This window comes from Camelus ferus, chromosome 1 (assembly GCF_009834535.1).
Source record: "Camelus ferus isolate YT-003-E chromosome 1, BCGSAC_Cfer_1.0, whole genome shotgun sequence".
In the NCBI taxonomy this organism is placed as follows: domain Eukaryota; kingdom Metazoa; phylum Chordata; class Mammalia; order Artiodactyla; family Camelidae; genus Camelus; species Camelus ferus.
The window spans coordinates 34,340,398-34,484,576 of record NC_045696.1 but is presented as its reverse complement, the minus strand read 5'-3'; the positions used below and the strand labels follow the sequence as shown (position 1 = coordinate 34,484,576).

At 35.7% G+C, this 144,179-nt stretch overlaps 1 protein-coding gene, 1 long non-coding RNA gene and 1 pseudogene across 3 annotated transcripts; 1 reads left to right on the top strand and 2 right to left on the bottom strand.

Moving 5' to 3' along the window:
• Positions 1 to 11,104: 11,104 nt before the first annotated feature.
• HTR1F (5-hydroxytryptamine receptor 1F) lies at positions 11,105 to 25,617 on the bottom strand. Of its 2 annotated transcripts, none has more exons than XM_032477558.1 (2): positions 25,383 to 25,617; positions 11,105 to 19,949 (listed from the first exon to the last, which is right to left on the bottom strand). In XM_032477558.1, the coding sequence occupies exon 2, from the start codon at positions 19,898 to 19,900 to the stop codon at positions 18,800 to 18,802; it is 1,101 nt and encodes a 366-aa protein (XP_032333449.1). In that variant the 5' UTR covers positions 19,901 to 19,949; positions 25,383 to 25,617; the 3' UTR covers positions 11,105 to 18,799. The 2 variants fall into 2 exon arrangements, with proteins under 2 accessions (XP_032333449.1, XP_032333450.1); XM_032477559.1 differs by having other exon boundaries at positions 25,434 to 25,617.
• Positions 25,618 to 27,871: 2,254 nt separating this feature from the next.
• LOC102509769 lies at positions 27,872 to 28,701 on the top strand (annotated as a pseudogene).
• A 26,956-nt stretch (positions 28,702 to 55,657) lies between these two features.
• LOC116663056 lies at positions 55,658 to 141,375 on the bottom strand. Its single transcript, XR_004319100.1, has 3 exons — positions 140,882 to 141,375; positions 105,527 to 105,589; positions 55,658 to 55,703 (listed from the first exon to the last, which is right to left on the bottom strand). It is a non-coding gene; the product is annotated as an uncharacterized LOC116663056 (long non-coding RNA).
• Between the last annotated feature and the right edge of the window lie 2,804 nt (positions 141,376 to 144,179).

Genomic DNA, 144,179 nt, shown 5'->3' with positions numbered 1-144,179 from the left:
TCTGGCTGGTGAGGACAGGCACTCCCTGTGGCCCTGTGTGAGTGCTGAGCACTGCTGCTGCTCATCTTTTCTGCTGGTTCTTCTTCTGTCGCAGGTAGTTTCCTCACATGCATGTGCTAATCAGTACTCAGTGACACTTGAGGATGTCCCTCTGCTTATCTCCACAGTTCTCCCTATGAACAGCTCTCTTCTCTGGTACTGTGTCCCATGATCTCTAGCTTCTTTGGATTCACTAAAATTGTAGTTGAATCTCCTCAACTCAGGAAGTGTGCTGGGATCTGCCTCAGCTTTCCCTCCCCATACACAGCCTCTAAATTCCCTCAAGTCAGTACAGTGGGGCACTCACTGAGCTTACCTTGCTTGTTCCCTGTCTCTCAGACATAACTATCCTTTGTGGTCTAATGTCCAGTATCTTACAAATTGTTTTTTTTAATGTATTTTGTATTTTTTAAGAATTATTTTAGGCAGAAGGGTAATCTGGGCCTTGTTTCTCCATCATGGCCTGAAGCAGAAGTGCTTTATTGTTTTAAGCTATTGAGTTTGTAGGGGTGGAGAATGGGTGAGTTTTTCACTCAACAATAGCTAACTGAGATAAATAAAAACCCTACCTGGTAACTGCTACAGGATGCTAGTGAACTCGTTATTCTGAAATTTAATTTAAAAAAAGGGAAGCCAACCCAGCATTTATCCTGTCTTTTCTATATGAAATCTATTGCTAAATAACCAAAAAGTTGATGAGGGGGAGTTTCTCTTTATAGTAATATTCCAGTTAATAAATTAAGATAGAACAACAGAATTGGAATTTATCATTTTGTAACTCCTAGTGCATTAATAGATCTAGGAGGTACCCACCAATTTCTGCCTACATCACTAAAGCAGACAGCATACTTTCTGTTGAAAGAACACAACCCCTACGACGCCATTTCATGAAGAAAACCTCGTGTGATCCAACCGCCACGTCATAGGAAATACGGAAGACAAGAGGAATGTAGTAATCAAACTCATCAGCAAGTTCCAGAGTGGAAAACCATCTAGAACAAATGAGCAAGCTTTCTTCAATAGACAGACTGCAGGGTAAAAGGCAGGGGAGGGAGACCAAGAAGGAATTTACAGATTACAAGAGAATTAAGAAACTTCTCAACAAATCAGTTATATATCTTATTTAAATATTGATCAAACTAGGAAGAAAATGATATTCATAAGTAAATTGCCAATTTGAACACTACTTCCTATATTAAAGATGAAATGTTTTCCAGTTTTACTGAGAAATAATTGACAAAACATCAGTGTGTGAGTTTAAGGCATGCAATATGATGGTTTGAGTTACATATATTGTGAAGCAATTACCACAGTAGGTTCAGCTAACATCCATCTTCTCATATAGATGCCATAAAAGGAAAAAAAAAAAAAAACAGAAGAAAAGGAAAAAGGAAGAAAAATTCTCATTATGACGAGAAATCTCAGGAGTTACTCTCTTAATGACTTTCTTATATATCACATGGCAGTGTTAGCTACAGCCATCATATTGTGCATTACATCCCTAGTACTTATTTATTTTATAACTGGAAACTTGTACTTTTGACCACCTTCCTCCAACTCACTCTCCTGCCACCCTGTGCCTTTGGTAACCACAAGTCAGATCTCTCTCTGAGTTTTGTTTCTTCTCTCTCACTCTTCTCCACACTTTCTCTCTCACTCTTCTCCACACTTTCTCTCTTAGATTCCACACATAAGTGAGATTATACAGTGTTTGTCTTTCTCTGACTTATTTCACTTAGCATGACATTTTCAAGGTCCATCCATGCAGTTGCAAATGGTAAGATTTCCTCTTTTCTCATGGCTGAATAATATTCCATTGCATATATACCAAGATGTATTATCTTGTTTTCAGTTGTAATAATGGCATTACAATTGTTTAATTTGGTAGAGATACAGATGAAGCATTTATAGATGAAAAGATTCGATGTCTGGGAATTACTTCAAAATAGTGTAGGAGGGGAAAGTAGATGTGGAATTAGATGAAATAAGTTTGCCCATGGATTAGGCAGCTGCTGAAGCTGTTCTGCTGACTTTTCTATATCTGGAATTGCCTACAGTAAATGTGGGGAAAAGCGACAGTATGACAATGAGCACCATTTTATTAGGGGGAAGCAGGAAAGGCCTCTCTTTTGAGAGAAGACTTTTGAGAAGAGGCTTGATGAAAATGAAGTTGCGAAACGAGGATTAAAGTAAGTAAGTTTCTAGGATTTTTCAGTTGGGAAGTCACTGGTGACCTTTACAATTTCTTGGTGGAGTGTGGATGGTGAAGTCTGAGTGCACTGGCTGAAAATGAGCAGAAGGGAGTGTTCTTTCCAGTCGCTCCCTGCAAAGGGCAGGGGAGAGCAGTGGTGGGGAGGACACTGCGCACGTGTATCTGAAACCATACAGGATCTGCCATGTCTCTGCTAGGAATTACCATCTGGGTCTTAGCTCCCTTCCCGGGGCCACTTTTTCTGATCTTGTTTCCTTTCAGCTTCAGGTAGCTTTTTTTCCTGCCCAGCTGTCCTCTTCAGCAATGCACAGTTTCTTTAGGGAGCTGCCGTTAAGTCCCATGTCACTTCTCAGGCACCACAGAAGTGACTGCCAGAACTCCTGTGCTGTTGGAGGCTTTTATTTCTTCAGCTTTTGCACAAATGGATTCTTCAACTGCTTCCTCCGTCTGTCTGCTGTCCCCTATCCTGACTTCTGGCTTCAGTGGTTCACTTCCCATTTTCAACATTGCCTTACCTTTCAGACTAGCTTTTCAGCATTGTCGGCTTATCCGTAATCTTGTCTGCCTGTTTACCAACAATGAGGTCCTTTCAGTACACTGCTTGGGGCTGCTTATCTCAGCCCAGCGCCAGGAGCTATGCAGTTTTCTGAACATACAGCAATGAAAACCATGGAGTAGATGGTTAACCTACAGTTAACCTACAGTTCTGGATCGCCTCCTTGGTAAAACCACAGCCATTTCATGCCCAAACTAAAGTCCCCCCCGCAGTCGTCCCCCCCCCCCCCAATGGCTAGCCAACCTGGCCCTGGAAACAGAACATTACTCTAATAGCTGGAATGAATCCCTGGGTTGTTAACCATTAACAGAGACCAGGGCAGAGCTGCTGGCTCTGCATTCAGAGGCCCAACCCCCACGCCCTGAAAGCCCTCTGGGCTCTGCACTGTTTTCCCCGGTTCAGTCCTGCTCCTTTCCAAAGTTCTGTGCGATAAGGTGGGACGTGTGCACAGAGCACTTTTGCTGAACCATGATGTATTAATGATGGTCTTCTGGAGAAAAGCACCTGGGCTCTAGTTAAGGCTGCAATCTGAATTAGCTGCTGCATTTCCTGGAGCGCCATTTTTACTTGAAAGAGTGACTGGCAGACAAACCATGGTTATCCAGCCGTGGGCATGGGCATCTGGCAGGTATTTCTTCAAAAGTGGATGAAATGAGCTTGTCACTTCAAGGAAGTCAATTGACAGTATCTGTTGCCAATGAGAACTTCCAAGTTTTCAAGCAAGGGAGAGCACCACACACAGAGAGGGTTTGTTTCAGTACTTCTCTTGTTTACCTTTTCTCCACAATTAGCCAATTTGAAGGCCAGAAAACTGCTTTCAGTTAAGTAATGCTTCCCACATGGTGTTCAGTATTTGAGACAATTCACTTGTATAATTTTGTGTGTGTGTGATAAAGGAGCTATTTCCTATGAAATCTGTTTTCAGTGCCAAGAACTACACTTTTAAAATATAATTTAGCAATTTTATTATCTTACCAGTAAGGGGCAGCAAACAACAATGTTTGTTTGAAATACTAAGCTAATTTGGAGCTTGTCCTCATATTTCTGTGCTTCATGAATACATCTCTGACCCCTCTCTCTCTTCCTAGGGACACTAAGCTAGAGAGATCGAAGATGAGAGGGACATTCAAAAGGGAAAAGAGTTAATGTTACCATTTAAGATATAATTCTAAGAAAAGGATAGATAAAACCTGCCAGTCCTTGGTGTTGACAAATGGTGACTCTCATAATTTCCAAGCTGGGTCCAAGGAACTTCCACAAACCAAGTTAAGTATCCACAAAACTTATTCATAGCTCATTAATGAGAAGGAAAGGGTGAGAGTAATACTATGCCTTAATTCTGCATTTCTCACAAAAGACTGGTTTCTCATCTAAGCTTTAGTCGTCTAATTAAAAAAAAAATCATTTCATTTTAATGATTATTTATTGAGCTTGTACCATGAGCCAGGACCCATTCTAGGTACTCCTAGGTACCACTAGGGGACAAATAATAAACAAAAGGGATACAATCCGTGCCCTTCTGCTGCTTTCTTTTTAGTTGGGGAAAGTTACCCAAACTAAGAGTGGGGTTAGAGGTAGAAGAGAAAAGGAGAAACTGACACCGAGTGTGAACAGGGAGTAAGATGCCAGTGAAGGACGGAGGGATGGCAAGTCCCAGCACTGGTGAGATTTCTTCAGAACCTTCTTTTGAATTTTCACTTTTTAATTTTTTCTTTTTCAATCCAAATGCTGGTATGAAAAATGTAACTTTGTTTTTCTAACAACCAGATGAAATCTCTATCTTAAGACCCCATTCTTCCAAAGGATAAAGCTCGATTATTGCTCCGGGGATTTCTGAGTATTTCATGCTTTATTCAAATTCAGATTCTGCCCGCCACCACCCTCTTTCTTCCTAGGTTTGGGAAAGCACATCTTCTCTTGTTTCATCTGTTCCAATGCTATGTCATAATCTTTGAAATGTAACTCATGTTACAAGGTCCTCATGCGTTCTTTCTCCATGCCGGCAACATCAAGATGTGATTGCAACCAAGATGTGGTCTGCCCTGCCATCCTGTCTTCCTATATTCCTGTGCCCCTAAGGGCCCCTGCAAGACAAATTCTCCTTCCCTGTGCCCTCCCTCCTTCCCTCTCCCTGTCTCTCCCACTTCTGCCTCTGGGGCCTTTGGGAAGAACTCGTCACCACCACAGGGGCCTGCATCAGCCCCATTTCTGCCTCCACATCCTCTGCAACCATATCTAAGTGACTTGTACTGTACTTTTCTTAAGCAGAAAATTCTGGGGGAATTCTTAGCTGCTCAGGATCCTAGCAGAAAGTAGGCTCAGAAACCTTTCACTTTCAGAATCCCCTCAATATATTCTGGAGCTTTTATTATCTGCTCCCATACTCTGAAACTTAATCATTGGAGAGACGGAATGGGACAAGTATGCTTCTAACTTCCTTCTCAGTTACACTTACATCAAGGCTTCTGAACTTGAAGGCCAATATCACTTATTCCAGAGAATTTCCTTGAACAAGGGAAGGTCAACTAATGAAAGAAAATGCAGGGGAATAAAAGTATCAAGTAATATTTCACATATTGACCTGTATGTTGAACTTCACTGTGATTTAAGAATCAAAATCAAGTCAACACAAAACTTCCACCTCAAGCATATTTCTCTTCCTTTTAATGCTAAACTCCTCAAAGGAGGTCCATATTTCTCAATTATCTAACAAGTATTGGTTTCCATTGATGTGGCGTCTGTGCAGCAGAAATAAAAATTCTTTATGAGATTTCATGAGCATATTCTTGCTTCAAGTTCAAGAAATGTACATCTATATTGGAACATAGGGGATTTTGTTTTTTTTCCAGAATTCCAGTATATCTGCAAGTTTTAAATCAGCCTAAAGAGGGCAGCAAACAGTAGTGCAAATCCCTGTGCTTTAAACTTAAGGCTCGCTGTAGTAGCAGCCAATTAGGAATAAAGCATGAACGTTAGTTCACATTATTTAAAGTCAACACTGAAAGATTTTATTGACACAAGGGAGATTTTTGTGGCTTTTTTCGTTTAAGTAAAAATAAGCACTGGGCTGCTTGTTAGTGAAAAAGAAGTAGTCAAATTTATTTTTGGCACTTCTAGATCTTTCTTCCAGACAACCAGGACCTGCTCACTGCCTCTAGAGTCTGAGAACCCTGGCTCCCCCAGCAGGTCATCACATTCATCAGGCGCCCAGAATTACCACCTCGCCAACAAAAATAATTATCTTGTATTTCATTCCTACTTGTGTTTTCTTCCATAAGTAGTAACAATTTATACAGAATAACTACTTCTGCTTTATGCACATTATCCTTAAAGACATATATATATATATTATCTGTTAAGTAGGTAGTCCTGAAAAAAGTGAAGGAGAGACCCACAAAAATACAACCTTAACCTGAGAATTCATCAGTGATAAGAAGGGCCGATAGGCTTACTATCTTAAATGGAATGGTGAGGTGTTGGATTGACAGCCAAACCAAGAATCCACTCATGGCAGAAGCTCAGAAAATAACTCCGACGCCAGACCTACAGCCCCGGAGCGCTCCTCCCAGCAGGGCCCCCCAACCCCCCACCCCCCACGGGCTCGGCCTACACCTCTGCCGCCTCCGCCCGCTCCGAGCGGGAAGGCCCCGCTGAGTCAAATGGGAAGTGATTCAAGGAAAATCTGCACTGTGTTAAATTGCTCAGCGGTACGGGACGATAAATAACGACTGAAGTAAAAATAAATCACACGGCAAATATGAAACTATGATAGAGTGAAAAAGAAGAAAAAGGAAGGAAGAAAGAAAGGAAGGGAGGGAGGAAAGAAAAATAGAAGGAAGGAAGGAAATAAGGAAGAAAGGAAGAGAGACGTGTTTCACAATATGCAAAAGTCTGGAAGTAAGTGTAGCTCAAACTACAGAGGCAGGGGTCCCCAAGTGTTTTATGCTGTGCAATCACGTAGTATCAAAATGAATGATTCAGTGAAAAAGAGCTAAAAACCAAGATGATTAGAATTTAAAAGTTAAAAGGAGATTTCAGAGCTAAGAAAACAATCTTGAGAACTGACCCATAATTGTAGATGTAACACATAAACCGTAATACCAGAAACAGCAAGGGAAAAATATATAATAAAAATGGAGCAAAGGCTTGAGATAACTATAATGAATGCACAAGAAAAAGCAAATTTAAGGCAACTTTACTTTCATTACTGGTAATATGATGAACTAAGTACCTGAACTGTCCCTAATCGCTGACAACAACTAAACCTGCTGAGCAAAACTATTTTTAAAATCTTAAATGCATGCAAACACTACAAAAAAGGTTAATACCACTTAGGCTAAAAAGTAAGCTAAAGGCAGGAACTCCAGGAGGTACGTAAAGCACTGAGGTTTTTTTGTTTGTTTGTTTTTTGTTTTTTTGTTTTGTTTTGTTTTGTTTTTGCCTTAATGGCGTCTGCTGAGTTTAGACGATCTCAAGCATTGACTTTTAAGGTTTCAGGGATGGTAGCCAAAGCCCAGATCCCACTCAAGTTAGGGGTTATATTAGGAGACCCCTTTTAAATAAAACTATACCCAGAGTGTTATACTTCCAGTTTAACAATGAACTAGAAATATGCCCTGACACCACTCTGGAACTGGGGTGGGGGCGTGGGGAGGGGAAAGAAAATTGCCCATCTTGAAACATGAATTTAGAAACTGGATTCTGATTAGACGTGGAAAAGGATTTTTCCTGAAAATTCATAACCACAATCTGGCTTCTGTTTAAGTTTGTATCCTGAATACACATCACATGGTATTACCCCCCACCACACACACACACATACACACACCACACCTCCTCAAGTCAACAGGTAATTTCCCTTAAATTGATAACAGCACAGATAACGTCCACTAACGCTCACAGAAACAAAGGCTAATTCTCCCGTGGAAGAATCCACCTTCATCCCAAGCCTCAAAGTATTTCCATAGACAAAGTTCAAATAAAAATGAGAGCTCGAAGTTAAAAAAAAAAAAAGTAGAATTCAATGAACACACAGGGAAACAAGGTTCCATGAATAAAAGCAAGCATAAATAACATTGTGGCTCAAACGTCTTCAGATACAGGAATTGTCGTACAGAAGAAATAAAAAATTTGCTGAAAATGTTTCAAAATGTAAAAAGGCATAACAATCATAAGAACAAATAGTTGTTAAAAAAAACCCCAACACTTCTAGAATTGAAAAATTAACAGAAATTTAAAACTCAATGGATTTTTGACACCAAATTGTTTATAACTTAAATCCAGAGATACAAGAAGTAGAAAATATGAAAGAGACACGAAGGACAGAAGAAGATGGTCTAACACGTACCTAATTGTAATTCCAGAAGGAGAGAGACAGCGTGTGCGAGGGAGCGAGCATGGTGTAGGCGCTATGTTTGAAGATGCTGATTGAGACTTTTCACAACTGCTGAAAGAAAAAGAGCATGAGAGGCAGGAACTCCAGTGAACGCCAAGGAGGATAACAAATCCAAATTTAAGAGCCACCATACTTAAACTGCAGCTCACTTAAAGAAAAAAGAAAGAAAGAAAACAGAAAAGAAAGGGGGGGGGGGATTCTTAAAAGTTCTATGGCAGTTTTTCCAGAAGAGGAAATTTATCCAAATCTCATTCCCTGCGTTATCTCTAAAAAACACTTTGTCTTATTCTTTCCACAAACACTTGGAAAAGTATATAGAAAAACTCACGCTGTAACTCCTATTCCTGAATAAGGCATTCTTTCACCTCTTTAGGGGGGGGGGGTCAATTGGAAAATTCTATTCTCTTTTAAGACCAGTGTCAAGACGTGATTTGAGCACCTGTATCTTCAAACAGGCAAACGAGGTATTCCAGTTGTGTCGGTATCACAAAGTTAAACTTAGCTGAGTTAGGCTGACAAAAGTACAAAACAGTTTGCTCTAAAGACCCAACAAGGAGATCCACCGAGTGGCAAAATCATTACCAGTAAGCTGAGTAGTTGAAGAAAACTGCCGGTCTTTCTGGTCTTTATACAGTCAAATTAGTTCTGCCAGAACCCAGCGGCGGGCGCAGAGCGCAGAGGTCAGGGTACTCAAGGGCACTCTCGGGGCTCCTGTGACTGCGCAAGCTCCAGACTCCAAGCCCGCGATCTTCTCTGAAGGAGGCCAACTCCTAAAGCGAACGCTAGGGGGCAGGTGTGGCTGTGGGCGCCTCTTTGCACAGGTGGCTCCAGGTGCCATTTAACACCGCAGCAAGCAAGTTGTAGAAACTTTCGAAAGCTCCGCTATCTAAAACGCAGCTGTGTATACTAAATTGATCTATAAGCAACAGACCGAGGGAAAGGAGAGAGGGGAGGAGGAGGAGAAACAAAGAACCAAATAAAACCAACCAAACTTACATCTCTCAAGGAAGTATGATTACCTATTCACAAACATTTGGGAATAGATGCAAATGTTTGTTTCTATTTCTCTGTTGTTTCCTTCTAATGTAGTTCCCTTAGTAACTAATGAATATGTATCTTTCTCTATGGAATATGTGCAAATATGTTTTATTTAACTGGCACTATAACCTTTTCTTCTTGTCCACTTTAAGGGCCAACATTCTTTTCAATTCGTCTCTATCCAGATTTATTTTGAGAGGGAAAAGTTGAAAGAAGTGGTTTCTCAAAATCTAACACGTAATTCAGCAGGATTACACTCAAAACTGTTCTTAAAAGACTGGAACTCAAAACATAATGCAGGGATGAAGAAAATCCCACCCTTCTTTTCCATTTGCACTTGAACATTACTTAGTAACAGTATTTCAGTAACTACCTTTTACTGTTTTTTTTTTAATTCAGAAAAATAAAAGGAATCGTTCTTGTTCTACATAAAGTTTAAATTCTTTGTAAATTCTTTGAGTGAACTGAAGAACCAGAAGAGAAGTTACTGTAGGTTATATTGTCACATAGGGAGACTTGGGCATCCACAAACACTATGGAAAGACACTTGGACACTTAAAATTCATGTCTGCTTCATATTTTTATTCTTCCTTTGTTGTTTTTAAATAGAATGCTATCGAATAGTTTGAAATGATCAAGTGAAAGCCAACATTCATTATTTGAAGAATATGGTTTATTTCACATTTTATTGTGTTTTGGGGCTAACCAACATCAAATTCCAGCATACATTTATTTTTATTACCCTTTTAATAGCAACAAACTGAGTAGACTTTCATATTTCATGGAGTATTAAAATTCATGTTTGAATATTTTCTATAGTATGGACAATTGCTATTAAAATTGTTTAAAGAAACTTGTGGTTTTTCATGTCTTTTTTTTTTTAACTAAAGATAATAACCACTATATATTATTTTCCATCAATGGGAAGATGTTCAGAAAGCAAATACATTTAAAGTTTTGGCTCAGGTTTAATAGTGTACATATAAAACTCTAGCTCATTGATTACTCAATGGAAAATACAATATAAGAAGTCAGTTACCCAACTTGAGCTTCCAAACGTTTTGCTTATGACATATAAGAACAGGGGAAAGAACAGAATATTCCTAAAGCATGCATGCGTTTATAATAGGAGTCATTTTTGTATCAGTATGGCAAGAGGAATAGCTAATATTTAAATATTTGGATTAATAGGAAAATATAACAGAAAAGAAAATCAAGCTTAAAAGAAAAAGTCATTGCTGGGTTCAGATTTTATACTTTGAAACATCCACAAAAATGAAAACATAATAGATAAAAATATAAACTTGCAATTCACCGTCTATCCCCTCTTTTAGGAGTACGTAACTAGAACCCAAGTTTGTGGGTGAAGAGACAATCATGACAGGACCCTTGGAGAACGAGGGGGATTGAGTCGAGTTAGCACACTGTGTTCCCCAATGTTGGAGAGACTCTCAGTTGCTTGCTGCAGGGTTGGGCAGTTTCAAAGAGTTTCTGTGTTAGGTCAGCCTAAGAGTGCTTGTACCATAATCCTATAGGATGCTGAGGTGAGTATGGGTCCCTATGGAGGGGCTGCAGGCTGGCTCTGCGCAGGGCCCAAGTGACTCCCAGAAGGACTCGGGTCCCCTTTCTGTCCTCAGGGCTGTGCCTCTGGGAGCCAACGGGCCTGGGGCTCTGGGTCAGGAGTGCACGTTCCCCCTTATTTATTCCCCCGCCCACCCTGGGCTGAGCTCCACTGGTGGAGGTCTCGGGAGCAGCCCCCCCGCCCCGTCCCAGCTCCTTCATCCACCTTCCAGTCTGCCTCTCAGCAGCATGCTGGCCCCTCAGGGCGCTGAGACATAGAGGGGACAACACTCGTGTTTTCGGGGAACAAAGGAGTCCTGCTCTGCTCGGGCAGCGGTCCAGCGGGGGCCTCGGACCACACCCACTGGCCTGGCCGGGAGCAGGATGCAGTGACCAGGGGGCCTGGGGGTCGGCCCTGCCCACCCTGCCCTCAGCGAGCGAAAGAGAACACATTTTTAATTTAAAAACCTGTACATATGAAAAAAAAAATTATTACCTTTTATTAAGATGCTCGAGCTAAGTGAAACTATTAAGAAAAGTTTCTCCAGCTTTTAAAATATACAGAGCGATTTCCAGAATTCCCCGGGAAGTAAGAACTGTTCCTTTTGAGCTGAAGAACATATTGCATTTTCTACTTCAATGCAGAGATATATCTTACTTTAACAAGCTATCCTTTTTTCACCCACACACAAACTAGGTCCAGGGAGGAAATGTGAAGAAGGGTGATTTCATGGAAGCCAATAGCTGAGTTTTAATATGACCAAGTGTATTTATTTATATCTGATTTTAGAATAAGAGTTAAAGTGTTATCTTTAGAAATAGACAATTTAAAGCATTTTTATATCGTACTTATATGGTTTATGATGTAAAATTACCAAATAGCAAAGTTATTATAATACATAGATATTTCCAAAAAATTACTGTTCTGTGAATTTCATGTATTTCATTGTCAGTATGATATTCTCTAATCACTGAAAAATAAGGACTACTTTTCTGTTTCTAGCCAAACACACATTACTTCTCAATTTCCCTTTTGACAAGAATCCACTTGTATGTTTTTTATTGAATTTAAAGAATAAAGATAAATCAACTGTAACAATTTTTAGGTACTAAGACACAGTGAAATGGACCAGGCTCACTTAGAGAAGGAGATCAATATTCAAAAATCTTTGAGATAGGTATGGAAGGAATACAGAGAAATAAACAACCCCCTTAAGTAACTTACTGTTTTAAGTTGGTATAAAAACCAAATGCTCATGAAGAAATTAGTGCTATTCAAAACAAATAAGGAATTATCGAAGACAATGTTGTGTCTTCACAATATTGAAACTGAATACAAATTTAATTTCAAGGAGGAAGTGGAATTTAATCTGTGCTTTGAAGGCTAAGTTGCTTAAACATCAAGGAGGTGGAGGGCACTTCAGGTGGGAGGAGAAACAATGCTAAAAGAGCAACTGAGACAAAAACAAGCAAGGCACATTGTGAGGACAGTGAGGACAGGGAGGGGACTGGGGAAGACAGCATTTGTTGGGGCTAGAGAGGATAGTGGGAAACAAGATCTTCCAGAGTGGTCTATTTTATTATCATTATCAAGGCCCCAAAAGCCAAGCCAGGGAGTCAGGAAATGTAATAAGCAACAGAAAGCTATTACTGAGTAGTTTCTTTAAATTCAAATATTTTTACATAAATTAGTAGTGCTTTTTCTTACACTCGAGAGCCTAGAATTAGGCCTCCAGTCTTGTTTTCATCAACTGAGAATTCTCATTTCTAACAAAAGTTTCCCCTTTAGTATTTAAAGGATGAAACTAAAACCCAAATCCTAAAACATACGGAAAATCACCTCTGTTATCAATAGGAGAAAGGAATGCTGGAATAATTGCAGTTTTGATTTTCATGGGGTAGAAGTCTTGTATTGCATCCTGCAAGAAAGCTAAAGAAGTTTTGACAATGCCAGGCTTTTAGTAACAGGGATACAGCTAGGAAGGGGCCGGTGAAGGCCCAGCCGGCGGCATTTCTGTCGTTGCGATGGGGTTGTGCGGAGTTATTACTCTGCTAAGGACAGAGCTTCACAGGAGAGCCAGCAGCACGAGGCCATCAATTCCTCTCTTCTCTCCAGACTCAGAAGAAGACAGTGCGCACTCCAGAACACCAGGTTTCACGGCAAGTGTGCTCTGACTCACTCCAGACCTGCCGCAGAGAATAGTAACGATGCTAATTGACATGTTGTAGTCCTTTGGTGTTTTTCAAGGGTGTTTGCTTTATGTCACCATATTTCTCAGTCTTTCAACTCAAATCTGAGGCAAGCAGGACAGATGGAACTTGCTCAGCATGAAGTCCATAATTAGCAGAATCAGCACTCCCTTTTAGCCTTTTCTGATTTCAAATCTAGAGAGTTCTTGACGCCTCTAAATTGCTGTTTCGTATGTGATGAAAAGCTTTTATTCTTTATCCTAGCAACATTTAAATAATATACCTGTTGAGAACAGATTTTAATCTTTTTTTTTTTAACTGAGTGCTTTAAAGTCCACTCAGCAATGTTGATATGATTTTTTACTTCTGTTTTGCATTAGGCACTGTTCACAGAGTGACAAAGTAGTTTTCTGGATACGGACTGGAACTCAGTAAGGGCAATGGTGGTGAAATTTCATTTTCAGTTACTATAACTATATCCTACAAAAAACTGAACTAGCTAGCTGGGAGGTTTCAAGCAATGGTCTCTAGAAAAGCTCCAAGCTCCACCTTTGTTAGAATAACTGGAAAACCCTGATGAAAACTCAGATTCTGGGGCTCCTTGGGGGACTCACAGACTTAAGTCTTTAGAATCTGCCTTAATGAGCAGCCTCTCAGGGCATACTTCTGCACACTGGTTTTGAAAATCTTGAATTTGAATTATTCCTCTTCCTGCTGAAACCCTCCCTCTCTTCTTTCTTCATCTTCAAGTTCAACAGTGTTCTAGGCTAAGATCATTTCTTTGTTGTAGTTCAGTCTTTCTTAACATCTACAAAATCACACACACACCCACACACACTCTATTAGGGTCACAGATCCACTTAAACCCAAGCCAGGCCAACTAACACAATGGGGAAATTGTCCTTGTTGGTGTGTGTATGGGAGATGGGGGGTGAGTAAAATTTTATTTTCATAATAGAGTTGGGGTGGGGGAACCCTAAGGCAGCAAACCCAGCAATATAATGCAATTATGTAGTATTTAATGCAATATATGAAATAAAATGATACAATAAGTATAATTCTTAGGAATGAATATTAATTACATATACTTTAGGAATATTAATATAATGTAATGAAGAGGTTATTGAAGAACATAGGAAGAAAGACATAGCAAGCTTTGCTGTGTCTACATAAACCAGTAGGTTCATTTTACTGTTCTTGCAAGGGTGGAAACTCTCCATGGTAGAAATTGGAACTGTGACTAGACACAAAGTCTACTGAAGGGCTAGTTTGAAAAGATTTATTGTTGATAAAAATAATACACATTTTATTCCCTCAAGATTTTTATGATTTCCGGCCTAATCAGGGAGTGCAAATTTTTTGAAATATTTTTTACCCTTCTTAGGTAGATTTCAAGCACTATCATGTTTTGTGCAGAGAAGATATGCTTTATCAATAACCAGACATTTATTATAATGTTGGAAAATATTTCTCTCAACAGGTTCCTCATTTAAATAATGAGAGAAAGCATACTGATTCACAAGGCCATGAAAAATGATCACAATGCCATAAGAAAATATTACTTTATTCATGACAGAAGTATTAGCTCGCCTATGGGAACATTTTCTGGCAAAATAAAGGTCTGAATATAATCATTTTCTTTATTAGGAGGATGTTAAAAACACATTTTCCAAAACAAATTAATTTAATGTGGACACATTTTGAATTGAGCAGGGTTATTTTTGAAGGACTTTAGAATAGTTTAAGGAAAAATCCTTCAAGTTTTCTTTCTACTGCAATACAGTAAACCTGATTTCCTAACTATAAGTCAAAAAAAATCTTGTATAAATTCATGAGGAAGCTGCTCACTCCTTGAGGTAGAGGAAATCATGGCAGCAGGAAGCAAATAATCACTCCCATTCTCACAAGTTTGGTGGAGCAAGTCAGTGCATTTCCTTGTAACTGGCTTCTAATTAGTTCTTCATTTCTTTTTGACACAAAACTCTTGATACAGAGTTTCGTACAGGGCAAGTTTAAGATTGAGCCTGAGAATATGAGGATTGTGCTCTGCTAAGGAATTATAAAATCTGGAAATGATAGAAGAATTTGGAAGTGGGTCTAAAAGAAGCTTTCGTTCACCTGCAGGCAGGGAACTTGTGTACCCTAGAGCACAGGGTGGGGGTGGGGGTGGAGGTGAGGTTGGAGGTGAATCAAGTTCACCAGAAGAGGGAAAGGAAGACAGGTTTTGGAGATTTGAAATGGAAATTGGTCCTACTTAAGGACTGACCTATCAACTGCCAGTGCCTAGATAAACTGTTTATGCTATGGACTTGACCCTGGGGTCTATTGTGAAACAAAACAAACAGTCAAGGTGGGCAATCCTTATTCTCATTCCAGATCTATAATAAAGACCATCTTTAATAAACAGAAGTAGCTTTTCAAATATGGTTTGTACATAGCTATGCCAAATGATAAGAGTATTGGACTGAATTGAGTATTCAGCAGTTTTGACTTCCTTTCTTTGGTGTTTTGTCCTTGCCCTTTACACATCCTTCATTTGAAAACATTTAGAAGAAGAGAGCAAAAATAAACCCTCCACTTACTTCTCTGGTATGGGCATATTTAAAACTGTAGCAGGAAGTTAACCTTCATTATCCAATATAATAACCACTTTCTATGATATTTATATTATTTTCTTCTACCTTATCAGTTAAATATATGCATTATTATATTGTTATATTTGTTACAGAAGTGAAATTATATTTTCTTCTGTGGAAATCTGCAGCTTTTAGTAACTTGGAAAATTTTCACTGAGAGAATAAATATATTCAGGGAAGCATATCATGTTATACGCAATTGGTTCTTCATAAATTTCTTAAAAAGTGCAAATTGCAGATTATTAGTCCCTACACCTACCATTTAAAGATATTAAAGAGAAATCACTCATACTAGTTTACAAGAAATGGCATGATCTGTATCTTCAGCATGTGGGGAAAACACGTAGGTGAAGTGATACTATAATGTGTTGTGACTCCCATGGATTAAAAAACTGCTTCATATACACAAATGATAAACTCGGTTCTCCTCAGAGCTCTAAAGGAGCATTTGCCTTCCCTGTCACTCACAGTATTATCTTCCCAGATCTGAGCTTCAGCCCATCTCAGAGCAGAGGGTAGTATGTGTATTTGGATGAGCCTCACCCTGCTTGAGACTTGTTCCTTTGGGTTGATGGGCAGTGACTGTTAGACTTCTCCAGTATGAACATACACATTTTTGAGGTGGGTGTAAATAAATTCATTTAACAGGTTGTTTTAACTTTAGCAAGGCCTTTGAATGAATCAATCATAGAATCAAATTTTGGTGAGAAGAGGGAAGGGAAATAAGCAGCAAATGATAGGGTCTCAAGCAGGCTTTGGACTGTCAACATAGCACAGGAGCCCTGGGAAATAGAGAGAAGAGGCGGCAGGAGCCGTAGATAAATTTCATCTACTTGTTAGTTTCACCTGGGCCAGACTGCCAGGTAGTGCCTCTGAGCTCTGTAGTGTCTCTATGTGCTTAGCGTACCCTATATGGAAATCATTTCACCAGTAGAACCCTTGTCTTGAGTTCCTCTTTTCAGTTGAGAACAAGCTATATCAGTGACTCACGTCTTTCTGTCTTTCTGCCTGCACATTAACATGTTGGTATAAACTGCAGATTCTGCCTCCACACTGTCTCTCATCTGTTTCTTCCTTTAAAGTCCTATTGCCAGAATCAAGTTCAGGACTTTATCATCTCTTGCCTGGGTTCATGATTTGCTTTCTAACAAGAAGTTAATACGTCCAGTACGCTCTCTGCTCGAATCCATTCAGATTTTTTTTTAGAACTGTACAAAACTTATAGTTCTACTAAAAAGCATCAGTGACCACTCATTGACAGATAGCAACTAAACTGACTGTAGACTTCTTTTTCTGACTGTCAAAGTCAGCCACAATAATGGTCAATTTATCTTTTAATCTCTTCTCCCATTGTTCTAAATAGCTGCCAGACTAAATGCTATTTTATGATCAGGCCCCACCAAACACTGCAGGATGCAGTCTGAAATCTCTATGTTGCCACCACCTGAAGCATGTTCTTCCATATCTCTTATTCAAATGCTATTTATTTAATATCCATTTTAGACACATTCTTTACAAAATTTTTCTGATTTTTCTCAGTTAGATGTGATCAGTGTTTCCTTCAAATCACCATAACAAAGTAAACAACTTCTATGTCAATCTTTGTTTTTTTCTTTTCTATTATAGTGTTCATTTTTCTTTTGTTTCACCTTTTAGATTGTAAATGTGTTAAGGGAAGAAATAGTGTTTTTATTATTTCCTGTATCTTCTATATAGTACATCTTAATGCTTTATATAAAATTAAAGTTTTGTAAATATTTGTTAGATTGAGAGTAATGTGTCACTGATACATTAAAAAATTGATGTAATGTACTCTTAATTATGTCACCGGAAAAGAATATTTAGAATACACACAAAGGAGCAACTTAAAATAAAAGGGAATGTATTGTTTTTCAAATGATTTTGGTTGATGGTAGGCTTAAAAGGTGGTGTATGACCTTGCTGGCTCAAATGAAATGAAATCTCAGAAGCACTGTTCTTTTGTTTTCAAATCCCTATAAAAATATGGAAGATAAGCTTATGAAATTGCTTTGGCTCACTGAACTTGTGGAGTGACTAACTGGGAGATACATATATAATATACAATATATGTAATTAGTATATTATGAATCTTTGCCTGTTCATTTTTACCAATTGGAAAACTAGAGATTTTTTTGAAGTCAGTAGACAGTTCTAAGAATTCCTATCACATTCTCGCTAATAAAAGGGAAATAACGTTTAAATTGAAGGTATGGAGCTGTGTAAGTGCAAAGTACCACAGATGTTTGAGTTAGCTTATTAACATTAATGGAAATGAAATATATTTTATATTTAAAAAAAGAGAGGCATATAATATCTATGGCAAGTAACCTAGAGTACTTAGTACCCTAAATTTGATTCTTAAACATGGCAAAGTTAGAACACCTCCCCTTGGACCCTCCCTGAGTTATTTTTACTAGGGTAAGGCTTTGACTTCAAATGTTGATAATATCTGAGTAAGAAAATATTCTTCTAGGAATTCATCTTAAACAAAAAGAATGTTAAACACGCACAAGTTCAGTAGGCAGAATTATTCTGCAGTATCTAACTCATTTTATGATTACTCTTAACTATCTAAATACAAAGACAACATCAACCTCTGACTTTTACATTTCCTCGGGTCATACTAAGTCTTTCTTAGCTTCTTCCCCCCTCCCCTTTTGTCCAGGGTATGATGGAGAGTGGATAATAGGTAGGAGAAATGTGTGCTTTTTGGTGAATTATATCTTTTCTATAAAGTAATAGAATCACATAATAAAACAATAGGATTATATAGAAATTGTGGATGGAGGTACGTGTTAATTGAAAATTCTTCTCTAATTGTTTTAAGACATAAACTGGAAAATCACTGTCATTAATTTTATATATATGTGTGTATTTCCAGTGAGCTTTTTAGGGACATTGCATAGGCAAAATACTGTTTATAAATAATAAATTATTTTCTAATCTCACATACTCTAGAATGATGATCAAAGATGTCTTTAAATCAACACATTTTATATGCATGTTGCTATTAAAATATAAATTATATTATTATCATTTTAGCAGCTTTAATTTATTTCTTTCTAAAATTTTAGATGTTTTGTTATTTAGCAATCATTAAGTTACTTCACCTCAAAAGAACCCCAACCTTTTCATAATAAACTTTCTTTAAACTAACATCGACATCGCACAAGTTTTTGGAATGCTTTTGTGAAGTCTTCATTAAAGACTGTATAAATCAGTGGGTTTATAAGGGAATTGAGATATCCAAGCCATGTCAAAAAATTTGACATTTCTTCAGAAATTTTACACTTTTCACAGACATTAACAACCAATTCTTTTACAAAAAAAGGAAGCCAACATATTACAAATGCACCCAAGATTAATCCCAGGGTAGTGGCAGCTTTGCGTTCTCTTGTGCCTGAGATCTTTTGTCTTCTCCAAGATTTCTGATGCTTCAATTCAGACCCGGGACTTTTCACTGTGCTGTGAATTTTATCAAAGTCCATTGATGGATCAGATAAAGACTTCTCTAGCATGTACGGTGTGGAGACCAGTCTAGTGCTTTTCTCACTACTCTCCAAAAGGACTTGGCCATTCAGTTCCTCCTTGGCAATCCTACTTGCTTGTCTCTTGTGGTATAACATCTTTGCTGCTTTATATATTTTGTAGTAGAGGATCAAAATCAATGTTAATGGGATGTAGAAAGCTCCAAACGTTGAGTAAATAGTGGAAACAATATGGTCGTGTTTGATGATGCACTCATCCTCTCGGCTAGTTCCTTGGTGCCTCCAGAACAGAGGAGGCATAGAGATAAAAATAGATATAATCCAAACTATGGTAATCATAATGCCAGCATGCCTGGGAGTCCTTTTCCTGGCATACTCAACAGCATCTGTGATTGCCCGGTACCTATCCAGAGCTATAGCAGAGAGATGCAAGATGGAGCATGTGCAGCACGTGATGTCAACGCTTAGCCAAATGTCACAGACCACTTGTCCCATAACCCAGCTCTCTCTCACGATGTACACAATGCTGAAAGGCATCACCAGGACAGCTACAAGAAAATCTGTGACTGCAAGGGAGCAAATTAAGTAGTTGGCGGGGTGGTGTAGCTTTCGAGTCACGATAATGGCAGCGATCACAAGGGAGTTGATGGTCGTTGTCATCAGTGCTAGCCCGGACAGAATGAGGGACACCAGGATTTTGGATGGCATTTTGTTGAACAGTTCTTCAGAGGTCAAGTTTTGATCAGATGAGTTTAAGACATCCATTTTTTTTAATTTTATTTTAAAAGATTAATATAGCTGAAAAAATGGATACCTGTAACAAAGGAGGGGAAAATAGTTCAGAGAAGGCTTCAAATATTTTCTTTTCCTTTCAGAATAATTTTTTTAAGTGTACATGTATGTTTTCCTAGAATATTCTATGGATTTAAAAAATGGAGTTCAGATTGCAGATTTTCTTTTTCTTTTCATTTAATTTAAGAAATGCAACGAGAACAGTAACAAACAATAACTTTAAACATTTCTTCCAAAAGGGCTCAAATAAATCAATTTTTATGAGTAAATGAACCTATCACTCAGTAAAATCTCTACTGTTATAAAATTGCATTTAAAATCTATATTAATTCTGGCTATGTTTTTGTCTATGGTAGAAAAAGTTTAAAAAGCACATGTATATACTTAGTACACACTCATTAGTACACACTTGTGCATTATACTGTGTAATACAGGAAAATATTATTTTAACTGAAATGGAAGGTAACCTTTAAAAATTGTATAAAAATTTAAAAATGAAAGTATCATTTTAAAGGCCATATTCAAAATCATAAGCAATTTTGAACTTAATTCAAAGTTACATTGAGAATATTATCACTGAGCTTTTGGAGACTAAAGGAACATTTAATGTATTTTATATCAGGATATAAAGGTTCTACAAATAAAAATAAACACAAATAAAATATGTCTTAGTATATCTCTAACATTCCATGATCATTTTATGAAATTAGAAAATGTCAGTGTTTAGTAGTCTTGTGGATATAATAAGTTAATTTGCTTTAAAAAGACGACATAAAATCAGTTGAAACCACACAACCACACAACACTGCCCATTATTACCATGACACCCATGACCAAATAACCCACTGAACAAGGTTACCTTGCCAGTAAGGAGAGCTCGTAATAGCAGGCACCCCGAAATGGAAATTGTTCTTTACCAGTCACCATTGTAATGACCATGTAAACTTACTTTTGAAAGCGAACCCCCCAAACATGGCTTATAATTTTTACTTCAGTCCATGCTCTTACCTACTTGCAAGTTCAAATAAGAGCAAATACAGTGTAATGAAATAAGGTTAATCGTTTTTATAAATAGCTTTTTTTCGCATCAGCTCTTCTCGCCTTTAATAATTCTTTTGCAGCTACCTATATCATTAGAAAGGAGATAGAGAAAAGATGGAACACTGAAACTTTATTTTTAGCTCTAACTATTATTATATCTCCTTATTCCTTAAATTATTTTTATGTTAAGTGGTTATGTTTCATTTGTTGGAACTGATAGTACAATAATTTTAAATACTTGATATTTTTATATCAAGTGCTTTCTATGAAGTGTGTGTGTACGTGTGTATACATATATACATATAATAAGATTATGTATATATTTTTATATATATTATAAAAACTAGGAATGCAGCATATTTAATATTCTACTAAATTTAACTTTTATTTTCTCACATTCTTTGAAGGCAGGTGCTGATAGCTTGCTCCTAAGCAAATTGAATGGTGGAAGAAATCCGAATATCTGCTACTCATAAGATAAACAGTCGTCCGGTATGTAGTTGAAAAGGCGTTATAGCTGTAAGTTATATAGCAACACTTGCCTGTTTGTAAAGGGCAACTAAGACAACTCCAGATAAAGAATGGAGGCTGAAGTCTCCATAGAAATTCTAAGCCAGTAGTTCTGGAACTTAGTTTGCCTTAGAGTCACCAGGAGGGCTTGTTAAAACATAGATCACTGGGTCCCACCCTCTGGAGTTTGAGATGCAGTAAGTCCGAGGCAGGGCCCTCAGATCTGCGTTTCTAACAGATCCCACGTGATGCTGATGCTGCTGGCCCAGGGAGCCAGGTTTCTCGGTGGTAATCAGCGTGGTTGTGCCCCAGCTGTCGGTCTGATCCTTTCACTGCTACAGCACCTGTGAGTTCCTCTCTACTGAGAGCAGCGCTGACATTTCTGCTATACAACTTTCTCAGCAACTCTCTTTCTCACATTCTTATTTCCTGAGTTTCTCAAATAACTGATCTTACTCTAGCTTCTGATGTTTCTCCGTTCTTAAACCTGACTTCATGCAGCTCTTGAATCCCCTGCTCTAGACCTGTTAACCCTATTCCCCCACATTGTCCCCACTCTTTCCGTCCTGTTAGATGAGAGTTATCCCGTATCACCATACTTCCTAGCTCAGGGCTGGGTCACGGGCTGTCTCGTCTATCTGCACCACCAGGACTATCATGAAAACCCCTAGTATGCACTTCAGTGTCAGTGAACCTCACAGTCTTTGGTTATTGTCCCTGGAGACATCTGTGGGGGTCAATGGTTACAGGTGAAGTGCTTATTCCAAAGCCAACTAGACATCAGAAACATCTTAGGTTAATTAATCTCTACCTTGCTTCCAATCCGCCGACATTCTTTCATCATAAAATCTGCACTATACATTCAATACAAAACCTAAATCTTTTCATAATTGGTTAATTAGTTTGCAAAAGTGTTTATTTAGTATTATGAGAATTGATTCTAAAGTGCTGACATCTTCCATAGTATAGGCAAAAAATAACTTTCTACTTTAATTTGCCTAATAAACAGTTTTGGTACAAGAGCCTCTTCAAGAGATAATCCTGAAATTATATTTTGAATAGAGTATTAAACAAGAAAACTGTCTGGAAATAGTTATGCGTGTTTCCATAATACAATTCTGTAGGAAAATGGACCAGCTTAAAATTAGAAGGTGAATTGTTTGATAATTCAACTGATTTCTCTAAGTGTCACACCCTGTAGCATTTAAATTAGGCTCAATTAAATGGTACTTAATGCTAAGGAAGAAAAGAACCAAAATGTATCATATAAATTCTATTGCATTTTACAAGAAATCTTCCGATTATTAAATTTAGAAAGTTAATTAATCTTCTGATAATTGTGTATATAGAAAACAAAATAGGAAAACAAATGTAGGTAATCACAGTTGGGTTTTTCTTTTTGTCTTATTTTCTTTGCCACTTAGAATTTCAATAAACCATCTGCCTTCATAAATTCAGACACACTTCCAATCAGATTCTTTCTAATTCCTTTGTATCTTAAGTTCCCACTGTGAGTCCTCATGGTGCTGAGGACAACCTCTGGGCTACTGGACATAGGTCCGTGTCACACACATTTCTCCCCAAAATGCATTCTGTATTTTGAATGTCTTCACTGGGAAAAACGCCTACTCTTTAAGTAGAGCCTGTTGTCCCATTAATTATATATAGCCTTCCTGACAATAACAAAGAGAGAAAATTTCCCCAGGCTTTATTCAGGATGGTATTTACCGCTGTATTGATGTAGCCACATCATGCATTTTACTTCTCCGCTTACATGGAGTTTTTAAAAATCTAATGTTGATTTATATTCAGGGGGCTGTTTAATCTTGATGTTCAACTATATTGTTCTTATTCAAGTTAAACTGTAAGCTCATAGGGGCATAGCTTAATTTATTTTTTTATTGTAAATAACCTGGGGGGTTATACACAAATAGTTTTAATAATAATACTGTAGAGAGTCAAGAAAGCAAAATTCAATTCTGTCAAGACCTCATGAGAACCTAGAGCTTGGCTGCACCAATTAGAATAGTGTTTATCTTTTCTGTTTACTTCTGCAAGGACTATGCTAGTGCTTCGTATATGTTAACCCATTTAATCCTTACTGCTATCTTATGAGGTAAGTACAGCTATTATTTCCCACTTCATGGATATGAAAATTGAGGTATAGAGGTTTAATGAACGTCTTTGCAATGAAACATCACAAATGATTGTTGGAACAAACCCATTCTTTCAATCACCATTTTACTGTCTGTGAGTAATTTATTACTAACTTTATTCATGTCATGAGATCTATGAAGTACTTCTTCTGTGAAATAAAGATTGTTATAGAGTAAGAAGTATGTTCAAATGGAGGCAAATATCCAATAGATCAAATTGCTTATTTCTTGCTGGGAATGTTTAAGACAGGGACCATGTCTGAATGTGTAAATTGTACAAATGTGTAAAATGTGTAGGGATATGTTCACAGTTTTCAATTTTTTAACTGCCTTTCCAACTCTGAGTCTTTTCTTTTGCTTGTATTATATTTCTTTGCTCCCACTTATTCCTTTAAGAACTATTTATTGAGTGCTATTTATGGGCTAATTAACCTGGTAGGCATAAAAAATACCAACAAACAAACAAACAAGCAATCAAACCTACCCCTATTCAAAACAAAACAGAAAAAAAAGCCCCACACTGTTCTTGTCTTTAAGAAACTAGCATAGTAATGAAATGCCAAATATTTAGTTATCGTACAATAATACAATGCAATAAGGACACTGTAGAGGTATGTATAAAGTGTCCTAGAAATACTGATGAGGGAGTGCTAAGCAGACCGTGTTAAAACAGTGAAAACTTCCCCAAGATTGATGGAAAAGCATGAGTAAAGAGGCATAAAAATGCAGGATGCATTCAGACATGTGAAATAAGTCAACGTGGATACCACAAAGGCATATCAGCACCAAGGCCAGAAGTAAGGGATGAAAGTTAACTGAGGAAGACAATGAAGGGGCTGGCATGTTATGATAAGGACACTGGATTTTATTTCACAGGCAATCAGAGTATTTCAAAAATGTTTAAGAAGGTAAGTGAAAGGATAAGATCTGTGTTTTGGCAGAGTAGGGTGTGCAGGCAGAGTGATATGGCCTGAGGAGAGTGGTACCGCCACTCTAGGGAGAAGGCATCAGCCCAAAGATTACAGAGCACTCTTAAGGATGTAGCTGAAATCAGAACCTTAAGAAGTGTTATTCTCCATCAGCCCCCAAAACACAGATTCTATATCTCAGAGAAATAGATAATTAAATTGAATCAGGATCGGATCAGGAATTGAGATACAAACTGGGGTCAAAGGCCAAGAGAAGACAGTGGTGGTGATGCTGGATCAATGCTAGTTTCAGAAAAACCAGGCCAGAGAGGGCAATTCTATGAGGAAACAGGCCAGGGTTTAGTAATTCGAGGTCTTGATGAGTTTAAGGAGCAGGTGTAATGTAGGCACAGGTGACGTGCAGAGATGAAAAAAGGAGAGATTGCAGTTACTTTCAAAGCCTGGGATTGCAGAGTTTCACATTTAAGAAGTGATTCCAGGGCTGGGGTATGGAAATGTTAAGAAATGCTCTAACTCTTTCAGACCAGTGAAGACCTGCTTACCAGAGCCTGTGGCTTTGTGGCTACAAAGGCTTTACAGCACTTCTAATGCCAACAAGACATTGCTCAATTCTCTGTGTATGTGTATACATTTTCTTTTCTATATTTCTTTATCACTGCCCACTGGATTTGATCTCTAAGTTTTTGAATTCTGGTTCTTGATATACTCTGCTCAGATTTGTCAACTCTGTCAACTCAACTTTCTTTTTGGCATTGAATGCCCACCCCTTCCCACCATGTCTTGCTCCAACTCTGCCCATATCCCATTTAGGTGATGTACCTGTGATTCACAGGATGTCTCGCCTAGTCTCATTCTCAGCCTGTAGGTTACCTTTTCCTTAGTTTGTCTGCTAGATCCAAAAATTCTTGTTTCTCTCATACTCAAAGATACATTCACCTTCTTAACTGGCCCGTCAAAACTCCTCCAATCATGGTGCCAGTCTTTAAGTCCAAAATCTCATGTTCTGTAGAAGGTCAAGAAACAGATGAGGCTCCTCGAGGCTGCAGTGCCTCTTGATTCAGAGACCTGTGAACTAAAAAGACAAGCTCTCTGTATCTAATGGTGAATAACTAATAGTTAGTCAGGACAGGAGAATTGCAATAGACATCCTCTTTCAAAAAGATGAGGAAACAGGAAGTGCATAGTGGCCACTGATCTGAAATCCACCCGGACACATGTCAGAGTGCTCTGCTCTGAGGATTAGAAATGCACCTTCATTTGAACCACTTCTGCTCCCTAGTTTGGTTTCCAAATCCACTCTACTCTGTGGTTCTTGAATCCCCTCTCTGGGCTCTTGACTCTGCTCTCAGAGAGATCTCTTCTTTTCAATGAGAAATGGTCTGGATTTACAGCTAAGTAAACTTTCCAGCCTGCTTTCTGCCTATAGAGAATTCTACCATTTGGATCAGTCTCTTTACCCTTGGGCCCAAATTACAAGAATTCTCTTAAAAACATTATATTTCCCTGGGAATCTAATTGGAAGTCACTATATGCCCAAAGATGCCACATGAATAATTTTTCAAGACAGACTTCCACTTTGCACAGAATGTTGGGGCTGAGGGATGGCACTCTTAAGATAAGCCATTTTGTCTAGCTGGGCACTTGCTTAAACCTTTCTGAAGTCTTAGTAAAAGGATTTTATAGCCATACCCTTGATCTATTCTTTACCCTGAGGCCATTTTTACTTTGAGAATCTTTTGCTACGGGGACAGATCAGTGATGTGAAATAGCTTTGTCTTCCTATCTACAATTCCTGGTTCTTATATATTTCTTCTAAATTTTGCTTGCAAATTTTAATTCCTCTCTTTCTGTTCTTTATTATTATACACACCTAAAAATCTGTCAGCTGGCACTTTAAACATTCTGCCTTTAAATCCTCTTGGCCAGATCCACAAGTTCATCAGACACATTTTCTCTTTCGAGTTACTAGAGACCACACTTTTACAAATTGTTTTGCTGCTATTAAATGTGGGTTGCCCTCTTTCTAGTCTCTAAATTGGTTTCATCCCTTCCTTTCCAGCTTCCACTAAAAATGAGCTCACTAATAGTCTCCTCACTCTTTTTCAGCCTCTGCGTGCCAACTGGTCCCAAAGCCAATGTCATGCGTATTGATCCTGAGTTGACAAGAACAGACTGTCCTGCTGGATTGTTTGCTGTCAATATGGCATCACTATGAGCTCCCAATTCCTGCCATGTAAAGGGGAAGCTCGGAACTACATTTCCCAGAATCCCTTTCTCTAAAGAGTCTGGCTTCAGAGTTTGGTAACAGGAGGAATTTCCAGGAGGTCTGAGAGGCAGAAGAGGGGAGCTGATGACTCTGAAGGTGGCCGCAGCCAGGTGAATGCTCAGACATTGACAGCAGCTTCTGTGTGCGCTTGGAAATAGTTGTTGGGAATTTTCTCAGCTATTTTTGAGAATTACAACAGTTTCCAAGCAAGCCTTTGAGAACCACCTACTTTGGGGCTTCAGGCTAAGGTATTTCACTGTCTGCATCTTTAATTTTAGGCAGCAACTGGACTGGATTAAATTTTGACTTTCCTGACCTTTCCCTTAGTTTTTCCAACATCAATGTCAACTCTAGCATCTTCATTAAATCCCTTTATTCCAGGAATATTTTGAATGACGCTGTTTCCCTAAGCAGTCCCAGACTTATCCAGGCAGATTCTTTGCTGAGTGGTTATTGGAAATTAATAACCAAAGCAGCTTTAACCAAATCTTGAAAATAATAAGCAATATTTGCATTAAAACCATTAATGAAAGCAACTTTAAACATTAAAGCATTAGCGGGGGAGAGTAATAGCTCAGTGGTAGAGTGCATACTTAGCATGCACTAGGTCCTGGTTCAAACCCCAGTAACTCCATTAAAAATAAATAAATAAACCTAATTTCCTCCCCTCCCCCCAAAATACCATTAAAGCATTCACCAACTTTAACCAAATCTTAAAAATATTTAGAAAGAAGAGAGGAATTCTGATATTAAATTAAATTTACATATTCACACATTTCATTGCTCAAATGACTTTGGTTATTATTTTCAAGAGACACCTCCATGTTAGTCGGCTACAATTGGGAAAATAATTAAATTGCAACAATGAAAATCATAGGGAAAACTGCTTGACGTTCAATGGGCGCGGTGAAACTAGCCGCAGAAGCCCCTGCTATAGGAGAGGAAGCCCAGCCACGTGCACAAACTCAGTATGCTGTACTTCTTCCTTTGTTTGTTGCTGAAACTTAGGAAGGACTCTGAGTGCATGTGGGGGCGATGGGGAGGGGGGTGGATATGGAAGGATGGGGCTGTGACAGCAGTAAGAACTCATGTTTATTCCTGAGATTGGGGCTTCAGTTTACTAAGAGTCTATCAAGGTCGTGCTCTGGCCTCAGCTCTTCCCGCCGCTGGACAATGTCTTTTCATTCAGTAGAGCAGCCGCGACCCTGCGAGGAAGGTGAACAGCCTCTGGCCACAGTTCTTGGGTGGAGCTCCCCGCTGAAGCAATGGCAATGATAATGGCAATGGGAAAAAACAGGGGGCTAGAACATGTACCCTCCTCATGCTCTATCCACAATGGAGACTTAGAGAAGATTCTTTCGGATATACAACATGAATCTGGACAGAGCAGTTCAATAGGCACTTCTCACTGTGACAGCCCTTCCCCTACAAGATGGGCAGATCATGTTTGATGTGGAAATGAACACCAGCAGGGATCACAGCATTCAGTCAGAAGTTGAAGAAGAGAGAGCAGTGTTGGCTTTGAAGAAAAGTGTAGACTGGGTGTCCGAAGGGTCCAGGTGACCTGAAAACACCGCACCTAAGGGGTTCCGCTTCCAGCACCCTAAAGGTTCTGTCTCTTTAAGCATGAGGAAGAGTGGAGCCATGAAGAAAGTGGGTATTTTCCCCACAGAATTTCTTAAGGTGTTCATTCCATCTCTCTTCCTCACTCACGTTTTGGCTCTGGGGCTAGGCATCTACACTAGAAACCGACCGAGCACACCTTCTCCCAGCACCTACTGAGGGAAAGAAGAGCGCTGGGAAAGCATGTGGCCTGTGAAGTGGTGTATTGTCACGGTAGTTGGTTTGAAGTTGAGACCACTGTAAGCATGATCCAACCTACACCCTGCTTTTTCATATCCAAGTTACAGTAACTCTCAAATCCAGTATTCAAACTCTTTTGAGGCATTTTACTCTCTTCACTCCCTTTGTGGCCTATAAAACACTTCAGAATTTCCTAACACAGTTTACTGTTGTTTAGAAACTTGCAAAGGCTTCTTTTCCACAAATGCTACCAGCAGATTTTAATTTTGTCAACAATGCTGTTGTCTCCTTTTGGTTCCACCAGAGTTAGACTTGCATCACTCATGGGATAAATTTAACTCTTGCAAGATAACTCCCATCTCTCTTAAAACGAGATCAGGTTAGCAAATGAAATAAAAGCTTTGTTGTTTTGTGTTTCAAGACAAAGGCAAGCTTCCCTAAGCTTGAATTTATAGTTATTTAAAAAAAGAAAACTGAATGAAAAAAAAAGAAAACAAGACACAAGAAAAAAATTTATCCTGGCCAAGAGTCTAACAAGTATTGTGAATAAAACCCACAAGTGCTAGAGTTGAACAGAACTTCATTTAAAGCCTGCCTCTCCCATTTACTAGTGCAAGCTCCGGAAAGTCATTTCAGCTTTCAAAGACTCAGCTTCATTATCTACAAAGTGAAGATAATGAAAATGAAACCTCATAAATTATTGTTGAAGATTAAATATAAATCCCTTAGGTGCCTGCCCCTAATAAACTCAGTATTTACATTTGTCAACCGGAGTATGGGGCTAGCAACATCTACCTTTAAGAGTACGGTCAGATTTAGAGAAATCACAAAATGGTCTAACCCTGTAAAAAGTATTATTTTTATTTTTACCTCAGTCTTTATTTTATAGTATCTGCAGTACTGTCATTGTCTAATGCCACGTTTCTAATTCCACTGAAGGACAGTGATGTGGGAGGAAATGACGTGTAATCAGCATGAATGAGGAATGATGTACTCTCTCAGTATTTCAGTTAAAATGGAAAACAGATAGTATGTTAGCAAGCTGGAGATGAAAATTTTGAAAGAACATGTTTATGATCTCTCTCTTGCCTAACATTCCCTCTCCCTGAGTAAGGCAAATAGTTCAGTCTATAGTGACACTGGGTATAATAATGTCTTGTATAAGTGGTTATCACCAGAAACTAGATAAAGGGTCTGGAAATTCTGTACCTTTACTTGAAAGTTACTGGAAAGCTGAGTTTCAGCTATATGCTAGATGTAAAGAATATTTAAAAAAATTATTTCTCAAGTTAGTTAATTATTTATAATCTGGTAAATATCTCAACCTAGATACTTAATTCTTTTTCTTAATCTGGAATAAAATATTGAATTAGACAAAGTCTACCTCAAAATTTGGAGCAACAATAGCTGTTTATCTAAACATGAATAAAAATTTATGTCATGGTAAATTATTTGGAAAAAAATCATGAGCTTAGGTGGTGTTAAAACTCAGTGAAAATTATTGTAAGGTTAAAAGAGATCTAATATTTGTGATGAGATATTTGATTTAACAACTTCCATTTCTGTTAATGCATAATAACTAGTTAACCAAGCTAAGCTGGCAAGGTTTAAGCAATTTCAAGCATAACCATCTTTTTTCCTCTCTCTTTACATTTTTTTTTTTACCAGCGATAGAAAGGCGTTAGACTGCTACTTTTATTTTATGCAAGTATAACTAATGGAACTAACTGCATTTCACTTGATCATGATATATGTGCTTCCATTTTATTCTATTTTTCTTTTGTGAATATACAAAATTAGAATTATTTTTCTTCCTCTTTTTTCACCTTTAGTCTGCATTCTCTCTTTTGGGCCCCTTTACTTAAGCTTTATAAAGTTCATCTTTGCATCTGGTTGGTTTAGTAAGTACCAGCTGATGAACTGAATATCATAAATAAAGCAAGTGATTAATACTGACATTTATTGGGCACCATTGGCTTGGTTGGGCTGGTATACAAAGCAGAAGTCTAGTAATATAGTGTGAGTGCTTAATTGCTGTCAGTTGAAATCGGGTAGTTGGTTTGTCATCTTCAATTAATCATATTATAGAATGTTCAGCACTGAAACACAAGGCAGATGTTATGTAGCCATGATTTGGAGCTCTGCTCAAATGCAATCTGGTCTTCCAGTCTGCTGGTTAACCAAGGCTATCAACTGAAATATGAAAAATAAAAAACCCTTAACTTATAAACTTGGATTAAGACAGGCGGTGATTGAGACATATTTATTCTTAATACACACTGGTTTTATATGAAGTACGAAGGTGTCACGATTTTAAATAAGATGAGTATCTTTCCATTTTTATTTTATTTAGTTGGATTTACTTAATGCCGCAGAGTATCTTGTTTGCCTCTCTTTTACACAGTAAATTATCCTAGAATGCCAAGATACAAATTGAAGCATAGAGTAAGGTTAAGATAGTAACATCCCAAATCATCTCCAAGATAATTATGAGAAATCTGTCTATCTTTGACAAGAAAGGAGAACTACTCATGTAATTTGACTTAACATTTTTTTCCAGCTGAGAATATTGAAGTGCTACTTCCAAATGGTTTCTCTTCTCCAAGGTTTTTAAGCTAGGTTTTTATAACTTAAAAAACAAGTTCTCATTCACTAACTTCAATTACTTCTACCCCCTCCCCCCCCCTTTTTTTTTTTACTTCAGTGACTACTGTACTAGTGGCTATTATTATCTCTTGAATGTATTTTAATACATGTACTTGGAACTGATACTAGTAAAGTCATGTATTTGAGAGAAAATTATAAAAAACTATAAAGAGTGTGTTGGGTATTTCAGAAATGACAGTTAAATGATGATGATTTATATAGTGCCTATTGTGATTTAGCACGGAACAAATCTGAACTCTTATCTGAAGGGAATGACAAAATATCAGAGAACACAATGGCTGAAACTCCTGATTTGTTTCCTAAGTTCTGAGCATCAATCAATAAACATTTTTTAAGCAATGCAGTGTGTGTTAGGTTCTGTGTGTGATACAAATGCATAAAGGATGCAACTCATGCCATCAAGGAGTATATTGTCTATCAGTAGTTGGGGAAAAGAGACCTACACCTATTCAGCAAATTTTTATTTAGTTTCAGCATTGTGGTTGGCACTCTGGATATAAAAATTAATGTATCACAAAACATTTCGCAAAGAGCTCACTACCAGGTTATATGAATACTGTGCTATGATGAGATAAGTATGTTATAATAGTCGCTAAAAAAAAATTTCCAAACCTTTTCTTTCTTATGATAGTAGGGATGTTAACAGCCATATGTGTTGGATATTCAATATTAAAAATATTGAAATGTTTCTCTATCAGTCAGTAAATAAAATATTAAAAACTATAAGCAGTAAATATAATAATATACATTCTAAAATAATCTCATTAGTTCAGGTTGATCAAGAAAACTATTGAAAACTTTACCTCCTTTACTGAGAATTGAGAATAGAGATATTAAATATGGAAAAGCTCAGGCAGAATTTTGAACATAATTGGTATCAGTTCAGCAGAAGTTGAGGGAGGATTCGGCATGATGAACAATATTGTTACTCTTAAGAAATCTTTACTTCTTGAAACTATGAGTTCTGTAAAGATGTTGCCCATTGGTGCCATCGAGGTGGGAAACAGGGCCTGGGTGTGGTTTCTGCGTGGCAGCTGGTTTCCTAGCCTGGACGCTGAGGAGACAGGAGGCAGCAGGGGCAGGAAGAATTGCAGCTCTAGAGCTGCCCTGCCTGCTGAGGTGGCGCTGCCATCACCGAGACCTGCCTCTGTGTCCAGGTCATGTGGGAATCTGATATCCGGGCTCATCTCTGGCCATGATGCCCAGGCAGGATGCCTAGCAGTACTGATTATTTCCCCCTACCCATACTACATCTTTGTGATTAGTCCTTTTGTAGATAAATTCTTTCTGAATTATCCTAATTTGAATTGCCATATATTTCCTTTTGGGAACCTGCCTGATAATAAAACTCATAACTCCCTGGCAGTCACTGTAGGTAACAATGATTAATTTGGTACTGGACATGTATCCAAAGAAAAAGTGAAACCAAAAACAAGGGAGTTTCTAGAAAGGGGACTTTTTTTTAATTTTATTTTTTCCACTCGGCATATGTGAGTAATTAAGCTTGGATCTCTTAACATGCCTCTGCCACAACATGAAGCCTGAGAATGAAGCCAGTACTTATAACCTGAAGTGTACTATGTGATGCATGCCTTAGTAAATGTCTGAAAAAGAAGCCATGATTATTTATAAGAGGGTTGAAGCAGTTCTGCCTGGGACTTATGAATATATGGGCTTTTTTGTACACAGAATATCTCTGGAAGGATACACAAGGAACTGGTAACTGTGGTCCAGGTGTTAGGTAGTTAGATTAGTGGGAGCACCAGGCAGATAAGGTGCAGGAAAGGGAGCAAAGTCTGGAAGATGGAGGATGCCTGCTTCCAGCATAAAGGGGCTTTACTTCCTCTAAATGAGTGCCAGCAAGAAACCGGTTAGAACCCGACAGCCGCAACTGCACAGTAGAGACAAGGACCTAACTGGACATAACCCAATGCTCACTGTAATATCGTAATATAATTAGCATTGTGGTTTAGCCACCCCCCCAATATGCATAATGGGTAAGGACGTGTGCAAAGGGGACAAACATGACTAGGCATTCCAGGGGCAAGAGCCATCAATCAATCAAGAGACCACCTGTAAGCGAGGGTACAAGAGAACAGGCAAAGACCGCTGCTATCCGCCCTTCGATCAGCCCGCCTCCCGTTCCTGGAGGTGTACTTGCCCTTTGCTAGTAAATCCTTTAAAATCTTTCACTACACAAAACTCCATCTCCTGTCTGAATTCTTATCTTTTGGGTAAGACAAGAACTGGGGTCTTTTCCCTTCCCCTTTTCAGGTAACAGAGGGACTAGAAATGTGTTTAGGGAAAAAGAGTTTGGAAAGAGACTACAATCTTACACTCATTATACATTTGTTACTTATTTTTTTAAAGGAATAATATAAAAACTAGCCAAACAAACACATTTTTTGAGCACATCAGTTTGTTTCAAACACTTTCCTAAGCACTGACTACATGGTGTTATGTGGGACCAGGAGGAAGGAGATGAGTGAAGGGAGTAACTTTGAAGCTAGTGAACATGTGAGCTTGTATATATTGGGAAGGCGGTGAAAATGACAGGAACTTGGAGGTTTTCATGTGTCATACACTCGGCTTTTGCTTTGAATAGGAGACTGTGTCATCTGTTGAGGGGGAAGAGGCAGGGATCATGAAATGTAAGATGATCATTTGGCACGGTTGCTATAGAGAGTAGGAAGAGAGGTGATCAAAGGCAGATAAAAGAATTTCTGTGTATTGGTTAAAGCTGCACAGGCATCAATCTTTACTTTAGGAATGCTCAGCAGCCCTGGTATAAGAGTGGAAAAGGAATATTGTTGGATTATGTATCTTGCCGTGGGAAAAACACAAGGTAGCAAGGATGTTGAGGGTATTAGTATAAAAACAGCTAAATTTAAGCGGTAATAAAGACACCCATTGGGAAATTAGTTTAGATTACAAATGGAGGAGTTAGTATCTTGAAAGAAGGGGTGAATTTGATTAGTTAAGAGAAGGTGAGACTTTCACGGCAGTGCTCTTATCTGGTCCCACTGGTCATGAAAGTTCTCACTTAGCCCATGATTTTCTGCTGCTCAGCACACAGTCTCAGAAGGTAGCCTTCCTGAGTAGAACTCTTTGAGAAGGGCTCCAGCCAGCTCTTCCCTGAGTGGCCCTCACTCAGGGAACCGTCAGAATACACCTGGGACATTCCCACCTGGGGCTTTTCCTCTAGCTCAGTGATTGTCTAGTGCAGTTCCTGGTCCAGTAGCATCAGCATTAGCTGGGTACTTTTTGAAATGCAAATTCTTGTTCCTACTCAGACAGTGAATCAGAAACTTTGGCAGTGGAGCCCAGTGATCTGTGCGATCTGTGCATTAACCCTCTAGAAGACTCTGATGCAGGCTCAAGCTAGCACTAGCTACTTTAGTCTGAAATATCCTTACCTGAGAGAACCACTTCGTTAATTAACTCCATCACTTCCTTCAAGTCTTTGCTCAAATTCCTTCCACTCTAATTAATATTTCAACCCCTCTTTATCTCTCTTCCTCTTTACGAAACCCCTTTTCTCATCTTCCTAATCAGCTTTATCTTTTTTCTTTAGCACTTATAATTTCCTATATTATATACTTGTTTATGATAAAGTTTTTGTCTATCTCTACCCACTAGGATGTAAGTGATTTGAATGTGAGGATCTTTGTTCATTGATATATTCCAAATACCCAGAACAGTGCCTGATATCTAGTAAGAGAGCAATAAATATTTGTCAAATGAGTTATTTAACCACTGTCTCAAGAAAGAGCCATTCCCAAAGGAGCTAGCTTTGTTGGGTTTGTGGCAAAGTAGTTTGTGAATAATCTCTCACCCTTAGGCTTTTCCTGGTGTGGGTCCCCACCAGTCCCCAGCAGACCCCAGGAGTCATAAATCATGTGCTTTGAGCAGTCTTTTTGAAGCCCCTCTCTCTTAGTTGGAGGTGAGAGGGGAAGCACTAACCACCCTCACTCACCTCCAGATACACTGATCCTAGGAAAAGGGGTAAACTCAGAAATCTATAACTTTCTCCAAGGATCATCTTCACCCTCTTTTCCAATTCCTACCCTCTTCAATCAATACTGTCATAATATGAAGGTAATGAAGGCCAAAGAGATACAAAATTTGGTTTCCCTTGCTTTTTTTTCAGTCCTGAATAGGGCATGCTTCAGTACAGCATCTTGTATTGGGATATGGGGGAGTTGGTACTTCTTTCCTTGGGGTGTCAGCCAAAATCAGAGTGTTTAATTTTTACTACATGTCACATGGTCTCCTGGCTTGGCTTTTATAGTCCATTCTTCAAATTGTAGGCAAATGAGCCTTTGAAACCATGACTAGATGATTTTATTCTGCTCTTCAGAATTCTTCCATGACTTTCATTGTACTTAGAATATGGTCTAGATCCTTAGCCATGCCCTTCAAGGCCCTACATGAATTGGTCCTTGCCCGCCTTTCAGTCTTCTTTGGTATCGCTCTCCCATATACTCACTATTCTCACAGCCACACAGGCCTTGTTAGTTTTGCTATTTGATAAAATCAAACTCCCTCCTAAATTAGAGCCTTTGGACTTGCTGTTCCTTCTGGAAGATTCTCTCCTAGACAACTGGCTCTCTTCCTCATTTAAGTTGCAGACACTATCATATTAATTTTCTTCATGGTATTTGTCACTGAAATTCTTGTATTTTTTACTTGTGTACAATCTGCTTTCCCCACTAGATTTAAGATTCATGAAAACAAGGATCTAGATTTTTTGGTTCAATACTGTAACTTCAGTCCCTGGAACAATATCTAATATGTAAGCTTTTAATAAAAACTTTGACAGACATTTTATTTCATGTCTCCTAGGTGCCAGCCTGTATGTTGGTAGCATGATTTTGATTTTAAAAAATGTATTCCCTGCCCTTAAGAAACTTCCAGTTAGAGTATGAAAAAGACAAGAAAAAGAGCCAAATTTTCATGATGTTGTATGACAAGTGTTACATAAGAGCAAGGTATAAGGGAAGCAGAGAACTAACCCAGTGTGGCAGAAGGGGTCTGGGCAACCAGAGGGTGCAAGGGAGGATTTTAGAATGCAGAGACTGTTTCCTGACTTCTAAAGTAAAGCTGAATGATGACAAAAGCTTGGGGCAGAGGGCAGGAGGTGGTTGGGTAATGAAGGATGACCTTTTCTCTCATTTCTGGTGTCTCCACACTGTCTGAAGGGCTTGGTGTTGATATGGGAGCTCACTCAGACTTGTCTTCCAGACTCTGTTTTAGAAAGGCTGTTATACCCTGGATGTGTAGAAATGGGGATGTATGCAAAGTAAGCAGTGAGAGAAGTGGACAAAGTTTACTTGTATCATGTGATGGTGTTCTACTGTGATAGGATGCCTATAACACCACTCAGGAAACAAAATGTATCTAAAATTTCTATTTATTTACCAGACACTTGTTTTCAGCACACTTGATTATTGAAGTATTGATCTTTTTGCTCAAAATAAGGTTTAAAAACCATAAACATGAGTACTATAAACAAAAGAGTTAAATGTCATTTAACCCATTTAAATTTTATTACTAGTAGGATAAACTTAGGTTAATATTTTCATTGCCTATACTATTAATAGGAATTTTCAAAGCCAATGAATCATGTAAATAATTCTGGAAGCAAACTTCACTTGTAGGTTCAGCAAACAAAATAATTAATTAAGAGTATATGAGTTGAGGGTGGGTATAGGTCAGTGGTAGAGTGCATGCTTAGCACGCATAAGGTCCTGGGTTCAACCCCTAGTACCGCCATTAAAGAAAGGATGAGGAAAAAAATCATATGTAAAAATTTAAAAAAAAAGAGTAAATGAGTTAATGGAAAGATTTTCTAAGTGCTGTCAAAACAGAGTCATCATTTTAAAAGTTTTAAAAGTACTAACATAATCTAATTAATCAATAAGCATTTATTTTATTCTTAGATCACTAATGAAACTTTTTTTTTTTTTGCCATTTGGGTTGAGTCAGTTGAGTCATCAACTTAAAATTAAGGCATTTACCATTTTCTGTCAATGTCAATTGTCATAAAATGATAAAATTACAATGCAAAAGATGTCCATGTGGCAGACCATTATTTTTCTATCAAAGCTGAAGTTTAACAGGCCGTAGAAATCAAATACCATATTTAGCAATCACTTTTCTCCTTTGTAAAAAAAACCAAAAAACAAAAAGAACCTCACAAAAGTGGAAGGAAGATTGATTTAGGAGTTAATTATGCAACAGTTCTGACTAGGACACCAAGAGAGGTGTCTTGGTGTCCTACTCTGTCTAGGAAAGGGAGGACATAATATGAAGTCCCTAAAGCACATTTTAGTAGAGAAGTCCAAAGGTCACCAGAGATGCAGAGGAGCTAAGGAAAAGAATGAAGTATTAGCCATTTCAGCCAATGTGGCTTTAACCTGGGTAGGAAAGAGTTAGTCATTCACCTTTTGGTATTACTTTGAAGAGCATCTCATGGGCACATGGATATTCTTGGCCTTGGTCTCCTCTGGCTAAGTTCTGTATTGCATAAGCCATCTAAAAGTAGTGATCTGTGGGTACAGTCCTTGACATTTGTGTTAATTCTGTGCTTGCTGTATCCTCAAAATGTCTTTTAAAACTTACTCATAGGGTACATTGCCAGTTATTCTCCTAAAGATAGCATTATTATCTAGTATCCTTGGAATATGTCTATTGACTTTAAAGAAGGCAGTATATGACCAAAATGCTTTCTGTCTATACAGAAGGCCCAGAATGAAATGGCATCCTGTCTGAAATCTTGCCTCGGTTTTATATTGTTCTTCAGTTTTACCATTCCCATTCTCCTGTTTTATAATTCTTCCTTCCTTTGGATGGAAGTTTATTTTTGTAATATATATATAGAAAAGTAAGTGAATCATTCAAAAATAATAGGAAATGTCTATTAAATAGCTTTAAGAACATATTTTTAAAGATCATATATTGAAGCATGTTATTTGCATAGAAACATGTCACTAACTCATAGAGTTCCTGAAAATTCGTGTTATTAATTGAATTAATGTTATTAATTGAATTAATCTCTGTTTATGAAGGACACGTCTTCTTATAAAAAAAGAAATCTAATCCAGCCATCTTAAGAAAAGGGGGTCATTAGAACAAATGACTTTATATTACACAAGGACCACTCAGGGGACTGGAGAGGGATACAGAAAGGAACGCCTCTTACTTTCTTTCCAGATTCAAATGGTCCTTTTCGTCTGCATTTTTCTTTGCTCTTTTCTTTACTAACTTTCTCTGCTTGCATGTCAACCAACACAAAGTCCTGGCTCCAGTGCTGGGTAACCTTTCCATTCAAGTCCTGCTTCATGGAGCAGTTAGCTAACTCAGTAGCTCCCTGCCCTATTGATAAATTCTGAATAAGATGTTGTTTCAGCAATTACATCAAACCATGTTAACTAAATCAAAATACTAAACAGTACTGAAGAATTATATTATAGATTACTCCAAGTTGATAATTTTTATTGCTATGTTTATGGCCAGGATAAAGAAATGACATCCTAGTGACCTAGGAGTGACTTACTTTGACCTAGTGCATACCCAGTTGAAGATGAGAGGATTCAGAGTGAGGGTAAGGGGTATACTGTATTTTTATACTCTAATATTTATGGACAATTTTATAGCATTCCTGAGAGAGACTGAATACCTAGCCATTCCTCTAAGGCACTAACACATTTTTGCCATATTTGGTAGGATTTGTGTAAACATTCTATTCCTTCTTAGATCTTATCTCTTCTCTGTTAAACTATCTCCTTTGTTTCCCATTTTTCAGATTACAAAATGAAAAAACAGTGAATTCAGTTGTATAATTTTTGCCATACAGAGAAGTTGTCTTGCTGGGTAAGATATTAGAATACTATGTTGAAGGAGGATTAATAAAATGGCCACACTTAGGCTAACAGACTGCTTATTCTATGCTTGCCTTTAAAACGGTCAACTGACCTGACTGACTGGTTGCTACTCACAGCTCCAGGCCTGTAGTTAAAATAAAGCTATTAATTTTGCTGTTTCTGCTTTATTCCAGTAATTGAAAGTAGTAATCATACTTGGTTTCTGAGTTGTTCTCTAGGGAGAAGGTCACAGAACTGCAACCTTATAAAATAGTCTGAATTACTAAGAAGACCACGCCTTGGGGTCTTCTAAGATAAAGAGATTGAAAGAGTGACAACCACTAGCCTCTACAGAATCGGTCACCTGGAGACACCATGATGCCACTCTGAGTCTTATGAGAAGAAAATAATTCTGTTAATTGTTATTCTGCTTTACTGTTTGAGCTATGGCTATATAACCACCCCACCCCATCCCCAAGGTGGGCTCACAGTTTTGAAGGCACCAGCCTGCTGGGAGTCCCCTTTGCCCGGCAAAGCAATAAAATTGCCTCTTTCCTTCTAAGCTCCAGGACCCTATCTCTGAGTTATTTGGCTCGTCAGGGATGGGGGCCGATCTTTCAGCAACATATTTATAGGTAATACATTAAAATTATTTGAAAAATTCAGCAGCACAAGAAGTAGTCACAATCCTGAAGACACTTTAACTGTAAATCTCCAGTTTAACATTTCATCTCAGAATTTACTTAAAACACCACCCACCCCTCCACTACCGCCTACACACACACACACACACACACACACACACACAGATTTTAGGCTTCCTCTTTTGACTGGAGTTGGCTGGAGATGGGCTCTCTTTCAGTGACAAGGAGGAGCAAGCTGGAATTAGTTTTTTAGCTTTTGACTAGTCAGCAACAATATCACTCAACAGTATTTCTCAGCTGTGCTCCTCGGACTTGCCCCACTAAAGTGGTTAACAAGTGTCCCTTGTGGGGAAGGGTCAAATAAAATGGAGATAATCTGAGCTAAAGGCACATCTCTACTGCAGAATTTCTCTGAAGCTTAAGTGTAATAGGGAAGAACAAATCTGACCCCGTATTAGATCTGTTCCTTTAGCTCTAACCCTGTGCTGTTTTCAGTGCTTAGTCAAGCTGGTTCTGCACCTTTTGCAAAAGAATGTTGCCTATAGCCTGGAATATACAGGAAAGCCCGTTCTCAAGGCTCTGACGTTTAAGAGTATAACACTTTTTCACTTATATAGAGATAAAAAGTTGAAGAACAGAAAATAACATTTGTCTTGTTGGATGGTTTACAGAAACATCATGACCTGACTTACGTGAACAGCTGCAAGAACAAAGGATTCTGACAGCAAGAAGTCTGCAGCAACCAACCACATCCTCTCTCATTTTTAGTATAAAAGAAGCCTGAATTCTGACTTGGGGAAGATGGTTCTCCAGGATATTAGTCTGCTATCTTCTGGATCTGCTGTCTTTCTGAATAAAATCACTATTCCTTGCCCCAACACTTTGTCTCCTGATTTATTGGCCTGTCATGCAGTGAGCAGAATGAGTTTGGACCCCATAACATAAGAATGCTACTTTTCGCTGGGCATCTGTAAGAGGGGACCACAGTATACTGCTTTTCTCTAATTTTTTTTGATGGTATACTTTTGTGTGTGTGTGGCACACAAAATACATTTTTGTGAAACGCTGGAATTCTAGGAATAAACACTGGGAATTCTGAGGAAGCTTCTAGCTCATTTTCACCTGATTTAAGATCACAGGTGGTTTGAGGACTAGAGTAGTGGGACAGGCATCAGAAACCAGTCTACCACAGTATCATTCAGGTTACATCAACAGGGAAGATTTCAAATGGCCCACTCTGAGCATTGGTGGATTAATTTAAATTGAATAAACTCAATTAACAAATAATAGGGATAGGGAAGGCATAGGGATCAGAGAAAAGGAAAATTGGAAGTAACTTCTGTTGCGCACCTACTACAGTACTAGAAACCACACAAGAGGCCCTATGTGGCTTGTTCATTTTATTTTCATAATGTCCTCACAGCAAAAGTGTGATGCCCTTTTATAGATGAAGAAATTGAAGCTCAGAGAAGTCTAGCAATGTGTTTATTGTCACATATAGTTAACTTGCCACAATTGGCACTTGATATGGGTTTTTTAGGTTTCAAACTCATTTTCTTTCCCTACTCATAGGAATCTACTTAAAGTCAGCTTCTTTTTGGCTTCTCCTATTCCTAGAACTACTCAGACTACTCCTTCAATTTTGAGAATTACCGCTCTGAGCAGCAATGGTTCTTTTCTTTACTAATCACCTGGACAGCTACTATTTTCTGGTAACTTACAATGACCACTTCTTTTTGTGATTCATCTAGAATGTTTTAAAAATTCCAGATCAGTAACCACTGAGGAGTAAATAAATGCTCTCAAGTAGTGAAAAGGAAGCAGTTCTCAATTTGCCTGCTGCCATTCTGGAATCACCTGGGATCTTTAAGAAATACTGATGCCTAAGTCTCAACCCCAGAAATCCTGATTTAGTTGATCTGGGGTGTGGCATAGCATTGGGATTTTTAAACACTACCTAGGTGATTCTAATGTGCAGTAAGGCTGAGAACAACTGCTGGTAGGGATCAAGATAAACATGTAAGTATTTCCATAAAGAAGCAAAGGAAGTGTGTTAATATTACTTTTAATTTAACAAACTCATTTTTTATTTTAAAAAAATAGCTGCTGAGTCAGACTTTTTTCAGATAGAACACGAGCAAGTTAAGGCTTGGTATCTTTTGCTATTTAAATATGTGTATTCAGTTGGGGTTCTGTGGTGTAAAATATATATTTATTGTATTAGTTAAGTTACTGAGTCATTCCTATTTAACCTTTAAAACTCATAATCCTCCCCAAATCATGGTGGTCTCACATCACATCTCAGTGTAGATTTAATTATTGCACTAAGAAAAGCACATTATCAAAACAGTATGAAATATCCCCTTGGAAATGTTTTAAGTCCTTTTACTAATGCAGTTTTTACATCTCATATTTGTTTCTCTCTTATTAACCCTGTCAGAAGTCTCATAAATGGAACTTAAGCAAACTACCACTTTCTCAATGTAACTACAACATTTTTCAAACTATTCTTTAATTTTGGATGCTAATTTGTTTTTTCTAATGATCAAAATAGAAGGAAAAAATTTTCTTAGATTTGTTCTGGAAACAATATAGTATAACGTTTAAAAGCAAATGCTAGAGTACTGACAATAAACAATGAGTATTTATTGAAAATACAAAATACAAATTGCCAGGTTTCGGTAAGGTAGGAGGCAAGGGAGAATCTAGATAAAATAAGGCTGGCAAGAATTTACGGGGCACTAACTGCATTATAGTCAAGGTCTCATTTAACCCTCCCAGTAACACTAGGATTGAGACACTATCGCTATCCCAACTATATAGAATCTCAGAGAGCAGGCTTTGAACTCACAGAGTCTATCTCTAGACCCTGCAGCCTTAATATGTTATTGCCTTCTTCAAAAAGTGTTAATGTTTTCAGCTTGAGTAACTGAGGGGTTGGTTATGTCAAACAACTCACGTACATAATTCAGGAAAATTAAAAATTTCTGAGTGGTTGTCAAGGTAATGACTTTGTACTTACACACATGTAATTTGGGGAGCTGGTATTTTACTCTGAGGTAACATTCATCAGGCAGTTAACAATATGGATCTGAAATTCAGGAGAAAGTTCAGAGCTGGAGAGGAAGATGTAGGTACCATACGTATGGAGATAGTGGTTAAGAATGTGGTAGTGAATAACATAACCAAGAGAAGAAGTATAAAATAAGAAGGGGTTTTAACACTGGATCTCTTGGAAACATCTTTAATTGTGAAGCAGATAGAACACAACTGGACTGGTAAGAAAACAAAATAACAGAATACACTATCACAGAAGCTCAGGGAAGACATTTTAAGAAAGAAATGGTGATCAGCAGTGTCAAAAGCAAACTAGAATAAGGCATGAGTAAAGGGATTCTGTATTTGACTGTTAGCAATTTATTAGCAATCTTTTAAGGAATGATTTTAATATACTTGTAGGGCTGGTATAGACTGTGTTAGGTTATTGAGTAAATGAAGAGTGTTAATTTGGAAGTAGCTAATTTTTGTGGATTGTTTCCTATGGACCATGCACTATTGAAGGGCTTCACATGTTTTCAAATGAGTTAACCCTAGTTGGGGATTCCGTATGCTCAAGAGCTCAAGTGCATACAGAATTAAGGAATTAAAGAGAGAAATAGACAACATAGTATAAGTTTTAAAAGAACTCTATCTCAGCAAATGAAAAGATTTTTTAAAAACAGAAAAAAGTAAGAACACAGAGGATCTAAACAACACAATTTTCTACGTTGGTCTTGTTTATATTTAAAGAACACACAACAACCGCAAAATACACGTAAGATGTTCAGCAAAACCCTAAGTATTCGGAAATTGAACAACACACTTCTAAAAAGTCCATGGTCAAATTGCAAGGGAAATTAAAAATATTTTAAACTGCATGATAATAAAAATGCTATATATAAAAATTTCTGGAGACAACTAAACAGTTCTTAGAGGAAAATTTAGAACTTATTGCTTATATTAGGTATCAATGACTTAAGTTCTACCTCAACAAATGAGAAAAAAGGAACAAACTAAGTAGACAGGAGGAAATAATAAAACAGCAGAAATCAGAGATAAAAATAGATAAAAATAAAGAAAATTAACCAAGTCAAAGATGGTACTTTTAAGAATTCAACAAACATGATAAAATCCTAGATTTATCAAGAAAAATAAAAAATTATAAACTTATGGTTACCAGAAGGGGAAAGAGGTGAAAAGGGATAAATTGGGAGTTCGAGATTTACAGATACTAACTACTATATATAAAACAGATAAACAACAAATTTATACTGTATTGACAGGGAACTATATTCAATATCTTACAGTAACCTATAATGAAGAGGAATATGAAAAGGAATATATATATATATGTGTATGTATGACTGAACTATGCTATACACCGGAAATTGACACAACCTTGTAAACTGACCATATTTCAATTAAAAAAGAGTGAAAAAACCTAAATTAGCCATATCAGAAATGAAAGAAGGGTTTTCCGTGCAAATCACACAGCTATTAGAAGGATAAGAGAATATTAAGAAAATACTGTCTATAAATTAGATAATTTAGATAACATGGACAAATTCCTTGAAAAACACAAAAGCTTACTAAAGCTCACTCAAGAAAAAAATATGTAACATGAAGAGCTCTGTATCAATGAAAGAAACTGAATTAGTCACTAAGTATGTTCCCATAAGGAAAACTAATTCCATGTGATTTCACCAGTGAATTATACCAGATATTCAAAGAAGAAATTACATAAATTTAATTAAAATGCTTTCAGTCAATAGAAGAGGTAGGAACATTTCCAACCAATTTCATGAAGTCAACATTATCTTGATATCAAAACCAGAGAAGAACATTAAAAACAAAAACAAAAAAACCCCAATATCCCATTAACCTAGATGTTAAAATTCTTACTACAAAACTAGCAACTGAATCCTACACTTTTTTAAATTAATTAATTTTTTATTGAAGTAGAGTTGATTTACAATCTTTCAGGTGTACAGCAAGTTGATTCAGTTACAAATATAAAATCTATTCTTTTTCAGATCCTTTACCATTACAGGTTATTACAAGATATTGCATACAGTTCCCTGTGCCATACAGTAGATCCTTGTTGTGAATCCTGAAATGTTTAAAAAGGATAACAAATCACAACCAAGTATTATTTGTCTCAGAAATGCAAAGTTACATTTAACATGAAAATATGTAATCCTACATATTAACAGAATAAGAGAAGAAACATGTTATCATTTCAGGAGAAGGAGAAAAAGTACCTGATTGAATTCAACACCCAGTCATAGTAAAAACTCTTGGAAAAGTCAGAATACAAGGGAACTATCTCCATCTGATAAAAAGTATAAGAAATCTACAGATAACACCATACTTCCTTGTGCAAGTCTGAGTATTACTCTCCTCAAACTGGGAACAGGTAAAGAGGCTTGCTCTCATTGCTTCTATCCAACATTGTATATCACAGACATAGCAAAAAAGGCAAGAAAAAAATTCTTAAGGCTATGAAAGGAAGAGATAAAGCTTTCTCTACTTGTAGATGACACATCTGTTTATCTAGAAAATCTACAGGAATCTAAAAGTCAACTATTAGAAAAAGTGAATTTTGCCAAGTTGCAGCATACAAGGTTAATAAAATGAAGTGTAATTTTACATACTGGTAAATAAAATTTTAAAAAGCCATTTCCAAGAACACTAAAAACCAAGTTATTCGGGAATTAAGTTTTTGAAAGATAGGCAAACCATCTGCTCTAAAAATTAGAGAACATTGTTGGGAGAAATTTAAAGAAGACCTAAATAAATGGAGAGCTGTGGATTTGGAGACTCAGTAAATGAAAATGTTAATTACCCCCCAATTTATCTATAGATTTAATACAGTCTCAGTAAAAATTCAAGTAGGACCAGTTGTAGAAATTGGCAAGCTGATTCTAACATTTATATGGAAAGGTAAACCTATTTCAAAAAAGAATATAATTTAAAGATGTACAGTTCTTGACTTTAAGACCTACTCTCAAGTTACTGTAATAAGGACAGTGTAGTACTGACACATAAAGGAATACTTTTAAAAAGCCTAGAAACAGACCCACATATATGGTCAATTGATTTCTGAATAAGATGTCATGGTAATCCACTGAGGGGAAGAAAAGCCTTTTAAATAAATCACGCTGGAATACCTATTATCCATATGGAAAATTAAATATTGATCCTTCTCAGATACACAAGAAATAACTTGAAATGGATCACAGACATAAAAGGAAAAGCCCAAACTTTAAAACTTCTTATATAAAACACAGAAGAAAATCTTAGTCACTTTAGACTAAGCAAAGCTTTTTTAGATAGAATAAATTAGTACAAACCATAGTGGAAAAAGCATTAAATTGGGCTTTATTAACATTTTAACCATTTGATTTCTGAAAAGCACTCAAGAAATAAAGTCCAGCCACAGAATGGGAGACAATATTCATTTGACATATAAATGACAAAATATTTGTGTCCAGAGCATATATAGATCTTTTACAACTTAATATGAAGGTTAAGAACTAATTTTAAGAAATGGACACAAAGTTTAAGACACTTCACAAAAGATATCTGAATAGCTCAAATCTCATAGTATATGGTCAACATAATAGTCATTAGAGAAATGTAATTTAAATGATAAACAAATCATCAGTAGAATGGCTAATACTAAAAATATGGAATATACGGGTTGTTGGTGAGAATATGGAGGGAATGGAATTCTCATGTAATATTAATGGGAGTATAAAATGATACAACTACTTTGGAGAACTATTTGCGTATTTCTATAAGTTAAACATATACATGTCATATGACCCAGCCATTCCATTGCTAGGTCTTTACTCATGAGAAATGAAAACATATGTCCACAAAAAACCTTGTACATGAATGTTTGATCCACTTTATTCAAAATAAGCTCAAACAAGAAGCAACCCAAATGTCCATCAATAGGTGAATGGTAAACAAGGTATGTCATTCATATAACTGAATGTTACTCATTAGTACAAAGCAACAAACTACTGATATTCTTAAAGTCATGTTGAGTTAAAGAGCCAAATAAAAAGGGCATCTTTTGTATTATAACATTTATATAAAATGCAAACTAATACAGGTGCCAAAAAGCAGGTCAGTTACCTGGGTCCAGGGATGGAAGGAGGGAGGGACTGCAAGGAGGAATGAGGAATTTTTTGAAGTTAGTTTAAATGTATATTTTAATTATGGTGGTAGTTTCAGGGTATATATAGCTATTAAAATTCATAGAATTTTGCATTTTAAATTGATATGACTAATCTTATGCAAATAAGCCCTCAATAAAGTAGATAAGGCAAAAAGCAAAACAAGACAACAGAAGAAGACATAATAATTGAGACCATAAAGCAGAGATAATCACAGCCCAGGATATTTACCAAGCAGAATACAGCATTGAATAAGGCTAGTTTATATTGGAGAACCTGGAAAGACTGATACTGTACAGAGACATGGATGGGAACAAGGTGAGGGGTTGAAGACAGAATCATGTCTTTCTCTCCTGACAACTGCCTTTTAAGGAAGACACTACTTTAAATCCCAATTTTACAAATGAGGAAACTGAGGCTCAGAGTGGTTTCCCAAAGTCTGCCTGTTTTGCATATCCATATCTCCACTGAACTAGTGAATTCTGAAATGCTGGTAGCCTTGGCTGCTCTTTGAGGATGGATTCAAATACTTTTAGAAATTAAAATACCAGGTATAACAAATGATAAATATTAAAAGTATAATTACTGCTTTGTTAAAAAAATAAAGTAATAAAAATCTATTGTTACAGCTTAGTAAAATATAAACGACATGTCTTACTTCAAATCTTACCTATTTGAGTCAGCTTTGAATGTGACCTTGTCTCCTATAAATAAATCACTGATTTGGGGATATGTATTAATGTTACTTTGACAGGATATGTATTAATGCTACTTTGAAAAAGAAGTTCTCAACCAGGATGTTCTTCAGTAGATGAACAGGGCAAAGTTGGGAACGACCTATGTCGTTGACATCACTCTAATAGGTGAGTGGATAAATAAACTGTGGTACATCCAGATGATAGAATATCATTCAGGACTAAAAAGAGATGAGCAATTAAGCCTCGAAAAGACATAGAGGCAGCTTAAGTGCATATTACTAAATGAAAGAAGCCAATCTGAAAAGGTTACATACTGTATAATTCCAACTACATGGCATTCTGGAAAAGGCAAAATTATGGATACAGTAAAAAGATCAACAGTTGCCAGAGGTTAGTAGGGAGGGAGAGATGAATAGGTGGAGCACAGAAAATTTTTAGGGCAATGACACTAGTCTGTATGCTACTATAATGGTGGATAAATGTCATTATAAATTTGTCCAAACCCATAGAATGTACACCACCAAGAGTGGACCCTAAGGTAAACTAGGGACTCTAGGATATAATCATGTGTCGACATAGATTCCATCAATTGTAACAAATAAATTATTCTTATAGGGAACATTGATAATGGAGGAGGCTATTAATATGTGGGGGCAGAGGGGTATAAACGAAATCTTTGTACTTCTATCCAATTCTGCTGTGAATCTAAAATGGCTCCAATTATATGTGGAATCTAAAAATAAATGATACAAATTCTATTTACAAACCAAAAACAGACTCACAGACATAGAAAACAAACTATGGTTACTAAAGGGGAAAGGGTGGGGAAGGATAAAATTAGGGGTTGGGGATTAGCAGACACACATTACTACATACAAAAAAGATAAAAAAACGAGGAGTTACTATATAGCACAGGGAACTACCTTCAATTTCTTGTAATAACATATAATGGAAAAGAAAAAAATATATGTATGTATATTTATAACTGAATCGCTTTGCTGTATACCTGAAACTAACATTGTAAATCAGCTATACTTCAATAAAAATTAAAAACATAAAATGGCTCTAAAAACCAAAATATTTTTTAAAAAGGTCTGGAGTAACATACTAATATACATTAATTAGGTTCCTTAGTATTTATTGAATGGTGTTGACTTCCTTATGCCTACTTTGATCATTTTTACCATGTGGGTACTGACAGTAACTGTCTCCTAGGGTTGCTGAGAGGAGTAACTACAATGATACATCGAAACGGTAGAGTTCCTAGCACACAGTAAACTTTAATGTACTATTACTGCTGTTGGTGGTGATGTTGTTGGTGTGAATAATACAATGGTTCAGGCACTATGCTGGATGTCTCTGATAAAATGATATGTAAAAGCTTATATGTGAAATCACAACGATCATTATATAACTGACTCCACTTGTACCCAGTAGTACTGTAACAGGAGGGAAAATAACTGATAGGGTCTCCCAGGTTTTAGAGGCTGGTCGCTGGTCAGGGGAGTCTGCTACAGTGGGATGTAACAGAATATAACCGAGACTGACCCTGGGGCCCAAGATAAATCCAGGAGAAAGTGAACTCAGGGGCACACTGATGAACTCAAAGACCCGAAGAATTTGAGTTGGTTATAGATGGAAGAGGAATTAAAAGATGAAAAGGAAAGATGATTTTAGAACACCAGATTCTGGAATTAGAAAGTTTTCCTGTTGAGTAGACGGGTGTAATAGAAGTCCAAGATGTGGCAGTACTTGTGAGAGGGTAAAATAAACTCCACATGAAAACTGTTCAAACTGGGCACTGCGAGGCTACCTTGTCTTATGTTTTGAATTCCCATGTGTCCTGACAGGGAATGGGAGAAGACGATTTACAGAAACCAATTCTAAAAATCACACGTTTAGGTCAGTAGGTGGCAACAGTGAGGTTACAGTGAGGGTGCTGGAAAGCTGATACTGTACTTCAATAAGGAGAGGATTTTGGAATCAGGTGAGAGTAAAGATCTGGAAGTGGCACCTCCCAGCTCCATGAGGCAGAAGAAAAGATAGTGGCTTTCATCTGAACTCTATACCCTACTATTAAACTGTTTACTTTTCCCAATGGCACTTTCTCCTTGACACATACCTCAGCTTATCTTAGTAGCTTATCTTTTTGAAGGAGCTGTCTTTCCCCAAGGACGAGGACAAAAGAGCCAAGGATTCATATCCTAAAATGACCTTTTTTTCTTAAGATGCAGATTCATTCATTCAACCTGCTGCTATTCTTAGTGACTGACTGATCTGTCAGTGGTAGAGGCTTCAAATAATTAGTCACCATTTCCTGAGTATTTAGAATGGAGGTATTTGTAGGGCAGTGTTAGAAACGACTCCATAAAGAATCCCTGGTCTATTAGCAACACAATTAACTTCTATTGTTTTGTGTGTGTGTGTGTGTGTGTGTGTGTGTGTGTGTGTGTCTGAAACTCTTTTGGCTCTGAAGAATAAATTTAGACACATACTTTAGTAAGTAGGGAGTCTGGTTTGAGAATTCTCTTTGCAAACTGTCATTTCCAAAACCTAAGCAGTACTAAGGTAAATACTGATTGAATTTAGAGATACAAAACTTGGTTTAAAACAAAATAGTTTATGTAACTAATCTGAAAATAAATACACTCCCTCTTTTACAAACCTTAGTAAATATGCTCAAATTAAGGTTTTAGTGTTTAACAACATTGAGAGTGTTACTATGGTTAATTAAGTAAGGTCCTTAAAACACGGCTATCAGTACTGTTATCAAAAAGCTAACATAATATTAAAAGTCAAAGTCTGCACAGAATAGACTTTAATAGTGATATTAAAAGAACAGCATATTAAAAAGGATGACACTGGCAGGAGAACTGAAATGTGACTTTTTTTTTTAAGTCCTCATCTTACTTGGGACTTTCAATTTATGCATACATAGATTTAAGGAAGAAGTAATTTAATAGGACAAAGATATGAATTTTTAGATACAGTACAATGTCTTGGAGACTTTTTATCCCAGTGACCTCTTCCTTTTAAAGTAAGGGTAGCTGCCTTTTGGTCTTTCAAATCCATTTAGTTCATAGAAGGTATTATAATTATTAACTAGGCTGGTCTGAAAATTGGGGGCAAGCCAGCAAGAATGAATGAAGCAGTGAAAATAGTCAACCTACAATTCCGAACCTTTAAAATTGAGGTCAACTATATTTACTTTTCTTTATTCCTCTAAGATGTTAGATAAACCTTAATGTTTTAGAAAATTTTTCTGAATGTAATTTTTTTCAATGAAGTAAGGATCTAAGAAGATTAACATTACTAGATAAGATTCATTTTTAAATTCTAACACAAAACCATACATATGAGTGGTTTAATAAATTTTATAAAACAGCAGATTTGATTCCGATAGCCTCAAACTTTGGTTTTGCAGTATAAAGCCATACTTCAGGTAACACATCAACGTTAGCCGGGTGTATTAAAGGAGAGACATTAGTGTTTCATTAATCAAGTCCAATAGTAACTATCCTTGTTAATAATAAACATAATGATAATTACGATAATAAGTCTAAAGGTGGCTAATATTTTTGAGCAGTTGCTTTGTGCCAGGCATTTGAGTTTTCACACACAGTATTTCCGTTTATCTTCATTGAAATCCTGGGTGTTGCTATTCCATTTCACAAGTGAGGTGAATAAGGCTTAGAGAGTTTAAATAACTTTCCCAAGGACCCGCACTAGGAAGTGGCTACTGTTGACCTTTTGGAATCCCAGACTCACGTTTTTAAATGCCATACTATAGAGCGTCTCTAATGCTTTCTTTGACATTTGTGGTTATAGCTAACAAAAATATTTCTATCTTTCTAAATCTTACGATATTATGTAATTCCATATGTGAAAATAGTTTTAAAGTTCACTGAACAAAAAGAAAACTATCAATTATTTCCTTTTAGATTTACAACCTCTGAGAGGTTGAATTTATTTTTTATCAGTTAAAAGAGAGAACTGTTCTAGTGTTCTGTGTATAATCGTATTATCTTATCTACCCAAACCACTTTTTCCCATACTTTATCTAACTTAAAGACGATTTGAAAACAAAAGACCTCCGTTTAGCACAGTCCTTCCAGTAATGAAATTTCAAATTACTCTGCATGAATAACAAGGAGAAAATATTGTGATGACATTAATACTACTTTGAGATGAAAAGTAATTGCATTAAATAATACTGTAAACTGCCAATTTTAAAACACAGATGTCATCTTGTCTTAGCTGTATAGGTCACTGAATTTTTATATGGGCTTTATCTGTGTAACCATCACCCAGGCAAGATGTAGAACATTCCAGCACCCCAGATGCTTCCTTCTCAGTCTATAACTCTTGCAGAGTTTTGACTTCTGTCAGCATCATTTGGTTTTGTTTGTTCTTGAACTCCATATACATGGAATCAGGCAGAATATACTCTTTTATGTCTGGTTTCTTTCACTTAGCATAATGTCTGTGAGTCTGTTCATTCATAAGTGTATCAATAATTCTTTTTTTTTTTTTCACTGCTGTGTAGTTCCCATTGTATACAATACCAGTATTTAATTTACTCCAAATGTTGAGGAACATTTGGGTTGTTCTAGGTTTGGCTATTGTAAATAAACCTGTTATGAACATTTAAAAAATAAAAATAAAAATAAAATACGGATTTCATTTTAAAGGGGGTTAAAAAATACTCAATGAAGCACTTAAAAATCAGAAGGCCAAATGTGTTCCTAGACTCAAAATGTCCATCATCATTTTCAACACAGCCGTTAAACTATAAAATTAACAAACCAGAATATTTAGGGGCAGAACCATATTGTTTCTTTCCTTTTCACTCCTTCCCTAGATTTAGTATATATGTGAATTTCCTCTATCTTTTTATCCATATTTATCAGAAATATTCAACTTTTTTTAGTGTAAATAAATATTTGATTTTAGAAAGTTAGAAAAACTTGTATTCATTTTATTCTTATAAATAACTATCAACTTCATACATTCAATTACTATAGTATGCTATGTTCTTTGGGTGGCAAGATTTCAGGCTCCTTTTTTAATTATATTTCTTTAGTAGTTTCCAAATTTTTTCTTAGAATTTAAATTAAGGACAAAATAAATCTGGACTAGGAAAAATAAAAGGTGGGCATTGCAGTTTTAGCTTTACCTCTTTTTTTACTTTCTGTATATACAGAAAAATACAATAATAGTTGATTTTTACAACAATAGTTTTCAGATATTTCAAAATTCTAAGTAGAAGATTAAAACAGAGTATTATGTAAGATTGAGTATAATCCTTTGAAGTCCACTGGTGCTAATGTTCAATACTTTCGAGTTGCATTTGTTTGCTTCTTATTCAAATAATATACAAATGCCAATATTTTCATAGATTAAAAGAATGAATAATGTATGCCAGTATATTCCCAAATAGGAATAAATTAAGATTCCATAAGTCTTTTTAACTTTGTGACTCAATCATACTTCAAATTTTTTAGTTTTTTCTTTTTAGTTATTAAAGACACTTCTGTTACAAAAAAGTATGAAAACCATAGATCAAGGGAAAGGAGAAATAAATTTCCCATGATCAATATTATGATTTTTCACTAGAGACTATAATAAAGATTTACTTTTTTAAAATAAATGAATGACCTAGAAAAAATTAATCTCTTTTCTTATTTATAATATTCTAGTTAGAGACTGGCCATGGAATTAAGGCAAAATCTGATGATTCTGACCAAACGTTGCAGCAAAAGTTCTAAAAGACAGTAAGTTATAAAATATAAAACAAAGAAGAGCTAGAGTGAATTTTGAAGCACAAAAATACATAATTTAAAACTGATTTTATACACGAAATCATGGAACATAAACAAGTTTGGGGCTCAGAGGCATCAATGCTCTCAATAACAAGCCTGTTTTGCACTAGGATGTGTAAACACACAAATCAATTTGTTTGACTGAGATGCTAATTTTATCTTGAAAATTTTCCATTGTGTGAAACTTATCAGAGTATTAATACATTATTTAGAGTATGTGATAGACAGGGAAGATCAGCAAACACTGAAATACCCTGAAGATGTGGGAAAATGTTACTAAGCCTAAAGTTCTCAAAGAGAGATTTCTTTGCTCAAATCATTTCATTTGCAGTCATTAAATCAATTTTTAACATTGAGATATTTAATGAAACTCTCACAATTTTATGATTTTAGGATATTTTCAACAAAACAGAAAACTAATGAAACACCAAAATGGTTGTTTCTAGATTATTCCATAGTTCTAAATGTTAATTGAAGTACATTTGGTAGAATATTTAACCCAGTTAGAAATTTTCAAGTTGTAAGTTTCTAATTTAGGTGTAGGTCTTTTGACTGAACAAAACAATTTGATTTAGTGGGAAATCCTTAGTGAGGACAGGCCAATTGCAGGAGCCTCACCCTTGCAGAATTATTTAGGTCAAACTGGGGAAAGTGGAGACAAGTTGCCTGCCCTCGTGTCTTCTGGGGGGGAAGAGAGAGTGAAGATGACTCATAAGGAACAGTCCATGAGATGCCAAGCTACCTAGCAATGGAGCCTGTTGGTAGAGGCAGTGACGTGAGTAGGGAGGAGGTCAGGTGCTGCCCAAACTCCTGCTCGCTCTTTTTTTCTCTAGGGTTTTTGGCTCCTTGTCAACATGGTTGTTCTCTGCCTTTAGGATCCACTTTTGTGAAGTAATGGTTAAGAGCATGACCTTTAATGCCAGACATGATGAATTTTTAACACAATTCCGTAATTCAGGTAAGTTGCTTAACTTCCCTCTTAGGGATGATGTAAAGATTAAAAGAAATAAAACAATATGTGTTAGCTGTTATTGTTACACGCCTCACATTATTTCTCCCTTTCATTCATTCTGTTATTGTTGCTTTACTGTAAAAATATTTTGTCAGTTACATCCTGTGGATTGTCTCCGGATCAGTGTCTTGACATTTTCTTATGTAATCACAATACCACTATCACAACTAGAGAAAATAAACAATAAATTTATATTATTATCTAATATACCCAACATAGTCAAATTTCTTCCATTGTCAAATAAATGCTATTTGTATTTTTTAATCATTCCAGAATCCAATGAAAGTTCAGACATTGCAGTTAGCTATTATTAAAATATATTTTTAAGGAACTCTCTTTTTGCACCTATATTGTTTTTCACTCAGAATAGTTCTTGTGTAGCAATTATTAAGTATCATTAACTTAACATAGGCACTGATTTTTGTGGACACCAGAGGTGATCACTCAACACACATAGAAATTAACTCACAATCTACCAGATGATTACAGAAGAACGCCAATTTAAGGTAAGATGGTAAAGTAAAAGAGCTTTCAATAATTGATACTAATATAGTGCTTTTCAGTTTACAACAGTCTTTCATATGTTATCGCATTTGAATCTCAGGGAAGTTTTAGAAATCCCTGTCATAAACAGAGAAAGAAACTGAAGTTCAAGAGTGTTAAATGAATTGCCTAAGGTATTAATGACAGTAAGAGCAATTTCCTTGGTTTATAATGAATATATAAATATTTGTTGAAACATTAATAAAAGTGAGAAAATATAACAAGATTTCTGATTCCAAATCTTTACTATGATATTTGGTTTCAGTTTTAGAAAAAAAACTCTGACTTTTTTTCCTAAGACCTAGACTTACTGTCGGTGTGCCAATGACTTTATAATCTCTGTGGTAGGAGAGTCTCTGAAACGTTTATGCTCAGATACAACCCTAACAGTATTATCTGAAGGTGATGGCTCATTCGCGATTTGAGATCAGGCCCGTGGGAGGCATATGTACCCAGTTTCCACCAGGATGAGCTCTCAGCAGCCAGATTGATAACACTCACTCTTCTCCCCGGCTGATTAGCCGAACAGTCTAGAAACAGACCTGTGACTAAAGCAGGACCACTCAGGCACTCCTCTCCAGGACATGTGAATATCTGAAAAGAGAGACACAGAGACCAGTACAGATTGGTGGCTAAGACCAGTTAATAACGGCAGTGCTCTGAGGCGTAGACTGGTGAGGACCTCAGAGCTGCCTTAGTTTCTGATGTGGTCATTCCTTCTTGGTTTTCTGTGACATATTCTAGTACCCAAATATGCTTTTGGGCCAAATAGTCATAATTAGATTCTGTTGCTTGAAACCCAAAGAACCTGAATCAATAGAATATTACAGAAATTGTATTGGGTGTTTAGGCTATCTGGGTTGAAGTGTAGAATATCATTTAATATCTGAAAGACCTTAAGAGTTGGGAAAGACCCACTAAAATGGCAACAAGGGAGATTCTCCCCTGCCCTGCCTGATTCCACACTGTCTCAGGTGGGCAGTAAGATTACATTTGCACCATGGCAAACAGTAGGACTTGTTTCTGGTACATGGTTTGACTCTGTACAAGTTAGTGGTATTCCTACAAGTGAAAATATTTATTTTAGGGATACAGGACAGCAGATTTAATAGCAAAATTTTTTTAAAAGCATATGAACAAGTAATCCAAAACCACCTAAACTATTACTTAGAACTACCAGAGCCATCCAAATAAAGCATATAAATTCACAGATTTCACTGTATAACCCAAACCACATATATATTTTTCAATTAGAAGTAAATGAAGATTATCTGAACTACTGATACCTGTACACACAATTTAAAGCACAGAAAGTGATTTTACAAAATCATTTATTAAGGCGCTAGTGGAGATTATTTATGTATTTTATGATTACCTTTGATACAAAGTTTTAAAAAAATGCTTTAAAATTAATGCACTGTAGAATCATCACCTGTAAAATTCTTTAACTGATATATTAATGTGCACTCAGTTCACTGAAGATCTATTTGCTATGCATTGTTCCCTGTCTTATTTACTTGTGTATGCAGTGTCTAGCACCATGCTTTACACAAGTTTAGGCATCAATTAATATTTGTTGCATAATAAATGAATAAATGCAATAATCCAGTTGAGGAGTTTGCAAATCCTCATTTGTATATATACAACTAGCACAAATGGATGGGAAGGAAAATCAGAATAACTTCGCAGCACCAAGGCTCATATTCATTTTTTTCTTTCCTAATTCAAAGAACAATTAGTTTTATAAAATGTGGCATTTGTGATTTCCAATTATAATATACCCTTTTTTGTGACTATGAGGATCACTCAAAGCCTCGTTTTTCTATGAAACATTATCTGGGTCTATTTACATGCAATTCTTTTCACTGACAACATTCAAATTATGGACTGCTGAATGGATTTTTAAAATTTTAATAAACTATTTTCATACATAGAAGCAAGATGAATAAATATTTTTCTGTAATGGACATGAAGCTCTCGTGCTCCCTCTCTTTCACAGTCTTCTCTTTTTATGCTAAGAGATTGTCATCTCTTTATCATTCAGCTCTATTTTAGGCACTTGCTCTCCTTCTTTTGCAGACTCACTGGTGATCATTTGCTGTTAAGAGTTGTGGCGTATACCCATGGCACCAGTTTTCTGCTTGACAGGACAGAATCCTCGAGTTTGGGTAATTCTCCTGAGAGTTTTCTAGAAAGCTTTTTACCACTCCCCTGTCATTTTTCTCTTTTATCTTCTAGTAGAAGCAATGACAGAATCCACTATTGTCCTCCTAGTTGTCACCTCCTCCAGCTGTTGAGCTTAACTGTGGACCATTTAAACTCACTTGTGTTTTCTAGCAGATCCTGCAGGAACACATTTTACTGATTAATCTTCAGAAGGGGAGACAGTAGTGCCAGGAAAACACTTTGCCTACCACTCCACCTTCCTGATTGTTGAACAGGTGTAGGTAGCAACACTTTTCCTGTGTAACACACGATTTTTTTTTTTCTATTTCATAGAAGTTAGTAATATGAACAAGTGAACAAGGTGACAATGGATATTACCAGGAGAGGTCACTGAATTTTTTTCTATTTTAAAGATCTTTGACGCAGTATAAAATCAATGGGGAAATATGTGAGAAATATTTGAGTTGGGAGAGTAAGGAAAAGAGATCAGTGTTACCTCAATAATATATATTTATTTAGTAATCTCTTTGAAATGTGGTATGTCATAGGTATTGTTATAGTCTAGAATACAAGAGTTAAAGAGAGATGTTTCATCCAAAGAGGTCCATAGAATAGGGAACATGTAAATAAGCCAGTAAATAGAATATTATCAGTGTTTTAATAAAGAGAAGAATAGAGGCATATAGAAGGGGTACCTACTTGAGGCTGTACTGACAAGTGGGAGGCAGAAAAGATTGTCCCAAGAAGAGTTCTGTCTAAAGAAATATCCTAATTTGATCTGCTGGCTAAGATAAAGTATCTGGTTAATCTGAAGTCCTACTGAACTTGAGTCAGCAGTGAGTTTTAATGGAATCATATACATAACATCCAAGATTCAACTTCACATAGAAGATCTATGAATGCCAAGTTTAGCCAGTCAGATACTCTCATTTCAGTAATATCAAAGAAATGTGACTATCTGAATATGATTGTATTGCTGTGAAAAGGATTCATAAAAGCTCATGCCTTAAAATATAAAACAAATATTTGTATGTGCTTTTTTGAGAAAGCAAATAATAAATAACATATTTCAAGTTAAAATGTTCATGGCCCTCTGGAAATTGCCTTGCATAAAAATTAAATAAATATTACTTACACATATTACATTTGCCTTTGTGGCAAATTTCCAACAAAAACCCAATTCTTATGATAAATTATAATCTCCTAATATGAAAGAGTGTTAAGTTAAATCCAGTGAATATATACTTAAACACTAGGTAGTCTGTCATTTTCTATTTTGATACAAGCTGTTAACACAACAAAAAGAATTATGTCCTGATATGTTATATTGACTTATTCTTAATTTTAATGATTTTTCCAAATACCCAGCATTAGGTATCTTCCATTGGTGGGTTTTCTCGAAATATGAAAGATAAAGTTACTTTTTCAGTGATAATAAAACATTCAGATGTGTATATAATAGGCAGAATTACATCAAAGACCAAGTATTGATTTATGGAAGACACCATGTGTCAATTAAAACCCAAGGAAAGGTATAAAGAGGGAGAAAATGAGAAGCAGGAGGGATTGGTATCATTTCAATTTCTAAGAGTTTCAAGTTGTCATAGATGCCAAAAGGATTTGGAATCAAAAAGGGTCACTGAAGTTATCAAGAAAAGAGAAAAATGCATAAATCTAAGATAGTAATATTAATATGGATGTGACTATAAGTTAGATTTTAAGCAGTTAAAAGAATATATAGAAAATCATAGCCAACATAGGGGGTAGAATCCTTGGCAAGGAGTGTGGCACAGACGGTAGTTGTAGTTGCCATCCAATATCCACCCTCCTATTAATTCTACCTAAAAGACTACATCTCCAGGCCACACTTGCAGGTCAGTAAATTCATATAACCAAGTTCTGGCCAATGGAATGTAATAGAAAGTGTTGTGAGGAATTTCCAGGATGAACAACGAGGGCTGCTTAAAGAAAGCTGGATAGAATACTCTTCCGTCATTTTCCTCTTTCACCAACTGCAGGCCTGGATGCCAGTGCAAAGGTTGGCACTATAGCAGCTGTTCTAGACCAAGGTGGTAACCTTGAAGATAAAACCATCAACTGAGGAAGGTAGAAATGAAAGACAAGAATCTGGATTCTGGAGGACATCATAGATCTGCCACATTGACCCAGATTCTGAGCACATCCTCTTTTACATAAAAAATAAACATCCACCATGTTTAAGGAAATCTTATTTTTTAACCTTTTGTTTTATGCAGCTGAACTTAATCCTTCTGATTCAGACTGATTCTGTATCTTCAGGGCCCTTGAATTTCTATAGCGTCTACCACTAGTAGGCTTCTAAAACAAAAGAGAAAGGGGAAGTACGATTTGATGCACTGAATCTTTTAAACACATACCAATAAACTGTTCCACTTTTAAATCAAGCATACATAGAACTGCATGACTTAATTTCCATTGCTTCCTTCAGGCCTTGTTCAAATGGCGTCCTCTCGGTGAGAAACCCTGGCTATGCTAAACTTAGGCTACTCTCTAGCATCCTTCTTTTTTCTTTATACCTTGTCACCACTTAAAACAGTACACAGTGAAGTTATTTATTTTGTTTTGTATCTGCCTTTTTGCATACACATTAGACCTATGTGGACAGGAGTCTTCATTTATTTGATTCAATGATGGACTTCACCCATCTAAAAACGACATACTAATTCTTAATCCAAATATTTGTACTAGGCTCTTTAAGATTAAAATGTAAACTGTTCAAAAATTATAAAATGATTTACTTTTCCTATGTCGGCTTTAATTTTTATAAATATACAGCTAAGTCCTTTGTAAATTAAAAGGTATTCAGCCAATTTCCATTTCACTTCAAGTAAAATAAAAATTAAGGAACTGGCTACCAAGAATAGATTAGTGTGAACATTTTTTAAAAGCTGTATTGATGAAAGAATTCTGGGAGTACTTGTTGTGGTCGAAATGCACCTAAAATATACCATGGTATATTAACAGTATTGATGACAAAAAAGACCCCAGCAAAAACTTAGGGCATTTTTCTCCTTTGTTTCTGAGACTGAGAAAATAGTTTTTTTTTTTTTTTAATAGTTTACTTGGCTTGTCCAGCACTGTCAAAAAGTGATGCTTACTTGTGATATTTATATTAAATTGGATAAATGAAATATTCATAAGGCTAAATAGAACCACGGAAAATAAAAATTAATTCTGTCACAGAAAACTTAATGTCAGTGCATACTTTCTGGAGCAAGTATATTCTATGTTTCATTTCTTATAGCAAAATCCTGCTACAATTTCAGAACAAAAAAGGGAACAATTCCCTTGTAAAGAGACAGACCATATTTCTCAGGTAGGGAAAATACCCACAGGAAACAAACGTTTTGCCTCAGAAATAACTGCTAAGTCAAGCTTTCAAATATCCAAACCCCCTTTTTTAAGACATAACTTGAATTTCCCTGAGTTATGAGTAAGCAACATTACTTATAAGAATAATTTCAGCAGACAGACAATTATAACTTAAAGAATGAAAAAATATTATATTTATGTAAACCAGAAGCATTAAAAAAACAGGTAAAAGGAAATAGCCCTCAAAAGAAGAAGGTGATCAGGTGTCTCAGTAGTTGTATCAGCCAGCCTACTAGCACTGTGGTAGGGACCGATTTCATATTTTTAATGAATTTTTAAATGAAATTTTAATTGAATTTTTAAATGAAAAATTATGTTTATCTTCCATATCAAGTTAATTTTTTCTAGTAAAAACTAGAATGTTACAGAACTGAATTGTGTTACAATAACGTACCATCTTAATCTTCCTACTAGTTACTAGTAAGCTAATGATTTACCTTTATGACATCTGCCACTTTAACTCTACGCATTCCTCTATGTCTCCAGGAAAAGCATCAGCACAACTGATTTATAAAAGGCTGAGTGACTTACCGAAGCCCCCAAGTGATATAATATTTCTGGGTCTAATGAGGCCCAGAAAATTCTGTATCTTAAAATGAGAGGCTAGGACTAAAAGACCTAAGATGAATTCCAGGCTCTATCATTCTGCAATTCTAAGACTGGACAATTAACCCACCTGATAAGAATGTGTTAATCTCTTTTGGAGCTCTTCTCACACTGTGTTGTAATATGGGCTCCTTCACTTATTCTACTTTTAGCCTATCTTGTTCCCTGGTAAGAATTTAAAGGAGTTTATTTTGTCTAAATTCTCCTTGAGACTGTGGGCATCTGGGAGGTAAGAACCACGCCTGATATGTTTGTGTCCCTAGCACTTGATATCTTACTTGGTACATAAGACATATTAGTCGATAGCCCACACTTGCAGCAGAATGTGTTGGTTATGCTCTTAAATTCTTTATGCTTGCTTCTTTTTTTTTGCCTTAAGTATACAAAATGCCATTAGAAAATTCTATTTCACTAGAATTTTCTTTAGGGAAGGTATCATCACTGCCCCAACGCTGCAGAGTAACAGCAGGAAGTATGGTAAATACAGGCTCCTGATATTGAAGTCTCTGGACTGGCTATAGATCATTACTAATTCTAGGACTCAAGTGCCCCATTAATGAAAGTGTGAGGCATGGGTAATATTCACAGATAATAATTATAAAATAAAATAAAATATAGTGATTATATAATATAAGTACTGAACACACAAGCATATTGTTTTTTATTCTAATAAATATACAAAACAGCTAATTTGACACATTTAATGACACATGTAATAATTTTTTCTTGAATGATAATCAGATACAAGTATAAACAGTTCATATGAATGACTATAATCAGAATACTTTTTTTCTTCTTTATAAAAACATTTTTCCAGGGCATAAAATTAATATCAGTGTTGACCTCTTCTCTGATATTATTAAACATTTGGTCATCATCATACTTCTCCATGTCACCTCTTATTTGGAAGACAGAACCTTGGGTCTTACTTCAGAATAAACAGAATTCCTTTGTCTCTGGGAGTTCATTTTGTTTTACTTACACCCATCCAACTATGCATCTAGTCATAGATTCATCTACTTTTATCATCCCTCTATTCATTTAGCCAACCCATCCATTCATCATTCTTACATTGACCTATCCATCCATTCATTCATCAGCTAATTATCGAGCACTTAATCTGTGCCAGGCTTACAATGGTGGAGAGACATACATTTAATCCAATTATAAAACACTGAGATAAGTATAATAAACAGGTTGTATAAAATTATATGCATCACAAAGTTGGTTGGGAGTAGACAGTGAAAATTTCCAATAAGAGGTACTAGCAAGGGCTTTAGACTGGCGTGGGAAGATAGATTGGAAGTGAAGATACGACGTGTGCAGGGTTTTAAAAGAATATGAAGCCTGGATAAAGCAAACTTGTTGTTTCTATGAGAGGGCATAAGTGTATGTTTGGTGGTCAGGTGGTGGGGTGGGGCAGGAAACAGGAAGGTAACAGGAACTGAGGCTGGAAAAATTGGTACCATCAGATCACAAGGGTTTCTCTGTGCCATACTGGGTACTAGTGAGGTAAGGTAAAATCTTCACAGGACAGATGTGAGTTAACAAGCTAAAAAAAACCCTAATATTTTCATGTGATTAATATATCCATTAAGAAATTAAAAATGGTTTTTACTTTTAACTTTCAAACAAAACTGAATAAACCTCCCTGTCTGACAAGGTTGAACTGATATGTGATCTGCTAATTAAAGAAGTCATTTAAGATGGAAGAATTATAAAAAATGATCCACAAGTAGTTCACATACTAAGTTGAAGGATTTATTGTATTAATAAAAATTAATAACCCAAACACTGAGCCAATAAGACTCATGAGCAACGGCTATTTTTCTGGAGGTGAATTATAGGGGATGTTTGCATTCTTATTTATGTAAACGTATAGTATTCATAATTTTATACCAATAATATTATATTGATTTAATAATCAGAAAAAGTAAAGTTATTTTCAATTTGAGGAAAAGTTTGAAGAAAAATATTAATTACCATAATGGGCTATTCTAAAAGCGGAAACTTTAGCTTAAATTTTAGAGAATTAAAATTTTCTTTATTTGGTGACAGCTTTGTAGCTGTCATCAATTTCAGCAGCAATGCAAACAGAAAGAGTCCTCTAACAGAGCCATGCTCTTAACAATTTTAATTAAAACTCACCTTAGAGAGCATTCAATGTTATTTGCTACAGAAATAAGAACTTGGAAATCTAAAGGCACAACACAAATCCTTTGCTTAATTAAAATTATGATGGTAAACATCCACCAATATTATGAACCAGCGCAGACAAACTAATTTAGACAAAACTCTTACTAATTTCATGGAAAAATCAAAACTACTTTCAAGATCCCTTTCAGATGAAGAAACTGTTTCTACAACAGGATATTCTAAAAAAAAAAAAAATGTGTAACAGACAGTGGAGAACAGATCAAATTACAATTTTGATGCCAAGAATACTTTGTATGTCATTTACAGAGTCCAAAAATTTGTTAGGTAGACACACTTTTAAATTGAAATCACTTAGTGTTCTTTCAGCTGATTACTTTGAATAAAGATACAAGGAATGGCAATATAATACAGTGATGTCTAGCACAGTGCCTAGTGCACATAAGGCATCAGACAAACGGTAGCTAGCTTGTCAACCCCTTTCCTGAAGCCTGGTTAGGTTCCAGGTCCCCTTTCATGCTTCAGAAGGATGCGCAGGCTGCTTCTGTGACCACTAGTATAGGCACTGAACAGGTGAAAACCTCTTTTAGTTAATGGCTCTGGGGTGAAATACATTAGCAGGTAAATAGTCAAAGAGGTCCTAGCTGAGTAGCCCTGGGAGAAAGCAACATTCAGAGACCAGCAGGCCACCTAGTGTTCCCTAGCAATCAATGTCATTGCCCCAAAGTGGAGAAAATCAATGATTCACAATCGTTTCTCTTTCCCATTTTATTTTTTTCAGTGTTTATAATTTAGCAATATAGGTGACATTTAAAGCACTCTTCTGGTAAATACATCTTTTGGAAGGGCTTCAATTCATTACAACTGTAAATCACTTACTCATCACACCACCTGCCAGTGTTTCTCTCCCTCCACCATTTTTTTTTTTTTTGGTATCAGTGTTATTCACCCTTATCTTATCTATACCAAATTTTAAAAACTGTTAGAAATATGCAAAAATTCATCAAAGTCTTAACTTCATTTTAAGGAATTTTTTAAAATGATGAATGCTCTCTAAATAAAAACGTTTTTATCAGCAAGTGTGATAGATTTACCCATTTAGTCTGGCAAATAACAGGCAATTTAAAGATGATAGTTGAAAACTACAAGAAGCAGGAATCACTTAGAGGAACTTAATTCCTTTTCTCCTATAAACTGAACTTACTCTTAATTTGGTAAAATTCAAAGATGTATTTTGTATGGTAGGGAAATCAGTCCCAACAGGAAAAGGTAAGAAATAACACTGATGGAGTATCTATTCTCTGCCGATATTTCATATATATTATCTCATTTAATTTTCACAAGAATATTATAGGATAAGTAATGTTAACTTCATGTTATCTATAGAGAAGTCACTGTTATCCAGTTAGTAAAGGCAAATCCCACATCTGTTTAATATCAAGTCTGTGTCCTTTTCACCATTTGCTGCTTCTAAGCAGATACTCTTTAAAACAGTTTTTTGAATTTTGAAAACTAACTCCCTTTAATCCTTCAGAACAAATACCTAATTCACTGTTTTAAGTCTACAGTAGTGACAGTTGTACTAGTAATACGCACTGATCCTTAATTATGAGGCAGGAAACATGTTAATAAGTGCTAAACACATTATTCTATTCTAGCCTCTCAAAAACTCCTAGATGCGATTAATAATAACCAGCTTTTGTGTAGCCCTTCTAATGTGTTAGTGTTCTCAGCACTTTATACATATTAAACTCAATCTCATGTGGTGGTGATTATTTTATCCCCATTTTAGGGTTGAGGAAACTGAGGCAGAAGGAGATTAAATTTCTTGGTCAAGGTAACCCAGCTGGCAAATGCAGAGAAGAGATTTACATCCAGATAGCTTGACTTCAAAGTCTTTGCTATTTATTTTCTTATTTCAAAAATGAGCAAACAATTCAGAAAAGTTACACAACTTAGAGAAGATGATTCAGGGGTAAGTGGCCAAGTAAGGCCGGTGAGATAATGTGTTCAGACAAGTGATTGATTTCAAGGAACTAACACATCTTTGTTTAAGTGACTTCATAATGAAATTAATGACACAACTTGTAATCATTTTAGATGAATATATTCCTCGTCTTGTTAGAGGAAGTATGCAGAGCATAACGTTCTGAGCACAGCATCCTGGGATGACTCAGGATGAGTCTCATGAAAACGCACTGGTTATTGTCATGAGCTGCCAAGCAGTCGTCCTAAAGGGCCATTGGCCTAGGCCAGTTTTATATTAATGTACAAATTTGAACTAACGAGCTAAATGGCCCCAGGCCACTGGGTTTAAAACCTTCTTCAGGCGTTTTAGGAGCCCCTGCAGCTATTGACATTGTGCTTAAATCTAGCAGTCTTTTACTTTGGTATGTTAGTGAAGTGTCAAAAAGATAATCAATTGGTGGTTGTTTCTCAAATCTGCAAAACTTGGAAGTCTAAGGATGCATTAGGAGTCTTTGAGGAATCTTTTTTAAAAAAAGAGTTCATGAATTGCTCAAATGTATGCATTGTGAATTAAGGATATTACTGTACATGGAATCATTCCCCCCCGCCCCCGACCCAGCCCCGCAAAAGAACGTGAACAGACACATGCATATGCTAGAATTAATGCTTGTGCTTCCTTGGTACCAACAATTTTGATTGTTTAGAGTTCTTTTTTCTTTTAATTATGCGTGATGGGTTGGGGGTTCCAAATAAATCACTTCAAGGTAAAAAACACTATTAATGCTTATGTGTACATCACCCAATCCCCAGGTACATCGTTACTGGACTAGAAGTAAAAGAGCATCTGTACCAAATCCTTTTATATTTTAACCCACTTGTCTTCTACCAATTAAGAAAATTTATCAACTGTATTACATATGTTTTTAATCCACATTGTAGAATATCCTTCTGTATTTATAATCAATCATACTTATTATGGTCAGGAGTTTCCAACTTCATCAATGCCCCTGGATGTTTGTCTTTGCCCAAAGAGTACTAATGATGTTTTATAAATAAACTTAGTCAACCTGCTTAATTTATTTGTATTCATTTTAATGACTAGTTACTAGGATGTTGCATAAAAGATGTTTAGATAAATCTTTTCAAATATACAATTCCAAGACTGAAATGCTTTTACTATTTAGCCTTATGCCATAAAATGTTTATATTATTTACACTGATCAACTGAAGACTAGATTACTATTTAGGCAATATAATTTTAGTCACAAATTTATAATGGTTCAGAAAACAGACAGGCTGCAAAAGGTATTGATAAGCCATTAATGGTATATGCAAGGTGTCAAATAAAGCTATGTACCTATACATCCAAGTGAAAGAAGGAAACTATTTTTTAAAGTTTTACAACTCTTTTATCAGAGTTCTATTTGCTTATAAATAGTTAATGGGCTAATAATCAGTAATTAATTGAAGTAAATCAGGATGGGTCAAGTTCTTCCCGAATTATCAGTTATTACACTATGTGACTACACATACAATTACACACACACAGAGTCAATACTTTGGATAATCTCCAAAGTGATTTTTAAACTTCAAGGTCTATATGAATCACCTGACGATATTGTTAAATATATATTTGGATTCAGTAGGTCTGGAGTGGGGCCTGAGATGCACAAGAGCCAGCTGATGCTGATGCTGCTGGTACCCGAACCAAACTTTGGGTAGCAAGGTTTTAAAAGCAATATTTTTAATGTAATCCTAAATCATTAAAATTATGTGTCACTTGTGTATACATTATAATAATTTACTAATTGACACTAAAATCACCACAATGTATTCACACAAAACATGCTACTTTTCACTGAAGTAGTTTTAGAACTTAAGGGTAAGAGAAGATAACAACTTTTCCAAAGTGATACAGAGCAAGTTAATGTTTGTTCCAGGGATCATTTAATTTCAAAAAAATAAAAACCCACTTAAGCATAAAAGAATAAGCACAAAAGAGAATGGATTTGGACAATAAAAGAAATACGTTGGGAAGATCAAACCTCATGGCATTCAGGGGAGAAATTCCAGCTGGAACCACACAGGAGAGGACCAGAAGCTGAAGAGTCCCAGGACACAAGCCAGCTCTTCACGTCTCTCTCAGAAGAGTGTGGTTTCTTGATTCTGCTCCTGTCAGTAATCTGCTTTATGTTCTCTTGGTTGATTGTCTTCCTTTGCTCTACGTGAATATAAGTATCAGTATTCCAGCCCCAATACCTCATAACCTCCCAGGTCAAGCACATTATCGCTACAATTTTGTGCTCCGAATTTAAACGCAGAGAAGAAAGAATCTGATTGGTTAGCTGGGCCTGGGTCCTAGGTACAGAGTCCCTCAACCTTTCAGGTGGGCTATGGGAAGAGCCTGAGAAGGAAGCTCAGACAAGGCAGCAGACTGATTTATACGGTCACTGCAATGCAGAGCTGGCACCAGAATATCTAGACCAAATGGTGCCTAAACACCATTCACTGCTCATAGCAAAAGAACATCTCCCAAGACCTTTTTTCAAAAAACTTAAAATGAGAAAATAAAATGGCTATTTCAACCATCTATTAGCACTGTATATTTGTGTCTTTGTTTCATAATCTTTTTGAGTAAGTCAGAGTTAAATGTCTTCACTACCAAACCAAATAAGGATAAATCTAAAATTACATTTGAGGCTTGAACCACTTGCTTCAGCAAATGGACACCCAAAAGAGAAAACTTGGGTTTAATAAAAACTGGATGACCAATTAATCAATGTTCAAAAGAACTCTGGTTGAGGAAACTATGTATAAGGTAAGCATCTTATCAAGGCTTCATGGCTTGATGTATATACAGTCAAACTGGATTCGGGAGATCTAGGGTCAAATGCTGATTTGCTATACCAACAAAGAATCGTGCCCTATGTCTGATTTCAGTTTCCTCTTTAGTGAAATCTGTAAATTGGAAGAGGCTTTTTCAGATGTCAAATACCTATAATCTAATAATCTATAGTTCTGTAATAAAAGCAATGACAATTCTCCCTTCCTTTCCTTTTTCTTTCTTTCTTTTTTCGCCCTCCTTCCTTTGTCTTTCTGTCTTTCTTTCTTTCTTTTTCTCTGTTAGTGACCCTTGTTTTTAGGGATTTAATCAATTATTTATAAATCCTTTGACAAAGATGTTTCTGATAGGCGATGGTAGCATATCATTCTTATATTAAACAATTGTGATATTAGCTCCATCACAAAAATATCTGCAGCTCCGCCCAAGAGATCCAGATGCAAACTAACTTCTTCATTGCAGGATAGATGAAAACAAAACAAAGCCCCCAAGGATGCACAATAATATCATTTTGCTTTATTTAAAAATGCTGCATTTGAATATGTGTAGAGTTGGCAGCTCAAAAGGAACATGACCTTGACTTAAAATGTGTTTCTTCCAACATTTTACAGTAGTTAAAGAGATTAATAACAAACAATGACAACTGTGAAGTTGATAACTGAGTTTAAAAATTCCCTGAAATAATTATGTCTTAATGAACAGAACAAAGAATTTGAGGGACATGGCATAATGACTAAACAGAGACTGGAACAGGTTATTTTATGACCTGTTAAAAAGACTCTATTAAAAAAGGAGCTAAGTGGGTGACATATATTGAGAAGCAGCAAAGTATTAATAAATGACTTTAAGTGATGATGGTTCTGACAGACAAGCAAGTAAAACATAAAGAGGGTTCAAATGGTTCCTGGGGACCAGAACCTGGGGGACCCCAGAGCCAGTGGCCAACATTTCTGCAGCTAAGACAGGGATACAGGCAGTTTCAACAAAGAGTACTCTGTAAGCCCATATAACAAGTGACAGACAAAGCCACAGGTGCATCTCCCAGTGGACATCTCCTGTAGAGGTATACTCAGTGACTCTTCTTCTCAGCTGAAGTGCTCCAACTCTGCCTACCACACACCACAGCTCAGAAACGAGTCTATAAGCCTCTATTCCAGTAACAGATGAGCAGACCCGGCCCCTGTCAAGGCTGTGACAACTACAAAACAAAAAAGGAGGCATTGTCCAACAACAACAATCAGGGCAGGCTCTAAATACCACAATACCAACCACACTCCCAAAGGGATAACAGCAACATACATGGAAGAAAGAGGTGGCAACCATCCACACGAAGAACAGCCCTCGCAACAAAACTATTAGATGCATTTAGTCTACACGGGGATGCTACCACTTTAAATAAAAACAAACAACAAAAAAACAGCCCTTCAGGACCACAGTAGATGACTGATACTACTAAATCCATAAAGCCAGAGAAATACAAGTAAAATGAAGAAGCAGAGGAACTATTCCCAATTAAAACAACAAGAGAAGTCCCCTGAAAGAACAAACAATGAGACCGACCTCAAAAGTCTACTAGATCATGACTTCAAAAAGGGGATGATAAAAGCACTGAAGGAAATAAGAGAGACTATGAATAGAAACACAGAATACTACGAAAAAGAAATAGAAGTTATAAAGAGGAGCCAATTAAAAACAGAAAACTCAATGTCTGAAATAAAAGCCCATCTAAAGGCAGTCAAAAGCCAACTAGACAATGCAGAAGAACAAATAAATGACTTAGAAGACAGGATAACAGAAGCCACCCAATCAGAACAGCTGCTAGAAAAACAAGTAAAAACCAATGAAAGCAATATAAAGGACCTATGGGATAATATAAAGCATGCCAACTTATGCATAATAGGGCTTTCTGAAGGAGAAGGATGAGAAAAGGTATCTAAAGAAATCATGACTGAAAACTTTCCAAACCTAAAGGAAGAAATAGACATCCAAGTACAGGAAGCACAGAGGGTCCCAAACAAGAAGAACCTGAACAGACCTACACCAAGACATATTATAATTAAGATGGCCAAAGTTAAAGATAAAGAAATGATTCTAAAGGCAGCAAGAAAAAACCAAGAGTTAGTTATAAGGGAACCCCTGTAAGGCTTTCAGCTGATTTCTCTGCACAAACACTGCTGGCCAGAAGGGAGTGACAAGATACATCCAAGTCCTGAATGAGAAAAAGCTGCAACCTAGGATACTCTATCTGGCAAGACTATCCTTTAGAATAGAAGGAGAGAGAAAAAATTTCACAGACAAGCAAAAACTGAAAGAATTCAGCAATACGAAACCTGTCCTAAAAGAAATCTTGAAAGGTCTACTCTACATAGAAAATCAGCAGGAAGGTATAGAAATGAGAAAACCATAATTAGAAATGCTACAACTACAATGACTTGCAAGAGAATACGCATGAAGATATTAAAAAAAAAAAAGGACATCAAAATCATAAAAGGTGGGAGAGTGGAACAAGAAAATATAGATTTTTTTCTCTTTTTTATTTTTTTTCATTTCAGTTTTTTCTTTTCTTCTTCTTAGGATGGGTTTGAGCTTACATGACTACCAGTCTAAAGCAAACATAATAAACAACAAGTTTATATGTATAGCACAGGGACTTATACTCAATATCTTATAGTAACTTATGGTGAAAAAGACTGCAAAAGAATATATGCATATTCAGGTATGACTGAAGCATTATGTTATACACCAGAAATTGACACAACATTGTAAACTGAGTATACTTCAATAATATTTATTTATTTATTTATTTATTTATTTATTTATTTATTTATTTATTTATATATAAATCAACCAGGTAATAAGCAGGTTATTTTCAGTGTGCATAGGGATACGAAATCTCAGTTCTATTCAGACAATTAAAAGTCAGGAAAAGAAGGATGTTTAGAATGCTCCATTTTTATAAGAAAGGATCTTTGCAAAAAAGGTGCTGGCTAAATCATCCTGAAAGATGAACCCAGATTCCCATATGCCGGTATCTTTGCTTACTAACACCATAAATCTGCACTGTTTGGCATTCTTCCCCTTGTAGTCAGCAAATGACCCTCCAAGTCATTCACAACTGTGGAAATGTTTATATATTAGTATTTAGAAAATATGGAAGTAAGACATATAGATATAGTACAATGTATGTTAAATTTAGGAATAGGTTTTTAATCCACATGATAACTTGTGTACAGTTTGTTCATTAAGTCTGTAAATGCTAAAGATAATTTGACATCAGAGGATCTGTCATGTTGAATTTGTCATTTTAATTTATTTAAGAAAGTGTGATTGATTAATTAAACTTAGGGTTTTTAATTTGGGTTTTTCAGGATTATTTGATGTGAGAATTTTCATTTTAAGAGGGATTAAGGGATGCATTTTTTTACTTATGATTTTAAACTGATAACTGTAAGATAAAAATTGTTTGTATGTAATTTTTGATTTTTAAAATATTTGATACTATAATATTCCAGAAATGTAGACTTTTTATATTTACAAGTAGTGGTTAAATTTTAAGAGACTATTGTTTATTAGATTTGTAAATCTTTCTTGTTAGGTGTTTGAAATGCTTGAGGGTTTTGGATGTGTTAAAATTTGTAACTAATTTAAAATGTCTAAGGAAATTGAATTAATTGGGTTTATAAATGATTCCAAATATTTAGCAGAAATCAATCTGTCAAACTTACAAGTAAATTGAGCACTGATCAAAGAACAAGGAAGTACTGCATGGTTTTTACTTTAACAAAAATACTAGATTTATATATGCATTTATTAGAATTTCTCTCTGAAGATTTAAGAACTAATTTAAATTGTAATTTTAATAAATTGAATGCAAGTTAAAATATGCACCACTGTAAACATTCTTTTTGTGTATATGCACAAAATTTCTTACTGGACATCAAGAAATAATTGATTTGAGATGTAGTGGGGGAACACTTTCAGTAGGAACTCACCTTTCTCCTAGCACTGGCATCAATATGTGAGTACGTAAAAAATAAATTTTATTTTGAAGTAATTTGAAATGATGAGAAGGGCCCTTCTCATCCCATATCATGTACCCATCCTTTTAGAGGGTTCATGATATCTATATGCTATTACTGGTAATGTTAATGTTGGATGAAGTGGTTTTACCAGGTTTCTTTCACTTGAAGTTATTATTTTTTGTCTTTCAATATTCTATTCTAAGTCTAGCTCACACTCAAAGGAAGGGGTTGGAAATTAAGCTTCACCTCCTGGAAGCAGTAGTTATCTACATATATTATTTGGAATCCTTCTGTAAAGAAGATATGTCTCTTCTCTCCCAATTATTTATTAACTTCTCAAAAACTCCAATCTAAAATTACTTGTCCTTGTTCCTTAAAGGATTGCTACAAGGATCCATAATGGATATGAGTAGATATGAAGTTTTATGAAAATCACCAAATTTTAAGCAATTATATTCCCTCAAGAATATTTTTGAGGTTGTTTTAAAGTATATATTTATAAGTAGGAGTAAATTTTACCTAAGTGTGTTAATTCACTAAATAGCATCTTGAATTATTTTTGCTTCCTTGAGATGCCACGAAAAGCAAACACTTCATCAGTGAAAGGCATATTTTGGATTATCAATTGGATAACACAGTCTTTAAAAGGAGCACACTGCATAGATGTTACCTATGATTGCCTTACATTACCTGGGTCTGTGCTGGGCAGTTCAGGATATAAGGTACATATTAGGTAAGAACCACAGATATTCTAAACTTCCCATTAAAATCATAAGATCACCTTTGTTATAGTTGTCTTTTAATAATTTGATACAAGGAAATGTTAATGAAATTTTAAGATATTTTTACTATTCCACTGAAATCCCAATTCTACTTTCAACAGAGGTCACTGGTGTAAGACCTGAGGTCTAAATTCAAAGTTACCATGCCTAAATCAGAGTTAAATTATTAACCTTATTTTCATATTAGAATTTCACTTATCAGACTCAGCATACTGGCAATTACTCAGTACAATAGGTTTCCAGTTATTTAAGAATCAAATGGTCACTGTCAAATGATCAAACATGGGCTCATTTAAAGGAAACAAGAAAACAATTTTGTGGCTGTATGGATCACCAGACAGGACAGCCTCATTTTCAAAGAAAGGATCTTTTAACTGCCTAACATTTTCCCTGTAGCATCTCAAACCTAGATATATATGGCTTTTTTTCACCTTCTAATCTTCTCAATAAAATAACTCGTTCCAATTTGGAGGAAAAAGATGTTCTCTAGGCTTACACTGATAAAATTAGATCTTTTGTGTTTCAGAAATGTCAAAGTCTTCTCGGAACAACCTAAACATGAAAATAGTCTTCCATTAGAGTTGGGGAATGGCAGATGCTAGGATGAAAAATGTGATTATTTTTGTATTGCAAATTTATTCATTCACAATTTGAGGAATATATCTCCTTCAGTTTCTTCTAAAATAATAGTAATTATAGATGTTAGTATTTCTTTAGTGCTTATTTTGCACTAAGTACTGTGTTATACACTTTACACTCATTATCTCATTCAATCTTCAAAACATCCTTCAAATAAGTACTTTTTAAAAAATTGAAGTGTAGCTGATTGACAATGTTAGTTTCAGGTGTACAGCAAAGTGATTCAGTTTTTCATATACATGTATGTATTTTCTTTTCCAATTCTTTTCCATTACATATTATTACAAGAAATTGAATATAGTTCCCTGTGCCCTACAGTAAGTAGGTCCTTGTTATTTATCTATTTTATATACAGTAACGTGTGACTGTTAATCCCCAACTCCTAATTTATTCTTCCCCCCTCTTCCTCCTTTGGTAACCATAGTTTGTTTTCTAAGGTTTGTGAGTCTGTTTTTGGTTTGTACACAGAATTTGTATCATTTTTTTTAGATTCCACATATAAGTGATATTATATGATATTTGTCTTTCTTGTCTGGAAGTAAGTACTTTTACTCTCCCATTTCACATCTGAGGACACTAAGTTTTAAAGAAGTGAATAGTTAATAAGGGACCAAGAAGGAATAGACTGCAAAGTCTATGCTCATAGCCATTATTTTATACTCCTAAAATAATTAAATAGTCAGAGTTCCTGATATGAAAATTTGTGAAATTAGATGGAGTTTTTGACAGTTCATAAAGTCCATTTTTTTGACTCACAGTGCTTCTTACTCATCTTCAATCATTTAGTAATTTCATGCCTCTACTTTAATGCTTTACAAAATATGTACTCACATTACAGTGTTATCTTCTCTTGGGTTATTAAAATTTCAGTGGGAAGACTCATTAAATTTGATAAGATTCTCATTAAGTTTTACTTCAGCTGTTTACTTTGAAAATGTCAAAACTGGAAGAACAATGAAAGAATAATATACTGAGAATCCAAACAAGCTCACCTATATTTACCAACTGTTAACATGTTGATACACCTGCTCTCTCTCTGCGTCTGTCAGTCCCTCTCATTCTCTCTCTCCCTCCCCTTTAGCTCTCCTTACATATGCAGGGATGCTCTTCAGTACATGCATATATACACAGAAACCTCCATACACACTTTTTTAACTGAACTATTTTAAGGGTTTGTTGAAAATTTTAATTTTAGGTTGTAATGAATAAGTTGGAGAAGTATTTCTTGAAAAGTTTGTTCCTATAAATAAAGTAATCCAGTTAACATTTCTAAAATCAACACTAGTTCTAACCAGGTTTCCAATAACCACTATTATCAGAAGAAAATGAGTTTTTCTTTATTCCACTTAGGTTTTTGACATTTTCTACTTGTCTTTTTATTGATGATGTCTTTTAAAGAGTTGACTAATTTTGGTGAAAAAGTGTATCTTTTAAAAAATCAGTATTATTGAGATGCAATATATGTATGCATTTTGACAGCTATATACACCTGAAAACCACCCTGCAATCAATATACAAAACTTTTCTAACACTTCTCCAATATTTACTCGTACCCCATTTGCAGTCCATTATTCCCTTTGCTCTGGGATCAGGCAACCACTTATTTGTGTCTTCTGTCACTACAGGTTACTTTGCATTTCTAAGAATGTATATAAATGTAATCATGCTGTATGTACTTTTTTGTGTCTGGCTTCTTACACTCTTCATAGTGATTCTGAGATCCATCCATGCCACTGAGTGTATTTGTAGTTTCTCCATTTAATGCGGAGTAATATTTCACCGATAGGTGAAGGTTTGTTATTGCCATTTTGTTTACTGTTTTCTGTATGTCTTATAGCTATTTTATCATTCTTTTCTCCTCTTACTATCTGCCTTTGTGTTTGGTGTTTTTTTGTAGTGACATACTTGATTCCTTTCTCACTTTCTTTTGTGTATATTCCTAGATATTTTCTTTTCGGTTACCATGGGGATTACATTAAACATCTCACAGTTATTAAAATCTATTTGAAACTAATAACAACTTAACTTCAATTGCATACAAAACTCTACTACTTTGCATCCTCCCTATTTCATGGTATCGATGTCACAAATTGTATGGTTTTTATATTTTGTATCCATTAGCCTAATAATGTTATAGTTTCTTTAATGCCTTTATCTTTTAAATTCTATACTAGAATTAAAGTGACTTATGCACCACCATTACAGTGTTACAGAATTCTGTATTTGTGTATATATCTACCTTTTCCAGAGTTATATTTTTACAGGCTTTCATGTTGCTATCTGGTATTCTTTCATTTCAACTTGAAGGACTTCCTTTAGCATTTCTTGTAAGACAATTCTAATGATGAACTTATTTAGCTTTTGTTTATCTGGAGAAGTTTTTATTTCTTTCATTCTTAGAGGACAATTTGCATCTATTATTTCTCCTGGTTTGCTAATAATTTAAAAAGGCACGACCCTACAAGATTCAGATAGTGGACCAGAATATTTGTTGCAAATAAATGTGCACGGATGCTCAGTACAATAAAGCTAACTCCACAGGGAATGCTAGATCCTTAAACACATTTAATTGAACTCTAAATTATGAGCTAAGTAGAAAATGCTAATAATAGATGAAACTTTTGTTTGCATTTTATAGACACAGGCAAAAAGCAGAAAGGTTTTGCTCTAATTCTCTGGTAAAGCTATCTATTTTGGAGTTTCATTTTATTTATTCCTTACTTAAAATATATATTATATCTTTTCCTAAAGCTTTCAAAAATTTCAAACATGTTATATATTTAGATTTACATTTATGTAATTATATGTATTTGTATATATAAAATATTTCACCTAAGAAAATAAAATATAATCAGAAATATCAAATATCAGCAAGTATAAAAGAATATTTTAAGAAGACCAGCTACCAAGATTTATGTTCCCCTAACTTTTCTATTTAAGCATATTCTTGTTAGCCACGTGCTCCCTTCCCATTTTCCTTTTTTTTATTATTTAAAAAAATGTTTTATGTAAGTTCAGTCAATTACAATGTGTCAATTTCTGGTGTACAGCACAATGGCCCAGTTACGCATATACATACATATATTAATTTTCACATTCTCCCATTTTCTAAGTAGATACTTTACTACGTTTCACTATCTACCATATACAAAAGAAAACTAAATGTAACCCAAATTTCAACAAGAGAAAAAGACTATATAATTAATCTGATTAGTTCTTCATAATTTTTCATGCATTTTTAACATTAACCTGAGCAAAACTCATTTACTTCGTTATCAAAAAAAAGAGGTAGAAGAAACAATGAGATCCAACAAATGTCAGAAACCTCCAAGCTAAAAGCCACTATGGCAACAAAATCATCTTCTAAAGAAAGTGTCAGAGATTGTACATATTTTATCTGATGAATTGATGTCACTGATTAGCCTTGTAGAATGAGAGGAAAGAGTAAAATGTTAGCATAAGAAATGCCAGAGAGAACAACACCGAAAGGAAAAAAACTAATGAAACTTTTAAGGCAAACCAGATCATTAACCACAGCAAAAATAATCTATATTTACTCTGATCTGCAGTTTATTCCATTTGTCCAGCAGAACCACTATTTAAATATAAGCCTTTAATTAATCGTTTAGACAAGAAAAAAAAGAAGCTATGAAATCAAATCTAGCTGTGGAAAAATTTTCTGATGAAACTATAAATCAAAGTTCCTATTATTTTGTACAAAGTAGTATCACTTTAAATCTCAGCCATATTGTACTTTCTCCAGTAAGTGAAATTAGAACAGTAATAGGAATGAAATAGAATTTGGTATTTTTTTAAGCAAAGAAACTCCAAGTTGCATAGAAAAATTACCAAATTTTCATTGGGTTGTGCATGTCTAAATTCTTTTTTTTTTTTTTGTATTATACATGCCCAACATCTTTAAGTAAGAAATGCATGCATCTTGAGGCATATATACTTGGTTTGCTGAGGGTTACTCAGAGATAAAGGTAAAATTCATCTTCCTGGAGTTATCTGTTTTACTTTGATATTTTTAAATAAAAGTTTTCAATTTTTGCCATCATAAAATATTTTGTCCCATACTAGAACAAACATGATTTCTACTTTTTTTTTTCCTCCATTTTAACTATTCTGAAGATTTCTGTGTGGGTGTGTGAAAGAGAAGAACATGAGGGAAAGAGGAGGTAAGACAGAACATTTTAATGCACAGTGAGAGACTGGAAAATCTGGTACCTCTATGAACTTGCTGTTAATATTACCACATTCTCATCAAAGGGAAAAATGCTAAAGTATATTAAGCCAGCATCACTGATTCACACGAACAGTGCTAGTGTGCCACCACAGGTTGAGATGAACTCAAACCAGGAAATTTTCTGTTGTAGGAAACGTTTCGTGGCCCTGAGCATGATAAAAATAATTTAACATGTTAAAAGCTAGTACTGATGTTGTTTTTGCTGTGTTCTATATTAAAACACTTCTCATAAATCAGTTCACTTCTTGCAACCATCACACTGCATCAATATTTTGTTTATAAACTGAATGGTGTAAGCTGACTTTCACTTCAAGTTCAGCTAATGTTCTTTACAGAAATATTGCTCAGGGTGGGGATAAAGAAATCTAGAAAAGTGGTACTATGCTCCCTTCCTTTCACCTCAGTAACACTGCCCCCTGAAAACACACACATACACACATACCCCACCACACACATACGCCCACACATGCACCATGCACACCTCTTCTAACCCAAATAATTTCCCCTCCCTTTGGAAATCACTAGTCTAGGAGAAACTCTAATGAACAACTGTAAGAAATCAAACACCCATATTTTACAGGAAAACTACAAAAAGTTTTTTTTTTAAATAAGTATAGAGAAAGAAAGCTTGGCTACAAGAAACAAAATATTGAGAGCATACTATAAATAACAAACATTTTGTTTTCTGAGGTGCCTCTCTAGGTCAATTTCTGAATTCCCTCATAATGTGAAGGTAATATAGTATTGGGTCAAATTTTGGTGATGCTCTGTATTATAGATAAGAATGTGTTTTAATAGGCTCAAAAGACATTTTGAAGCAGCTGGTTGTTTTTTGCTCCAAGTACTTATGATTTTCTTAAGGATGTATTATAACTAAAATTTACCTTGACTAGTCTTTCTCCAGCAAGGTTTGGAATCCCAAATCATATTCTGACTAGCAGCCTTCAATCTTCCTCCAACTGCATAAACATATTCAGATCCGATGGGTCTCAGTACAAAATATTCGCTTTTGCATTTGAGGCTCTTATTTTGAATATTCTAGTTAGAAACAGTGAGCAATTATTTGATACTCCTTCAAGACACTGGATTATTGTTTTATTGGAGTTATTTTAAAAATAGCTCTTACTTCTCATTTTAGTGAGAAATTGCATGAATTCATAAGTAAAGTAGGATAAGAAAACTTAATTGGGAAAATTTTCTGGTTTACATGATAAAAGTAAGTATTGACAAGGATGTACAGCAAAAGAAACTTATTCACTGTGGGCAATTGATAACAACTTTTTGGTAAGCTGTTTGTCAGCATTAACTACATATGAACATATGTAAATACTATGTTCCAGTAGTTCCACCCCTATATATAAGCAATAGGAATTTGTACACATTGGAACTAAAAGTCATGCACTAAAATATTTATAGTAGTTTATTCGTAATAGCCTTAAGCTGGAAGCAGCCCAAACATCTATCCAAAGTAGAACATATAAATAATTATTTTTTCCAGACAAGAGAATACACAATGGAAATAAATGAGCTTCTGCTACATGCAAACAATATGGATGATTCTTACAAATATAATGTTGGGTAAAAGTGTAGCCAGAGCATAGGCTGCCCCATTTTGAGCAGCATAAAACCTGAAACATACATTTGCCATTCCTACTGACCCAAGCATGTCTAAGAGCTATTTTAGACAATGACAACTGACTTTTACACAATTTAGACAATTGACTAAGATAGAATCATCTTGCTTGCTTATTAATTCCAGACACCAACCTCAAGGACATGGGCCTGGAAACTGGCAACAATTTAGACTATAAACCAGTCACACAGCAAAGTCATCAAACTCCCAGGTCCCTGAAAGATTTAGATAAAGGTCTGACACACACACTTATTATAAGTTGTTTTTACAGGAGGCAGAGCTGCACCAGATGAAAACTGCTAATCACAAGCACACAGACCCTAGGCTGGTTGAAACCAGAAGACTGGTGATGCTCGAAACTTCACCTTAATACCAACCAATCAGAGAACCGTGCATGAGCTGAATGTGCACCCTGCATCCTCCCCTTCATACTGCCTTTAAAGCCTTTGACTCCTAAATGGCTATTTGGAGATGGTCTTGGGCATTAGTTCACTATCTTCCCAGATTGCTGGCCTCCTGAATAAAGCAACTTTTCCTTTTCCAGCAGCACTTGTCTCTACAGTATTGGCCTTCAAGTGGCAAGCAGCTGGACTTGGGTTTGGTACCAGCCTCGTTCAGTTACAAAGAATCCAGACACACCAAAAATCTAATGTATTGTGTGATTTCATTTACATGAAGTTCCAGAACAAAAAAAAACCTAATTGGTAACAGAAGTCAAGTAATTATTAACTTTAAGGAAGAGAGTTTATAGTGAATGGAAGATGGCATAAATTGACTGTCTGGGGAACTGATAATGTTCTATATTCTGATCTAGACGCTGGCTACCATGGTGTGTTTACTTTGAGAAAAATTCATTAGTGTATTGCGATTTGTGCATTTTTCATTATACGTGTTGCATTTCAATGAACATGTTTTCCTAAAAACATCTGGCAGTAGTGCTTTGCCCCACCTCATGTTGTGCACCTGAAACAATATAATATTGTAAACCAACTATAATTTTAAAAAATCTGATAGCAGGAGAGAATGCATTAGGTATGAAGAAATAGAGTTAGTATTATTCAAAGTGACTGATACAAATGATAATGTTAGGTAAAGAGGAAACATTGTTCTAACTGAATGTAACATATTGAAGCAAGTAAATAAGGTCATCGATAATTTAAAAAAATGAACATCAAGGCTTCTCATACAGATAGAGAGCTCACACCAACTTTCAGACCAACCTTCATACCAGTCCTCACACAGATAACAACTATATATCTTTTCTGGGAAGGAAAAAAAGCCCAGCCTAAAGGCACTAGAGGGTGTCCAAAAGCAGACAGACCCCAGAAGGAAATGAGCACTTGGTAGAAGGGAATCACACCAAGTGAGTTTCCCATATATATGACTCTTAAACCAATGACAGTTACCAGTCTCCATCATGTGAGGCAACTAAAACTTCAATAGAAAATTCACAATCTTACTGGCTGGAAGAACCTGACAACTGAGTTTGGATCAACCAAAATCACTGGCTAATGTCATGTGAGATTTCAGAAATGAGAGAGGCTAAGAGAGAGGAGCCCTGAATTCTACGTATAAACCTTTGGCTGATCTGAATAGCACATCTGTGGGATAAACTCCTAACAGCATAGCCAAGGATAAGAGGAATGAACTGAGATTTCATGGGCCGATGCCATTGCAAGGGAGATGGCTGGCAGTTTAAGCTGGCTATGGTAGGCTGGATAATGCCTCTCAAAGATGCCCATATCCCAGTCCTTGGAATCTGTGACTATGTTAAGTTACATGCCAAGAGGGAATTAAGGTAGCATATGGAAGTAAGATTGCTAGTCAACAGACCTTAAAAAAAAGGAGATTTTTATGGATTATGAGAGGGTCCAATATAATCACAAGGGTCCTAAAATGTGGAAGAGGGAAGCAGTTGAGTCAGTTTCAGAGAGATTCAATCTGAAAAAGACACGACTGACTAGACATTGCTGATTTTGAATATAGAAAAGGGCTAAGAGCCAACAAATTCAGATAGTTTCAAAACACTAAAAAAGAGTCGAAAAAGGGGGGTGGGGTGGGGAGGATAATTCCAGGAAGGAATGAAGTTTTGCTAAAACCTTTGTTTTAGCCCAGAGAGAACCATTTCAGACTTTTGATGTCCAGAACTGTAGAAGAAATTTGCATTGTTTAACTCACTAGACTTGCAGAAATTTGTTACAAAAGTCATACAAATCTAATACAGATTTTGGTACTGGAAGTACGGTGGTGCTGCAATTAATACGTAAAATGTGGAAGTTACCTTGGATTTGGGCAATGGATTGGACCTGGAAAAGATTTCAGGTACATCGTAGGAAAAGCCTAGATTACCTTGAACAGCCTATTTGTAAAAATATGGATGCTAATCATCTTGCTAAAGACGATTCTGAAGGAAATAAGGAACATATTATTGAAAACTGGAAAAAATGGGATATATAGTGTCAGAACACTTAGTAGTATTATGTTCTGCAGTTATATGGAAAATATAAATTGTAAGTAATGAACGCAAATATTTAGTCAAGGAGACTTCCAAGCAAAGTGTTGAAGCTGTTGCTTGCTTCTTGCTTCCTAGAGTAAAATGTGAGAGAACAGAGATATGATAATGAAAAACTATTATACAAAAAGGATCAGGATTTGATGACTTGGGACATTATCAGCCTAACCAGATTGCAACAGACACTAAAATTAAGACATTCACTATCATGAAAGTGGGCTCTAGCAAAAAACCCAAAACAACTAAGAGTGCAGCTGGACAACCATTTGCTAATCCTTTCAAAAAATGTAATGGTCATGGAATTCATTCATATAAAAGGCTCTTTGAAAAGATTTAGTGTGTGATTCAGATCCCTTAAGCCTCTCAGCAGAAGTTAAAGAAGTTTGAGAAAAATGGGACATGTAGAGAAGTCAGAGAAAAATGACACATTATACATGAAAGAATAACAATTTCAATGATTCATAGATAGAAACTTTGGAACCCGTGACTATGTTAAGTTACATGCCAACAGGAAATTATCGTAGATAATAAAAGCAAGAAGAAAGCAGATCATTTTTAAAGTGCTGCTTTCTAGGAAAACTATGTGGAGGAGCTTCCTGTCTTATGGAGTGAATTTCTGTGACATACATAAGAGACCCATAAGGTTCTTCAAAATTTTATGCAGAAACTGCCAGTTTGAATTTTAAAAAGACATAGTACAAAATATAAAAAAGGAAGGAAGGCTATTGGACTTCCAAAACTCTACAGGCAAGACAAAGGACGATAAAACCACTCAGCTGCAAACACGTACGACTTTTCATAAAAAGGAAGGACTACTCAGAGGGTGGAGCCCTGATCCTAAAGGGGTGTGCACTGAATCACCAAGAACTATTCTCAGGCACTGAAAACAAATAGTCTGTTTGTTTGGATTTCAAAATTGTCTGTGACTGGTGATATGCTGACCAAGAATTTATTATCCATTGAAAAATATGCTTTTAAAAAAAGTCAACTAAAGACATTCTCAGATAAAAGAAAACCAAGAAAATTCATTGCAAGTAGACCTGTATTATAGAAAAACAATAAAGGACATTCTTGTGGCAAATGGCAAATGATACCTTTAACCTCTAGGAAGGAATAAAACACGTTAAAAATGGTAAATATGCTCATAAAAATAAGAGGCTATCCTCCCTTTATATTTATTTAAAATCTAAATAATTTATTAAAGAAAAATCATAACAATGAATTGTGGGGTTTATAAAGACATATAAATGTAATACATATGAAAAACACAAATGATGGGGGAGTAAATGAACCTACATGGTTACGTAACTAATATTTTATGGGCAGAGGTACTACATTAACTTCAACTAGAATGTGAAAAGTTAAAAATGTAACCCCTAAAACATTCATCTAAAAATAATTTAAATAAGAATACTTAAAACTATAACAGATATAAAGGAATATTAACAAAGGCACAAGAAAACACATATTTATGTAACTAGTAGAGCTATGGAAAGAAATCAGCCTTTCCATAATTTTCACAGTGCAATAGGAAAGAGCTATATTTGTGTTTTCTAAAATATTTATAAGCTTTACAGCCTTAAACTTAAGCAAGAGAAATTTAAACTTAGTATAATAAAGATGGTAAGGCATGTTGAGTACTGTTACTCTGTACAAGGGCAGAAAATGGCTGGTATGACTATTTAGGTTAAAGCCAATAATGATTGTTGATCTATTAATGAAAAGGTAGCCCTTTATAAAGGCAATCATTTTCATTTTTTTCTTTTAACTGGAGATTAAAGAGATGCCATTTCTAAGAGATAAAATTCTTCTCCCTAACTTTTGGGAGCTCTATTTTAAAATGTAATTATTTAGAATTTATTCAAAACAGATACAGGATTCACAGTGATAAGAAGAGTGAAAAAATGTTCTTCTTAATAGGTGAACCAAATTCCTATTAAAACCAGTGGAGCCAAGTTCTCAATGTTTTGCCTATAAGTAAAGCTGAAATTTCATACTTTCTTAGGTACAATGAGTTCTGAATTGATAATCGCATTTTATGTATACGTCAAAGTAAGTCACTCTGGCATTCTATTCCAGTTGTTTGTTCAACTTCTCACATTTTCATAAGCCCAGAGGTTTCTGAGCACAATATTTAAATATTCCAATTATTATGCCATGTCCTTATACAAGTAAACAACTGTTGAATTGAGATAAATTCAATATTCTGTTCTTATTCTAAGCTTAACAAAACTGAGAAAAAATGGATATTTCACTATGTGTTTTTATTACATCAATGATGCTTAGAGGGGAAAGTTTAATATACAATTCAATTTACAGCTTAGTTTACCAAAGTAACGAAGAATAACTCTGAATTTAGGAAATAATAACAATTGATAGAAGGGGGAAAAAAGGTGAATGCCAAAGAAAGAGGCATGTCTGAATACAGATGTGGCCTGATGTCAGGTTCCACAGAGAAAAGACTGTGAAAGAATTCTTAATTCAACCAATATTCTCTAAAAATTACAACCCAATGTATGTTATGCCTCAATTAAATAACAAAAACTGTCACCCAGTATTTCAATGGTACTTATATATTTGCATATTATACAATTACCCTTGTACTTATCAACTGGTATAGTAATTTAAGAGGCACAGTTATTGGTTTCAATCTAGACAAAAGAATTGATTTCACAACTACCTATATCTCATAAAAATTTTTCCATTTTCCACTTTAAAAATGCATGTTACCTAAAATGTTAATGCAAAGTTATATATTCATATTAATTATTACAACACACATTTCTCAGCAAAGTTCTACATCTATCCAGTGCATTTTGAAATTTTCTAAGTTGTTTTCAATGTCAAATGTAACTTTGTATAATTGGTCGTCTCTTAAAGATTGCATCCTTAAGAACCACATTTTTAGTGAAAATCAGACGTTCAGATCCTTCTGTTTTTGTTGTTGTTTTCATGTTTGGTTTGGAATCTGTTGGTTCTCTAATGAGTTATCAACTTAGGCAAAAGAATTAAAAATATTCATGATTTTGGTCTCTGGATGAGAAAACACAGAGTGAGATGTCTAGGGTTTTTTTTTTTTTTTTTTTTTTTCAGTTTTATTGAGGACAAGACTTGGAATCTGAATGGGGATTGAGCATATCTCAATCATAATTCCATTTGTTTGCTTTCATCCAGATAAGGCCTAGGCTAGGGGGAGTAAGTTAGAGCTTGGTGGTATATGCCTGTATAAATGCAAGGAAAGAGAGGCAGAGCTACAACAGGTATCAAACATGCTCTAGTGTCTAGAAACCCTGTGCTTCTTGTAAGCTTGTCATGCTGGATGTCACATCTTCAGCAACTTTTTAGTTCATTGAGCACTGCTGACCACAAGCAGTATGCCAGGCTACTCTGACACAAAGGTAATATAAGTGTAGCTGTCTCATGTATTAATAATGACTTTTTTTTTTTTTGGCAGGAACATACCCTTTATGAGTAAATATAAGAGCAATAAATGATATAATTCACTAGCTTCAGGACATGGAAAAAAAGGTTTGCTTCCTTTAATTTGTGGCCCCAGTGATCCCTGAGGTTGTAGCTATGAAAATCAATGAATGTCACGTGGCTCTATAGATGACACCTTTGTGGTTCTACTACAGAAGCAACATTCTATTAGTACCTCATTCCTGTTGTTGTCTCTGGAGTGACATACAGTATAACCAAGAAACCAGCTGGTGCAGGAAGTCCAGAAGTCTCCAAATAAGATTAATCCAAAGAGACCCACACCTAGACATATTATAATTAAAATGCCGAGAGTTAAAGACAAGGAGAGAGTGTTATAAGTAGCAAAAGAAAAGCAATGTTACATACAAGGGAATCCTCATAAGGCATCAGCAGATTTTTTCAGCAGAAATTTTGCAGGCCAGAAGGGAGTGGCATGATATACTTAACGTGCTAAAAGAAACAATTTCCAAAGAAGAATACCCTACCTGACAAAGTATCATTCAGAACTGAAGAAGATATAAAGAATTTTTTAGAAAAGCAAAACTAAAGGAGTTCATCACCACTAAACTGGCCTTAAAAGAAACGTTAAAGGGACTTCTTTAAGTTGAAAAGAAAGGGTACTAATCAGTAACAAGAAAAGATACGAAAGGCTAAATCTCACTGGTCAAGGTAAACATAAAATAAAGAAAGTAGATTAATCACTTATAAAGGCAGTAAGAAGGTTAAAAGACAAAAGAAGTAAAAATAACTAACTAAAATAATTAGTTAACAGGTACACATGATAAAAATAAGCAAAATGTGACATCAAAGACATAAAACATGAGTGGGAGAAGAATAAAACTACAGGGCTTTATGTGTTCAAACATAACTTGTTATCAACTTAAAACTGACTATTATAAATATGAGTTGTCATATATAAGCCTCATGGTAACCATAGAGCAAAAGTCTATAGTAGATACACAAAGATAATGAGAAAGGAATCTAAGCCTACCATTAAAGGAAGTAAATCAGTCCAGAGAGGAAGAGAGCAAGAGAAGAAGAAAAGAACAAGAGATCTACAAAAGAGCCAGAAAAACAATGAAACAGCAATAAGTACACACTTATTAATAATTACTTTAAATGTAAATGGACTAATTTCTTCAATCAAAAGAATGGCTGAATGAATTAGAACAATAACAACAACAAAAAACAAGGTCCATCTATATGCCACCTACAGTAGACTCACCTCAGACATTAGGATACACACACAGATTGAATGAAAAGCATGGAAAAAAACATTTTATGCAAACAGAAACCCAAAAAATCTGGGATGTAGCTATACTTATATCAGACAAAATAGTCTTTAAAATAAAGACTTGTATAAAAGACAAAGAAAGGCATTATGTAATGATAAACGGGTCAATCCAACAAGAGGATATAACATTTGTAAATATTTATGCACCTCATATAGAAGCTCCTAAATATATAAAGCAAATATCATCAGACCATAAAAGAAAACAGACAGTAATATAATAATAATGGGAAACTTTGATATCCCACTCACACAACAGAAAGATTATCCAGACAGAAAATCAATACGGAAACATCAGCCTTAAAGAAAACATTAGATCAGATGATCTTAACAGATATACACCTCAAAACAAACAAACAAACAAACAAACAAAAAACTCAGCAGCTGATATATCTGGCCAATCTCCAGAAACCCACCAGGTCAATTAAGTAGGAAATAGTATTTTTTTAGACTGACCAACCACTCATGTGAGACTAATGTGTTCCCAATGAACAGCAGTAATAAATTCCTGTGATAGAATTTTTTAAATTCAACAAAGGAAAATGCCTTTAGTAGATGGAAATTCACAAAAATCTAAGTATTGTAACCATTTGTCTCAAGTCTGTGATCTTTGAAGCCTGGGTCTGCAAAGGAACTAGAAGTGGTTTGATCCACTTTAAAGTGCTGACTTTAATGGCAAAGCATCTCTCTATCATTCTCAGTAAAGATATCATGCTTGGTTTTGGTATAAGGCGGAAGTCTACACAAAATCCCCCACTGTTGTATGAAACAAATATCCATCTTTCTCAGATAAAATTAATTTTACAAGTGATTACATGTGTCTGAAACAACTGAAAACTTATCCACAAGTATGGTACTTAAGGGTTCCTAAATATAGATAACATATAACATTCAAGGAAGAGTCCATGGGGGATATGGGATTGGAAAAAATCTTTAAGAAGTAAAATAGGGATAGGAAAGAGGTGAATTGATGTAGAGTCCATTTCACGTTGGTAGAAAGACAAGCCACGAAGTAGCAAAGCACAAACGAAGGATAACGTCTTCCTAGACTAACCAAGGCAACATGCTGGCTGAGGGTGAAGTTCTTACAGATCCAGTCCCAATACAGACAGTTCAGACTGAGCAGATGTTCATAGGGGATCACAAGCCACAGTGAACTAGGCCTATTCAGGCTTGGGTATATGCCTGAGGTACACAAATTTTTTTACAGTGCTCTGAACATGACTTCACTCAGTCAATGTTGTAGATTCATTTACACTTTACATGTTGTCAAGCCCTTTATCAAGCCTTGAACTCCTTTATCCATAAAAAGCATTTTGAGATTTACTGAAAGTATTTAGATCAGGGCCTGAATTTGGGTTGGGGGGCAGAGAGCAAGTTCTGATTCTCTTTCTCTTTTACTACTGCATTCTTAACCAAAGGGGGAATAGAGTAATGGTACACTTTACCATTTTTCTTTCTTTCCTTTTTTCTTTTTCTTAACTTTATGGCATTAGAAAATATTAGTTTGATGATAAAAATAATAGTGATATCATCATATCTTGTGGTAGGCAAAATAATAATGCCTAAAGATGTCCATGCTCTAATCCCCAGATCTGGCAAATAAGTTACCTTATTTAATAGCAAGAAACGCTGCAAATGTGATTAAGGGTACAGACCTTATGGTGGGAAGACTGTTCTGGATTATTTGGGTGGATCCAATCTAATATATGAGAAACCTTCCCAGTTGGGTCAGAAAGATGAGACAGAAAAAGAGAAAGTTAGTTGAAGTGTAAGAAGGACTCAGCTTGCTGATGCTGGCTTTTGAAGATGAAGAGGGGCATGTGCAAAGGAGTATGGGTGACTCCCTAGAAGCTAGAAAAGGCAAGAAAATATATACTTCCCTAGAGTCTTCAGGTGGAACACAACTCTGTCAACACTGATTTTAGCTTAGTGTGGCTCGTATTGGACTTCTCACTTACCAAACTGTAAAATAATAAATTTAGGCTGATAAGTTCGTAGTAATCTATTACAGCAGCAATTAAAAACAAATACACACTTCTTCATGTACAGCAAGTCTAACGAGAAGAAAAGAAACTGATGCTGTTTACAAAATTATTTTACCTCCATCTTTCCCTTTACACCAAACTTTCGCAGTGACCCTGAGATACATAATAATAACCCCAGTTTAGAGATGAAGAAACACAAGTTAATTTGTCTAGCCTGTATTCACTTACTCACTTACATACTACATGTATCTACTATACCATAGAAAAGTATTAATAATCTATAGTATATAAAGTGCTGTATTAAGTGCTAGGGCATAGTAGTAAAAAAAAATGATACCAACATACTTGTTTTCCCCATTGCCTTTACATTTTGGTGGAAAAGAAAGGCATTGAACATGTAATTACAAGTGTGATAGATGATGCAAAGGAAAAATCAGTTCTGTTGGTCTGTAAAACAGAAAGACCAGCTTGGGCCCAGGAAGTCAGGGAAGATTTCTCTGAACATACGATGTCCTAGATGAGATGCAGGACGAAATAAATTAGATGAAGCAAGCTGGATAAGTAAAAAAAAAGACTTTCTTGGTAAAATACTACACCATGTAGGAAAGTCTAGAGATAAAGTCAAGTTCAGAGTATTTCAGAAACTGAAACAAGCACAGAATGACTGAAGGAAGGAGTGGTGCAGAGTGAGGCTGAAGAGGCTGGCACACAATGGTCCCTGGGTGTTATCTTAAGCAAAATGAAAAATGACTGAAGGATTTTAAACTACTGTGTGACTCAAAAAGGTTCAGATTTTAAAGTATTCGTCTGGTGGCAAGAGGATAAACGGACTGGAAGGGAGATAGCGTGGGATCTTCTAGGACAACTGAAAGTCTGCAGTGGTAGACTGGGGAGGGTGACAGAAATGAGGTTTGAGACATCAGTACATTCAAGAGATATTCTGGACTGACATGAACTTGACTTGGCATGGGGCATTTGGAGTCAAACAAGAGTTTCAAAATTCTGGCATCAGGGGACATGGAGCCATCCACTGTGAGAGGCAATGTTCCAGGAGGTGTTTGAGAAGAAAAATTAAGAGTTCTGTTGGACATCTTATGTTTGAGATGCCTTGGAGACATCCAAGTAAGAATATGAGTTATTATGAGATATGTGGATCTGGAATTCTGGAGATGGCTGGGCTTGAGAAATATATTTGGGAGCCACTGACAAACAAGGCAAGAGTATATCAAGGAATAAGAAAAGTGTCTATGACAGAACCCTAAGGAAGATTATTCCAGTGATAGTGGAATGGATGGTGAGAAACTGACAAAGTTTAGAACTACTGAGAGTCCAGATTTGTAACCAAGTTTGTAAGACTCTAAAGTCCAAAATCTAAGATATTTTATTCTGTTAAAGACTAATTTTGGAAGGCTTTAAGGGATTTTTGCCTTCTGCTGAATGAAATGCAGATCACAGACATTTAAAAGACATTAAAAATTAGTTATCCTCTATTTTTCTATATTGGGTCTATTTATTACGGAAAAAAATCACTAGGATCATTCCTTCTTTTGTAAGTTACGTGTCATGTGTTATAAATCTGTATGGCTGGCTTTAGATAGGAATATTAATTTTAAGAACATGGATTATATATTAGATATTATTCCTATTCATCATAGTCTGTATCTGTGATATAATTTTGATGATTTAATCATCGCTATTCATTCTCTACCAGAACTAGACAAGTTTGCAGGAATTTGTCTTTACTGGAAAATATTTTAATTTGGTGCAACATAAAAATATTTGCTAAGTTGTATTTCTGAAAATTCAGAGACAATTTTCTCCTGCTTATCTCCATTCTGACTCATTGTGCTCTTCGAGCAGCAAGAATGAACATGATAAAATCACAAAATAATCCTAGGTAGAGCGATGTCATAAAGGAAGGAGGTAAGACATAAAACACCCTAACGAGTCTGGAACAGTAAAATGGTAACACAGGCTGTAACTTCTGTGAAAGCATTGTCAGAATCGATGGAAGCTGAGGCACATCATTCTTACTAATAATGTTGCAAGCACTGTGTTCTGAGATCCTCAGAGGGTAAAAACTTAATGTGAGGACATACAGACTGAACTTTGTAAGAGTAGTTCACAAGCCTTTTATTCTATTCTTAGAGGAATGGTAGAGGCTGCACTATTTTCTACATTACATTTTTCTAAATGCACATCTTTACACTGGCACAAATAGAGAAGAAAATTGGTTAGCTGCGTATGCTGCAAAGATTTTTTTAATTTAACCCTTTTGGTTTAATAACTATTACTGGCAACTGATTGGAGGTTTACCTTCCTCAGTACTATTGGGAGAAATTCTTTGCAGAAAAGTTTCATTTTATGTATGCCACAAAGAACAAGCGTAAACGTCAAACCTATGTTCTACAAGTATAGACTGTCCCTTTGGAAAACTTCAGCTTTTAAATCATGTTCAAATGTATTTACTTCTACATATTTCATTTTTTAAAAAAATAGACTTTATTATTTTTAGAGCAGTTTTAGGTTCATAGCAAAACTGAATGGAAGAAGGTACAGAGGCTTTGCATGTACCCTCTGCCCCATGCCTGATTTTAACATGCTACTTTATTCTGATATGGGTAATATAATGGATAGAAAAAGATTCTAGAAATATGGCAACTAAATGCAACCCACTTTTCTTTCACTTTCAATATCAAATTCACTCTCTTTTACGATTCTGCCATTCAGACTGGCTGAGAGATTTGGAGAAGAAGCATGGCAGGGCTTTAACTGTCAGTTTTGGAGAAAAGCCTAAGAGGCAGGCTTGGGAGGGCGCCGGGGTAAAACTCTGAACACATCTGATTTTAGGAAGAGCTTGATCCATGGAGATCTCTGGAAGATCAGGGTTTACAGTAAGGATTCATCAGGTCTCCACGGTTTGTATCCAGAGGGCAACAGGCAGGCTAAATTCTCTCCATCCTAAGGCTTGGAGAGCACAAGGGAACAGAGGAATGGACAGCCGCCTTCAGATGCCTTGGGAGACCAAGCTGGCTGTCAACATATCACTACTTACAAGAGAAGAGATCCCAGCATCAGCCATTATTGATTGTCTGGCCTTCCAGTATTGAAGGAATCTCAGCAGAGAAAGAGAATCCCATTAAATACGTAAAGAACTGTTAAGAATAAACCTATGAGGGTGGGAGAGAGGGCCAGATTAAGAGACAGAGAGAGAGAATGAACAATGAAGACAGAGGAAATACAGCTGCTTGAGGAGACATAAACAACCTGGTCAAACAACCACCACAGCCACAACCACAAATACTTAAAAACATTCAGGAATAAAACAATGTCTTATTTCTAGAGCTGCAATCACATATTAAACTTTTAAACATTAGAAATGTTTAAATTTTTTAACATTAGAAGATCAGTAGATGATCGGATGGCAAGATCAAGTCTTAAATTTAAATTAGTGATTTGGAATTTCAAGAGGAAAAACATCTCAAATAAATAATGCCACAAGACTGTATAATAAAGAGATTCAATTTTACCTATTGCAAATAAATGGGTTTTTTGATTATAAACAAAAAAATAAAAATTAATACTAGAACTATGTTTCTCCAAATCTTTACTACTTAGAAATTAAGATGTATCACTTGAAAATAACTCAGATGAAAAAGGAAATCGAAGCTGGAGTTAAAATTTTAAGAAATTAATGGAAAGTTTAACCCTTCACACCAAAATATATGGAAACTAACAAAAGCTATTTAAAAAAACAAAGATATAGTCTTGGTTTCCATAATTAATAAAGAAAAAGGATAAAAAACCCCAGAAATTTAGAAAAATGAACAAAAGAGATCAACAAAGATAAATCCTATAATCAGTTAACTATAAAGGAGAAATCTTAGAACTTAAAAATAAATCTCAAATTTGATTCTTATACAACCAACAAAGTAGATAAAACACTAATAAAATATATTTGAGAAAACAGAAATGACGAGCTTAAGAAGAATAAAAAACAAATCATAAAACTATAGTGTTTTAGAATAACTATAAGAATCATTAAAGAACACTACATGTAACATTTTGGAAGTAGAGTTCAAGTCTTAGAGAAAATGATTTCCTAGAAAAATATTAATTACTAAGATTAATGTGAGAGTGGATCAATTACTGTAGACATAAATGGAAAGATTTTTAAATGATGACATTAAAAAGGCACCAAGACAAGATGGATGCACAGCTAAATTTTTCTAGCTTTTAAAAGTAGGCATTAAAATATTATTTAAACTATGTCAGATTATGGCTAAATTATAAAACTTTATTGAAGGACATAAAAATATGAACTATGAAATACCATGTTTTGGGGAAGAAAATTGCAATTAGAATCACAATAAGGCTTAGTTTAAAGCACTAAGACAAACAAATTTCTCAAGGAAGAATAAATGTCTAAGAACAGCAAAGTAAATATAAAAAAGATTATAAGGAGGAATTTGCTTTAGCAAATAGTTCATATTAAAAACAGATCATAGAGTTGCTTATAAGAACGAAAATAGATCAATGTAGTAGAATAAAGATTCTACAAATTTTTTGCAGAATATGTGAAAATTTAATGTGCAACAAAGGCAGTATCAATTCAGTGGGGGAGAATGTGGTTCATTCAATAAACATATCTGGGTATTATTATTAATTTTTTGCTGATATTTATTATTTTGTTGAAATATGGTTGACCTATATTAGTTTCAGGTGTACAATATAGTTATTCAATATTTTTATAGATTACTACCATACAAAGTTACTATAAAATATTGACTATATTCCTTGTGCTGAACATTATATCCCTGTGACTTCTTTATCTTCAAACTAGCAGTTTGAACTTCTTAATCCCTTTCACCTATTCTACCCCTACCCTGTCCTCTCTCTCCTCTGGTAAACACTAGTTTGTTCTCTCTATCTGAGTCTATTTCTGTTTTGTTGTATTTATTCATTTGTTTTGGTTTCTAGATTTCATATATAAGTGAAAACATAACAGTATTTGTCTTTCTCTGTCTGACTTATTTTACTAAGCGTAATACCCTCCCTGTCCAACCATGTTGTTACAAATGGCAAGTTTCATTTTTTATAGCTGAGTAATACTCCATTTTATATATATTATATTATATATATAATATATATATACCTCACATCTTTTTTATTCATTCATCTGTCAATGAGTATTTAAGTTGATTCTATATTTTTGCTATTACAAATAGTGCTGCTATGAACATGGGGGTGCATAATATATTTTTTCAAATTAGTGTTTATATTTTCTTCAGATAAATACCCAGGAGTGGAATTCTGGATAATCTGGGTATTATTTAAGGATGAAAGTAAGTTGGGTTTGTCTTCATATGATATGCAAAAGAAATTCCAGATGGATTAAGGCTAGCAATTTTAGAAGTAAACTTTGGATGTTACATGTAAAATTTAAGGATGGGAGAGACTTCTTAAATAAGAACAGAAATGCATAAGCTATAAAGAAATACAGAGAGACTTTTTCTACAAAATTTGTAATGAGAATGGTAGATTAAAGGCTGAAATCCAATGAAAAATTGTTACATTGACAAGAAGACAAAATGCAATAGAAACTTGAACTGGAAAAGCAATTATCAATATAATCAGTTCACACTAGAGAAACTTAAAAGGCTAATAAATATAGCAATATGGTGAAATAGTATTAGGGGAATAAAATACCATTTCATACATGTCATACTGGAAATAATATTTGTTTCTGGTGGAGAGATTAGGAAAAACACATTCACATCAATTATCTGTAGAAAATGTAGAAATGTACATTGTTCAAGCTTTTTGGGGCCAGGGAGAGGAATCTATCACTATCTATTTCAATTTAAAAGATACACATCCTTAGATCTGGCAATCCCACTCCTGTAAATCTATCCCATAGCAATTAAAGTGCCAATTCATTAGGTTAGATGTTCAGGGATGTTGACTGTAACACTGCAAAAAAAAAAAAAGTACTATTGATGAGTAATTGGATTAATTATGGCACATCAATAGCATGGAATATTAGGTTGTCCCTAAAAAGAGTGAATTAGTGTAGTTGACTTTAAGATTCCAACGACATTATATTAAGTAACAATAGCAAAATGCAAATAAATGTATACAATATTATATTTTTAAAAAGCATACAAAGCCCCATACATAAGCAAATTTTGACAGATTACTATCTGAGAGTGAAAATGAAATGCCTGGAGGGTTATAGAATAAAAAAGAAGTTAAAAAAAGATAGTAATTAAAAATCCACATGACATGCTTTCATTTCAGAATAATCATACCTATGTAAATGATACATGCATAAAGAAATCTGAACAATAGATCTATCTGTTTGTCAGACGATCACGGTATATTAAGTGAAAAACAACTGCAAAGTAATGGACATAACAGTGTTGTTGTGGTAAAACAGAAATTAAAGACCAACATTTAAAAATGTATAGGTCTCTATCAACCATGAGAAAAATGTGAAAAGATTCACCCCAAGCTTGTTAATATTTTTGCTTCAGTGGGATGAGAGCAGAGGTGAGACTCTGGCAGACAGGCAGAAATGGTTAACTTTGCATTTAAGCATAACTATTTTGTTTCACTTAACTACAAAACAATCAAAGAGCAAATAAAATTTAGAAATTTTAGAAAGGTAGTACATATATATTATAGGCAACGATAGAAAATTTACATAAATAAAAAATTATGAAGAAAATAAAAATCACTTAATTCCAGAAAACAGAAATACCTACTGTTAGTATATTTTTGATTAACTTTTTCTAGTTTTTTTTCTATTCCTGTATAGAATTAAATGTGCATATAAAATTTATATATGCCATTTTGCATTTTCATATATTAAGTAATCATTTGTATATTTAATTTTATAAATTTTATATTCATGTTTCTTCCCATTTTGTATTTGGATGTTTGTGTATGTGTATGTGTGTGTGTACTATATACCTTAAAAAAGAATAATACACTTACTTGTAAAAATTAACATTTCTGAATATACTTGCCATAAGAGTATTTTAATTAAAGCAAATTAACAGGGTAATTAGCCATAAAATGACATTTCACTATTTCCTAGAAAATTCCTAAAAATCCAAAAAATTCAACTCCAGTGTGAAAAACTTGGAATTTCTGTTTCAAAAGCAGTAAATCATCTTATGTAGTTAAGATACAATTATTATCCTTGAAGAATTTGTATTTAAACAGGAACATGTTCATTGAAACTTCATGCTCAAGAGAAGGAGCTGTAATATTACAGAATAGTGTCTTTTTCCCATTTCCAACACTAAAAGCCAGTACTCTATCGTGGAAATAACACTGGATTTGTAGTTCAAAAAAACTCCCCCAAAACAAATACTGACTATGTTGCTTTGCAGCTGGGTGATTTAGAAAAGTCATTTGTCCTTTTATGAGCCTTATTTTTCTCATTTATTAAATTGCAAAGTTGTATAAAGTAGGCATTCTCTCTCACTTATCTTGCTTTGTCTTTACACCACTTCTATTAAGTCACGCTATGCTTATTTATCTGTTTACTGTTCCTCTCCTCCCCCTGGAATGTCAGCTCCACAAGAGAGAGGATTTGGGGTTACTGCTTATCCCTAGCGCCTAGAAGGCTAGCACACAGTTAGTGCTCCCTTAAAAAAAGTCAGAAGGATTGCCTGCCTGCTGTGTGCCAAGTGCTGAGGATCTGATGAGGAATAAAACCCTTGTTCATAAGGAATTTATAATCCAGTGGATGGATTTCTGAGTGCAAATGCCAAAATCCTCTTTTCAGAGAACACAGTCCATCTCTAAATAAGAAATTAGGACTTAAAAATGGAAATAAAACATATAAAATGTCCAAATTATCTGAAAAATATATAACTTAACTCAAATAATGAGAACTCAATGCACAGACATAGATGAAAAAAATTTTTTTTTCTATGTAGACCTTACTGCCGTGCCCTGCCTTGTTTGTAAAAGAAAGGGACAGTGAAGGACCAGCAATACGCTAATATGATATCTATGGCAAGAACTTAATTGCATTTGAAGCACAAAGTACTTCAAAACAGGACACACAATGTACACATCAAACATAAAGTACATTCAGGAAGAACACAATTCACATTTAACATCTTAAAGTGAAAACTACTGTAATAGAAAAGAGCTAATCTGACTCCATATTGGATCTGTTCCTTCAACTTTAACCCTGTGCTCTGTTTCCTAGACTTAATCTCACTGGTTCCACACCATTTGTAAAAGAATGTTGCCTATAGCCTGAAATACAGGATAGCCCATTCTCAAGGCTCTGACCTTTAAGGATATTAACACTTTTCCATTTATATAAAGATAGCAAGTTGCAGAATAGCAAATAACATTTGTTTTGTTAGAGGTTTACAGGGACACTGTGATCTGACCCACGTGAACAGCTGCAAGAACAAAGGATTCTGACACCAAGAAGTTTGCAACAGGCACACCTCCTCCCCTTTTTAGTATAAAAGGAGCCTGAATTCTGACTTGGGGAAGACAGTTCTCCAGGACATTAGTCTGGCATCTTCTTGGTCTGCCAGCTTTCCGAATAGTTGCTATTCCTTGCCCCAACACCTTGTCTTCCTATTTATTGGCCTGTTGTGCAGTGAGCAGATCGAGTTTGGACTTGGTAACAATACGAAATACTAAAGAAATAATGTAAACAGAATCCAGAATAACATATTAATGTTACCTTAAGAAGTTAAAATAATTTTAGCCTGTATTGAGGCCACTAGCACAAATAAAAAGACTTTTTATAAGTTGTTTTCACTTTTGCTTTTATTAATACTTTGATCTCTGAGACTGTTCTTGAGTAAATATAAACTATAACTACCTGTAGAAAACTTCTGGCATAATTTTAGATACACACAGGTAAAACCCTAGGGACTTAAATTATATAGGTCCACCTGAATAATGGAGTCTGTCAGCCAGACTTTGAGGTATTTCATAGAAGCCTGTCTGAACGTGGAAACCTTCATCACGAAACTTAGCTTTGCTAAGACCCAACTACAGCGCCCATAGAACAAGTCCTTTCATTCCTGAAGTTGAATGAGTGGCTGTTCTTTTATAGTTCTTAGAGGAATTTTTCAGCTTTTAAAAATTACTTGACTATAGTCTCTGGTAGAGGAAAATCAATCTTTTCCTGCGGCAGACATCCTGATACACTAGAGACTAAGTGCCACTGGTTTGTTTTGAGAGGAATCTGAGTGTTATGAAGTTCTCTGATTTGTAATCTGTAGAGATTTCCAGCCTCTTGTTCTTTCAGAAAGACGTGTTTTGCTGTAAGGATTTTAGAACCATCACATACGTGGATATTTCATCATGACTTCTCTGACTTTAATAACATAGTAGTTGTCATTATTTTAGAGTCTGTTTTCCAGGAAACCATTTTACTGAAGCAAAAACCTTGATATATAAAATTCTGTTACAGCTCAAGTGATGCTTTATAACCTATTTCAAAGTGTTGGTCTCTTATAAATGCTATTGTTTTGGGTTGCTGGATTGTTAATATTCAAATATTCTTCAATTTCCAGAAGAGTGAGTATACAATATAACCTTAATAGGAATGAAGAGATTCTTTCTCCCAAACTAATCAATCTCTAATTTTAAGAGATGAGGTGGCAAAAAAAAAAGTGACCATGAGTGAGGCATAAGTAGCAGTTCTTGGGAAATTTTCGAAAGTAAGAGATTTAATTTAATTTAATTTTTTTAGGTTACTGAGTTTCACAGAATTTCAAATAGTGTGTAGAGAATGTGTTTTCTTTAAACTAGCTGCTCCACTGGCCAGAGTTCTCAACTACCCTTACTCCCTCATATATTTGCCATTACAATTAGCAGGATAATGGATTAATACTTTAGTTCTTCCATGCCCTTCCAAATATGTAATGAAATTATAAGTAAAGAAACATTTTTACTGCCAATTATTATTAAAAGAATTGATTTATGATGGGAATTTCAGGGACTAAGGTAAACCTAGAGAACTATTTTTTTATGAAGGGCGCCTTTAGACTCAGATTACAGCATGTAGCTAACCACTCACTCTACTAAGGAACAGGTTAAGTCCCTCCTAGAACTTTCCATCAAAGAAACTGTTAGATTTTAAGAAGGCACAGTTATCCAAATTCTATTGCCTCTTCTTCTCTATTATTTCCATAATGCATGTGTACAGTTCAACTAGCTTACATTTGAGTCCATTCTTGAGGGATACTGCAACAATTTAAATGTAAAATGCTTCACTACAAAGCAACAAAAGGCATTCACAGCAATAAAAATGAACCAACTATTGATATATACAATAGCTTAGACTGATCTCAAGGGCACGCTGTTTAGTGAAAAAAGCCAATCTCAAAATTTCATATGCTATATGATTACATTCATATAACCTTCTCAAAATGACAAAATTAGGCAGATGGAAACCAGAGTATTGGCTGTCAGGGGCTCAGGGTTATGGGAGAGAGAGTGGGGGCAACATGAAGGGGTTATTTGTAGTGACAGAATAGTCCTGTATCTTGTTTGTGGTGGTAGTTTCATGAATTTACACTTTTAATAAAATGGTATTGAAATATGCAAGCACATTTTAACAAAGCTAATTTCCTGGTTTTGATAATGTATTAAAGTTTGTGAAATGTAACTTTTAGGGTAACTGTCAAGTGTGCCTGCAAACTCTTTGTACTGTTTGGCAACTTCTTGTGAATCTATTATTTCAAAACGATAATTTTAATCATTTGAAACCTTTGCCTGTGAATATCATTTTTAATTTAAGATAAATTAAAAAATATTCTATCATATATCAGAGATACCAAATAAGCCCAAATCTGAAGTGTTGAAGTCTGTTTTGCATAAAATAAAAAATGTCTTTTGTGTTCAATCACCTCCCCTGTGCATTATATTTTAGTAACAGATTAAAAAGTTCAAAATGTAAAGGCAAGAATCAGAATTCAAGAAAATGGATTCTAATAAATGCACCAGCCAAAATGATATAGGAAGTGTCAGAGTGAGAAGGAAGAAAAGAAGTAGAGTAATTCCATGAATTTTTACTGGCGTTTTCTGTGTAGACTTCTAAAAATGTCCTTTGTGTCTTATTCAGCAAAAAGGGCTATGGCAGTATATCTTGTTTTAAAGCCCCTAAACAGATTTAGGGTTTAAAATGATGAATGTGACATTATATTTTCTACAGGGTTTATAACAGTAACGGCATGGGTCTCAGACCAGCAGAACTCTGTTTAACTCTGGCTGTGTGATTTGCTAGCTTCGTGACTCCATGGGTTATAAAGGAGCGACAGGGTAAAAAAAGCTACTTGCAAGTGAGCTGAGTCAATGGAGGAAAAAAAAAAGGGTTGGAGTCAGAGGGATAATTAAATACTTGTTTAGGGAAATCAAAGGCAAAAAAGATTTAAGAACATGTGAGTGGTCAGCCTAAAGAGCCAAACATCTAAGGAGTTCAAATTGTATGAAGATCCACAGCATCTGCGGGAACTGACACATGCATGGCCATTGTAATGTGGATGAAAGCAAGTTGAGTCTAGTGGTGGTCATTGTTGAGGAATAAATGAAACAAGAAAAAGTGGAAAAATATCACATGAAGTCATCCTCAGGATGACAGATGCCAAGGAAAGGAGAGAGATGGGCAGTAGTTAGAGAAAGATACAGTCACGGAGTGAGAGAGATCTTATGAGTGGAAGAGAAAGGATCATGGAGACAGATTAGAGACAAGGGCATGGGGGACAGCTGGTGGACCAAGGTCCCTGGAGTGGCTGGAAGGCACAGAATTCAGAGGAAAGGGAAAATGTTTATCCTGGCACTAGAAGGGTCCCTCTTTCATAGAGAGGAGAGAAAACTGAAGGGATGGTGTTTTGATTAGTACTCGTTTCCTCAATCATTTACTCCAGCTAACTCAGCCCTTTATAGCCTTTCTCCTTCATGGTTACTTCCTATTAGCAATTATTATATCATTAAAATTCTTTTTGAGTGGTTTTTTTTTTTTACTTAAATCTGCTTTCTCTCCAGAGATCTTAAATAATCCTTTTACTTTCTGAAAGAAACTGTTAATAATCTCAGTCACTATTTCCAGACAGTATTCTCATAGATGAAATAAATTCTAAAAAAATTAATAAGTAAATAGAAACATAACACACTGATTTCAGGTAAAGGATACAACAAAAATATTCTTCAATGGTGATAACTATGACATAGTAGTAACATTTTATCTGCCCTAAGAGAGGAACTAACACATTCAATGTAATGTAATCAAGGGTAATGGGTTAAGTACTGTTCAGTTCAAAAATACGTAATATTTACAAAAGAGAATATGAGACAAGAATTTTGAAAACTGTCAGCCAATATATATTTTTTAAAATAATTTAAAATAAATTATAAAGATGCATTTGAGGTCTTTAAGATTAGGCTATTTCTACTGTAAAACTAAAAAAGACATTTCTTGTTTTCCCCCATAGATAAGCTATTCTCTCTCCCAGTACCAGCATCCTGATTTTCCTTAGAGTGACTCCTCTCCATTCTTTTTCCCTGTAATTTTGGTGAGGCTGGCCACACACTTAGCTTCTGGTTTGCCAACATGCCTCAGGCTGGCTAATCAAATAATTACAATGATGCTCAATTCTGGAAACTGAACATCTGGGAATTACTGGAAAAGAGATTTTCTGTTCCATTGGCATTGCTAAGCTAGTAAAACGTAAGCCTGCAGTTGCTGTGATTCTCATTTCTATAAAGATAATGAAAGCTTGATAATCATGCTAACAGAGGAAAACAGAGTTGAGAATATGGAGAAAAATCGAGGCTTTATGACATTGTGTGAACCCCTGAACCCCTGACGTGTTCAAATATATAAGTCAAATTCCTTTTCTTTATTAACAGAAAATAGTTTGACTGGATTGTTGATATTATAACTTTAAAAAATCCTATTTAGTACTCTTGAAAGTATCTAAGACATTTAGGGAATTAATATTGACTAATTAACTATGTTGAGGAATCCATATCCTTCTGAATTCTTTGTAAACATAATAAATCTGTGAAAATGGATGTTTCTTATCATAAAAAAACTTAGCATATTGATATGGGTAATATGGAGTGGTCTTCTTATAATCAATCAAGTATTTTCTGTTGTAATATTATATTAGTATCTCAAAGTTAGAAGTTACCATCATTAATTTATAATTATAAATCTAAGGATAAGAATGAGTAGATACTGTAGTACAGCAGTGTCTGAAGGATTAGTGAATTACTTCTATCCAGTGCTATCAGCTTCTCAGAGATGGGGGCATTTCAAATACCACTTGAAGTTACCGTTTGATGGGAGATATAACATACCAATAAATATCACTGCTTAGTAAGTTGCAAACTAACTAAACTTAAAGTATTAAGCAAATTTGTGGCATCACCTTAATTCAACACTAATTGAATGCTTCTATTATTCAAAACAAATGACTGGTTTTTATGAGAAAAAAAAAACCCACTTGTGGATACCAAATTATTTTCCAAATAAAAGCTGAGTGTGACTCAAGGTGAAGAACAAGTAAAATCTGGGAAATTATTATTTATTAGGACACATTATTATGTGACCCTGAGCACAAAAAGCAAAAGCTAAAAGAGGAAATGTTCTTCCTCATATTAAAAACAACATCTCAATGGGTGAGATAATCTTCTTGCTAATGGTACTTTTATGAGGACATTGAGTTTATTTACAATCTTAGTTTTCTGTAACATAATAGAATTATTGCCTTCTTTCCTAAAGCTATGACTTGGTTACATAGAATCACAAAGACCCCACCTCCCACATACAAGGAAGCTGAGCACTAGCATGGAAGCCATCTGACCAAGGTAGCAGTATAACTACTAACAGACCAAAAAAAAAAGCATGCTGACTGCTTCGCTGATAGTAAGGGGAATGGATATTTCTTTTCCTGCTGGGTAGAATCCTGGAGAATAATCAGGATAAGCAATATAGGTGTTGGTGTAGGTTTAATGCTTGTGACCTTACATTTATCAAGCTAGGAGACTTGCCCCAGCACACTTCAACTAAGTCAAGGGTCTGAAAGTGCCCTGAAAAATATTTCTCATTTGCTTTACAAGGTACAGATTCAGAGGGTACAGACTAGTTAACAAGTACCCAGGGAAAGATTAATTCACAAGGACCAAAATGGCTCTAACTCATGGCTAAATTTACTTCTCCTTTGGACATCTTCTTGGGAGAACATATGGTCTAATCATTGATAAATTTCATGATAGGAAGGAATTTGGTTTCAGCTTAAGAATAGAAAAATGACATAATTTAGTCCTTTACAATGGTAATAATACTTCTTGATTCAGTCCTGGAAGAAAGTACAGGACATTGAAAAATAAATAGCCAAGACCATTGCTAATTGCTTTGTATGCACAGTCTACTGACTGCAAACTTTGTGTGACAGACACTACAACCACATTGCATCACTGTATAAACTGGGGCTCAGAGAGATTCTTTACCTTGAGAAAGCATCGCATCTGGTTATGTAGCAGAGTCACAGCTGGCTTCATGGAAGTGCAATCAGTGTAACCAGGCCCAGAAAGGCCCACCCCGGGCTTTAACACTCATTACTGTCTTGAGAATCTTATATTATATCTCTGAATTTATATTTTGTGAGTGAAGTCCAATGCAACAATGGAGCATGAGCCAGGGGCTTGGAGCCTCAGGTCTTGTGTTATACTGCCTTCATTCCCTGCCCCCTGATGCTCTGGACCCCAACTAATTGTGCATTTCTCCTTGTTCAATGCCATGCTCTTTCCTGGGGGCCAGTGTTGGGTCCACAGGGATAGGGGGAATTCAGTGGCCATCTCTGCCTGGGACTGGTAGCTGGGGACTGGGTAGCCCACTCCTAGAGCATATCCCAATACAGAGGCTTTTCTGTCTGCCATGGGGTGGGGCTGCAGGTCCCTGGCATTTTCATTTTGCAATGGATCCTGTGAAGGATTGTAGCCAGCCTGGAGTCAGGATTCAAATTCAGTTCTGCTAACAACAAGAACCTCTAGAATTGAAACCAAGTGTATGTGGTTCAGAACTAAAATTAATTTCCCAGACTTAGCATACTATAGAGGAAAAGGCATTGAATTTGCAATCAAAACTCCTGACTTGGATTCCAGATCCATCATTCATTTTTTGTAGCACCCTGGGCAAGACCCTCAGTCTGCCTATACCAGGAAATCTGTAAACATTCTGCAGAAGGTCAGAGAGGAAATATTTTCAGCTTTGCAGGCTGTATCATCCCTGTTGCAACTGCTCTTTTCTCTCACGGCAGCATAAAAGCAGCCACAGACAACACCCAAACAAACGAGCGTGTATAAACAGAGCCTTATTCATGAACGCTGAAACTTGAATTTCCTATAATTTTTATGTGCCATGATACATTATCATACTTTTGATTTTTAAAAGCAATTTAAAAACGTAAAAACCATTTCTGGCTCCTGGGCTATCCAAAAACAGGTAGCAGGATGGCTTTGACACGCAGGCCGCAGTTTGCAGGTCTAAGCCATTCTTTTCTCATTAACTCATTTATTCATTCATCATTATTCAAAGATATGTGCCGAACAGTGAATTAAGTGTTAGGGATCAAAATACATGTTTTCATCTCTCAAAGAACACAGATTCTCATCGTGGAGATGCACTTAAACAAATAATTGTTATTCCACATAATAAATGGACATTGTAGTCTGCACAAAGTGACACAGTAGTACAAAGGAAGGTGGGACTGGAAGGTTAATGATGATGGTAACAATGTGTACTAGCTACCATTATTGTCATCAAAAGCAATAGAAATATCTATTAAGATGGTTAAATATGAAAATAGAAATTACTCTGTAAAGGCTAAAGAACTACACAAATGGAAGCAACTATTGTCCAGTAAATTTCTCCAGAAATTTAACATTTATTAAACACTGGTTTAATAAATAAAAATAAATACAAAAGGAAAGACTCTAAAACAACACTGGCGTTAACACTATTCATTCTGGTATGGGTTTTTTATATTAATTTTGAAAATTAAAGACATTTTAGCTAGTGAAACATAACTCTCCTTGTCAAAACACATGCCTGTGCAAGGGCACACATACACAAACACACACACACGTGCACTCAAGTTGGTTATAAAATGGTTTTACTAATACTACAGAAAATTGAGTTTCTTAAGGGCAGTCTTACAAAACAGCTCGATATATTATTTAAAATTACTTAAATTTCCAATAAGTCTATAAGCCATTGGAAGGAACTACTTAATTTTTTCTTTTATTGCAATAAAGTCCATGACTTACCAACATTAAAACTTTCACTTATGATAAAAAATTGAAAAATACTGTGTGAATTACAGACTTGCTTTTGGTCTTCACAGAATGTTAAGAATATTGTATATTTGGAAAGACAATCATTAAAAGTCATCTGTCCATTAGTCACTGAAATAATAAAACTCTACTAATTAGTTAAGTATGTTGGGTACGTATCCACTGCTAGCTAGGAACCAGGCATGGTTGCTAGTCCTGGTTTCCCTCTCAGGTAGCTTCTATCAGTGTCATTATTTCAATAGATGAGGAAACTGAGACAAAAAAATGAACTGACTAGCTTAGAGCATCACAGCCATTAAGAGGTGGAGATGGAATACAAACCTGGATCTGTGTGATCTAGGCCTTGAAGTCCTAGCAGTCAACCTCATGCTGACTTTTCCAGGCCTAAAAAAAAAACAAATGAAAACAGACTTACGGGAAACATCTCAGCTTTGGAAAAAAGGGAAATGTCTTCCCTAAAATAATATCTGATCTTAAGCCCAAAATTACTTTAATTTGTAGTAGTATGTGTGTGTGTGTGTATATATATACATAAATACACATGTATTTTGCCTACTTTATGTGTGTATGTATGTGTACATGTACATCCATCTATCAATCCACTCACACACAGCATCTTACAATTCTAATTTAGAATTTCAGTCATACATCACATGTAGTTTACCGATTAGAGGGATCCCAATTTGGGTTTTACATCCAAATATATCATCTCTGTCCTAGAAATAAAACCACTGAATTGGGAATATAACTATCAGATAATTTACAACAGTCAAAATACTCTTTCTACTAAGTAGTGTCCTGTCATACACAAAATATTCTCCTGAGTTAAGTAGCCAATGTATACATTTTTCAAAATAGAACAAAATAACTTTCCTTCAAAATTAATCAGAATTTAACATGTAAGCTTTAATTCCAAGTTACTTATTAAAATGCAAGTAGATGCTTTTTTTCAGATGAAAAAGTTAATTTGTGTACAAGTCCAAGGTGTATAAGAATAAAAAAGACACCTTAAAAAAAAGTGCTTTATGGGGTACCAGGGTCATCTGCGTTACTTGTTGAAATACTGTTTCCCTGATCCCAGATTACAGGTTCTGATCCAGTAGATCAGGAATGAGGCCAAGAAACACGGATTTTCAAAAAAACAGGTAGATTAGTTTATTTTTACATAGCTGGTTCAGCGACAACAGTTGGGAAATAACTTTAAGAGGAAAAGAGTTAAGGCTTTTATTTTTAATTCTTCCCTAGTTACAGTTTGGAAACATTATAGGCACTTAAGAGAGGCAGAAGCCTATTTGCTCTATATGCCCATGTTTAAAAGCAACTCTTAAAGGAAGCAGAGTCCACTGATGGAAATAATGGCAATTTTACTAGCAGTTTAGGTCGAGAATAAAGAACACTGCAGACAAAGCAGCTTAAAAAGTCTAAACAAGATGCAAAATCTCTCATATGTGGCCTTCCCTTGACAGCTGAAGAAAAGGTGTTGATCAGACCCTCACATCCTAAAGAGGAACCTTCAGGTAAGGAAATGGTGATTTCAGGGCACTTAAACCCTGTCACACCAGTCTGAAGCTGGCAAGTTTGAAGACAAAAGCAAACGAAACAACAAACAAGGAAAATAAAACTTCACAAATGTTTTCTCTATTCATCCACTATCCAGAAGGTTTTTCAAACCTGAGACTGTTTTTTCTTTTCCTTAATGGAGGTACTAGGGACTGAACCCAGGACCTTGTGCACGCTAGGACATGTGCTCTACCACTAAGCTATACCCTTCCCACCTCCCTACCCCCAGTCCCTGTTCCTGAGTCTCTTGATAAGTTTAAACTGTCTCAAATAAAGCTTTCAAACATCATTATTTTGCTATTATTGTAACCCCTGATAATGTCAAATGTGAAACCCTGGGGTGATCTGACAAAGATGCAGCTTAATTCTCTGAAAAGGACAAAAGCTTTTGCCTTTATTATGAATTTTACTGCAAAATATGCACTTTGATGACACTTCTTACAAGAAAGAGTATTTCTTTATATATGTATGTATGTGTGTGCATATATATCATACATATTATACATGTACCATATATATATTATTAACTGTTTCTAGGATCACATTCACTTCATGAAGGAAACACCTTTTTAAGTTCAGTTTGCTTTAAAATATTTTTAAGACTCATGCAAGACACGGCTTTTAGCTTCAGTTTATTCAGTGTGTTTCTTCTAGCCTCCAGGCAAATGTCACCTTGTAGGGGTTAAACGCACAGCCTTGTAATATTAGAGAATTTGTAATCCTTACCACCTGTGTGATTTTAGACAAGTCACTTAACCTCCCTAATTCTCAGTTTCCTTACGGATGACAGTAGGACCTACCATACTATCAGTAATAATAATAGTCCATGGGGATGATTTTAGTATCTTCTTTTGTAGTTGTGACAGTAACAATAATCTACTGTTGAAGTATAATTTTCAAAAGTTAACAATATGACTCCTATACAAATATAAAATCCACATGCGTCAAATATTTTATTCAACTCAATTAATGAATAAACGAAACAGATGGCAAGGCTAATTCAGAGCATTCTGAGGATCTGGGTATTTGTAGGCATCCTGAAATATTTTACAAGATTCCTAGGTAAGATACAAAACTGATTAATATTTATGGGATCACAATGATTATGGGATCACAGGCCATAACAGTTGGGTTTACTTTTCTTGTGGATAGAAATTATTTCTATCTGTATTAGAAAAAAAATTTACAAGTTAACAGGTGACTTCACTAAGTCTGGACTTTTCATCAACAGCAAACAGTGATTTTAAAAATGCACATTCTCTAGATTATTAAGTAATTTGGAGTGGGCCTGTTAGAAATTAAAAGCACACACCTCTGCCTTGTTTACACATCTTAAATAATTTTTCTTAATACCATTTACTGTACAAGGACCCTATTAAAGTTAGTTACTAATATTTTATCATTCTTTTGTATTTTATAGGCCAAAATGTTTTGTTCACCCCAATTAGGTTATCACTTTTCTGTATCATAATGCTTATACATCAGATTAGCAAATTCCTCTCAGATATATAAGACCACCTAAAAAAAAGTTTTTTAGACTACACTGAGGTCACACACTACTCTTACTACTCTCAAGAACTGGAAGGATAATTATGGATTTACAGCAAATATTGCTTGATTAATTGACTCTATTTTCATTCATCAACTATTGATTAAATGTCAGACTCTGAGGATATTGCACTGAATAGGACACAGTCCCTTCTTTCATGGAAATGTATGTAATAGTTATTTATATGTAATATTTATTTAAAACTCATTTATACTTAAGATAGCAATGCCTGTGCCTTCAGCATTGATTAGAAAAATAAACTATGGTATTTTTGTTAAGTGGAAGCAATTTTCACCTCGAAACTTCTTTACACAACGTAGATTATCTGGAGCAAGTCCATGAAGTTGCACACTCATTTTTTATCCGAAGTATTTTTCTGTGTTTTAAAGTAACCAAGATTCAGTGAGACGTCACTAAATACACATTAGACAGATCTTTTAAAGTCTATTTTGCTGTCATTAATTTCCAGATATTTTTAATAAGAGAATTTTTTCCATAAAGTGAACAAGAAAAATCATGAGAAATTAGTATTTTTATGATGATAAACCAGAGCATAAAATGAGCTAATAATAAAATTCTATTATTATAATACATATCATTTATGTTATGACCAAGAATATTCCTGTTGTTCTGAAAATATACCTAAGTGCATAGGCTGATGGACTCATTGAGATTTTTCATACTACTCTTCATTGAGTCCACACATGTGGGTATTTTTTGTTATCTGGAAACCCACACATATAGGTGAATTTACACATAATGAATGGATTTTACTTTATGCTGTGGTTCTAAGGAAAGCTGTTTAAACTTTTCCCCCAAAATGATACACATAAAGACACGTACATTTTTTGTACATAATTTCAAGGGGCTCAAAGACCCCCTAGGATTGTATTCTAGAGTAACAAATACGCTACAGAAACTTATGTCTACATTAAAAATGTAAATGCCCAGTGAGGATTTGGTTTTTTAAGCTCTGCCAAATTATTTTCAAAACGAAAAATTCATTTTCAAATCTGATAATGGGACTCAATTTATTTTCTAAATAAGACTAAAGGTCAAGTTTGCTTAAATTAGGGGAACACAACTGTATACATTGGACTAAAGATATTTGGGGTTTAAAAATTTTAAACAAGGAACAGTGGGTAGTCATTTCATTGAGATCATATTTATACTCTTATTGTCAATATTAATTATTGGTTTTAACTGAGGGTATCAGTAATTTTTTAAACTATTTACAAATTGTATACACCTTTGATTATTAAATAGTGAGGTCTCCTATCATTATTTTTACAAACAGTTTAAATAAATGATTCTTTTTCTAAATGTGGACCTGTATATTATCTCCATGGGAGTAACAGTGTGTCGTGCATGAGTGACTAGTTCACTTGAAGCCACAAACAGTGGTAATTACATGCTTGGTGAACAGAAGGCGAATGTGCAAACCTAGATGCAGCATTTCTCTGTCCCACCCGAGCCAGGGTGAAGGTGGGCATGTAAACAAGAGATCCCTAAGGAAACAGGAAATCCCTGTAGAAAAACTGTAAGGAGTACATTAGTAAGGGTACATCCTCCTTCTCAAGAATGGAGGATTTCTCCCTCCTGCCAACTTTGGAGGATTTAGATTTTTAACTTATTAAGAAAGGTGACAATTTCTTTTGGCACATCCAATATATCATATGCTTATCTGACAATTTCAGATTCTTCATGTTACATACAAATATAGAATGTTACTTATCCTCAAAAAATAATGAATGAAAATGAGTATCTTTTTAGAAATTAGTGGATAATTTTTTCATGAAATCACCCCCAAAAAATCAGAATTTGGAGACAAGGCTGAGGTTTTGTAACAGGCAGAAGGAAGTGCTGGTGAGGCTGTAAAGGAAGCTCTCTGTTGCTGCTGTGTTTGCTCCAGTGTACTGGTAGGTTGGGTGGTAAGCCCCTTCAACGGGAGAGGCAGAACCAAAGACAGCACCACGACAGATCTTATTGATGTTAAAAAAAAATTTTTTTTGCATGCTGACTTTGCATAATAAATAAAAATCATTACTTGTCCACCCTTGAAATGGGACCACACCTGCAAATGATTTTCTGTTGACTGAAAAGCACTTGAAAAATCCAGAATGGAAACAAGAGTAATTTTTTTCGTTGTTGTTTGTTTGCTTTGTTGCTTGGGAAGAAGTGGATTTGATAAAGCACGAAATAATTACTTGCACTTTTTGGTCTGGAAAGCTGAATCAAAGTATTAAGCCATATTTCCAAATGAAAATCCACACTCAAAGTGTTTTGTACTTAGTTCTTAGAAAGTCTATTCTATTATAAAAGCCAAAATGAAGATTTATTTCATTTTAAATTTTTAAGGGTTAGATATGAATTTTGTGGTTGATTCAAGTCCTTTGGTTTCTGATTTCACTCTATTTCCCTTACTCTCTACTTAGTGTCTAATTTACTGCTGATCAAGCCGCTCCTCCACGGGTGAGGTGTCAAATGAAAAGGATAGAATCTACACAAATTAATTCTCAACTCTAAGCAATGTTAAGAAGCTCACTGGGAATAAAGGTTTATTGTGCTCTTTTAAAATAAAATTTTGGATTATCTGTGGATTTCAATTTTCCATTCCCCATTGTTACAGATAATTAATACTTAAACTGTATTTGTTATAAAATTCCCTTATAAAGTAATGAAAAGAGCCTAAAAATATTCTTATCTTTCCCCAGGCATGAGACTTACATTTTTAATGCTTTACTAAATGAACTTGAACAACATTCTCAGCTCACGTTATGTCAGAGAGTACAAGCTCCCCACTTCGTCAGTTATTTTACAAAGTGGGTTTTTGAAAATTCTCATGCACAAACTGAAGACTGTAGAGACATATAACAACCTACTGGATTTCTTAAGAGATGAGACAGAATTTATAGAAGGATCTTAAAATAATGTAAATAATATAAAACATCACCAATATGGGAAGGGACGGTACTGTTACACTCTCCCATTCCCATTCCCAGATGGCACTATAGAAACCTTCAGACCTCCTGGCCTAGGTCTACCGAAGAGCAGGCTTTAATGGCTACATGTTTAAATGCTCTCCTCCCTCTGACCTTTATAATTCAGTGATGAAGAGCCTGTGAAGGAAACCGGAGAAGTTCATTAAGTTACCCTGGGAGAGAGGGGTGTAGATCTCTTACGGACTGGTTGTACCGAAGCTAAATATGGTACAATAACTGGATGCCAGTTGTTCCTATATCCTCTTCATCCTTTTCCAAGTAAGGTGCTTTTCTCAGGGCTACGATAATAGAGATGTATTTTTTGGCACCGAATTGCAACATGAAAGTATTTGGGGAGGAAAAGGTTAAGTGTTTATTTTGAAAGCTGTTGAAATTACGCGTCATTGCTTTCCAATTCATTTATTTAATAAACTGAATAAAATATGATTAATTTTTCTAAGGACTTTTTTTTTTAAAACAGGGCTTTGAAATTTCTCAGCTTTGAAATCTCAATTGCACAATGTTATTTTCATGCAAATGAAATGCACACATACTGGAGTATTCATTTAGGTTTTCAAATCCTGGTGTTCAGTTATATGAAAATAGTGCTTGCATAAAAATTATATTTGTCTAAAATATAGAATAGAAAATAGTAGCATAATTTGACAAATAAAATCTACGAAAAGGAAATTATTTAAATAGGTAGGGGCACTGGAAATAATGATAACAACACCTTCCATGATCCACTAATAAGCTAGGAACCGTCAAGCATATTCTAGGTGCTGTGGTACTGTCATCCATTCAACGTGTTTCCATGATAGTGGATAAGAGAAACAGTACACAAATGGTACTAATATGACAAGACACGTGTTTGTAGAGACATATCAACGTGCAATGGAAACACTAAGCTGGGAAAAACTGACTCCCTGAGATGAGGCAAAGGTTGACAATACTTTACAGAGGATTCTACCTGAGAATATTAGACATTTACTGGACATCTAACCAGAGAAAGGCTTCCTAATTGGAGAGACTGGTCATGTATGGCACAGAGGAGTGAAAAGACCATGAACTTTATGAGGACACCAAGTGATTAAGAAGTATGTGTCAGAGCTGAGTTTGTAAAAATATGCAAGGATAGAGTACAGAGGCTAAGACATCTATGGCTTTGCTTGTGACCCAGGGAGAATCACTGATACATACTAAAATAAGAAAATAGCATGAAGGAAATAGTTTCCAGCTATTCTAGAATGAGGACTTGCAGAAGCATAAAAAGAAACAGGTTCCCTGATACAAAACAGAGTCTCATTCAGGTTCCCTTATCCTAGGTGAGAGGAATAAAGAAATCCTCCCTACCCAAAAGATATCAGTATGAGAGGGTGGAGAAAGCATGCAGGATTTCTACAAGTGCGTTTTGGGCAGCATATGATGGTGCCTAAAAGTGGTAGGAGAAAGCAAGATGGGAACGAACACATGGTGAGCATCCAACACATGTCAGGAAGTGTCTTTGAGTACACATAATCTTTGAGATTTTCATAACAACCCTATGAAGTATGAATTATTATCTCAAAGTTAAATATGGTTAAACTAAGCTCCAGAGTGGTGAATTCACCCAAGACAATACCACTGGTATAACCAGAGACAGGATCTGAATCCCTGCCTGTCTGGTATCACAACTCACACTCTTTTTGTAGAATCTCCTCTCTCAGGTAGCCTCTCTGCAATTGAGTATATAGTACCAAGGTGACCTGACCATTCCCAAATCCTAGTGCCTTTCAGGGAGAAGTTTCTGGGACACGATTCTGAGCTGATCCCTCTCTGGTTTTATGGGGAGAGGGTGGTGCAAATAGAAGCTGGGTCAATACACCTCTGTGAGGTTAGGATAGGTTAACCTTTCAAAGTCACAGTGCTAGAGAAAAGGGAACAGATGCCAGAAATATTCTGTAAGCAGAACTGAGAGGATATGGTGACCTATTTGATAGATGAAACGAAGGGGAGCAGAGCATTAAGAAATGGCTCTTCTGGCTTGGGAGACTGGATGAAAGAAGGTCCAATCAATCAACACACAGAAGATGGGAGGAGGTACAAGTTCCATGTTTAGGAGATCAAATTAGGCCTGAAAACAATAAGACATATTTTAGTAACTATTCAAATAAATCCAGGAGAGAGAAACCAGGGATTTTACAACAGCACACTTCATATATTTTTCTCGTAATTCATATATTGCAGGCCCAGGCTAATGAACGCTAGAGTGAACTATAAAATTCATTATTAGTCAGGTCAGGACAATTCTGAGGATTATTATTTAATATCACTTAAGTATATCAAATAGAACATTAAGATCTGAAACAGACACTCCTTTTCTGGTGAGACAATACGCAAATCATACTAGAAAGTTCATTTATTATGCTATGGTCTGAAAAGTTGTTAGGGCAAATAAGACATTATGATGAGCAAGAAAACAGATTTATTACCATGACATATTTTTATGTGCTTTGGCTATTGCACACTTTGGAATGACCTGGCATAATAATACTTAACGATCACTATATTCAAGTCTGAACATCATTTTTGACTATGGGAAGAAAGACAAAATATGTTCCTAAGTTTAAAAATTCAGGATGTAGGGAAAGATGATTGGAGAGGTGGACAGTTCAAACAAAAATAAAAACAAATTTCCTTGTCTTGTTTTTTGGGAGCCTTCATTTGTGTAGAACTATCTTGAGTTGAAAATAGGGAGAATTATTTGAATCAATATGACATTTTTGGCTCTCTGTATTCAAAAGGAATGTAAGGACGTATTTCACAAGTAAAGAACGTGTTTATGAAAGCACACCTAACACACTGATGATTGTGTGCAGCTTGTCAATCTGATTCTTACAATTCCAAGCCTACTTCTACTGAGGGATTCATGCTATGGCTGTGAATTCATTCTTTCACAAGCAGTATTGAACATCTACAATGTCAGGCAGTAGTATAGGTATGCAACTGGGAAGAAAACTGAAAAAGTCCTTCCTTAATAGGAGAGAGAGAAATAAACAGATCAACAGATTAGCATAATATCCAGGAGGGGGTTGTGCTATGAAGAGTGATAAATGAAAAGGCCTGTTTTATATAGATGAGCTTTAAATAGCGGCCAGGGATCCAACCATGTAGTGTTTCATAGGGCATGATAAGGGGTATATATTAGAGTAGAGCCAATAGGACTTGCTGATGGATTCGACTGGGTTCAGAGGGAAAAAGAGGATCAAGAACGACAGTCATATTTTTGGACTTAAGCCACCAGGGGTTTATGGTACTATAAGAAATATAGGGAAAATCTGAGGAGGAACTTAGATGGAACTTTAAGAAGATGATTAGGGATATATTTATTAGCTGTACAAATAAGTAGATGTGACATCTTTGTAGACGGAGGGAGGGAGAGAGAGAGAGAGAGAGAGAGAGAGAGAGATGTAGATCTGACCTACAAAGGAAGATGCGGCAGAGCCACTGAGATCTAAGTCTAGAGGTCATGGGGAATTCAGGGCTGGGACTATAAATGTGGAAAACCGTGTATGTAAAATTTTTCTAAGTCATGGGAACAACTGAAACAACTTGTATGTGTATAAAGAAAGGAGAAGGGCTGAAAAGAGACTCCTAGAGTATTCCAACATCTAGAAGTCCTGAAAAGGATGAGCAGCAAGGTAGACTGTGTGTGGACAAAAGAGCCTTGAATCAGAACACCTCTGATCACTACATCACTTCTCTCTAACTCAAACTGGCAACCCACTACAGCTCATGAACTGTTTTGATATTCTCTATCATAACTGAGACTCAATGCACTGGGAAAATAAAAATCTGTTACAAAAAATATGATAAGGAATGGGGATCACTGGGATTTCTAAATCCAGAATTACAAATTAGTATATACTTAAAAATATTTTTTCACAGACGGTAACATTTTGGCTTTCCGTTTAACAAAAAAATAATTATTTTATTAAACAGGTACTTCTAGTTGTGGTATCATAGCTTACATAATACAGTATGTCATGCTGTCTCCTCAAAAATATTAAAATTCATATATGTGGCAACACAATTATCATAGTTGCATTAATCTTTTAAATAATTTCTATAAAACTTGAAATTTTATAAAACATTCTTTGATTAACTCAGATAACTGTGTAAGGTTTGGAAAGTAAATATTATTATCACCGTTTTGCTAGTAAGCTTACTGGCATTCAGAGAGGTTGACTAATTTGAATAATGTCATCCAGCTAGGAGAGCTAGAAGATATACGACCTGAACAGGGATCTTATAACTCTTAATCCATCACCTTTCCAAGATCATCATTTATTATACAGTTTGATTTCTTATTTACACTTAGAATCAGAGGCATGCAAGTTAGTTGTGCAGGTTGTGCACTGTATGGGTACGCTATGATCAGTCCCTTCACACCAGGCAGTAAATAGTGGCTGTGATTAAAATAATATTTGACTTTGACTATTACTTAAAATAACCTCAGAAACATTGTGAGATAAGAGCTAAAACCAATTTGTTACTCTATCAGGGATAATTATCATTTTTCCAAACAAGAAAAAAGAAAAACTGGATTTTTCAAATGATGATGATAAAGATTGTTAAAGCTAAAATTCTGCAGGTTTTCTTTCTGATATGATATTTTATGTCTATTTTTCATTTTCTAGAAATACTTCTCTTAATTCACTGTGTCCTTGCTTCATGTTCACTCCCTTAAATGCTCCCCTACCAGAGTTCTACGTGTCTGTCCTGTCTTCTCCCTGCAGGTCCTGGGGCCTGTCCTTCCTTTCACCTTTAAGCATTACTGGCCACTGGTGAACCAATTAATCAGTGCTGGTGGCCTTTCTTGGAAACAGTGCCCATACTGACTTTCATCCCCTACGGTGTCACTTCTGCTTTAGTTCCCTGATTTACCACATTGTTTTTCCATTTTCTCCCTAATTCTCAACTTATTTTTCTTCATCATTTAAATCTGAGAATGCTCACCATATTGTGATAGATTCAATTATTGGTTTTCATCACCACTCTGCCTCCTTATGCTCCTGCTCTTGTGAGAAGTTAGTGAAAGGTTCACAGTCAGTTTAATCTCACCCTCTCTTCCTAGTCCCTCTTTTAAAAAAAGAGAATGAAACAAACTATATCTCTTTATTCTTCCAAAATTTTTCCAGCGACAATAAACCCTGGCCCTGATGTACTGATACAACCATAGTACCACCTTCCCCTTCCCTACCAACAGCCACTTTTTAAAGTGAAACATCAGGTTTACAAATCAAAGAAAATAAAAAGGCTTGTGTGTATGTACGTGTGTGTATAGATAAACTATAATAACTGCATTATGTGTGTGTGCATAGATAAACTATAAGTGCATTATGAAATGCATCCTGAATGAAGATATTTAGCAAGCTCTTTTTGTAACTAACATTTATCAGTATCTACTAGACATCTGATTAGAGAATCAATTAGAGGACTGGAAGTAAATTTAAATGCTACACTTGGGACAGTGGTTTCATTGACCTGCTCCTCATGACATTATCTACTCTACACAGGGGAGCAGGACTAGCATTACCAATAACTGAAAAGCAATCATGAATAATTTAGGATTTGAGGATTATGAGAAGATTATTTCTAGCAGATGTGGGAGGTCAAGCTGCTAACATTTTAATACAGAATAAGCAAATGTCATACTACATTCCATACTTTGTGGAATTAAGGGTGGAATACCATAGGATTCTACGTAGGCTGGGTTCAATTTTTCATGAAAAAAAAAAAGGAACTCATAACATTGGTCTTTCCCAGTTCACAGAGTTCATAAGAGGATCAAAAGAGACAATATACTTGGAAAAACACTGAAAAATATGAAGGTTATATAAATGTAATTTACTATGAGTTCCTGTAATTCTTTACATTGGCTTTCAAGAAAATAACACAATGCAGAAAACATATGGACCTAAAATACAAATAATGTTTTTCATAGAATTTAATCTAAACAATCTCTGTGCACCCAAAACATATACCATTCATTGTTTAGTATCTTTAGGGGAGAATAAAATGTTGACTAAAGTACTATTGGTATGAAATGCCAAATAATACCAAGTGATTGGTCTACTCATTGACAATTCTATTATTACTTGTCTAAACCAGTTAGTTAGGAAATCAATGGACATTACCTTCATTTGAAAAATAATTGGATTATTTGACATGTTTAGGGGTGCTAACACTGACATTTTATTTAGTCATATTTAGTATCATTTGAGATACAATTAAAATTTGATTTACCTGTTAATATTCAAATGGTCATGCAAAACTTCATAAAACATAATTAGGGTAATAACTACTACTGCTGGGGTTAAATCTGCAAATCTTAGCCACCTAATTTTAGGCTTATTCCTTTCCCTTTAAGACAGAAAACTAGTAATATGAACAGTAACACATTTATGAGATTGATTTTAACCAAGTGTACCAGTTTTAACCCTCAAATTTATTACCTATAATTTATCTTCTGAATTTAAATAATATAAAAATATGATCACTCATTTTATGAAATACCATTCAGTAATGATTCTAAAACAACACATTAGTATATTTCCAAATATCTAATTGTGCCTTTGATGACATGTAACCATCCCATTGCATATTTCTCAGCATCTTGGGGATGGAAGTATGCAGCACATCCCATTCTCTGTATATGAGCATAAATCATGTTAAAATGGTTCATAATTCTAGGAAACTAGTGTTACTGAGATCTTTACTCATGCCTATTTCTTTTACATTTGTCTACCAGATTTTAGGATTTAGACTTGCTCATTATTACTACTTTTCAAAGTTGAGTTCAAGTATTTGTACTGCTTAAAAAAGAAATTTAAACAAGCATATAAAAATGTAAAAAAGCAAAATATTAAAATTAAAAATTACAACTATGTGTCAGTGCAATATCCTTGAAAACAGAGTTAATATGTTTAAGAGTTAAATTGTTCACATTCAATGTTTAATTTTTTCCTCATTGTACTAAAATCTGTAATTTGTCAACAGTAAGCATAGATTTCCATTGAAATATTGATTAATATTGAATCTCATTTTGGGGAATTTATAAAATATTAAAACATTTTGCTTCATATTAGTTAATATTCTTTTATTATCTTATACACACCAAAACTATATCTGATATGTTGGCATGATGGAGATACTAGTCAACTATACAGGTTTTTTATTAATAAAGTAATTCATATTTCCCAATTTTATTTCTTTATGTAACTTACCAAATCTCAGCATGAATATAAATGTGGAAAACAAAGCATAAGATATTTTGAAAAGGAGTAGCATTACAATGATGATGTCAAAGAAAAAAATGGCAAGTGAAGAATTAATAATAGGGAGTCTAAATTAACAAGAGGTAATTTGTTAAAGTTCTCTTAGCATTCTTCCATCAATTTAGAAGGCTAAAACTCAAAAACTAGATGAAAAATAAAACTGCCCTATTAAAATAATTCCAAAGATAAAACAACTGACATAAATACATAAAAATATTCAAGAGTGAAGAAAAAAATCTTATTATCTTATGCCAACAGGATTAGCAATTAAAATACTTATATGTGGGTCAGGTTATGAGAAAATAAATACAATCATACAAATTAACAGTGACAACTGGTAAAATTCTTTAAAAAAGAAACTTGGCAGAAGCAACATACCCCTGAAACGTTCATATCCCTTGACTAGTAATCCTACTGCTGGCTATTTATCATGCAGAAATAATTTAAATAAAGTAAAATAGTACGCACATGAGACAATTCATCGAATTGTTTATAACAGTGAAAAACTGGAAGAAAACTCTCTCTGTTGTTCTAATGTAACAGGACGTTAAAGTTTTTTCCCTGTATCTTGGAATTTCAGGCCAAAGCTGAAGACAGAAGGCAACAAGAACCACATAGTAAGTTTATAGATTTATCAAAGGGGTCTAGCTTCGAGGCTAGACAAATTCCTACAGAACTTACAGAGATCCCAAAGTTACCCTGCACTACAGAGTGAATGTTTATGTCCTCTCAAAATTCACTATGTTGAAACCTAACCCCCAGTATGATGGTATCTGGAGGTGGAGCTTTGGTGGGGGTGGGGCTTGGGGAGGTTCCACCCTCATGAATGGGATCAATGCCTTTATAAAAGAGGTCCCAAAGAGATCCCTCCTCCCTTCTGCTCTGTGAGGACACAACTAGAAGCCCACTGATGGACCAAGACGTGGCTCTCACCAGAAATCGAATCTGTCAGCACTTTTGACTTCCCAGCCTCCAGACTTGTGAGAAATAAATGTCTCACACCCAGCCCATAGTATTTTGTTATAGAATCCTGAACTAACAAACACCTCTTTATACTCTCCCCTCACACCTGGGTCTAGGGTGAGGTAAGTGAGGTTCCTAGCGTGCAAAATTTGAGGAGGTACTTGCACAGCCCTGAGAGTAAATGCCTCCTTATCTAGGCTTCTTTCCCACTGGATATAAGTTTAGTCTTTAGATGATATGTCTGTGAGATACATAAACAGGGGACTTCATAGCTAGAGAGCGGTAGGGATAGGAGGGTAGGGAATGGGGGTGGGAGCTGAAAGAGGTATGCGGCGGAAGAACCTACAAGCCCACTCTTTGGCACGACAGGGTTGCTCGTATCCTGTGGATCAAGTGGAGGCCTGGACCACATTTAGGTCTCAGCCATCGTCTCCCACCTTTCCTCTTGCTCCCCAGATTGTCTTGCTCCTGGAGCTGCCATACTCCATGAACAGTCTTCGTGGTGGGGAACTGGCAGGATGGTTCGAATACAAGTATCATCTAGATTTTCCCTTGACACGTAGGAAATATGCAACCTTGCTGTGCTAAACAGTGGGTTTGACTCTTCACTGTCACCCTTCCACCAGCCTTGTACATAGATTATTTTTAAAGTTCCTATCACAAACTCGGTCTCCCTGACAACTGGCATCAATATTGTCAATACTGGAAAAAAAATCTGAAGATTTCTGCGTTATATATTTAGTACAGCTATACTAAATATATTTACATATTTACAGATTTTCTGATTGAGAGCTCTTCAAACATGAAGCAAATAAATATGTGCAGAATTCCCAGAATTACACTGCATTTGTATAATTCTTTAGAGCAACCAAGAATAAATCACAAGAACTCTTGTTTTCCTTCCTGATAATGGTGCCTCTTTGAGATCCTACAAAAGTACAGTGACACTTCTGAAGGTTATCAGATAGTTTCCACAGAATTTGCATTTGTCAATTCCATTTCAGACAAAGAATATCTTTCTACTAACTCTCCTAAATTTGACAGAGCTGCACTTTATATGGCATGGCTTCATCAGCGAGAGGAACAGTAGTACCAAGGCGGCATCTGATAAACCAATCAATATATGGTGAAAATGTTGACATATATTTAAAACACCTCAGTAATCTTACCACTTGTCTTTAACTTTTTAAATTTAAACTTCCTTTATGTCAGTTGGAGTAAAGGCATCTGAAAGATTGCCAGAAGAAGAAGTCAAATCACATTCCAGCTGTGCATCTCATTTGTAAAATTTAGCAGTTTGCAGGATGCCAAGAGCATTGCTTAGTTCATATACAGAACAATAATAAAAGGCCAGAGCTCTGAGCAATTCAACAAGTGTAGCATTCTCAACTGGTACAGTTTCAGGGACTTGTAAATAATGTTTTGCTAGCTAAAATGCTACCATTCATTCTCTGTAGGAATTTTGCAAGGAGGCTGGTAAGGACCACTGCCTGATTTTCTCATTGAGTGTCAGTGTTTTATTACTTTCCAAAACCTGTTTATAACCATTCATAAAAACACTATCACTAGCAAAGATGTTCTTTAATTGACTATTTGTGTATAATGGTGCATTATGTATTATAGTTGACCCCTGAACAACATGGGTTTAAACTGCACATGTCCAATTACATGTGGATTTTTTTCAATAGTAATATTGAATTTGAATTACAATTCCACAAAATTCACAGTTTGTTGAATCCACAAAGACAGTACTGTGGATACAAAGGAATCATGGAAATGGAAGAACCTTGCATATGGAAGACTGCCTATTAGTTATACATAGATTTCTCACTGAGCAGAAGGTTGATGCCACTAACCCCCATGTTGTTCAAGGGTCAGTGGTATACAGAGATGCACTTCTCAACTTTCAGGATCTTAAAATCTAAGAGAACAATAATAATAGAGAAGACCAAGACATTCCAAAAAGCTATGTTAAATGAAGTTAATACCTCCCCCTTGCAGAATTCAATTGTGGGGCTACTAAATCAGCAAGGCTGATACTTTTTCTACACATTGGGAAATGTAATAGTACGGATAAGAAATTGGGTAGCATTTAATTTCATTTGTGTGTGTGTGTGCGTGTGCGTGCACCTGCATGCATGTGTTTATGTGGAATCATAACATTCAAATTGATCTAATTTGTGCACAAAATACTGTATATTTATAAAATATTTCTGTAATTAATTTTCTTTTTTGATACCAAACAATTGTGAGATTTTAAGGAGGCCAAGAATTATTATAACTTTTTTGCAAGTAAACAGAGACACAAAGATTGTTTAGAGACTTGACCAAGATACTATTAATAAGAAGCCCAGAAATTATTAGTTCATTAAACTTTCTTTCACTCATCAAATACACATTTGTTGATTTTTTAAATCAACTAGTCACTAGGGTACACAATGATTAAAGACATGTTCCTTGCCCTTCAGAAGCTCATGGCATAGTGAAGGTAGGGGAGGTATTTTTATATGTAAACTACACATAAATGTAACAAGCTCAACTATAAATACAAATACGAGTCATGAGAGGCCAGTAAATTGAATAATAACTTCTAGAGAGACTCTACAAGGAATTGCTGAGAATGTGACTAAGTGGTTCTCCACTGAGAAATTCAGAATGTTGAGTTAACTTGGTTTACAGATAAAGTTGAAAATGAAGACAAAGGTCAGACTCTGAAGAATTTTTTACACCAGGTTAAAGGTACTGGATTTTATCACTCTTCTACTCCACTGCTTTTGCCACATCCTATTAACCCCCAAGTACCACCAAAAAAATCAAGCAGATTAACAAATTATGTACAATATAGAAAGGCTAGTAAAAAGTCAGGAAAATCAGGACAGTGTTGCTGTAGAAACTACTTAAAGATAGAGTTTTAAGAAGTAGTTTCTGAAGACAAAACTGTTAAGAATAACTAGAACCACAAAAATTTGCAAATAGATAAAAACATAAAAAGAAGTAAATTTTGACATTAATAACAGAAAGTGGGAACCTGGAAAGAAAATGTACAGTTTTTGTATCTGATTGAAGTTAGGTTATCAGCTTATAACAGACTGCTATAACTGTAAGAAGTTTTGCGCAAGCCTCATGGTAACCATAAAGAAAAAACCTTCAGTAAAGAGAAAAATGATAAAGAGAAGAGAGTCAAGGTACATTATTATGAAAAACTCCATCAAACCATAAAGGAAGACAGCAAGAAAGGAACAAAAGAATTACAAAAATAGAAAAAAAATTTAAATGGCAATAGTAAGTCCTTCCCTATCAATAATTAATTTAAATGTAAATCACTTAAACTCACCAGTACAAAATATAATGGTTGAATGGATTAAAAAACAATTTCCAACTATCTGTTGTCTATAAGAGACTCATTTTAGATACACATAGGGTAAAAGTAAAAGGATACAAAAAGATAATCCATTCAAATGGTAACCAAAAGAGAGTAGAGGTGGCTATACTTAAATTAGATAAAACAGACTCTAAGTCAAAAACTGTCTAGAGACAAAATGTCTAGAGACATTGTCATAAAAGGGTCAATTCACCAGGAAAATATAATGATTACAAATATATATGTATCCAATACTTGAACATCTAATACATAAACTGACAGATCTGATGGGAGAAATAAGCAACAATACAGTATAGTAGGGGACATCAATATCCTACTATTAATAAAGGTTAGATCATCTAGACAGAAAATCAATCAGGAAATAGCAGACTTGAACAACACTATAGAATAAATGGGCCTAACAGACATATACAGAATGTTTCACCCAACAGCAGCAAATACACATTCTTCTCAAGTGCACACAAAACACTCTCTAGGACAGATCACATACCAGGTCACAAAACAAATTAAACAAATGTAAGAAGACTGAAATCATTCCAACTATCTTTTCCAACCATAATAGAAAAAAATTAGAATAACAAAAGGAAAATGAGAAAACACACAAATACATGGAAATTAAACAACACACTCTTGAACAACCACTGGGTCAAAGAATAAATCAAAAGATAAATTAGAAACTATCTTGCAGCAAACAAAAACAAAAACACAACATACCAAATCTTGTGGAATAGCAAAGCAGTACAAAGAGGGAATTTTATAGTGTTAAAAGCCTACATTAAAAAATAAAGATCTCAAATAAATAATCTAACTTTACACTTCAAGAAACTAAAAAAGAATAAACTAGGCTAAAAATTAGCAGAAGGAAAGAAATAATAAAGATTATCACAGAAATAAATTAAATAGAGAATAAAAAAGAGGGGAAAAAATCAATGAAACTCAAAGTTAGTTTTTTGAAAAGCTCAGTAAAATTGACAAACCCTTAGCTAGACTAACCAAGAAAGAAGACTCAAACAAAATCAGGAATGAAAGAAGAGACATTACAATGAAGCCACAGAAGCTTTTAAAAATCGTAAGAGACTATTATAAATAATTATATACCAACAAATTGAAGGTGTAGAAGAAATGGATAAATTTCTATAAACACACAATTGACTAAGACTGCATCAGGAAGAAATAGAAACCATGAATATATTAATAACAAATAAGGATATTGAATCAGAAACAAAAAATCTCCTATCAAAGAAAAATGCCAGGACCAGATGCCCTCACAGGTGAATTCTATCAAACTTTTAAAAAATTAAGACCAATCTTTCTTAAAATCTTCCAAAAATAGAAAAGGGGACACTTCCAAACTTGTTTCATGAGGCCAGCATCTCCCTAATATCAAAGCCTGATAAAGACACAAGAAAAGAACAGCTCAATGTCTCTGATGAATATGAATGCAAAATTCTTCAACAAAATATTACCAAACTGAATTCAACAGTACATTACAATGATAACACACCAGGAAAAGTGGAGTTTTATCCCTGGGATGCAAGGGTGGTTCACCATATGAAAATCAATAAGTGTGATATATCACATTAACAGGAAGAAGGATAAAAAGTCACATAACCATTTCAACAGATGGAGAAAAAGCATGTGACAAAATCAATGTTTCATGATAAAAACTCTCAACAAATTAAGTATAGAAGGAACTTACCTTAATACAATAAAGGCTATACATGAAAAACCCACAATTAAAAACATACTCAATGGTGAAAAACGGAAGGCTTCTCCTCCATGATATGAAACAAAACAAGGATACTCACTCTCACCACTTCAATCCAAAATAGATCTGAAGTCCTAGCCAGGGCAACCAGGCAAGAAAAACAAAGAAAAGGCATCCAATCAGAAAGGAAGAAGTAAAATTATCTGTTTCCAGATGACATAATCTGGATACGTAAAAATCCTTAAAGGCTCCACCAAAAAAACCTGGTTAGAACTAAAAAATTAATTCCACCAACTTGCAGGATACAAAATTAACACACAGAAAACACATATGTTTCTATACACACAATGTTCTATACAGAAAGGAAATCAATCAATTTTCGAGGATATGGAGAAAACAAAATCTTTGTCCACTTTGGGTAGGAATATAAATTGTTGCAGCCACTACGAAAAACAATATAAAGATTCCTCAAAATATTAAAAACAGAACTACCATATAATCCTGCAGTTGCATTCTTTAATCCAAGAGAATTAGAAACATGATCTTAAAAAGATATCTGCACGCTCATGTTCACTGCAGTATTATTCATAATAAGCAAGATAAAGAAACAACCCAAATGTCTTATCAATCAACAGATGAATGGATAAAGAACATGTTTTACACACACACACACACACACACACACACACACACACACACAGAGGAATACTATTATTCAGGTTTAAAAAGAAGGAAATCCTACTATCTGCAAAAACGTGGATGAACTTGAAGGCCATTATCTTAAGTGAAAAAAGCCAGTCACAAAAAGACAAATAATACGTGATCCCTTTTACATGAAGGATCTAAAATAGTCAAAGCCATAGAAGCAGTGAGGAGAGTGGTGAGTGCTAGAGTAGTCGAAGTGAATGGGGGGTATAGTCAAAGGGTACAAAGTTTCAGTTGTGTGAGATGAATACATCCTAGAGATCTATTGTATAGAATAGTGCCTATATTTAATAACACTGCATTATATACTTTATATTTTGCTAAGAGGGTAGATCTTATGTTCAGGATTCTTATTACAAAAAATAATAAATAAAGAGGACAAGAGAAAACTTCTGGAAGTGATGATATGTTTATGGCACAGATTCATGGTTTCACAGACATAACACATTATTGTCAAACTTACCAAATTGTATATTTTAAATATGCACAGTTTTTGTATGTCAATCTTACCTCAGTAAAGTCGTTTTTAAAAATGAGAAGAAGTTCCTGTAAACTGAAGCAAATGCTGGCAAGTGATAAGACAGGATGAGGGCTGAAGATTGTTTGTTTGGATTTATCAATTTGGATGTCACTGGTGATCAGTATGAACAATTACAGGAGAATAGTATCTCCCTAGTCTCTCATCTAAGTCCTTTCTCTCAACTGCAGTCATAGGTTTGTACATGTTGTTCTTTCCTTAATCACATTTTCTTGTTGCATTTCAAATTTCCTCAAGGCTCAGTTCTCTGCAAATGAAACTGAAAAATGAATTCAAACTAATGCACTGAATGAGAGTAGATGGGTTAACTTATTCCTCAGTGAAAACTTGGATAAAAAGCCTAAAATAATTACCTAGATAACTTTTGGTTTTCATACCAGAAAGGGCAAAAGCACCTCCAATGATATGTTACAAAGACAGAGAGAGGTAAGTGAAATGCTAGGAGGCCATACTTGCTTTCATAAAGAAAAGCTACTAAGACAGTATCACCTATATGAAGAATGACATTTCTGCGTCTATAGTAATCAATAGTTTCTAATTATACTTTGAGTGTACAGTAAGTTATGGATTTTAATTAGCAAGTATTAAAGAACTGTAGGAATTTACACTTTCTACCATGTTACCTCCCTGGACAAAAACTTTCAATGTCTTTCTGGTGATAAGCTGTACAACCTCAGTTCACCTATGTATTACTGGGCAGTAGTTTCCTCTCTACAACATGAGATGATGCTTTCTTTTTAGAATTGATCTGAGAATTAAATAGAAACATATAAAGTAGCTAATACAGCGTATGCATCTTCAAATATGTTAATTAAATAGGAAATAAAAAGCAAACTCATAGTGCCTTTTAATTTGGTACCAAGATACTTTTGTAATGTATCTCCTGATCCTCCCTGTATTTATTTTTGGAATACATTAAGGTACTTATTTTTAATTTAAAAATTAATTTCTTAAATTTCTGGGTCAGCTTATTTTTTTCAGATTCATCCAAAATGTCTTAAATCTGATTACCATTTTAAGTGTCAGGCTTTTGAGTCTTCTCTATTTATTACACCCAGAGTTATTTTTTCCCATGAATTCCCATGACATCTCATTTCTACTTTTTGCAGAATTGCATTTTTTTGTGGTAAGTACCTGAGCTGGCCCACTCAGTGACCCTTCCCCATTCCTTGTCTTCCTTCTTTCATCACAGGGGGAGGCTGCAAAATGATAACCCACAACATGGAGTCATGAAGATTATCTGTGTGCCACTGCCCCACAGCTTCTTCAAAGTTCCGTGCTCATTTTATTTTGACACTTCAAAGATGGAAAGGAAAACAAATGTAGGTAATTCTTCCCAAATTCTGCCTGTGGAATCTACATTTCTCAACAACCCACCCACCTATCAAGAGCAATTTTCAGGTAGATAGAGGTATGTCAGCACTAGAGGCACAGTCATGTCCTTACTAATTACATGACATCAATTCTGACCTCATTTTACTAATTTCCAATGAATAAGGACAGAAAGAAGGAAATTAAGTAGTACAGAAGACGAAGCGAAATAATCATTATTTATTATCCATTTATATACCAACTACATTCTCACTTATCTTGTCTTTTAATCATCACAAGATGTCTGTGAAATAGCTTTCATTTTTTGGAAATTTACAGATGATTATATTGAGGCTTATACAAATCAGGCAATTATGCTAAAATCACACAAGTGATGGTGCTAGGATTCAAACCTGTGAATCTGAGTTCATAATCCTATGGTTTCAGTCACTTTGAATTGTAACACACTGCCTCATTCATCACTTTAAGTATAAATGTAAATACCACCAGGCACAAGACATTATTGTTACCAATTAGATCTTATATAGCCTGGTAACCATTTTTTAAATGTTACAAAAGTTATACCAGTGCTATGCTGGAGGTTGCTCCCACTGGTCCATGAGAGCCCTTGGGCACACTTCTTCCCAATTCTGTGTTCAGTGACTTCATGTCAGTAGTTTGAAACTGATCATGCCAGGAGTATTTACACTATGAAAATTGGCAAACTCTACAAATCTAGGCTCTTGCTCTCCCTCCTGCAGCTGGCTGTTAAACATTTACCAGAACACCACTAGTCGAAACATTTTCATCCAAATCTTCAAAAGCACCTTTTTATAATATTAATCTTTTCCCTTTGCTATTATATATCTTTCAGAGCTGAGTTTCATCTGTTGATGTGTGAAATATCATTGTCGTGTCTTTTATACTTCAAAGACTTCCCACTGTTACAATATAAAACTTACCAAATTCCTTTCCCCCATATTTATTCATAGCCCTTCCACGCCCCTTTCGAGAACTGCAATTTCAATGTGTAGTTGTGCCAACAACTACTGCATTCAAGTAGTCTGAACACCTGCTGTAGAAATACTTCCTTACACAATAGAACTTTAACTGACTGTCCTGAAAATAACTCAACTGCAAGGGAAGATATATGGGTAATCATTTAGAGAAGACAATGAGCCACAGTGTTAGATAATTCTTAATTTTATGACCATGGTTCATATATAATTTTAAATATTTCCTTAAGTGAGAATCGAAGAAGTATGATGTGGGTAGTCCTTCTGAACTATGAGAAAAAATACATTAATGAATTACCTGAAATCAGGATTATATACTACTACTTAGTCTATGGTCAACTAGTACATAAAAAGAGAGTTATATTATTTGGAGGAAACAAGAGAAAAGTTTAATATTTTAAGCATATAAGAGCTGATGGAAGGACTATCTCAGACAAATAAAGAATTAAGTGTATACATGTCTCGTCAGGTGCTTCTTAAATTTAATAACTCCTGGACAAAGTTACCATTTATCCTTCCTCATGTGATATATAAACTGGGTCAGAAGTCACAACTCAAGAGATATCTTTACAAGATTGCATACTGTTCTTCACTCATTTGGGTTCATACTGAAATAACTCATAAACTAGTAAAGATGGATATGTCTGAGCTATTGTTAGAAACAAATATACCTGACATATTCCTGGCCAAAATTTAAGGAATTTCTGTTTGAGGTAGTGTGACTCAATCTGACTTGAAATCATGGAGTATGGAAATACAACAATTTAAATTTTGCCTTATTCAAAAAAGCTGCTTCTCTGGGAGTAAGTAAAGATAATGTTGCCGGACTCGACACGCCACGCCACAAATGTGGGTCAAGGAATAGCAGCAAAAGAAAGTTTGGATGGGAATGGAAGATATTATTCCTATGCTCGCTGTCTGCTTGGAGCCCTGAAATGTGTGATCTGGCAAGCATGGAACTGGGCACTGCTGAAGTGTTACTGTGGCAAGGGCGGTAACATCAAACAGAATGAAAGACGACATACTGATGAAAGAAGTTTCTTTGGGGACTACTTGTTCCCCCTACTTCCTATCAGGAAACACAATCCTAGAAATGAGAAGAATTTAAACAATAACCAATACCAATTTCTAACAGAATATATATCAACTTTCTTTGGCTATAATTCCAAAAAGAATAAACAAATCAAGAAATGACCAGTGTCAAAAGACAATGACAAAATACAAAAATAGAAAGAAAGTGACAAAATAGAAAGAAAAAACAAGTAAACACTGAAAATTGTTTAGTTCAGGTAAAATGAAACCTGGTACTTATAGCAGATATTTGAAAAATAGGATAAACTCACCTATCAAGAGAAAAAATATCCAGATTGAGTATTCACATTAGGTAAAAATGTAAGTTAATAATATTTTGCTTATAAGAAAAATCCAAATATAAAATGTCTCAAGCCAACAAACATTAGGCAAATCTAAAGAAAGGAAGTATAAAAATGTATTAGACAAGATGAATTCCATTAAAAAAAGATAAAATAAATTTCACACAGGAAAACTAGATAATCATATATCTTTAAGTGACCAATAATTACACACAACAGTATACAAATAACCATAAATTGGGTATTCAATGGGAAACAGTCAAATATGATTATAGATGACACCTTAATGGATCTCTAAATCAGTAATAGATAAATCATGTAAAATGACATATGAATATAGATGTGATAAACATAATAGTGAATTTCAGTGTTGTACACAGCACGCAATTCACTGTTTTTCAACTGTACAGTGGTGTTTTACACAAGTTAAACAAATGTAAATCAAAAAGAAAACTTTACTAGGCCATCTCAAATAAAAATCATGCTGGCCACATTTTCTGACCACAATATATAATAATAAAAATAAGCAACAGCTGAAAATATTTAAATACAAACACCAGAAACCTTGTCATTTATAACAGCTTCTTCAAAATAACTTTTAAATCAAAGAAGAACATTAGACTTCAGTGGTACACTATTTGGTTTGTACTACTGAGAATGATCTATAGTAATTCTGATAGAATAGCTTTATAAATATAATTATATACTTTTATTTTGCTTAAAGTATGAAATAGACAAAATTTTAGATTCAGAATATTTTATTGTCTATTTAAAATAGGCAACAGAATAAACTAAAAATTTATTCATATTAACAAGAATTGAGCAAACTAGGTAGATTAAAGTTAGGTGACTGACTGTGAGCTAGCCATAACCACAGAAGTAGAAATAAATTTAATATTTCATACTAGTGAGGGTGGAATGACTTTTCCACATATACTATTAGATATTCAAATATAATTTATTTATTTATTTTTTAATGGATGTACTGGGGGTTGAACCGAGAACCCTGTGCATGCTAAGAAAGCATTCTACCACTGAGCTGTACCCTCTCGCCAACACATGCTGTTAGGACAACAGGCTAACTCTTCAGAAAAAAAATCAAGATAGCAACTCATCACACAGGACATATAAAAGTGAATTATAGCTTGATCAAAAAGCTACATATAAAATAAATAAGACCATTAAAATTGGAATATATGAACAAATAACCAACAGATCCTGGAATGGAAAGTTGAAGTTTACTTCTGGTTGCATGAAACCCAAACTAAACCAAAGTTAAAAAAAAAACAAACTGAACTGTTGAATCACATAAAATTTAAACTTATGTGACATCAATAATTACCATGGAACAAGTATCAACAAAGTGGAAAATTTGCAACATATGACAGACAAAGCTTTGGAAAACATAAACATGTCTACGGTAATATGAGCAAAGAGCACTGACAGATAATTCAAAAATGAGAAATTCAAATAATCGTAAAATTTTAAAAATTATACTCAACCTTATAGGTAATCTAAAAATATATCAATATCAACAAGAATTGAGATACATAATTTTGGCTAACAATTCCACAAAATTTTAAAAATTTGATATAATATTCAATTCTTGTGAGAATGTTGTGATAGAATTATGGATATTTTTGTTCTTTAAATATTTTTATATATTAATGTTTTCAACAATGAGGAAAATATTATTAGAATAAAATCACATTTTTGTATATTAGAAACATCTATAAAATGAGTAATATGAAAGAAAACACTTTTTAGTTTTAAGTGTAAATTTTGCAATTCATTTTTGTTTTAAAATTAACAATGAAAATGGTAAAATTCATCTTAAAAAACGAACCCAAAGGAGGATGTAGTTTCTTCTTAAATATTTTAGGATTAAAGGGCAACATACGTAGTTAGAAGATGACTGGACTGAACTGAAATGTGGATCTGTGCCCCCTACTTCCACTATTTATGAGCCCCCAGCTATAGGACAAACCACTTAGAATCAATTTCCTGTTCCATGAAATGAGGATAATCATTCCGGTCCAAGTGTGAAGATGAAATGTAATAATACATTGGAATGCAGTGGTAAAAACTATCAAACAGTTCGTTCTCATGCCATTATGAGTATACCCACGAAATTAGGTAAAGTTTAATTTTGTTAATTATTCTTCTACTTATTTACTCAATTAGTTTGTATCTAGGAAAGAGTATTTCTTCTCTCATTTAGTGAGGTCCAATATCACTCTTGTATGCTACAGATAATCATAAATTTATTTACTCAGAAAGCTCCTACTTCTGTACTGTTTCACTATGAATCCTACATATCGGCATCTTACATCAAATTAGATGTTTTTCTGAACGACTGTTCCAACGTGTGACACTGTTTCTAAGGTAACCTCCTTTAGCCAGTGCAGAATTATTGCCTATCTACAATTTTACAATGGTGTGGTGCATTTACATGCTTTAAAAAAAGTGCAGCACTCTGTACAGCTTCTCTGCACTTAGGTCCTGAAGTAGCAATGATGTTCAACAGAAGACTGTAGATACTCTCAGTGAAAGGGTAGATCTGGGCGGGTATAGACAGAAAGAAAACTTGCATAGATTTGAACTAACTCTTGGTAAACTTCTTTAGGACAAAAATGAAGTTTGTCAGGATTTTAACCATTCATTTGAAAGCCCTTTCCAGGATTATGACTATGAAGGGAAGAATATTAGTTTCTCTCTTCTGATCTCTTATAGGGTTGATGACGGCTGGTTGAACCTAATCAGGTAAGAGGGGAAAAGATCCACAGAAGAATTTGACAGAAAATGGTTATTTGAGCATTTGAAATCCAGATTCCTTTTTTCAAAACAGAACGTCCCAGATGATACAGTCTCTAGACTTTAGTTATGAAAGGTAAGAATAGAGAGCTCCAGTGCTTTTATTTTAACTAGAAATATAAAGATTGAAGGGTCTTTGCCTTGTCAAGCACAACTGCCAAGATCCTAAAGAACAGCTAAAAGATGCCTTGAATTATTAGTCCTGTGTTGCAGTGGCTGCACTAGGTAATCTGTAGACAGAATGTTGAAATGACCACTTTCCAAATCTGGAACTCATTATTTCAAACATTATTTAATAAGAAGCTATGAAAATATGCAACTAACCTATTCATTGTTACTTGTACCACAAAATTAAGTCATCCTTGCTTGTAAGATGAGACAAATTAATCTTTTCCTGAAATGATCTTAGCTATTAATGAAGTAGTCAGGAATCTTGCATGCTATGGTAATTAGAAAACAAAATCATATGTACTTTTCAAAATATCACAAATGCCTCAAAAAAGCAAAATAGTATAAGGCAAACACATAATTATAAAGTTAGGGCTTTTGATGGCTAGGGGTTTGTACATAACCACGACTGATTGAATGTATATACAGTTTCTACTTAAATAAAACATCTATCTCAAAAAAGATTTTATTCCATAAATTCCCATTATGAGTATGTTAATAACACTGATATATATATCAGTGTTATAATATATATAAATATATATATTTATAAGATGGAGAAATAACACAAAAATAGAAAATGTTTATGTTGAACTGGACCCAAAGACTTCCATATCTTGGATAAAGTTGAAAGTTAAGCATTTGCAAAAGGTGAATGAGTATCAATAACTCTTGATTTAATTGAGATAATTCTGTTCAATATTAGTTGACATTGTTTTGAAATAGATGAAAAGACTGATACAAGGAAAATGTAACCACACATTGTCCATTTAAAAAAATAGAAATGACTTACAGCAATGTCAATACACACTGCATAAAAAATTAAGATAGCTGAGCACTTAATCGGGTTACTGAGTGAGGTTATATAATTTTCTTACCTTGAGGTTTTATTATATAAGAAAAATAGCCATCTGTCTTGGAGATTGTGGGTACAGAGGATTATTAAGAAGCTTCTCTGAGTTATTTTGCCTTTTAATTTTATGAGATGGTTTGAAAGAGTGAAATGCCATAGAGCCACCACTGAATAGAGAAACAGAAGTTTTTGAGGTGATTTTTAGAAAATCACTTCTACCCAAGGGTATCTGTGAAGAGTTTGGTGTCACAGCTTGTTTATAGGAGCTCTTACCCCAGGCAACACAAGAGTCTGAGATGCCCTTTGATGCCCTTTGTACCAAGCACTATGGTTCCTTCAGTCTCGAGAAATAGATTAAAAAGACTCAACTCTTGCTTCCAAGGACTCATTGGTCTAATGGAGAGAAGAAAAATGTAAATAACTAAAATATAATACAGCATGGTAAGTGTAGCATGGAAGCTTGCAAAAGGTCCGTAACTAATGGACGTTAGGGGGTTATTTGTTGGCTAAGAAAGGGGTCTGGAAAGGAAAACAAATAAATATGCATTTTGGCAACTGACTAAGAATTTGCCAGATGGAAGAAAGGCTATTCAGAGCTAAGTGAAGAACAGAAGAAAACTGCCCTGTCAGGTAAGTGTGAGTCGTTCCCTGTTGCTAAAGCATAGCTGCAGGTGGGCAAGGTGAAGTGGCAGGAAGTAAATAGGAACAGAAATTCAGAAACAGGAGGCTGGGAGACTGAGTTACATGGCTTGGCTTGTTCCCAGAAGGAACCGGGGAGCCACCAAAATATGGGATAGAAATCTATAAAATTAATTAGGTGAGACGGGTGAGGGGAGTGCAAATGATTTATGGGGGCAGGGCTAGATCCAGGGAGATGAGGCTAAAGGTTTTTTAAGAGCCCAGGTCACGCATATTGAGTTATAGTAAGTAGATGGATGATCAGGAAGGTAGATTCAAGAGACCCATTGCATTGACTAAATTTGGCTGGGTAAAGAAAAAAATTTAAAAAAAAAAAAAAACCTGGAAGTTACTCTAATGGGATATGGAATATAATAGGCTTAAACATTTAGTGGAGAAAGAAGATGAATTTAATTACGAACCTGTCGATTGAAACTGGAGGTCATTTATCTGTTCTTATGGTGATCTCCAGGTTCTGTACCTTAATGGGGAGGTTTGAGCTAGATATGCAGAAGAGAGGGGCATTTTCCTAAGTTCAAGTTCCACTGGTACTACCCCACATGACTTTACTTCTACTGGGTCATGACATTAAATAACACTGTGTCACATAGTGAGGAATTGATTCCCTTTCCAATTTTCTTTCCCTTTGGGTTGACCCTTTGAGAGAGTTTCAGTTTGGTAAAAAATTGTTTTTACTTCTGCTAATCTCCCTTATAAGTCTTAGGCTCAAGGCAATAAATATCTGATTAAAATTTAATAACATCACCATTTTTTGCTATACTCCTTTTTTTACAAAAAAACCATTGCCTCTTACTTGAGGCAGTAATATTGACTTTCTGTTAAAAACAGTGGTAAGAATTTTATATTTACTTATTTATTTTAAGATGTGATTCAATTTAAAGAGAAATTATGTAAAGAAGAAATAATGTGATATGAAGGTACAGAAAAAAATCATGAAGGTAGTTTGTGTTGTTATGACTTGAATACATCAAAAGAGGATCCTTAGTGGACGATACCAGAACTGAGATTCATCCTCACATTTGGAATAACTAGGTCTATCAAGTCATTTGGAGGTAACTAAAACCACAGTTACTAATGGAATTATTACTTTATAGGAAGGTCTAGGAAAGATTTCTTATTCCCGTGGATGGGATTCAGTGAGTCGGTTAATTGCCAAAAATTATCTGCAAATATTTGCACTTATGTGAATTTTTTTTTCCCCTGGGAAGAGATACCATAGTTGTTTGCTGACTTGTTTGTTTTTAGATTCTCATAGGGATCTTTGACCAAAAGAGAATAAGAAAAAAATGGAAGTGAGTAGATAGGAGAACTAAGGATGAACAGTGGAATAGGATCACCAAATAAGTGAAGAAAATTCAAAGATACAGGAAGTGGACAAAGAGAGTCACTGACTTTCTTCAAGAAGAGGAAGGTATCTTTGAGTTTAAGGGAAGAAAAGGCATGAGCAGTTAATGGTTACTTTGTCAAATGCCCCTCTGTAGGTCAACAGGCTATAAGATTTCAATGATCAGTAACCTCTGATTTAATAATAGTATGATCACTGCCAGAGCAGTTTCATGGAGTGATGGGGGTAGAAGCCAGACCGTGGGAGGAGAGGAGTTAAGGGGAAGGGAGGAGATGGCGATAAGAAATAAAAATTACTTTTTTCCTAGAAGCTGGTTGAGTAAAGGAGGAATGAATAGGAGACTAGATATAGGGGATGTTCAGGATCATGAGAGACCTTTCTGCTTGCTTAAACATGGGAATGATATGATAAGTATAACATACTTAAATGATGAAGTCATGAAATTAAGAAGAGTTTAAAGTTGCAGGTGATAAAAGAATGGTTTAAGATGCAAGGTTTGGAGTGCGGCAGTTGTGAGATCCAGAGCAGAGAGGGAGGTCAGCTTGACTACAGGTTTGGAAGGAAGGAGAGCAGGTGAGCAGATAAATACACAGGAGTTAGAAGTAGTAAGGAAGCTTCATTTCTGGGAGAGTCTGAATTCCCAGTAAAGAATTATCCTGAAAGTGAGGAGGCAGAGACAGTTTTGAAAAGAGTAGCAAGCTGTGTTATAGCTGCTAAGGGAACAAGAGAGGATGCCCACCACCACCGAAAAAAAGGCTTAAAAAAAGATACGATGAGAAGTTGAGTGTCCAAATGGCACGAGAACTGACTTTACAGTAGTGTCAATTTAGAATAGTTTATTCTGATGTCCTAGGCAGTACTTCGCTTTAGGAATGTAGGAAGCTGACCAAAGGACTGATGCAGATCTGGGGGTTTGAGGGAAACGGTTCCTGATCAACCTAGTTCCACTCCTGACTAATTTCTGTAATTCATCTTTACCGACTATTAAGGGGCTTTGCTCCCATAGTTGTATTTTTTTTTCTTTAATCAATTTTTCCTTCTGTCTAGCTCATTCTCACTGGTCCAATTCCATCATTAAAGCTCCCATTTTAAAAACAAATCTCCGTGTCCTGCTCCAGCTAATTTTAATCCTTTTCTTGAAGAAGTTATTTTATACAGAGTATTCCCTTCCTCACATCCCGTTCTTCCTTTTGTACCATTACTTTACAATACTTTTTAAAAGTATTTTTCAGATTTATGTATAAAAACTTATTTAAAAGTTCGAATAGCTTATCTATATCTATATAATTCAAAGGTATTAAAGTCTATACAAAATTTAATCTCCCTCCCAATACTGTACCCTACCACCCACTTTCTCTCCCTGTAGGTAACCACTATTACCCATTTTTTGGCATATACTTTCATAAATAGGCTCATTTTCTTTATTCCTTAATAAATGATAACATATCATGCACAATGCATTGCAACTTTTCCTCTTTAATATACTCTGAAGATCTTTTCCTATTAGTACATAGAAATCTGCCTTAAAAATTGTAGCATCTAGATAATGTTCCATTAAATATATGCACATAGTTTATTTTGCGTTTCTCCTATTTACAGGTGTTTATTGTTTTCATTGTTTACTTACATAAAAAGCTACAAGAAGTAACTTTAAACATACATTATTTTTCAAAAGTGCAGGTATATTTGTAAAATAAATCCCTAGGATTAGAATCATTAGGTCACCAGTCTTTGTTCAGTCCTTATCGGTCAATCTTTTCTCACCACCGTTTCAACTGAAATAGCTCTTATCAAGGTCAAGTAAAATTTCAAAGCAATTCTTTACCCTCATATAATTTAACTCTCCCACAGCACTGGACATAGCTAATGTCCTCCCTCTTAAAAATACTTTCTTCTTTTGGTTTCCATGATATTATACCCTTCTGTATTTCCTCCTATTTCACTGATTGCTACTCCTCGGTTTCCTTTTCTGGCTCCTATTCTTTTCAGTGTCCATATTTTAGGCTGTTCTAGAGCTCTTTTCTCAGACTGATCTTTTAAATTCATTCTCTCCTTTAATCAATTCATAAAGTCCCGCTGTTTAAATACCATTTATATACTGATGACTCGCACATTTTTATCTCCAACTCTAACTTTTCCCTTGAGCTCTGTCCCAACTACCTTGCTGATGCCTGCACATGAATGTCTAATAGGCTGCTCAAAACTTAACTGCTTCTCCTTAGTCTTCCCATATCTGTTGGTGGCAACTGCATTCTTCCAGCTGCTCTGGTCAGAAATCTAATAAGCATGAGCCTTGATTTCTTTCCTGCTGTCAACAACTACATTTAATCCATCAAAGTCTTGTCACCTCTACCTCCAAATATAACCAGAATTTGGCCACTTCTCATTATTTCCATGGATATCACTCTGGTTAAAGAAGAGGCTAAGAAACCCTAGTAGCCTCTTAACAGGAAGCCTTCTTGCATCTGCTCTTGTCTTTCAAGAGATCATCTTGACACAACTGCAAGAGGATCCTGGTAAAATAGTCTCCTACTAGAAATGCTTTAATGGCTTCCAATTGTACAGAGAAGAAAATAGACACTTATATATACCGTGGGCTAAGAGGCCACATATCACTTCTGAGAGAAGGAAACACCACTAGGGAATTGAAGGTATTATCAGGTCAACACAGTCCTTCTGCTTTAATACTTGTATACACTCACTGATATAATTTCTGCCTATTTACATTCATTCCTAGGCTCAGAAACATTTCTCTTTGTACCTTTTCAAGTGGAAGTAGTAGTTTCTGTTACAGATGCCAATTCCAAGCTTCCCTACTGCACTTCAAGGGTTCTTGACTGTTAGAACAGAAGTTAGTTATTTCTGGTCTAAACTAAAGCTGAGGGAATGGAAAGCAAGGTTTCTCACTGTGGGGCATAGGACTGTGGTTCTGTATCAGATCACTACAGACGTGTCTCTAGGGGTTTCAGGACTCCATCACTTAAGAATTATTAGTGTTTTCAGTTAATAACAATCAGATAGCAACATACTGCATCTCATTTCCTGTGCTTCAAACAGCATTCTTCCCACCTCTTAAATTACCATGTCCATGTTTTTGTACATAAGCCATTTATTACTAGTACACTAGAAAGTACCCTTCAAAAATCTTTTAAATAATTTCAGTAATAGTTAATCAAATTCAAAAGGACCACATTTATTAGATAAAAATTCGAACTATCACTCCTCTCATTTCCCATTAAGAATTAAGTTACAGTTTTGCAAGTCTTTGGAAAGAGACATGAACCCAACTTAAAATTAAAACAAACAAACAAAAATTCTAAGAAAGGTGGGTGTGTTGTATAATTCTTATAAGCAGCTTTATGGTAGTCTTTATAAGAACAGCATGCTTAAAAACTTCACTGATGTAGTTTAGTAACCTATTTATGTATTTAAAACAATGAAAAAGCTGGCTTTGTAAATGTGCTAGTATTGCTTAATCCCAGCCATCTATCAAACTTGCCTAAGGAGGTAAAGTAGCAACAACTGTATCATTCCTTAAACCTTCATTCCAAGAGATCTTTATATACCATTAAAACAGAACAATCCCTTCATATACCTTAGGCTCATCAGCTCTGTAATAAGCCTCAGTGGATAAAGCTTGATAAATGATTCATACTCACCAAAGGAAGTGTGGGAAAACATACTACAATTTCTTGGACAAAATAAGTAAACTAAGTTATTTTTATATCTGTGAACTCCTAGACTAATACTAGGTAAGTTTAAGTATAATGTTTGTTCTACAAACCTCTGAGTTTAATGAAAAATCTACCCAAATCATAGAAACACTTCCGATTGGAAACAGCGAAACTTCATTATCAAGCCTGACCTTGAGACACATTTGCATGGGGTCGTGGGGAGCAAGAACTCCACTTTCCTTGGAGGAAACACAATATGATGACACTCGAAACTGCTTCTGAGTTTGAAGAAGGAGAAAGGGGAAGAGAAGGAGGAACAGCATCTGCGAGCCCAGAGGGATGACAGAGTCTTCCTTAGGTTTGCTTTGGCTGTTGACACTCCCACCCCCTCAGTGAAAGCCAGCTAAGAGTCTAGCCCACATCCCTCAACTAACACAGAGACAACTCGGTGCACACAACTCTGTGTTAACACAGGGGCATCTTAAACTTAAGAATCATTAGATTGCTGATCACCAAATCAAATGTCAAAGAATTGTATGGAAATAGAACCAGAGTGAAACCCATTTTGAATGTGTCTCAGTTTCCTGGATTTTGGTATAGCACACCCCCTAAAATTTAATCAAACTGCAATAACATAGATATTCCAGAAAAACTGAGGGAATGGGGCGGGTGACGCTCCCTGCTTATGTCATCTTAAATGTTCATTTAACAAATCAGCTTCACTATATTCCAATCGTCAAGGTGCCTGGAACGTACTTCACAAAGCAGAAAAAGAAGTCTCAAGGTTTCTTCCAAAGTGCATGGCAGTGCACCTTCTGTTCCCATCCAGTGCCCTATCAGGGGTCACTTCTTTTATGCAAATGTAAATAACCCAAAACCCAAATACAGCATTTGAGGCACCCAAAATGCTAATCACCGTAGGTATTCTTCCTCAGCTCCTCCATTTTATTCCTTTACTTTCTGAGCACACAGATGCGGCTCTCCCAGCCCCCTTGGGGACAGGAACCTTGAGGATGAACGCTCACTCGAATCCCCTTTTCCCCTTTGCTCAACCGCCCTTCTAAAGAGAAGGGTGCCTTCCTTCCATGGGCAAGACCCGAAGCAGACATTACGATTGCGAGGTGGAAGCTCTCTCCTGCCCTTTTACCTCATGGGTTCGTACCCTCGGGAAATTAAGTTAGAAAACTGCTGCTTTTTTCCTGATCTATGCCTCCGTCAGGTTCCTCACATTTCTCTAATCATTGCCTCAGAATCCTCCCCAGATCCAACAGAGGGATGGATTCGAAGGCTGTCCTGTCCTTCTAGGGATGGATTCTGGCCCCCTCTCTCTCCACCACAGCAGCTCCTCAAGGCAGGAGCGCCGGGAGTCTGCCCCGAGGTGGGGTGTGGCGGGCTCGGATCGCCACCCCTCACCCCAGAGCCGGGCCGGACCCCTCCCTTCCTCCCACCCTGGACCACCTGCTCCGCCCTGGACCACGCCTGCTCCCCGCAACTTCAGCCCGGAGGAGCAAGGGTGTAGAGGAAGTGCGAAAGGACGATTCTTGAATTCCAGAGCTGCCCCTTCGTCCCCAAAGAAGTGAGGGAAAAGAATTCGGCTCCAAGCCCGCAGGGTTTCCCGGCCCTCCCGCCCAGAGCTGCCCCCGCGCCCCTTCCCCACCCGCGCGCCGGCCGCCGGCGCGGCGCACTCTCCCTCGGAGGACGCGGAGCCACACACTCACCGAGAGCGCTCCCGCAGCAGTCCGGGGCAGGAAGCCGGACCCCCAGCCGGGCGGCGGGCCGGCGGGCCGGCGGGCCGGCAGGGGCTGCGGTGCGGGGTGCCGGCCGCCGCGGGGTGGAGAGCGGCGTGCCCGGGCTGCTCTCGCGGCCGCGAGCTGGCTGCGCGATGCGGGACTCGGGCGCCGTGCCGGGGCGGTCCGGAGCGCGGGCGGTCAGACGCCCCGGCTCTCTACCTCCCCAAACACTCCTCTCTTTTTGCCTTCATCCCCTCCTGCTTTCAACACTCCTTTCTCATCTCGCTTCTCTCACTTTCCCCCCTCCACCCTCGTCTCAGCCTTCTCCTTTCCCTTCCACTGATGCGTGGAGAAGGGCGGGGGAGGGAAGAGTCCCGTCTCTTTAACTTGAGTGATACCTTGGAGATTATCTGTTCATAGAATCTGAAAATGACGTGAATAACCTTTCTGAAAACATCTAAAATAAGACGACTTATGTCTCCTTTTCCTTTTCTAACCTTTGCGTCTCCTTCTCCGTAGCTCTTTTTACCCGGTTGGGTGGCTAGGAAAGAGCTGAGGTACGGAAAGCGAAGAGGGAGTAATTGGGGGCGGTCTTCGGAAGTGGGCCTGCAAACCAGTCGCTGAATGGACCGAGTTCTCTATATCCACAACTTCACAAAGCAGGCATGTCCTGAAAAAGAATTGAGGTAGAGGGCGAAAGGAGAAGGGAGATACGCGGGGTAATGGGGCCAGGATTTAGTTAAGGCTTTAGTCTAAGGCATCACTTAGAGATTTACTCTTTAGATAGTTGGAATACATCTGCAGTGTTTTGACCTAGATTTGACCTTGAGAAAATACTTGACCTTTATTGTTCATGGCCTTTTCAGATCAATGACTCATAGCCCAGTAGACTGAGTCCCTTCAGCTCCAGCCTATGAGAACTAGACCTGCTTTGACTGATCCTAGAAACTTGAGTGCTTCTTGGAAGCAGGACCCTATGAGGCCTTCCCAGGGTAGACCCCACATCCCCACCCCATGTCCTCCACTTGCCCCTTGTCTGTAGAAAAACTAGCCCCCTAGGCTTTCCCCAAGTTAAAAAAAAATAAATTTAATCAGAGAAGTGAGAAAATACAGAAAGAATGGAGAACAGTCAAGCAAAACAAAATAGTAATGGTTTAGCCATTAAACAAAGTCAAGGACCTTTAGTACCTCCTCAAGGGCTGTAGATAAAATTCTGAACCATATCCTTTGAGCTGTTTTGCAGTTACTAAAACCTCCACCAGGTAGAAGTTAATTGTATGCTGCCCATAGACACACAGACCCCAGATGAATTGAAACCAGAAAGTTGATGCTGTTGACTCTCAATTGCCTTACCACCAACCAATCAAAAGGATGTCCACCAGCTGATCACAGTAACCCACAACCTCTCTCCTTCACCCTTGTCTTTAAAAACCGTTCCCTGGAAGCCATCAGGGAGTTTGGAGTTTTGTAGCATTAGCTGCCTGGACTCCCTGCTTGGTGCTCTGCAATATCTGCTACCCTTTCCTTTACCACAACCCAGTGTCAGTAGATTGGCTTTACTGTGAGTAGAGGGGTAGACCCAAATTTGATTCTGTAATAGAAGGTGTCAGTTTTCCAGCACTGGAAGAGTTCGCCAATGTTGGGACAGATGTTTTGTATGAAGCAACACCCCCATAATCCACCAGTGGACCCACCCCAAGACATAGTTTACCCTGGATCTGACTATCCCAGATCCTTTCTCACCAAAAGGAACTCCTGTCATTGAAAGCTGCTTTCTGTTCTCCCATCTCACAAAACTTTCTGCCATTCAAAGATGATCTTCTATAAATGCTTCTCATAGACTAAACATGTATTTTCCAGCCCATCTTTCTTCTCTTGTTGAGGTCATCCTTGCTCTCTGACATCATATATTTAAATGAGATCCTATATATAAAACACTAAACATAATGCTTGTCATTTAGTACTCAAGAACTGTTAGCTGAACTTTTACAGGTAATGATTTTGGATCATCATTAGCATTTACTTCACGTTTTTACTCTCCCACATAATTCTTAAATCTTAATTCCCTGTGTCATAATTTGCTTGGTCCCAGCCCTGGTCTCATAAATATCTGACTATGTGGCTATGGCTCTTCATTTATGAGAGCAGAGTGAAAATAATGCCAGAGTAAGTTAAGATTTATAACTTTCCTAATAGAACACAGTAATTTCCCTAGAAGATATGACATTGACCACCCTGATTTTACACTTGTACCCAGAGTAATTTGTAACAAATCTTGTAGATGACAGCCATGGAGAGAGTCCAAGGTTATATCAACTCAACAAACAGATCAGGAATGTATGTACTTTCTACACAGAAGGATGTTTCTGAATGCCATGTGTGGACTTGTGCATTTGGAGCTAACAATTCTGTAGTATATCTGGGGGGGGGGTAGATTGTATTCAGTGAAGATGCGTGAAAAATCTCACCTATGATGTAAAGGCGACGTAAGTTTTCAGATGCTTCTGCTATTGCTAGTGCAGCGAACAAATTTACTTAGGCATCAGTAACGAAAACGCACCTTGCAGGCTGCAATAAGTCACTGTGCCCTAGAGATACTCCACTTGCTATTCAGTGCACAGACACTCGACCCAGCAGGCAAGACCCAGTCGCAACACTCAGCCAGGGTCACTCTGAGTAAGTAGAGGGTGAGTAACTGGGCTGCTTCTTTAGATAAGTTACTACATTTTAAAATCCTGAATCTCAGTGAGAAAGAGGCCAGAATCTCAGTCAGTTTTAAGTTCACAGCTTTAAAACTCTTTAGGATGAATTAAGTTATCACAAACAGGTTCTTTCCAAAGAAAGCTTAGATAAAAGATCCAGAAAGCATCAGTGCTTAAAGGTCTTGTTTATTGTTTTTCTTACATATGTGGGGACAAATGTACTAATAGGCAAGAAATTAATAGTCTATTTCTTGATCTTTTGTCAGAAAGGAATTTTAATTAAATTATACTACTTTGATAATATTGAACTTAGTTAAGACTAAGTTGAAGTTCCCTTGTTTCTTTCAATTAAGCTGACTGCACTAAGATAACTGTAAAAGTGCAAAATTAATGAAAAAGCTGGAAAGTTGTGAAAGGATGTAAGTAATGTAGACAGGACACAAATACTGTGGGCCTAAATTCTGTAACCTTTCCTTAATGGCTATGTTTTCCTTGAGTTATTTGGCTAACTACAGAAGATTAACTTGCCCTCATAAACCTCACAAGTAAGATCCACTGACTCATTCCATGACATCAAAAAGTCA

Excerpts from the sequence above, each read along its gene's own strand:
- HTR1F (XM_032477558.1), bottom strand. The coding sequence starts at position 19,900 with ATGGATGTCTTAAACTCATCTGATCAAAACTTGACCTCTGAAGAACTG.